The sequence below is a fragment of the Schistocerca piceifrons genome, chromosome 1 (genome assembly GCF_021461385.2).
Source record: "Schistocerca piceifrons isolate TAMUIC-IGC-003096 chromosome 1, iqSchPice1.1, whole genome shotgun sequence".
NCBI lineage: Eukaryota > Metazoa > Arthropoda > Insecta > Orthoptera > Acrididae > Schistocerca > Schistocerca piceifrons.
The window spans coordinates 1072809622-1072953800 of NC_060138.1; positions in this window are offsets into that span (position 1 = coordinate 1072809622).

A 144179-nucleotide genomic window follows, 5' to 3' on the forward strand; every position below is an offset into this window, starting at 1 on the left:
TTCGCAATTTTTATGCTAAGAGGGAAGGATGGAGTGGTAGTGGGATGGAGACGGAAAAGTAATAAATACTGGAAGATAGCAGATAGTGGTATATTTAGAGCGAAGGAGACAATGGCAGTGCGAGAAAGAGGATCACAATGGGAGTAGAACATAGATGACAATGACAGAACAGTGCTAGGAAAGGAGTGAAGGAGACAGAAAAAGTGGGAGAGGAACAAAGACAAGGAGAAAGAGGACGTGTGTGACAGCCAGTGATAAAGGGAGAGTCTATGACAATAACAGAGAGGAAGAGAGAGATAGTGACAGTGAGAAGAAACAGCAACAGTGGGAAGGAATGAATGAGATAGCAGTAGTAATAGAGGGGAAGAGGGAGACAATGACAGTGAGAGCAGACAGTAGTAGTAATGGTAATAGCAGTAGGATAGAACGAAGCAGACTCTGGGTGTGATCCAGGCGACAGTCACAGTTAGACACAAAGAGATAACGGCAGTGATTTGGGCTGAATGAGTGAGTGAGAATGGGTGAGTGGCAGTGGATGGGTAAGAGCGACTAAAAGCGATGGTCTAGTTGGCATGAGCCAGTTACAGTAGGTGAGCTTGTGGGAATGAGAGGTGAGTTGCATGTTGAAGAGAGCGCGAATATGTCCGCATGCCAAAAATTCTGGGAAAATTTTTAAAGGTGCTGAGGAAGGTAGAATGAGGCAGCTTACCCCACTTTTTAGTCAGAGTCTTTTAATTAAAGAGGAGCATATTCTTCTTTTTATGTGCACCGATAGGAGCATTCCTCCGCTGGTAAATATATGACTGTCACTCCATGGACTGCAGTTTCCACCCTGGAATCTACCTGCAGTATTATAGCTCTTAAGTGGGCAGTGTTGCTCCCAAAACATAAAAATTTCACAATGTTTTGTGCAACATGATTGAAGTTTCCTTCTTGGATGTGCAATGGCGCTTGCAAGCCACATTTAAGCTCTCATACACAATGATATTCTGTTTCCTGATGAAAATCTTCTGGTTAGTGTGTTTATTAAGAAGACCCCGAGCAAGGTTATGTGACCATAAGTTGCCAAGGTAACAGTTTAATGCGTTTTTGCTGCACTGTTTCTTCTTTTGCAATAAAAACTGCTTGTAAACGGAAAAAAGGAAGTCGTAAAGATGATTATTATACAAATTTTTACTTAGGACATACCAGACGGACTGATCTGTCCTGGGACGAGAAAACCTGCATTTGACTATTGGATGGACAGGAAGCCGTGAAGAGCAAGAAAAAGCAGCTCCTGTGCCATTGACTGATGTACGATATGACAGTTCTGGTCACGGGCTAGAGAATAGGAGAAAAAGAAAGAAGCAGGTTGTGCCATTCGGATGTAAAACGTGAAAAATATTGAATTACTCTGTGGTTTCCAAAGAGAAATAGGTTTAAGATATTTCACCGAAATAGTGAAAAATGCGAACTTTTTTTCATCCAATGAACAAGACTGTAGTATTTATATTCTAACACCCAAGGGACTTTTGTGGGAAATGATACTTTTAGGTGACATATTATATTTTGAAAAAAAATGGATGTAAAATAGTTCACGTAACCATATACGTGTAATTTAAGTAACTTAATATCGTTTCTTCATAATATTTCTGTGTATGTCACATGAAGGGTTAGGGAAGCTATGGAACCATAAATAAACATAGCAGAATGATCAGTAGATCCTGCATTATTACAAACAGACTAGTGAACAGTGTTGACTATTAATTCGTGCAAAGAAATTTGTTTCACACTACTGGCCAACAAAATTGCTACACCAACAAGAAATGCAGATGATAAACGGGTATTCATTGGACAAATATATGTTACTAGAACTGACATGTGATTACATTTTCAAGCAATTTGGGTGCATAGATCCTGAGAAAGCAGTACCCAGAACTACCACCTCTGACCGTAATAACGGCCTTGATACGCCTGGGCATTGAGTCAAACAGAGCTTGGATGGCGTGTACAGGTGCGGCTGTCCATGCAGCTTCAACACGATACCACAGTTCATTAAGAGTAGGGACTGGCGTATTGTGAGGAGCCAGTTACTCGACCACCATTGACCAGACGTTTTCAATTGGTGAGAGATCTGGAGAATGTGCTGGCCAGGGCAGCAGTCGAACATTTTCTGTATCCAGAAAGGCCCGTACAGCACCTGCAACATGCGGTCGTGCATTATACTGCTGAAATGTAGGCTTTCGCAGGGATCGAATGAAGGGTAGAGCCACGGTCGTAACACATCTTAAATGTAACGTCCACTGTTCAAGTGCCGTCAATGCGAACAAGAGGTGACCGAGACGTGCAACCAATGGCACTCCACACCATCACGGCGGGTGATACGCCAGTATGGCGATGACGAATACACGCTTCCAATGTGCGTTCACCGCGATGTCGCCAAACAAGGATGCGACCATCATGATGCTGTAAACAGAACCTGGATTCATCCGAAAAAATGACGTTTTCCCATTCGTGCACCCAGGTTCGTCGTTGAGTACACCATCGCAGGCACTCCTGTCTGTGATGTAGCGTCAGGGGTAACCGCAGCCGTGGTCTCCGAGCTGATAGTCCATGCTGCTGCAAACGTCGTCGAACTGTTCGTGCAGATGGTTGTTGTCTTGCAAACGTCGCCATCTGTTGACTCAGGGATCGAGACGTGGCTGCACGATCCGTTACAGCCATGCGGATAAGATACCTGTCATCTCGACTGCTAGTGATACGAGGCCGTTGGGATCCAGCACGGCGTTCCGTATTACCCTGCTGAACCCACCGATTCCATATTCCGCTAGCACTCATTGGATCTCGACCAACGCGAGCAACAATGTCGCGATACGATAAACCGTAATCGCGATAGGCTACAATCCGACCTTTATCAAAGTCGCAAACGTGATGGTACGCATTTATTCCCCTTACATGAGGCATCACAACAACGTTTCACCAGGCAACGCCGGTCAACTGCTGTTTGTGTATGAGAAATCGGTTGGAAACTTTCGTCATGTCAGCACGTTGTAGGTGTCGCCACCGGCGCCAACCTTGTGTGAATTCTCTGGAAAGCTAATCATTTGCATATCACAGCATCTTCTTCCTGTCGGTTAAATTTCGCGTCTGTAGCACGTCATCTTCGTGGTGTAGCAATTTTATTGGCCAGTAGTGTAAATAGCTAGCGACGATACATAGGCGTACAGGTATTTTCGCATGATTTTTATAGATCGTCAATCCATTTCCTTAAGAAGTCGGTAATTTTCCCGAAGAAGGCGTTTTCCGTTAAAAGCAAGGTCTCGAAAACTTTAGTGCCCCCTAGTGCGTGGATATACAAGAGAGATGGCTTCAGCAGTTAGAAGACGTAACACGTCCGAAAAGCCTTCTCAAAGGTGCGAAAATGAACTGAGTTACGTTGTGTGTAAGAAAGTATCCCGTTCTAGGCAGTTGACTGTTTTCTTTGAGACTCGAGGTTTCAAATAGCACCCGGTGCTAGCGTTCGGTCACAGTTTTCTGATTGTCCCACATGTACATCTGGACGTTGTGGGAAAGTGTGTGAATAGAACAACCCGTCTAGTTTTCCTTCGCGTAGACTCGAGAGGCAGACACAAATGGCAGGGTGTCGGTGCTCAGTAGAGCCCCGGCTCTGCACGCGCTTCCTCGCCGCACTGGCGCGGCGGCCGGCAAGACTCAGCCGCAGGCTGCATCCGGGACAGGTGCGCGTGGGCAGGCCCCAGCAGGCGCCGGCGCACGGCGCACGCACGCCTCCACGCCTCTCGACTGCCCCGGTCAGAGGTCACAAGCGTTGCATCACTCTGACCGCCGCCTGGCCATCAAACGGGGAATAAATTACCCGGTGGACGTCAGCAGCACAGGGGGCTGTCGGGATGCAGGTATACTGCCTAGAAGACCACGCGGGCACAGTTACTAGCCCACAGTCTGACGAATTCTAATTGTGCCAGGAGCGTTACAGTATGAAATAACCTGTTTACAGTGTGTGCAGTCATCGTTACAGACAAATGAATGAACAGTGGAGCACTAGCTTGTCATAATATTACACTACTGGACATTACAATTGCTACACCACGAAGATGACGTTCTACAGATGTGAAATTTAACAGACAGGAAGAAGATGCTGTGCTATGCAAATTATTAGCTTTTCAGAGCATTTACACAAGGTTGGCACCGGTGGCGACACCTACAAGGTGTTGAGATGACGAAAGTTTCCAACCGATTTCTCATACACAAACAGCAGTTGACCGGCGTTGCCTGGTGAAACGTTGTTGTGATACCTCGAGTAAGGAGCAGAAATGCATGCCATCATGTTTCCGACCTTGATAGAGGTCGGATTGTAGCCTATCGCGATTGCGATTTATCGTATCGCGACATTGCTGCTCGCGTTGGTCGAGATCCAATGACTGTTAGCAGAATATGGAATCGGTGGGTTCAGGAGGGTAATACGGAGCGCCGTGCTGGATCCCAGCGGCCTCGTATCACAAGCAGTCGAGATGACAGGCATCTTATCCGCATGGCTGTAACGGATCGTGTAGCCACGTCTCGATCCCTGAGTCAACGGATGGGGACGTTTGCAAGACAACAACCATCTGCACGAACAGTTCGACGACGTTTGCAGCAGCATGGACTATCAGCTCGGAGACCATGGCTGCGGTTGCCCTTGACGCTGCATCACAGACAGGAGTGCCTGCGATTGTGTACTCAACGACGAAGCTGGGTGCACGAATGGGAAAACGTCATTTTTTCGGATGAATCCAGGTTCTGTTTACAGCATCATGATGGTCACATCCGTGTTTGGCGACATCGCGGTGAACGCACATTGGAAGCGTGTATTCGTCATCGCCATACTAGCGTATCACCCGGCGTGATGGTATGGGGTGCCATTGGTTACATGTGTCGGTCACCTCTTGTTCGCATTGATGGCACTTTGAACAGTGGACGTTACATTTCAAATGTGTTACGACCCGTGGCTCTACCCTTCATTCGATCCCTGCGAAAGCCTACATTTCAGCAGCATAATGCACGACCGCATGTTGCAGGTGCTGTACGGGCCTTTCTGGATACAGAAAATGTTCGACTGCTGCCCTGGCCAGCACATTCTCCAGATCTCTCACCAATTGAAAACGTCTGGTCAATGGTGGTCGAGCAACTGGCTCCTCACAATACGCCAGTCCCTACTCTTAATGGACTGTGGTATCGTGTTGAAGCTGCATGGACAGCCGCACCTGTACACGCCATCCAAGCTCTGTTTGACTCAATGCCCAGGCCTATCAAGGCCGTTATTACGGTCAGAGGTGGTTGTTCTGGGTACTGTTTTCTCGGTATCTATGCATCCAAATTGTGTGAAAATGTAATCACATGTCAGTTCTAGTATAATATATTTGTCCAATGAATACCCGTTTATCATCTACATGTCTTGTTGATGTAGCAATTTTAATTGACGGTAGTGTGGGATCTCGCTTCTGTCCCCATATCACACATTAAATTAGTATTAAACATAAAAATCAATTAATAAATTCAAATTTGCAGGTTTCTATGGCTTCAAAGGCTTCCTGTATTTTAATTACCCCAACTGTTTATTGAAGTCTACCACCCATAGCGAATGAGGCATCTTATTTTTTGTTATTGTTCGCTTCACATTTCTGTGTTTGCCAGTACGTTTTTTCCGACACTAGGGTGTCGGCTTGATCTTAAGGGAGTAGAGTTGTAAAAATTAATGTCGACTGCCATAGACTTTCATCTCAGTGTAGACTACAGTAGTTTTCCTAGTAGCTTTGTTCAGTGAAGATAGTGACTGCGCTGCTTGTATGTTAGGTGTTTTGCATACCTGTAAGGCGTTACCTCATCTCGATCACCTTATTTGCAAATGAGATCAGTCTCTTACTATAGATTAAAATAATGTATTCGCAATTGCGAATAAGGACTACTATGCAACTATCAGCTGTAGAATGGAATGACGACAGTGAAAATTTGTGCCTGACCGGGACTCGAGCGCCGATTTCCCGCTTACGCGAGCGGTCGCCTTACCATTTGGCTATCCGTACCCGACCCACGGCCAGACCCAAACTTACAAATGTTGTCAATTATGCGTCTACGATCTGAACTCGTACATCCACTATGTATATTCCCGTATAGGTCAGACATTATACGGGACGTCGCTTGCCAGGTATCGGCAAGTAAATACGATATTGCAGTGTCTGTGTTATTCTGATTACGGTACAAAGTTCCTTTGGAGATTCATGCATGTCATGCAAGGACCTTTGGTTCGTAATCAGAATAATATCGTATCGTAAATGTCTAACTAGGCTGCCATAGACATCGGCCGCGGTGAGCCGTTTGTAAACTAAATGAGGATATATAAAGGGCCGATAATTACATAGTTATCTTCCTACCTGTTACCGAAAAATAAACAATATTTGCAGTAAAATTGAAACTGTTAATGTTTGGTTCTGATTTTATTCGAAAATTGTCGGTTTGTAACGTGGAACAGCAGGATGTTTTAGTAAAAAATAAAAAAAGCAGATTATCAAACAGTGCAAGAAAATCTTCTCAAAAAAAGTAAAATAAAAAAAACTGCAAAACAAAAACATATCAGACAATGCTCCAATCTTCGTCGAGGTTATACAAAACATGTTTATGTTATTCACAAACAACTTTCACACTTACCGATAATAACAGGAAACTATTGCCTTTAATCATGATGAAGACGTTCAGTTGAGCAGAAGATAACAACAATTACATATATAATTTTTTGTTTTTTTTTTGCACTTAAATTCTACTTGCATCAAAAGTAATTGCTTTAGTTCATAAAAACGCAGAAACTACGAGAACAAATAATGTTTATAGCCTATGGAACGCAATGTATATCTTTTAAGAGTATAAACTACACTCTGGACGAACACTGAACGATATGCGGCTCTAATTATTGGCACAACAAACAATCAAAATACAAAGACAAGTCGTCGGCTTCATGTTTCTCTCTCAAGCATTCATTTATGTTTCTTTCCTTGCCATTGCTACCAATACTACCATTTGTCATGTCATCTACGTGCTGTAGGAAAACTACCGAAATTGCTTTTGGTAGAGCGCAGTTCCATAGGGGAGTATTTCTACGTTCTGAGACTGTATGCGAATCGTAAAAATTCTGGGCTTCATGGTGTTTGTATAGATTTCCATTTACTGATCTCTATACGCAAAACCAGCATTACATTCGCGAAGCGGCTCTGGACAATGAGCTCACAAGAATGAATAATATCGCTCTCTTCAGAATGGCACAGTGTACCGAATAAATGCCACCTGGTAATACCACACGAAGATTCCATCCACGTATAGCTGACTTTATTTTACGGGCGGCTAACACTCTACACGTTACGCTCAGCATGGTTGTTAATAGGCTAACATTCAATAGTCATCAGAGTAACGGCTACACTCATTGCTGCGTAATCGGTTATTTCACAAGAACTAGCTGTTTATATCGCTTTTCCAAGAACACTGACTGTTATGGCGATGAAAATGGAGTAGCGTGCAAGCGCAGTATTAACCATCTTCCGAAATAATGAAAGCTGAACAAACAGAGAACAAACGCTGTTTTTTTCCTGATGCTTCTTTTTATCCCAAACACATGAAACACCACAATGTGTTCTGTTCCCCAATGCCTAGTCTTTTCTCTTCTGTAATCGACGGGGCTGTTGTTGGTGAGGACTCCTGACAACTCTAGGTAAGTGGTTTATATGGGAATACGTTTTAAATGAACAGTATAAAAACGATGTGTTATGTGTGCGGGGGAAGGATCTAACAGATGGGAGTGAGTGTCGAAGATAATAAGCATTAGCATGTAGGGTATGTATTACTAAACGTCTGGGTTGAAATTCAACCGCCTCGTGGTGTTTTTGTAACCTACGAGTATATTAATGATGCGACCAAAAAGCTGCTCAACAGGACAATTCTATAAAACACACAGTAATCTGCAAGAAGATAACGTGACTTTATCCCATACACAGTTTCTTTGCTTTAATTTTTTTTTAAATTATTACTGCCCTCTTCACATCGATTACATGAGGATAAATATGCCACTACTTCAGTGTGGTGTGCTCTGTTCCTTTTGTGTTCTTCTTTTTTTATTTCTACCCGTTTTTACCTCACTGTAAGTAGCTACGTCGTTTCTTTTGCAAAATAGTCATTGAGTTAAGAGGTTGTTCTTATTGAATTCGAGTGACATTTATTTAAAGGCGTTTCTGTGTCCTAATGTATCTTTACTCACACAGAGCAAAATGGATAGCCGTGGTAGGTCGCGATGGGTTAGTGTCCGTAGAGTACAGGTGTTCTCCAATACAGTTTGTAATGCCGAACTTAAGTGCACGTGTTGGAGAATGGAACTAAAACATACCTCTCCGTTTCAGTAACGAAGAATTTGGAAGAGACACATAAGTACAGTATCGTATACTGAGCAAACAATGAAAGATGCTTCAAATTTTATGTATGAAGAAAATGCAGGAAGTGCAGCTAGGAAAATATGAAAAATATTGTTCAGCACATTTCAAAACGGAGAAAGAAAATCCACAAACAAAACTATCTAGAATGAAGAAATGCTTCCTTTCTTAAGTACGAAGAGGTCACAAGTGAAGAGATACAGCTGTAATGTAATATATTCTACGGACTGTTTGCTCACGGAATAAGGAGATTAGCCTTTGAGTGTTGCGTAAATAAATAACATTACTCACAGGCTTTCTGAAAATGTACACTTGTTGGGAAAAAGATTGCTTTTAAAATTTCTGAAAGTAAACCAGACATCTGCATTAGAAGTTCCGAGGCACTATACACAAATTGGATTGTGCGGATATTACGAAGTTTTACGACAAACTGGAGGAACTTATATTTCTAAAGGACGGTTAACACCAAACCGGATATACTATGCAGAGGAAACTGAGAACACAGACGTATATTTCTAAAAGACACTTAACACCAAACCGGATATACTATGCAGAGGAAACTGAGAACACAGATATAGAAGAGTTGGGCACAATATTTGGCACAAAAAAGAAGGAAAATAGTTTTCTCTTATTCGAGCTTTGAAAAAAGAAAATCCGATATCTACCTGCCCGCGATAAAGGACGAGCTCGTTATTAAAACGAGACGATCTGGCTCTCGATGAGTATCCACCTAACGGATGGACCAACGAAACCGTATTTCTAATATGACTCACTGTTTATTGAAACTAAAGTTTGGAAACTATTGGTTTTACACAATCACTCCAGTCAAATGGTGTTGGAATCATACCAGCTCTACGAATTACTTATGGATTTTCTGTTTCTACCGCCTCGCAGCCCAAACTATTGCAGTCACCGAATATCAGTTTCTACTTTACCGTCAAAGGATCGTTTGATCTGTACATTAAAATGAATAGATGTTTTTAACTAGCAGACCTATTCAACAAAGTTTACTAGAGTGCAGTAGCCATTCGTGTGCGTTGCATTAGGATTTAAGGCTAGCGAAATCTCTCCTTTAACGCCAAATATTTTTACCCACGATGATATCAATGTGTGTCTGGAGAAAGCATACATCTACCTCCCAGTAATTGGAAAAGGTGGACTTATATCCTCTTGCATATCGACTAATAGGGGTACAAATGATGAATCTTATGAAGAACAAACAGCTGATGAATCATGACGCACAAAAAAATAAGAGAGCCGAATTTTATATAACAATGCAAGTCAGTATGATGTGACGTCTTAATCGAATAGAGAATAAGGTACCACAAATTCCAACAGCATTCTTGCCAATGCCTACGATATCTGAACTCCAACCGTCTGTTAAAAAAGGCTCAGAAAAACTGCCATATGCAAAACATAAAAAAACTGTTCCTAAAGAAATCTAATTGTAAGATCTAGTCCTCAGTCTTGTTTCTTAGAAGCGTACAAACCATTAACACAAATCTACTGTTTCATCATAATGAAATTGATGACTCGGTGGGCTTGGGAAAGGTAAAACGTTTTCACAATCTCCAGCGAATATACGAAAAGCAAACTTTTAAATGTATTTTCTTCTTCATTTCGTTTTGGCCTACTTGGGACTACGTGGCTCATTTTGAGTCTTCACTCGGGTCTTCTGTTTTTTGCTTAGACTAGAACGTTTTCATTTTCTGGCTGTGAGTAAGTTTCCCCGTCTCTGTCTGCTAGTTCCTGCGCTCTTTTTGCTGGTAGCAGACATTTGGGATACCCCTTGTAGAGCAATCTGCCGAAATTTCAATCGGTTCTGTATGGTTTCTAATGGAATTTTAGGTTGCTCCAGATCTGATTTCACTGTAGGGATTACTTTGTTCTTGGAGGCTTTCTCTCTCTTGTGATGAAGATCCAATCGTCAGTTTGCAGGGCTCATGCGGGTCAAATGTCCACAGAAGGCCACTCACCTTTTCCTCATAGATGTGATTATGTCAACTTGAAGATCTACTTCTCACTGTTGTATCGCATCCTGTAGATGCCATCTTCTTCTCCTATTGGCCCTAGCACTCTACTTAGGATTTTCCGTTCTGTGAGTTCTGGTATCTTAAGTGGACCCTTCCTGTTCATCAAGAGACATTCAGAGGCGTATCATATGGGGGACTCTACTCCTGAGTTGTAGTGTTTGAGTTCTAGGTTGTTGGAAGGTAACTGGATATGTAAACGCTCTTGCAGAAGTGTTAGACCATCTCCAGCTTGGCACATTGCTCTCATTTACTGAAACCCGTTCTGCTAAATAACTGACTGAAGGAAATATACGAATAGTTTTTTGTATACTGACTTACGGTCTTAGCTGCTATGCTGTAGAGGCTCTGTAGCTGGTTAGTAGACACCTCTCTGTTGTTGGCTAAGAAGACAAGGTCGTTTGCAAATGTTATACAGGGTACATCGATATTATCTTTCCTACATCCAGTCGTCATTCCAGTTCCAGTTACCGCTGATAGTGTGCAAGCGCATTTCCTAATAATCTGCTCCAGTACACGCACGAGATGTTATCCCATGAGCATGATTATATATTTTTATCTGTCGTTTGGTGACAACAGCAAATGTTAAGAAATACATATAGTTTGCAATTATACATCTAAGTATTTACGCTCAAAGCTAATATATTCAAATTCTGAAAATGAATAATTCGGTAATACTAACAAGAAAACATTTAAATTATAAAATTAGGACTGATAATTAAAATAGATACATCTAGTCAGGGATCAACATCTAGTGAATGAAGCCAATTGGCATCGGAGGGAGCAGCATTAACAAAATCACTGAATGTCCAGGATACTTTCTCAGAGAGCACACTATCAGTATGCTGAACGGTTTGCTCTCGGGCATCAGCTTGAGAGTTACGGAGTTCCCTCTTGAGCATCACATATTGTCCTGCTCAGTCTTGTCCACTTACTTTTCTTCAAATCAAATTATAATTGGCTAGCAGACGGATCTTGAAGACCTTGATGTTTTACTGTCGCAGCATTACATCTCTTGCGCCACTCTTGTGTAAAGACAAACTTCTTGTTGTCTCTTCTATTTTGTCACAGTCGAATGCCTGATATCAAGTGGTCTGGAGCAGCGTCATTTAAGACTGTATGAATTGGAATCTTGTGGATAGTTGAGGTTATACAGATTCCTCCATTGTCGACTGGTTGCTTCTTGGCGTCGCAATTCAGATAGGGGAATGTTACTGATGGTGTGTAACCATGGGACTGGTGTGGGTTTTACTGTATCCGTAATAATTATCATTGATTCATTCGGATGCATGTCTAGTTTCCTTGTATGAGCTCTCTGCTGCCCTACTGGGGCACAGTATTCAGCTGCTGGGTATTTTAGTGTCAGGGTTGCAGTCTGTAGAGTGGATAATAGTTCAAATGGCTCTGAGCACTAGGGGACTTAACTTCTAAGGTCATCAGTCCCCCAGAACTTAGAACTACTTAAACCTAACTAACATAAGGACATCACACACATCCATGCCCGAGGCAGGATTCGAACCTGCGACCGTAGCGGTCGCGCGGTTCCAGACTCTAGCACTTAGAACCGCTCGGCCACCCCGGCCGGCCGTAGAGTGGATACTTCAGCACCCAAGGTTGTACTAGCTAGTTTCTTCGTTACGTTATTGCGGGTCTTTAGCTTTTGGTTGGTATTTTACAAATGCCTTTTATATCTTAAAGACAAACCCAGTGTGACACAAAGGTATTTAGGCTGTAAATTATGTCCAATCCTGTTGAAAGAAGTTTACACTTAGCTGGTGGTTTGCAATTCCGTTATTCAGGTGAACACACTGACTTCTGTCTTGACTGAATTTGGTTGGAATCTCCATGCTTTGTACTATGCTTTGAGACTTTCTAAATCTCTAGACAGTACATTTTCCCCTTCTTCGAGTGTGCTGGTTTTTATGGCTATGACAACGTCGTTGAAGTAAAGATGGGTTAACCTGCATCCCACCACAAGTGTCGTCAGTATCTTGTTTGGGTGATGCTTCTCTAGCTTCAGTGGTGTTCCATCTAGTCACACAATATCGTACGCTGCTGGCAGATGAACAACGGCACCACATGTCTATTGTTTTATCTGGAATCCAATTTCTGTGTGGGATGAGAAGACCAGAACCTGTTTACAGCTCCGCTGGCTTCTGAAGCCAACCTGATATGTTGTTGTTACATTATTTATTATTTCTTGATTCTGTTAAGGATAAGTCGTTCCAGTGGTTAGAAGCCACACTCAGCAGTGCAGTGGGGTGGCAAATTGAGGAGTGGTCTACTGGTTTTCCGGATTTGAGGACCATTATCGTATGTGCAGCCTTGAGCTGCTGAGGTACTTTTCCGGTTTCGAGTACATCATTCAGCCAAGTTCTTCCATATTCCACAACTTGGTTTATAAATTCAGTCCTGTTTTGGTAGCCTCATTTATATCTCTTTCAGTAAAGGGATCTGATAAGGTGGTGTTATCATGAAGGTAGCTATTCATTTCATTCCGTTCGTCCTTTACCTTTTCTTTGGTGGTTGAGCCTACGGGAACCTTATCATCTCTTGATTTTATGTGTAGTGCCAGTTGCGATGGTGTTATCTGCGGTTACTGGTTGCGGACATTAGTTGCAGTAGTTTTCTTAATTCTGCTTGAATGAGTGAAATTTAAAGTGGAAGTCAAGTCTAATTTGAATGGTGAAATTTCCAGAGAGCTCACTTCTAAATTTGACTTTGGAGGTGATGTTCCTCAGAGTGGCCTGGACTAATTTACTGATTTCTTATCTACACCCAGTTAGCATAGGGTGGAGACCAGGGCCAGTCTGCGAATCACATACATTTTCAAAGTCCACTAGGATGACTAGCCAGCGAGGTCCACCATGACTCTGGCATGTAAGGATGTCTTGAGGTTTCGTATTTGCTCTGTGCAAGATCTGCTAGCTCGACATCCAGCATGAGATTGACAAAGCTGGGTGTCAAAGTGGAGTGACTCTAGTTAGCACGGCTCTACAGAAAATCTTGTATGTGACGGATACCAGAGACATGCCTCTGTACTTGGAGAGGTCAGTCTCACTACCGTTCTTGTGAAGAAGACAGATCACAGCTGAGGTTCACTCTTCTGGTAAGGTCTTGTTACCCATATGTGCTGTAATGGATCTCTGTACAGATTGTTGACCAGCAAGTTCCCGACTCTCCGCTACAACACCATATTTGCATGAGGCCTTGTTGTTGTCGAGGCTCTTGAAACTCTCCTCTATTTCTTCCTTGATTGATAGTGTGGAGTTTGATTCCTAGAAGGGGGTCCATAAAATGTAAGTCTCTCTTCAGGTTACTGTGTATTTATTTATTTATTTATTGTTCCGTGGGACCACATTTAGGAGAAGTCTCCATGGCCATGGAATGAGTCAATACATGAAATTATAACACGATTGTAGAAACAGATAAAATGAAATATAAGAAACATATTCAGGCGACAAGTCGTTAGTTTAAATAAAGAAAATAAAGAATGTAACACTGGAATTTGCTTAATTTTTTAGCTCTTCCAGGAGCTCCTCGACAGAATAGAAGGAGTGAGCCATGAGGAAACTCTTCAGTTTAGACTTAAAAGTGTTTGGGCTACTGCTAAGATTTTTGAGTTCTTGTGGTAGCTTATTGAAAATGGATGCAGCAGAATACTGCACTCCTTTCTGCACAAGAGTCAAGGAAGTGCATTCCACATGCAGATTTGATTTCTGCCTAGAATTAAATGAGTGAAAGCCGCTAACTCTTGGGAATAAGCTAATATTGCTAACAACAAACGACATTAAAGAAAATACATACTGTGAGGGCAATGTCAAAATTCCCAGACTATTGAATAGGGGTCGACAAGAGGTTTTCGAACTTACACCATACATAGCTCGAACAGCCCGTTTTTGAGCCAAAAATACCCTTTTTGAATCAGAAGAATTACCCCAAAAAATAATACCATATGACATAAGCGTATGAAAATATGCGAAGTATACTACTTTTCGTGTTGAAATGTCACTTATTTCAGATACTGTTCTAATGGTAAATAAAGCGGCATTTAGTTTCTGAACAAGATCCTGAACATGGGCTTTCCACAACAGCTTACTATCTATCCGTACGCCTAGGAACCGAACTGTTCCGTCTCGCTTATAACATGCCCATTCTGTCTGATTAAAATGTCAGTTCTTGTTGAATTGTGGGTTAGAAACTGTAAAAACTGAGTCTTACTGTGATTTAGCATCAAATTATTTTCCACAAGCCACAAACTTATATCATGAACTACATTATTTGATAATGTTTCAATATTACACACAAGATCCTTCACTACCAAGGTGGTGTCATCAGCAAACAGAAATATTTTTGAATCACCTGTAATACCAGAAGGCATATCATTTACATAAATAAGAAACAGCAGTGGTCCCAGCACCGACCCTTGGGGAACGCCCCATTTAACAGTGCCCCATTGGGACTGAACATCATTACCACTCTCAATATTGCGGAGGATTACCTTCTGCTTTCTGTTCTTAAAGTAGGAGGCGAACCAATTGTAAGCTACTCCCCTTACTCCATAATGTTTCAACTTCTGCAGTAATATTTTGTGGTCAACACAGTCAAAAGCCTTCGTTAAATCAAAGAAAACACCTAACGTTCGCAACCTTTTATTTAATCCGTCCAAAACCTCACAGAGAAAAGAGAATATAGCATTTTCAGTTGTTAAGCCATTTCTAAAACCAAACTGTACATTTGACAGCAAATTATGTGAATTTAAATGCTGCAGTAACCTTGTATATACAATCCTCTCGATAACTTTAGCAAACACCGATGGCATAGAAATAGGTCTATAATTGTCAACATTATCCCTGTCTCCCTTTTTATAAAGTGGCTTCACTACCGAGTACTTTAATCGGTCAGGAAACCGACCACTCCTAAAGGAAAAGTTACAGATATGGCTAAGTACTGAGCTAACATACGTGGAACAATACTTCAGTATTCTGCTAGATACCCCGTCATATCCATGAGAGTTCTTGGTCTTTAGTGATTTAATTATTAACTCAATCTCCCTCTTGTCAGTATCATGGTGGAGCATTTCAGGTAACAGTCTCGGAACACTTTTTTCTAAGAGCGCTATATGATTCCCTGTTGGGACTAGGTTTCTATTTAGTTCACCTGCTATATTCAGAAAGTGATTATTAAGTACTGTACATATATGCGACTTATCAGTAACACGGACATCCCCACTACGCACTGATTCTATATTCTCGACCTGTCTCTGCAGACCAGCCACTTCCTTTATGACTGACCATATGGTTTTAATTTTATCGTGAGACTTAGCTATTCTATCTGCATACCACATACTTTTTGCCTTCCTAATAACTTTTTTAAGCACCTTACAATACTGTTTGTAATGGGCTGCTGCATTTAGATTTTGACTGTTTCTAACGTTTTGATATAATTGCCACTTTGTTCTACAAGATATTCTTATCCCTTTAGTCAGCCACCCAGGCTGCCTGTTTGTGCTAGTACCCTGTTTTGAACGTTCTAACGGAAAGCAACTTTCAAAGAGCACGAGAAAAGTCTTGAGGAAAGCATTATATTTATCGTCTACTGTATCAGCACTATAAACAACTTGTCACTCTTCTTCCTTGATAAGGCTTACAAAAGTCTGTACAGCAACTGGATCAGCTTTCCTAAAAAGTTGGTAACTATATTTAACATGTGTTGCAGCACAAAAATCTTTTAGACTTAAAATTTGTGCATCATGATCTGAAAGTCCATTCACCATTTTGCTAACAGAATGCCCTTCTAGTAATGACGAATGAAAAAAAATATTGTCTATGGTTGTTCTACTGTTCCCTTGCACTCTCGTTGGAAAAAATACGGTTTGCATAAGATTATATGAATTAAGGAGGTCTACCAGCATCCTTTTCCGTGCACAATCACTTATACAATTAATATTGAAGTCACCACATATAACTAACTTTTTGTATTTCCTATAAAGTGAACCAAGAACCTCCTCTAGCTTTAGCAAAAATGTTGTGAAATCGGAGTCTGGGGATCTATAAATAACAACAGTAAGAAGTTTAGCTCCACTAAATTTAACCACACCTGCACAACATTCAAACACCTTTTCAGTGCAGTACTTTGAAACATCAATTGACTCAAATGGGATACCGTTTTTCACATACATGTCTACTCCCCCACACCGCAAAGAGCTCCTAGAAAAGCTGCCAGCCAACCTGTATCCTGGTAAAGGAAGCCTCTGAATTATCTCCTTATTTAAGAAGTGTTCAGATATACCAATAATTTCAGAGTCAACATCTATAAGCAGTTCACTAACTTTATCTCTAATACCTTGTATATTTCGATGAAATATACTAATTCCCTCATTAATCGGATACCCAAGCTTTGTAGAAAGTGGTTTCTTTGTTAGAGAGACTTCCCTTAAGCAGGAATACCTATCAGCTGACTTCAATCTAAAAAAGGTACAGCTCTAACACCCACAACTACCGGAATTTTCCCATGAGTGATCCCACCACCCCTACCTATGCTGTCACCTATAAGTTTTGCCAACCTCCCCTTCCCATACCTGTTGAGGTGCAGGCCATGTCTAGTGAAACCCGTCCTACTGATAGACTCCACCGACACCACTGAAATGTGACTCATGCCTTCTGTCATCAGCGCACCCCCAAGTCTCATGTTATTACGCCTGACAGCTGTATTAAGATGAGGCCGATCGTGACGCTGAAACAGTTTCACGAAATGCACATTCGTGTTGCCAGTCTGAGTGGCTATCTTTTCCAGGTCACCATCTATGTCATACTCCCCATCCCTATCAATACTATTACCAGCACCACCCACAATCACTACCTGATCCTCTCTAGTAAAATCCCTACATAACCCCCCTATGTTAAAAGTCACCTGAGCCAATCCTGCATTAGGCTTCACAATGCTGGTGACCTGGTACTCACTCCCCAAAACTTCCTGCAACTGCTGGCCTACACCTCTACCATGAGAACTACCTAACAGCAGAACCTTCTTCTTTCTCTTAGACTTTGCAACTGTCCTAGCCACCGTAACTGCTGAGGTCTGCTGCATACTTCCTACATCTACGGCTACTAGAGATTCCTCTCCACTATACTCTGACAGTTGGTCATATCTATTACAAACACCAATAGTAAAACTATCTGAAAATCTCCTTCTCCTAGCAGATCTCTTGCCAATAGCCAGCTCCCATTCCCCAACCCCCTTCTCCCTCCTCATCCTATCTAGCTCCTCCTGTGCGTTTTTCAACTGCACCTGAAGGGCACAGATCTTACGCTCCTGCTCCTCTATCAACTTACTCTTGCTACATAACCTGCAGTTCCAGGAGAGGATCTCACCAGAATGCCCACTGGCTTCCCCACTGCATTCCCCCCCCCCCCCCCCCCCCCAGGGAAAATACTTCGAACAAGTCTCACACCGCAATCCACTACGGCAAAGCCCACACTTCTCACTCATGGTAAAATTTTACAATTATTGAAACAAGAAAACAACTTTATCTAAGTTCCGCTACTACAATAAGAAGATGTTAAAAACTGACTACAGTTATCACAAACTTGCTCTACAAGGGAAGTAACTACTATTATTGACAGTATTAATCAACAACAAATGAGAATATAATAAAATACTAACACAGAAAGAAAATCAAACGTCTAATGACAGTAACGAAACTGAAAGCAGTTCGCAAAAATTTCTTCTGAAGTTATTTCACCGGAAAACACCAACAACACCGGCTGAAGACTACTAAAGTTCCTAAATAAACTACTATACACGAACAATTAATTAGTACTTAGCTTTCGATGCGCCGCTACAGCTGCAACTGGTCAGCGCGGAGTGTAAACAGGGGTAAGAGGTTAAGTTGCTCGATACGAAACACTCACAAATATCAGGCCACAACACAAGAAATGCAGAGGTGAATGAAGAAACCACTAATAAGTCACTTATATAGCAAATATTATCACAAAAACAGTTAAAATATATATCTGAAACCTAAAAATAGGTGAAAACTTAGAGAGCGATCTCACACGCAGTCACGCGCTTATGACGTATTGAGGAACCTTTGGAATACCCTGCATTGGTACAGTCTTTGACTGAAACTTCTTATCAAGTCTGTGAAACTGAAGAGCGGGGCCTGTGTATGGCCTGGTCCGCTTCTTGAATCCCCTATAATCAGTCATTGGAGCTGGGCTTATCCTTATGCTGGTTCCAATTGCTCTTTGCCTGTCGTATATAGCCTGATTACGTTCTATGATTGTCCATGGGTTTTGTCTTAGCTGTATGAAGCAGGGATGGTTTCTTGTGCGGCATCCAGCAAAGCTTTTTGTAGGTTTAACTACTCTTATTTTCGTGGGGGCAGTCTTCCTTCAGTATCTTAGAGCTTTTTGTAATGTTCGGTGATCTCACCAATGGTTGTAAGCTGATCTTTATCAGGCAGAGGTAATGATGATAGCCGGTCAGCCCCTCTTAGTATCTTGACATTCTGTATCTTTCTGTGGTACCTGTAGCGTACAGTCACGTGGTCTACCTGGTATTCACCTAACAAGGGATTTGGTCTCTTCCAGGTCTTGAACTTCATAGGTAGGTGTTTGAAGGCGGGTGACTTTAGGACCATGTTATTTTTGTCGCAAAGGTCTATTACCCACTCTCGGTTCCCGTTGGTTCTGTTTTGGTTTGGACTGCAGCCAACTGTTCTGCGGCCGGTCGGTGTGGCCGTGCGGTTCTAGGCGCTCCAGTCTGGAACTGCGCGACCGCTACGGTCGCAGGTTCGAATCCAGCCTCGGGCATGGATGTGTGTGATGTCTTTAGGTTAGTTAGGTTTAAGTAGTTCTAAGTTCTAGGGGACTGATGACCACAGCTGTTAAGTCCCATAGTGCTCAGAGCCAGCCAACTGTTCTGCGCTATTTTCGGATATTACCCGTCAGTAAGGCAGTATGGTGCTGGGGAATCTTCTAAAATACTCCCGTACTATTCAACCGCTTATAGGTTTCTCCTGTTAGTGTCGGTCGTAGATGAAAGTTCACTATGGTATACGCTCTGTTGCGGAACCTTAAGTATAATGATGAGTCTACCATTATGTGAAGTAGAGCTTATTATGTGCTTACCACCCTTTCACGTACAGCAATGCCAGTGCCTAGGTATGGGTCTGTCCCTATTGCTCTGATGCCTGGCTTCCCTTTATAAATCCTGCATCCTTGGGAATCCATCGTATGTTCGTCCGTGAGCCGAGTTTCTTGTAGTTCTGCTATCTTGATGTCATACTTTTCCATTACATCCGGGGGTATGTTCCAGTTTACTTACTTTTAGCAAGGAGTTGCTGCTGACTGCATGATGTGCATGAAAGTACAGGCTCCCTAGAATCCGATAGCCTGTTTGTCCCATTACAAGCTGGAGTGCAACGGTTACTACCTGGGGTTTTCTCTATGTTAATATTCCCCTTCATTTTGAGTCTAATGAGTACTAAAGTAGCGCCACCATTATTGGTGATGGGTTATTCACTGTCAAAGGTATTAACCCAGAGGTTTATGATAACAGCTGCTGCTAACATGGAAGACAGATGCTGTTCGCAGCCACTCGATCCGAGTCAGACGCTGCTGAAAATATTTCTTCTATCTTCTCTGTCGTTGGAACTCGCAGTCTTCAACTAGTGTTGAGGCTGTTGGCCATTTCCACTCGTAATCCAGTCATGGACTCTCACTGTGTACTACCAGCCAGGCTGCAAAACGATCAATTTATCTAGAGGTTGAACTGACGAGATTGGATAGGCAACAAATTATAAGTGATCATATTCATATTTTATTGCGATCATCTCATTTCTGGGGTCTTTAAAACAGAGTGATGATTTTTCATATTTAAATATTACAGTAAACTGTAAATTTTGTTCTCATGAATTCAGTATGTAATATAATATAGTTTTAAACCATTAACAGTGATTGGCGAGATATCAGTATTTTGGTCTGCAGAGTGTATCTTGTTTTCTTACAAATACAAAATATGTAAGCATTTTTCTTTAATCTATGTTAAATGAATGTTAAATATCGAAAGACGCCATTCCGCATTTTCATCGGCAGCACCATCAAGCATTAATGTGTTTCTCGTTATTTCTGTCGCGGAAAGCCTATCTCGAACCAACGTTCTTAACTGTGTACACTAGTTCTACAAAGTCTTAGGTATTCCACATCCATTCATTCGCGCAACTCGTTTCTACAGTTTCTCATGGCTCTTTGTTATTTTCTGATTCAGACAGTACAGTAGTAGTACATTATCGCAGTTAGTTTCCGAACGATTAACGTGTATAATGACATTCAACTAAGATATTTCACGTTAGAAGACATCTTTAACTAATATAACCTTGGACTAATCCAAAGGCATTGTAGCGTAAATTTAATCGAAATAGTTATACAACCATGAATTATTTCATAATCATCTCTAACGGATTTGTTTAGGAGAACGTTATCACAAAACAGAAATTTGTTAGGATATAATATCTTTTATTTTTCCAGTTCTTTAGTGTATTTTTGCTTAGAAACCCGACGTATTTTCTTTTTTGGCATTCCTGATGATATTTTTCTGATTGCGTTTATATATCTGGAAAGAACAGATGTTTAAATTAATTTATAGTTGTGACTAAATATTTGGTCATCTGCAGAAGATATAACGGATCGATTGTGTGGATGTAGTATCATTTCGAACAGTCGCACACTTTATGGACACTATTAACGTTTCAAACACAAGCCTGGGACTAGTTTCTTTCACTCATAAGCTGAGAGTGTGTTGAAATCGACTTCCCTTCGATTCATGTGCAAGATTAAAGGTGTGCAACAACCCCTGACTAGACCACCATGTTTTCACTGCTAAAGCAAAATGAAAGGCAAAAATCTGATTTTGAATACCGGTACGGAAAGCAGTTCATCAGTCATGTTACGTATGATTCCTTTTACTTTATCGGTATGATAACTGCCAGCCGCTGTGGCCCAGCGGTTCTAGGCGCTTCGGTCTGGAGCCACGCTGCAGCTACTGTTGCAGGTTCGAATCCGGCCTCGGGTCTGGATGTGTGTGATGTCCTTAGGTTAGTTAGGTTTAAGTAGTTCTAAGTCTAGTGGACTGATGACCTCAGATGTTAAGTCCCATAGTGCTCAGAGCCATTTGAACTATTTTTTGGTATGATAACCACAATGACATAAGCTCAAGATATTTCTCTAAATCAGTTTTTACATGAAAGTGGTGTGAAAATAACAATATAAATACTTCTCTGTTACGTCCCAGTGCAGTCAGAAGAGCAAGCCTGATTGTAGTTGGTCGTTGCTTACAGTTACATAAACACATGAAAACAGTCTTGTACGATTTTCTCCCTGGTCAGTTTATTCGGAGGGTTCGTTTCTTCGGTGTTGGTCACACTGTTAAGGCGTACCAAAAGTACAGACTACTCGCTCAGCAATGCGTGGGATCGAGCAGTTGGTACCGAGAGATTGCGTAGACGTATGTCACGAATGCATCGTGATGACGCTTCACCGTTGGAGCCATTATAACCTCTCGGAAGCATGCTACAACATCCTCTACATTTGTGTGATTCTGTCACCTCTTTGACAGTCAGTTGCTTTCCTAACTAGGAAAATTGTGGAAATTATCGAATACTTCGATTTTTGTAGATAACTGATGCGACGAGGCACAGAGAACACTTAATACTACAAAACCCACCCAGAAAGACTTCGCGTTACACTGTTCAGTAGTTTGCGCAGAAATGTCATAGTTTCTGCAAAAGGTCAGAATGGGTCTGCCCAGAAGGTCAGACCTTCAGACGTCTGTCGGTTCCCTGGAAAGAGGAGCGACGTGGCTGGATCACGGATGTACAGGTACGTGAGAGCGTACCTAAACAATAGCACCGACTGCACAACAGGTATTCTCCGAGTTTCCAGTAACTTCATGCCACTGATTCTTTACGTCGTGTTTGCCGCCATTTACAGCAATTAATCCCGATGTGTGAGTCGTATATTACGGTTGGAGGGATGTTCGATGTCTGCTTCTCGTTCCTGTGGTTACTATGTAATGCAAATGACATGTGCAGCTACGTGTTTACCCGACTTCATCGAGTACGTCTTTTACGCAGAATGATGTTCAATCGTTTTAATTTGCCTTGAATTATTCTTAAATCTCAGCTGATGAAATAGCTTCGACTAAGAGTTCGGAGTAATTGATATTGGGATACAAATTACTTATTTATTTATTAATGAAACAACTTACAAAGTGGCTCTAAATATTCTAATATTCTTGTGCTGTGTAGAGCAGACGACATGCTGTCGATCAAAATATCTTTGTAACTGAAAATATTAGCCACCTGAAGAAGGGTATGGTAGTCCAAAACCGGTTCTGGGACTCAAATACAACATTTATACAGTGTTTGTGGCAGGTTGTGTCATTTACCAACTACTCGGAATCTGTTTCGTTCGTATACTTTGGTGCAATGGAGTCCAGACCGCAGACTATTCTAGGAATTAATTACATGGTGGCAGATACAAAACTTTGCAGAAGTATTAACAGAGTGGTATTTTGAGCACGATCTTTTTCTGGAAGATTTGCTTGTAATATAGAGATTCCCACCCAGCAAAAGAGCTTCTAAAATTTCAGGTTCGCTTTGGGAATCTATCAAGGATTAGTTATATTCGTGTAACTTCAAGAAGAGAAGACCAGGTAAATTTTTCTCTGTGTGCGTGCGAGAAAGAAATGAATATCAGCCGTCTAATTTTTTGGCTGTCTTAGGCTTAATTTACACACAAATGGCGTGGCGCAGACACTTGGCGGCGACGAGTCAGGAACGTGGTGCGGGCGGGATGTAAGTAATTCCCACTGAAGTTATGCTGTCACAGAGATGAGGAACGGTGTTGCTAAGACTGGATCAGAATATATCGCCTTCATCAGACGAAAATATTGATGCACTGAATCTTTTATAACTCGTAATTGTTGAGAGCGAAAAAGATATTGGGTACATTCGTTACTGTAGAAGAATGGAAGAATTATGGCATGTTAGAAGTAATTAAAGAACTCGACATGTATCTCGAACATTTTCAGCATTTTTACAGACTGGCTTGAAAGTGTTTCTACAGTGCTCAAAAGGATTATCGGAACATGACGTAGGACGTCTGTCATACTCCGTTGAGAAATAATTGAGGACTGGATACGTTACCAATTAATACGTTTATCTTTCAAAAATTAAGTACGCAACAAAACATCATTAAATACTCGATCGTTTACATAATAAGAACTGAAATGTCCAAAGCTGACGAAGACAAAGAGGAAACCATCATTCATCCCGTCATCTACATTTACGTGATTACTCTGCTATTCACAATAAAGTGCCTGGTAGAGGGTTCAATGAACCATCTTCATGCCGTCTCTCTACCGTTCCACTCTCGAGCGGCAAGCGGGAAAAACAAGCACTTAAATTGTTCTGTGCGAGCCCTGATTTCTCTTATTTTATCATGATGATCATTTCTTCCTATGAAGGTGGGTGCAAATGGATACTTACCATTGGATTTTGAGAGCTTCAGCAACGTGTATGACCTCCGTGAGCATTTATCACTCCGTGTAAGTCCACAGAGATACCCCTGTGGTATCCGTTTCAATTCTTCAATGAGAGATCATGAGAGTTCTAAGTGAGTATGAGGTGAAACAGCACGACCACGAACACTCCTGACAAGCATGTTCCACATACGCACAGTGCGGTTTAGGTCGAGACTTACTGCCGGCCATTCCATTATTTCAGTGCCCCGGCTTCGCCAGACATACTTGCCGACGCCCGCAACATAGGTTGTGGTGTTAGAAGAAATAACTGCCGTAAAAAGTAGGCATCACATGCTCCAACAGGATCTTTTCAATGTACTCCCTGGCGGTAAGACGACCATGGACAACGAAAAGGTCCATATGGCTGTCAACACTGAAGCCCATTGATCCCCACATTACAGAACTTTGGAAATCTGTCGATTTCCTGGACACCATTTAGCAAGTACCGCTCATTACTGGTCTCCGCACACAAACGCGGCCATCATCTTGGGTCAGAGGATATCTAGTCTCGTTTACCTTTCCCCAGCGAGGAAGTTCGAAATGACATGGGGATGGCAGAACTGAAGGAGAGCTACAAGTGTTGACTAGTCAAATGAGGTACTAGAAGAGGGTGTCTCGAGCGTTAGATCTTTTCTCCTAAACTATTCATTCGGCTCCAGCGGCCTAGTGAGATCGTCTAGCAGTGCTCTGGAGGTATCCGTACGACGCCGTAATGCAGAGATGTCCAGATATCGGTCTACACGGACACGTCGGCGGCCTTGTGTCCTGACCTGTGTCCCTGTAGCGTGTCCATAACCTGTGGATGAGACATGGAAAGGCTTACAGCAACATGACTGAATGTCCTTCCTTTTTGCATCAAACAGACGACCCTAGCAATTGTCCCTGCTTTAAGACGAGGCATTGCTCGTGCTTGGCTGAATACAACGTCCACACTGCCATTTGTGTACCTTACTAGAAGACACTGGTTCTCAGTTTCTCCCTTTATTCTGAGCGGTCACCTGGCATTGTAATGAACCAGACAGAGAATAGACGGCGAATGATTTTACTTGTTGTCTACATTGAAAACGAAGATATCAAGTCATGTCATAAGACCAAAGGTACAGCCTGTATGAAAACATATTTAACATACCGGACGTTAATACACGTGTTCCCCTAATTTTTTGAAGAGTATATATTGAATCAGACAAAGTGAAGGACAGCATTTAGAGAAAAGCAACCAAACAGAAATATTTTGATCATGATTCCTATTTTTCATGTGATTTTCATTTGACTGTAAGCCTAAACACTCCTCATTTCGTGAGAGATATTCATATTACTACACTTTTCCAACACCCGATTATCAAAGGTCCTTCCACTCCATTCTGAAACTGCGTGGCACTGGTACAGCAACCGTGTTATCGTTACAGAGAGATTTCAGTCGTGGTTGTAAAAAAGATGGTTTTATTAGTTCTTCTTTTTTGAAGCATTTCGTCTGTATTTAAAGGCATCTTCAGACTATCTATGAAAATTACAAAACCCATTACAAATATGATGTCCACATACAAAAATCTAAAATAACCAACCACATAGCTCATAAAAATTACAGGTCCTAAATTGCGTTTAGGGGAGGGGGGGGGGGGGGGCAGGGGGTGGTAGCTAAAAGGTGAACTAGCTGACATTATTATTATTATTTATTTTATGGCCTTCATTGGACCACTCTAGTCAAAAATACAAAGTTCTAGACAAGTTGTTACACAGGGATACAATTTGGTTCAACAATATCTTAATATGATATTTAGATAATATAATTATTAGAGTCTATTCTTATATGAAAGGTGTTTTGCTCTTCTGTCTGCCCAATATTTCTTCATTCTTTCAGATATTTTCTTCCTTTCTTCATCTGAGACAACTCTTCTTGTACTCCTTTTATTGATTTTCATTTGTAGTCTAGTTTGCGGGTCTTGCAGTATTCTGGTTTTCTCTGTCTTGTTTTTTAGGTCATCTACTGTAATTTGAAGTTCTTTTATGTCTTCCTTAGTTTCTGTGATCCATTTAATGTCGCTCTTGCTATTCCACAATTTTTGTATTATTTTTTTACTAATTCTGTTTTCTGGAGTTCTCATCAGATGTCCAAAGAATGAGATGCGTTTCTTCCTGATTGTGCTCATTACTGGTTCTATTTTCTTATATACTGTTTCATTTGATGCTATTCTCCAATGTCCATTTACTTTATACTGTTTATTTATACATGTCCTAATTATTCTTCTTTCTGTTTTTAGTATTCTGTCAATTTCTGCTGTATTAGTTGTTTTGAAGATAGTTTCAGCTGCATACGTTATTTCTGGTTCTATAACTGTTTTATAGTGTTTTAGTTTTGCATCTATAGATACGCTTTTTTTGTTGTATGTAGTTTTGGTAATGTAATTTGCGTAGTTCATTTTTTTAATTCTATTCTGCCATGATGGCTTCTCATTTAGATTGTATGTTATTATTTCGCCTAAATATTTAAATTTAGCAACAATTTTGATTTCCTGTTCTCCTATTCTAATTTTGTTTGCAAGTGGTGGATCAGTTAGCATAATCTCCGTTGTTTCAAATGATGTTCTAAGGCCTACTTTCTCTGCTATTTCTTGTAGTGATTTCACTTGTTGCCTGGCTTCTTGAACGGTGTTGGCTAGGAGAGCAAGATCATCAGCGAATCCCAAGCAGTTTACGCTAATATCATCTTTTGCACTTCCAATTCTTATCCTCTTTGGATTCTCCTTGTACCATTCTCTCATTATGTATTCCAGTGCAGAACTAGCTGACATAGTATGAAATACGTATTAGAAAAATTAAACTTACTGAACTATGCGTAAATAATCAACTAACAGAATGAGAAGTCAAACGTATGAAATTACACCCAGGCCTTCCTTTAAATACAGACGAAACGCGTCGCAAATAAAGAGCTAATAAAACCATCTTTTTTGCAACCACGATTGAATTCTCTGTGTAGCATCTGATCATCCTTAAATATTTAACTGCCGTAGACTAGAAATTCCTCGTTATATGTCAAAGTTTAATAACATGTGATCCACACGGTAAAGATTTTGCCCTTATGGAGAGGAACAAAATACACTTTCACCCAGAAAACTGGATTCCAGTCAGTGCCAATACCAAGGACAACAGATTCCGTGTGTGTAAGACGGAACCAGAGGACTTCTGGGACCTTTGTGCACGGGACCACGGGTTGCATAGAGGGTCATTCGAAATAACTGAGTATGTCTGGCAACACATTTCATTTCACGAATCTTCTTCACTACAAGGAGGGGAAAGTCATAAAACCCATCAATCGTGGTTTTTTTTCACGTGCTTCTGCAAAGAAGTGAACTGTAAGTGTGTATTTTAATATGTACATTAGTGATCAGCAAATTAATCGTAGTTATTGTTTTTGCGTAAGTCTTGTGAATATCCTTGCGTAGGGCGGCTTCCTGGTGTAAATTTTCCCATCGCCAAAGTAGACAGCATATAGTTTAGATCAGTGCATTATAGCTCGAATATTTATCTCGTGCAGTAACTTTTCGGTGAACAGGGCTTCTAATAACAGGTATCTGTAAATACGTCAACCTCAGTAGAGAAATACACTCCTGGAAATTGAAATAAGAACACCGTGAATTCATTGTCCCAGGAAGGGGAAACTTTATTGACACATTCCTGGGGTCAGATACATCACATGATCACACTGACAGAACCACAGGCACATAGACACAGGCAACAGAGCATGCACAATGTCGGCACTAGTACAGTGTATATCCACCTTTCGCAGCAATGCAGGCTGCTATTCTCCCATGGAGACGATCGTAGAGATGCTGGATGTAGTCCTGTGGAACGGCTTGCCATGCCATTTCCACCTGGCGCCTCAGTTGGACCAGCGTTCGTGCTGGACGTGCAGACCGCGTGAGACGACGCTTCATCCAGTCCCAAACATGCTCAATGGGGGACAGATCCGGAGATCTTGCTGGTCAGGGTAGTTGACTTACACCTTCTAGAGCACATTGGGTGGCACGGGATACATGCGGACGTGCATTGTCCTGTTGGAACAGCAAGTTCCCTTGCCGGTCTAGGAATGGTAGAACGATGGGTTCGATGACGGTTTGGATGTACCGTGCACTATTCAGTGTCCCCTCGACGATCACCAGTGGTGTACGGCCAGTGTAGGAGATCGCTCCCCACACCATGATGCCGGGTGTTGGCCCTGTGTGCCTCGGTCGTATGCAGTCCTGATTGTGGCGCTCACCTGCACGGCGCCAAACACGCATACGACCATCATTGGCACCAAGGCAGAAGCGACTCTCATCGCTGAAGACGACACGTCTCCATTCGTCCCTCCATTCACGCCTGTCGCGACACCACTGGAGGCGGGCTGCACGATGTTGGGGCGTGAGCGGAAGACGGCCTAACGGTGTGCGGGACCGTAGCCCAGCTTCATGGAGACGGTTGCGAATGGTCCTCACAGATACCCCAGGAGCAACAGTGTCCCTAATTTGCTGGGAAGTGGCGGTGCGGTCCCTTACGGCACTGCGTAGGATCCTACGGTCTTGGCGTGCATCCGTGCGTCGCTGCGGTCCGGTCCCAGGTCGACGGGCACGTGCACCTTCCGCCGACCACTGGCGACAACATCGATGTACTGTGGAGACCTCACGCCCCACGTGTTGAGCAATTCGGCGGTACGTCCACCCGGCCTCCCGCATGCCCACTATACGCCCTCGCTCAAAGTCCGTCAACTGCACATACGGTTCACGTCCACGCTGTCGCGGCATGCTACCAGTGTTAAAGACTGCGATGGAGCTCCGTATGCCACGGCAAACTGGCTGACACTGACGGCGGCGGTGCACAAATGCTGCGCAGCTAGCGCCATTCGACGGCCAACACCGCGGTTCCTGGTGTGTCCGCTGTGCCGTGCGTGTGATCATTGCTTGTACAGCCCTCTCGCAGTGTCCGGAGCAAGTATGGTGGGTCTGACACACCGGTGTCAATGTGTTCTTTTTTCCATTTCCAGGAGTGTATATTTCTGTTTATTAGCTTGTGGTCTCAGAGTACAGTGAGAAATCTGCAGAGCAATTTTTAGTATTACCTCATTCTCCTTCGGTATATTTTGTATACATTTCAAACTCAGTAGCGCCCTTTGAGATCTTATATCTATTTTATTCACCGTACGATATGGCCAGGGACTGTGCTTGTTGTGAGCGGACACAAGGAGAGTTGGCTGCTGTCCGCAAACAGCTGGAAGCTGCGTTGGCTTCCGTCGACAAGCTTCTAGCTAATTCTCTAAGTTGCGGTAATGTCGGGGCGCCAGTGACAAGACTGCGACACCTCTGGTGCCAGTAGAATCCTCAGATGACGCGGACGTCTCTGCGGCTTCTGATGCGCAACGTTTGACCGGTCCGTCCTCACTCCAGAGTGGGTGGCAGACAGTGTTGGGTTCGCGTGTCACTGGGCAGAGGGCGAAAGAGGAAGCATGCCGTGCGGTTGGCTCTCTACGTCTTAGCAACAGGCACGTGTCGCTACCCGGTGTTGATGATAACTCTGTTGGGCCAGCTGTCGATTTTCCTGCCCAGTCCGGACACGTACAGAGAGTGGGTATGCTTGTCATTGGGAGCTCCAAGGTTAGGCGGGTGATGGAGCCCCTCAGGGAGATAGCAGGCAAGGCCGGAAAGGATTCCAGTGTGCATTCGGTATGTTTGCTGGGAGGTCTCATCCCTGATGTGGAGGAGGCCCTGCCGGAGGCTATCGAGCGCACTGGGTGCAACCGGCTGCATGTAGTGGCATGAATGACACATACCTCTTGGGTTCTGAGGCCATCCTCGGCTCCTTTCGGCGGCTGGCTGGTTTGGTGAAGGCAACTAGCAACGCACGAGGGGTGCAGGCTAAGCTGTCTATTTGTAGCATCGTATCCAGGCTTGATCGCGGTCCTCTGGCTTGGAGCGGAGTGGAAGATCTAAACCAGAGGCACAGATGACTCTGTGACGGTATCGGATGCGAATTTGTCGACCTCCGCTATGGTTGCAGTATTTGAAGGTTCCCCTTAATAGGTTAGGCGTGCACTACACACAGAAAGCGGCTGCTAGGTGAGTGGAGTACGTGTGGCGTACACATGGGGCTTTTTTAGGTCAGAGAACCCCTACCTTGGGGTCAAAGATGATTTGTCTGTTAAATCAACCACAGGGACCTCAGAGAATCTTGGTTCTCGCAGATCAGAGGTAGAAAAGATTAATATGATTTTAGTAAACTGCAGGAGCATCCAAGGAGAGGTCCCAGAATCAGTATTGCTTACTGAAGGATATAATGCACATATAGTATTGGGAACAGAAAGCTGTTCGAAACCAGACGTCAGTGACAACGAAATCCTACGTTCAGACTGGAATGTTTATAGTAAGGATAGGTTAGTCGTCAGTGGTGGCGGCGTGTTTATTGCAGTAAAGAATTCGATAAAATCTAGCAAGATTATCACGAATTCCGAATATGAATTAATCTGGGTGAAACTGAGTGTCAAAGAACGGTTAAAAATGGTGATCAGATGATTTTATATATCACCTGGGTCAGGATTTGTAGAGCGCTGCAGAATATCATTAGTAATTTTCCTGATCATGCCATTGTAATGGGGGGTGACTTCAACTTGCCAATTATGGATTGGTAATGTTATGCAGTCAAAACTGGTATCAGAGACAGGGATTCGTGTGGCATTGTTTTGGATGTCTTGTCCGAAAATTACCTTGAGCAGATAGTTAGAGATCCAACTCTGTGAGGGTAACGTATAAGACCTCTTGGCAACAAACAGACCTAAACTTTTCCAACCAGTTAACGTAGAGGAAGGTAGCATTGATCATGTGGCAGTAACAGCATCTACGACGACGGGTCCTACAAGGAATGTTAAGAATGGTGGGAAGATATAATATTTGCTCAGCAAGGGAGACAGGATACAAATTTCAGAATATCTCTGCAGTCAGCATCAAATATTAGGTGACGAGGACGAAGATGTAGAGAACAAATGAGAAAAATTCAAAGGCATCGTCAAGTACGCTCTAGACAGGTATGTTACGATTAAGGTTCTAAGCGGTGGGAAACAACCACCGTGGGTTAATAGCCGTGTTAGAAAAGCGCTACGTAAACAAAGAGCACTTCATCTCAGATTCAAGAGAAGTAAAAACCTAGCTGACAAACAAAAGCTGAACGAAGCGAAAATGAGGGTAAGGAGAGCAATGAGATAAACGTTTAATGATTTTTAAAGTAAGACGTCGTCAGCCCTAAGAGATTTTGGTCGTATGTAAATCCAGTAAGTGAGTTAAAATAATCTATTCATTCTCCCAGTGACTACACCGCCACCGAAATGAAAGATAACAAAGAGAAGCCGAAATACTGAATTCAGTCTTTCGCTGTTGTTTCAGTGCAGAAGATCGTAGCACCGTCCCTCCTTTCAATCGTCGTACGAACGTCGAAATGACAGATATTGAGATAACCGATCGCGGAATTGAAAAGCAGCTACAATCGCTAAGTAGTGCAAAGGCGTGAGGACCAGATGAGATATCTATAAGATTCTATAAAGATTATGCGTAGGAGCTTGCTCCCCTTCTAGCAGTAATCTATCGTAGATCGCTAACGACTGGAAAAATGCGCAGGTCTTTCCCGTTTTTAAGAAAGGCCATAAGACAGAACCACACAATTACAGACCTACATCGTTGACGTCAATCTGGTTTAGAATTATGGAACATGTTTTATGCTGAAGAATTACGACATTTTTGAAAAATAAACATCTCCTCTATAAAAAATCAACATGGATTTCGCAAACAGAGATACTGCGAAACTCAGCTCGCTCTGTTCCTCCATGAGGTCCACAGCGCAGTGGACAACGGTGCTCAGGTTGATGCCGTGTTCCTTGATTTCAGTAAGGCTTCTAACACCGTCCCTCGTTGCCGTTTAATGAAAAAAGAAATGAACGTATGGAGTATCGGAGCAGACTTGCGATTGGATTCAAGACTTTCTTGCAGATAGAACTCAACACGTCGCTCTTACCGGAAGAAAATCGACAGGTGTAGAGGTAATATCCGGAGTACCACAGGGAAGTGTGCTAGGACCGTTGCTGTTTACAATATATATAAACGATAATAGGAAAAGAAATCCACTACTGTACAACTAGACTATTGATGACAAACAGATGGAGAAAGTTTCTGCTATAACATATCTAGGCATAACTATCCAGAGCTGTCTCAAGTGGAATGACCATATAGCGCGAAAAGCAGAAACCAGACTCAGAATCGTCAGAAGAATCTGAAGGAAATGTAACTCATCCACGAAAGAAGTGGCTTATAAGGCGCTTGTTCGACCGATTCTTGAGTACTGTTCATCCATCTGGGATCCCTATCAGATAGGACTGATAGAGGAGATAGAGAAGATTCAACGAAGAGCGGTGTGTTTCGTCACGGGATCGTTTAGCTGGCGAGAGAGCGTTACGGAGATGCTAAACTAACTCCACTAGCACGCATTACAACAGAGGCGTTGTGCAACACGGAGAGGTTTACTAGTGAAATTTCGGGAAAGTACTTGTCAGGAGGAGTCGCACAACATATTACTTCCCCCACATAAATCTCGCGTATTGACCACGGGGAGTAAATTCGAGAAATTAGAGCCAATACAGAAGGTTACCTACTATCATTCTTCCCTCGCACTACTCGGGGGTGGAAAAGGGTTGGAGGGATCAGATAATGGTACTGAAAGTACCCTCCGCCACACAACATTACGTGGCTTGCGGAGTACATGTAGAATCCGAGAGGTGCTGGGAAAAGAAATCTGCCGTTAGATAACATTACAGTTTCCCCTGCCTTGTGTGATGAAATTCCGCCAGTAAAAGGGGTGAAAAAGAAAGCCTTACTTGACATGTGACGTTATCTCCCAACTGAGAAACCGAATTTGTGTGAGCAAGTACCAAGTAAACAGTGGACATATACGTCTGTCTGACAAAACCCGTTGATTGGAGAAATTATAATGCTGACTGTACATGTTTAGCGTAACTGCAAAAGGAATAGTGTTAAATTTCTTCGTATCTTCTGCTGTTGCTTGTGCAGATCTTTGTTGCAGTAAACATTATTTGTTTTGACCTCTGTTGTTGTACTTTCTCCAAATTAACCTTCTGTATCTTCAATAAGTAACACAGAAACACCAGAGGGTTCAGCAGCACAATATTGTAAACTGCACAGATTAACGTAGTTCGTCCAGGGATATGAAAAGAAAGTGCCATTTTTTCAAAGATAACATAAGTAATTGTGAAATAACTGTTACAGAAATAAGCAAATTGGCGTTTTAGCTCATGTACACTACCTGCATCAAGAGACCTCAAATACGTACCAATGAAATCGGTCGGCAAATAGATGCGCATAAAGCATCCACAACACAGAATTTCAAAATCCCATTTCTCGTTATTGCCCACCGGAAAATACGCCATTTGTTCCATAATATGTGATCGAAAATAGTTACTGGTTCTTTCGTGCATGAAAATATTATCGTAGAGAAAAATTTACGTATATGGTATTCAGGGTGGTCCATTGATCGTGACTGGGTCAATTATCCTTCCTCCCAGAATGCCGCACAATACATTAACCCGCCAAGGTCGCTGATGTTCCACTTGTCGCAGCCATCGTGGATTTTCCATTGCCCAATAGTGCACGTTATGCCGGTTTACGTTACCGCTATTGGTGAATGACGCTTCGTCGCTAAATAGAACGCGTGGAAAACATCTGTCATCATCCCGTAATTTCTCTTGTGTCCAGTGGCAGAACTGTACACGACGTTCAAAGTCGTCGCCATGCAATTTCTGATGTATAGAAAAATGGTACGGGTGCAATCGATGTTGATGTAGCATTCTCAACACCGACGTTTTTGAGATTTCCGATTCACGCGCAATTGTCTGCTACTGATGTGCGGATTAGCCGCGACAGCAGCTAAAACACCTACTTGGGCATAATCATTTGTTCAGGTCGTGGTTGACGTTTCACATGTGGCTGAACACTTCGTGTTTCCTTAAATAACGTAACTATCCGGCGAACGGTCCGGACACTTGGACGATGTCGTCCAGGATACCGAACAGCAAACATAGCACACGCCCGTTTGGCATTTTGATCACAATAACCATACACCGAGACGATATCGACCTTTTCCGAAATTGGTAAAGGGTCCATTTTAACACGGGTAATGTATCACGAAGCAAATACCGTCCGCACTGGAGGAATGTTACGTGATACCACGTACTTACACGTTTGTTACTATTACAGCGCCATCTATCACAAAGCGAAAAAAGTGGTCCAACTTAAACATTCATATTTCTTTAAGTACTACACGAATGTGTAATAAAAATGGGGGTTCCTATTTAATAAAACGCAGTTGGTATCCGTTTCACCTATGGCAGCGTCATCTAGCGGGCCAACTATAGCGCCATCTGGTTTCCCCCTTCAAGCTAGACGAGTTTCGTTCTTTGTAGTTTTTTTCGTTTGATGCTTATTTCGTGAGGTATTGGGCACGGTCACTATCAATGAACCACCCTGTATAGCTAACTCTATTGCTGGATCTGCGATTGTCTACCTCTAGTTTTAAAATGAAAATAATTCTTAATGCAATATTAACTTAAAATGAGATGGTACTGACTTCATAAATCACATACGGAAGAGAAACACGAGCCATAAATCCGCATAGTGCATAGCCGTAAATTCGAGTGTCGCGCGTCGCGTTTCGTCGCCGGTAACACGAATGGGACGAAAATCGGTATACGCGATGTACATGTACACAATTTCAGAAAAACTGGACAATTTAATGAAGAGAAAGAGCTTCACAAACAGAGACTCAATAACGCGTTGGCGACCTCCGGTCCTTATGTAAGCAGTTATTCGGTTAGGAATTGATTGACAGTGAAGTTATATGTCCTCCCGAGAGATAGCGTGCCAAAACTTCTGTTTAATTGGCGCGTTAGGTCGTCAAAATCCCGAGCTGTCTGGCCGGCGCTGCGCATAAAGCCCCAAACTTTCTCAGCTGGGGATAGATCCAGCGACCTTGCTGCCCAAGGTAGGGCTTCACAAGCACGAAGACAACCATTAGAAACTCTAACCGCATGAGGGTGGGCATTATCTTCCTGAAATGTAAGCCTGGAATGACCTACCGACAAGGGTAAAAAAACTGGGCGTAGAAAATAGTCGACGTACTGCTGTGTTGTAAGGGTGCCGTGGATGACAATCAAAGCAGTCCTGCTTTGAAAAGAAGTGGCACCCCAATCCATCACTCCTGCCTTTCGAGCTGAATGTCGAGCGACAGTGACGCTGATTTCCCACCATTGCGTGGGGCGTCTCCAGACACATCACTTCGAAGCGGAACTCATCACTAAAGACTGTTCTACTAGTGTCGACTGTCGATCTTGCTTGACATTGCTTGTCAATCCGCCACTTCCACTGTGCAATACGCGATTGCTGCAGGTAAGTGATATTTTCTATGGTACCACACGGATAGCAGCAACACGTTGAACCAAAAACGGTTGTCCCTGCAGACAAACAGATAGAGCTGCAGTGAACCATCCTCTACTGAAGCCCAAGACCAACAGATACCCTTCCGAGACCCACCATGCGATTTGGCAACACCTCAGGTATAAGGCGAGCACATTAGTTCACTCGCATTCAGTGGGAGGACCATGAAACGTCGTCAGCAGCCGAGGTCGTCCAGTGCCTCCCACCAGACTAGAAAGGAGCGTAAGAGTAAGTACCCCCTGCTTAATAGATTACATCTATGTCTGTAGTTGCTATTATTACTATCACAGGTGACGGTTCTTCTTTTTATTCTTAGTTCAGTGGCCAAACTGGGACCTGCAGCAGTGGTGCCCTCCAGCACAACAGCTCAGCTTGTCGGTACCTGCAGCAGAGGTACCTCTTGCACTTGGGATCCTGTAGATAAACTGGTCAACTGGAGCAGGAGAAGGATCAATTCTTGTCTGCAACGCTCATAGATAAAGGCACCCAACAGCGGAGCACAGATATACCCGTCCACAAGCCACAGAAGTGCACCAGAGGTTTTCAGTTTTCACAACGATAAAGCGCTGAGCAGCATCGGCAGTGCATTGGGACTCTCAGGCCGCTTGACGCAGGTCAGTACTGGACTCCTACATACACACCATCTACCAGTCGAAATAGGGAAGCCGTACATCAGTGCTCAGATGACTCTCTTTCTCCCTCAGAAATTTACTATGCAAGTTTGCAGTTATCTATCACATCAATGTGGGATGACGCTGCCCTTGGGCTGTGTCCTACGTGAGCGACAGAAGCGAGTGACAGCTTCAGTCGACAAAACACAACCGCAGGTGTAGTTATGGAAGTGTCCTACGTGAGCGACATCTGTGTCGCTGCGTCTCCCGCTGCAACTGGCGACGTTTGAATTCAAACGTGTTTGAATCTTGTCGCTGCAGCACGCGCGACACAGAGCGACAGCCATGGGTCTTCTTGGCAAAGCAGTGGAGCGGACGCAACGACAGCTACAAATTACTTAACATCCGATTTTAAGAACACTATTAGGTGAAAAAATTTGATTCTTCCGCAACCTATAGCTTGATATCCATAAATGATAAAGGTCGGAATTTATTTTCGTTATTCTTCATAGTTACTGTGCTGCACGAAATTGAGTACATGGCCGCACGAAATTTTTAAGAATTTGCAGAGGTAAAATCACATTGTGTAGACTTTCCGTATAGTTCATTTAAGGCCATACATTATTGCATATGAAATGTAACCAATATATCTAAATTGTATTTAAAGTTGAGACCGGAATGATATCTCTTTCATTCTTGAGATATTGGTTGTTATATCCGCGGACGGGTCGCTAGCGGCGCGTCCGAACCTTTCCTGCACTTTGGGAATCAAGTGCTCGTAAAAATAGTCGTATCTCATAAAAGGTTCAAGATATCGAAACGACGATTTTTGGAAATGACAGCACGCAGAAAGGACTATTTTATCATATGATTAACACTCGACATGTTTTTGTAAACGCGTGAGCAGAGCGAAAACAAGACTCCCTATAACTTACACCATAAGGTTTTGTCCAAATTTTCATAGGCAAACAAAGGGAGAGAATCAGCTAAACGGGGTATCAAAGTGACCAGCATGAGGTCTAGTTTGGCATGAAAATATTTAACTGCTTGAAAGTAATCACGATAATGAAGGAAAACTTAATTAATAAGATGAGGAAAAATTGAAATATTTCACGAAAAGCTGCTTTAAATGAAGTGTCAAAAATGTCATCTGTTCAAGACCTAGCTATTTTGCACATAAAAAGATACATTGGTGCGGTATTTAAATGTCAAAAAGGCTTCCTTCGAATAAAGTACGTCAGGAAGGCAAACGAGGAGTCAGTAAGATCATGCTTTCTGAAGGAAACTAGAAATTAAAAAATGAAAGAAATCACTCAAATATTTTACGAAATTATTTGAGTAAATGAAATAAGTAGATCAGAGAAACGTTTTACGTGCCTTTGAATGATGCTCGAAATCATGAACAGAAACTGAGGTGCACCAAACGTTTCCCTAATATTTTTTATTTTATACTTTTAGACAAATCATTACACAAAACGTTTGACTTTTTTTTCAAAAATTTTGTAAGCTTTACTTTTACAGGCTATTTTGAGTAATTGAAAGTCTTGGCCTTAACACTGACAGCTGATGAATTACGTTCGCAACATGAAATATCTGTAAAATTTCATGGTTCATTGTTATTTATTAGGAATTAAATGTGTGTGATATACTGGGATAGGTGTGAAGATCAAGTTTTTTGGCAAGACCTTAAAATACACTTAGCGATGCATTGTAAACAGTATACATAAAGCTTAGTATACAGAATCGTAATTGAGTCAGTAAAAATATAAGAACTCTTTTCCTCACACGTATTTACGAACTGTATATGCTACCCCTACACCACAGCTACCTATTGTCCATGCACCTTATTCTTGTCCTTAAGTTTGTATTTAGCGTAGTTAGTCATGTAATAATTATTCCACCACATTTATTGGCTGTTAAAAGTTCTTGATAATAGAAAAAAAACATTCGTATTTAATTTATTGATGAGATAGTCGAATGCTCCTCTGCTCATTCACGTATATTCGAAGAACTTGTCTGGCGATCTTCGTAGTTGACGATACTTATGAAATTCTCCATGGAGATACCTCCATTTGTAAATTTCATGCAGAGCATTCCTTTTAGCTTTGTTTTCTTAAGTAAATCTAATTCTGTAGCCTTACTCTCCAGCTACAGGTTAAGGACGCCGTTTTACAGAAACAGCTGGTTGGCTCTAAGCAGCCATCTTGTAGCGCGACATGGTATCTCGCACGCAGGACACTCAAGGTTGTCGCCCGATGTTGCTGCTTGTCGTTGGAGTGTCATGTATCCAGAAGTCGCTCGCTGTCGCTCGCTTCTGTCGCTCACTCAGGACACGGCCTTAGAGTGAAATCTGGAGACCTAGCCTTTTATTTGGGACACTCTACTGTTACTAACTTATTTAGACTAGGGATGCTGCTCTCTCTTGTGTCAGAGACACTGAACCACTGGCTACCATGCTTTCAAGCTGTATACAATGACGTTGTGAATTGTCTTCATGTTTATAGCATACACATGAATGATTTAGAACAGTGCTTCAGTTCATGTATCCATGCAGTGTCAAAGTCAACTTCTGTTGCTTCAATAGGTGTGGAGTCCATCCATGCTAAATTTATGGATGGAATACCTGGGTTTTGTGATGCTCTTGACAGTGTGAGGGACATACGAACAGAATTTAGTGCATACAAGAAATAGTTAATGGGAAAATATTGTGTTGATGTGGAATATGAACAGTGGATTTTTGTACGAAATGTTCAGAAGAACCAGATTGTATCACGAGGAACTGAAATGTACCTCTCTTTTACATACACTTGTGCCTAAGAGAACTGAATAGCTACATTCGTTACCATACGCCTTTGTTGTTGTTATTTACAGAAATAACTATCTTCATTGCATCTTATGCACACACACACACACACACACACACACAGCATTGTTGTTTGAATGCATAGGAGGAGACGAGTAAACAAGCGGTGCGGTTTAAGATCTACTTACATCTAAATCTACATGGATGCACTGTAAACCATATTTAAGTGCCTGGCAGAGGGTTTATTGAACCACCTTCACAATTCTCTATTATTCCAACCTCGTATAGCACGCGGAAAGAACGAACATCTATATCGTCCCGTACGAGCTCTTATTTGCCTTATTTTATCGTGGTGATCATTTCTCCCTATGTAGGTCGGTGTCAACAAAATATTTTTGCATTCGGAGGAAAAAGCTGGAGATTGGAATTTCGTGAGAAGATTCCGTCGCAACGAAAAACGCTTTTCTTTTAATGATGTTCTGGACAAATCCTGTATCATTTCAGTGACACTCTCTCCCAAATTTCGCGATCATACAAAAAGTGCTGCTTTTCTTTGAAATTTTTCGATGTACTCCGTCAGTCCTATCTGGTAAGGGTCCACGCCGCCCAGCAGTATTCTGAAAGTGGACGGACTAACGCACTGTAGGAAGTCTCCTCAGTAGATCTGTTACATTTTCTAAGTCCCGCCAATAACTTGCAGTCTTTGGTTAGCCTTTCCCACAACATTTTCTATGTGTTCCTTCCAATTTAAGTTGTTCGTAATTGTAATTCCTTGGTATTTAGTTGAATTTACGGCCTTTAGATTTAACTGATTTATCGTGTAACCGAAGTTTAACGAATTCCTTTTAGCACTCATGTGGATGACCTCACACTTTTCGTTATTTAGGGTCAACTGCCAATTTTCGCACCATTCAGATATCTTTTTTAAACCGATTTGCAATTTGTTTTGATCTTCTGATGACTTTATTAGTCGATAAACGACAGCGTGATCAGCAAACAACCTAAGACGGCTGCTCAGATTGTCTCCCAAATCGTTTATATAGATAAGGAACAGCAAAGGGCCTATAACACTACCTTGGGGAGCGCCAGAGATCACTTGTGTTTTACTCGATGACTTTCCATCAATTACTACGAACTGTGACCACTCTGACAGGAAGTCACAAATCCAGTCACATAACTGATACGATGTTCCATGAGCAAGCAATTTCACTATAAGCCGCTTGTGTGGTACAGTGTCAAAAGCCTTCTGGAAATCCAGAAATAAGGTATCGGTCTGAAATCCTTAGTCAATAGCACTCAACACTTCATGCGAATAAAGAGCTAGTTGTGTTTCTAAGCCAATGTTGAGTTTGTGTCAATAGACCGTTTGCTATAACAGCCTAGACTTCTGGTACACGGTCCAGACATGAGATTTGGGATAGGTTCTATGGCATCAGAATACAAGTTCTGGATAATGACACTGTACGGAAATGTACTACAATAGTTCGTATAACAAAACAATCGAAGAGCAACTAACATACATCCACCATAGATAGTCCCCTCATAGTGATCTATATTGCAAAGTTCAAGTCTCACAGATTCAACACAACTGAACGCTTAGGATTACATGTCAGAGGCATATGTTCCTTCTGCAATTGCTTCATATGCAAGCGGAATAGAGAAAGGGATTGACTAGCAGTTATATAAGATATTCTACCCAATATGTTGTATGCAGGTTTACCGTCCATGGGCAATATAATGGAGCAATACAGCATCAAAGTCTTTCACACAACATACACCAGAAACCGCTTATTGCATCTCTCATTTTTTACGAACTGTATTGGTGTTTGTACAGGAAAATGTATTGTAATTGTTGATACAGATCTCTGGGTCACTTTGGCTCATTTGGTATAGTACCATACTAACGTTTATAGCACTAGATTCAATAGAGTCAAATAGTGGGCCTCATGACGAATTCAGATTGCTATAGGTCCCCAACTATCAGTATGATTCGTAACGAGTTGTACCATTGCGAACCACACACTCTTTTGATGGATGAAAATACAGCTTTTTTAACTAATATCGATTTTCATTGTAGGCATATCTTGCTGTGATGGGAATTTGATACTGATTCAAAGAGAACATTAAACTCCATCCATCCCACCGGTAAACAAAACATGATCTATTGTCTAGGCTGGCACTGCATTTTAAATGATCTTCTCATAAATTATAAATGTTCTACATTGTACACAGGACATCTAAGATGTCGAGCAGGTTCCTGCTCACTAACTGCCTTAATCGCCCGTAGCGTCCAGGCTTACTACTCATCAAGAACGGAGTCTCTGCTATGAATTTCTGACACTGCTCTTATCTAACATCCAACAAAGTAAGCCACTGAGCAGGAGGACCAGAATTCTCTCTCCATGGTATCACCCTCTTGGTACTAGTCTGCATGGTTCTCAGTTTAGCATCCATGACGCCTTCGGTACAATGTAACTAAATGTGTGTAACTTTTTCTGCAAGTGTTTGTTAAAACTGCTTAATTACAAGAAAAGGGAAGTGTTTCATACTGTATAAGTTAGCAATCTGACTGCGAGAATTTTGAACAGTGTAAACTGCCTGAATAATTAACTTGGACATGAAAGCTGGACTCATTGGCTTTGCAAAATTTGATCACAAAATCTGTCTCTGGTTAACGTAAGTTGGCCCTGATTGTATAAATACAAAAATCATAATCATTTCTCTTTACCTCTATCCTGCGCAAATATGGATAACGCGTTGCAGTACTGCTGTGTCTTGCCCGCCGCTATGCTAAAGCTGCAAATTACTGTATCTACACGGAGACACTCGAGAGGTCCAATGAATTCTCTGTTAATTGCAAATCGAACTGTTTATCGAACATACTTGGTTGGATAATCCATTAAAAAGAATTGTAAGAGAAACGTTGGTAAGAAAATGAAATTTGCGCAAAAATGACAGCTCTATGTGTTGTTTTTGTATATTGAGAAAAAGAGCTCAAGGCAGATTTTAAATTTAATGAAATTCTCAACATCCTAACTACACACTTTCCTATCTCTGAAATCCAACAACTTTCATTACAGTAACCAAGTTAGTTCGATGGCGCAGCAATAGTGAAATAAAAGTAACATCATTATTGTATTTACCTGACATTCCATTAGATTTCTTCCTTCACAAATCAGTGTCATAATCATGTCGATTGAACAAAATGATAAACTTCTGAACTTCGACTCTCTGTCTCTCTCAAAGCTAAACGGAGTCTGCTCCACTGCGCCCTCGCGCAGCTCAAAGATACTCACTTAACGTCTTCGATACAGCTTATAACATCGCTGCTCGCTCACAATCGTTTCAGATACCAAAAACTCATATCCCAAAATTTTACATGACACTTATCACGAGTTGTAATTTCTGCCACCAACAACAAATGTTCCATTAAAACTACAGTCTTCCATTTCATATACATGCATATAGACTCCATCCAAATTTCCAAACATAATTTGCTTACGAAGAAAAAAAACAGTAATAGTGCAGTGCAGTGCAGTGAAATGAGGTCTGTCTAAGTTATTCTCCAAATGTTCCATTGAAACTACAGTCTTTCACGCCATTTACATCCCACACTGGGTTTTGATATTTATTTCCGTATTGCTAGCATTTAGACAGGATCAAACTAGAACAGTCCATTTCCATAGCTATAAATCAGAGTTTAAAAATCAGATTCTTTTTGTGGAGAAGGATGTAAGCGTTTCTCCCAAACGTTAAGTGGACGCACATAACTATACTTACAAAAATAAATGTCGGGTTTTATCCGAATCAATAAAAAACCGCAATTCTCATCGACAAAATCTATAAAATCGTAAAATATGTAGCTGGATCTTCAGTTAGAGGTCACTATTGTTATCGAATGGCTATCGTTACAACGAAGTATATCTAACACCACGCAGAATTTTTTGCACACAGATTTTACAAGGTACGTTGGAAGCAATTACTTCGAGCGATTTTTCTTGTTCCAGACTACTGATGTAGACGTAAACGGGTTAGCTCTCTAATGTAAAACAAGGTTCCTATTGTTTTTAACATCGTTGGTCGATCGATAATCAGAAACTAGCAGCCCAAAATTGGTAATTTTGGATTTAAGTCTGTGAACAGTTTGATAAATATAATTTGTATTTTACTATGTGCATTAATTATCTATTTATGGTGAAGCAGCTTCAGAGTATTGAAATGTGCACACAATTACAGCTCGTTACACTGATGGGTTTTGGTGTTATAATTTTGAGTTACATGCAGTTATGGAATTCCTTGTTTTAATACACAGAAAAAAGATGTGGAAGACACAGATAATGAATATACAATAAGAAAGAAAAATGAAAAAAAGAAAATCTTCTAGCATAGCCAGCAAACCAAACTGGTTGTAATATTGTAACTGTAGTAGAGTAAACAGGAATTCAGTTAAGAAGATTAATTACAAGAAGGAGCTACAGACTTTCAAACAAATAGCGAGACACACTAGGTTTAACTTACAGACAGAACACACACACACACACACACACACACACATAGGTTGTCGCTTGCGCTACCAGTAGCTGCATGAAAAGTCTTTCCACAGAGTAGGAATGTTGTCGCATCGTAACCAATGAAATATAACAGGTAGTACTGAAAGCACGTTTACTACGAACACCAACGCTTATCCAGAACACATCTAATCTCCTGAATGGATAATGAAGCTCTCTATATAAACATCGAATTTTCTAGATTACTAAAAATTGCAAGCATAAGAAATTTTAAGAACTTCCGGAACTGGTAAATACTAAAAGAAGAATAATTGTGGGTGATGCTGCGACCCACCACACGCGAGTCACCAACGCTCCAGAGGTCAGCATCTAGCGCCTATGCCCGCTCGAATTGCTCGGTGCATGTAGTTCCGCCTAGGTCCGGCAGATGTCAATACAGCCGCGCTGGACGCGGAGTGCAGCGGCTCTGGACTACCTCCACGCTCGATCGAGAGTACCACTCTTGAATTGCCCGACAGTCTAAATGCCCGATAGCCGCTCAGTCGCCCGCTGCAGAACCATTACGTTTGGAGACGAAGGAGTGTGTGAAAGCGGAACTTGGTTAGAAAAAATGTATCCTGAGTGTGAAATACAATAATTGTGACAGTGTCTGGGAAAGATTTCCACGAGTGACTGATAAGGATGGAAACCGTACCTGCTCCACACTCCTGTCTTACAGGTCGACCAACCCATATCTGAAAGCACATGTTTGCAGAACAGAACAAAATGAGACTTCGAAACATTCCCAGATTCAGTTAATGCTATGGTACGTAAAAGCTGACATAAATTTGTACCAGAGATCTTCGTACATTTACATTAAAATTAGATGGAGAGTTTCGCTCTTTATCTCTGGAGCTTGTAAATATTGGTTCAGAATTGAAACATGTGGGCATATCCATAATTTTACCTCATCCTACGACAGTAGCACGAAGTATTAAAAGACAAGGCATCGAAAAACAGGCGAGTGCAATGGCCAATATTGTCTAGGCCGTGGACGTGAATATGCGTGAATGTACAGTGGGTTTGTGGACCGAAACATTTCCGAAAAGATGTTATATACCTATTACTGCGCACGTTTGTTTCTCAAGAGTAGGTACAGCCATATATAGTGTTGGTGATCACTCACTTTAGCCGGCCGCGGTGGCCGAGCGGTTCTAGTCGCTTCAGTCCGGAACCGCGCGATTGCTACGGTCGCAGGTTCGAATCCTGCCTCGGGCATGGATGTGTGTGAAGTCCTTAGGTTAGTTAGGTTTAAGTAGTTTTAAGTTCTAGGGGACTGATGACCTCAGATGTTAAGTCCCATAGCGCTCAGAGCCATTTGAACCATTTCACTCACTTTTCTGACAAGAAAAAATTTAACTAAGGAGTAAAGATTTCATTTGCCACTGACCGAAGCGCAAATGTGTGCAAGGCATTGCAATTCTTTCAGCATTACTGAAATTGTGAACACGATCTTGAAACACACTTTCGATGACGATTGTTTGAAAAATAAAGAGACAGTGGTTTGCTCCACGATTTGTGCTCCAAAGCTACTGTCTGTTTCATGAAGAAAACTGGTGACGTGAATTAACTACAGGTAAGCTTGAAACAAGAAACGGACAGGTGAACAGCTGTTTAGAATGGTGCAGTCTGTAGTTAGACTGCACGATAAAATGAATGAATTATTTGGGGAGATAGGTGTCTCTAAAAAACTTACTGGTTATGACGACAACATTGCAAGAAAACTCGAGACAGTTTTAGAGCAACAGAATTGCTGGAATTCGAGAAGTATCCCACAATTCAGTTTATTTTGTTACGGGTGCATAAACTGAAAAGTCATTGAAACTCATAGCCTGAAGATACAGAGGTACAGTTTCTTGTTTGACATATGCGCTGCATGTCCAGCAAATGAAAGCCGTATGCAACTGGAAAACGACATTTTCGGTGTAGCTCATATTTTGCCAGTGAATTCAACTACCGTGTTATCGTCTACGAATTGTTAATACTAGAAGCGCTGAAAGAGCGTTGTCTCCGGCTCATAGAGATGAAAGTTGGCATTCGGACGTTGCATAGAACAGCAACATTCCTGTTGCCGCACTTTCGATTATTAAAAATCATGCGCGTTTCTGACAGAGTAGTTAAATATTGCGCGTCAGATAAATGATGATATATTAGTTCCAGATACGGTTCAAAATTATAACGTGACACTAATACCTTACCCAGTTTTTGTGATAAATGTAAATACGAGGGCTATTCAGAAGGAAGGGACCGTTTTGGGATTTAAAAAAATTGGGTACAAGAAATACATTTTATTGTATACATCTGAAAGAGAGACTGACATACTACTTTTCCACATAGTCACCAAACACATTGAGGCACTTATCATAGCGGTGGACATGCTTTGAAAGACCTTCGTCGTAAAATTCTGCCGCCGGAGACTTCATCGGCCACAAAATTTGTGGTAGCCTAGCTTTTGAGTGAATATTTGAAACAACAAAGTCCGTGAAATTTGTGGAAAAGAAAGTGAAAGCTCCGATATTGTGAAGCGACGGTTTTCAGGAGTCGTTTCATGAACTATAGCGACAAGATATTCAGTGACAATACTCGGGCGTCCACTCTTCTATTCATCATGAATGTTTGTTCGGCCATTTTTAAACCGAATGCACCATTTCCGGACGTAACATTCACTCATTACGTTGTTTCCGTACACTTCGCACAGTTCACGATAAATTTCTGTAGGTTGCAGGTTTTTTGCCAACAAAAACCGTATCACAGACCGCACCTCATAACTGACGGGATTTTCGATTGCAGCGCACATTTCAAATTCGAATATCGAAAAAGCCAGAAGATGCGCATAGACGTTCCCACTGTCACGGATGGATGCCGACTGAGCTGCCGAGCACTCACATGCCATAATATACGCGATCGGCGCGCGCCTAGCGGCGTCAGACGGAAACGTTCCCTATTTTCTGAATAGCCCCCGTATTTATTTTATGTCTGTCTGGCTGAAATGGCAAAGAAAATTATAGTCTCTGTTTTCGGAGTAAATCGACTATGGCCCACATCACACACTAACGTGGTTAAATCTTGTGTAATCCCATTGGATATTGGTGGTGTCGACGATCTGCTTACGAGGTGGAAGCGTAATCGTAACATATTTCGAAAGATATCTAACTGAGCAAGGAGAAATTTTTGTGTTCCAGCCTTAATGTGGTTAGCGAAAGATATTACAGTCGATAGAGATCTTCATTTCGGACAGACGATGCAGACTTGATTCAAAACGCGTTAGATGATCTTCTGACAATTTATTGTTGCAGAGAATAATCCTGAGACAGTTTTACTACTCTTAGATTTCTAATTTCTTTCGTGGTAAAATTCACATAAGTAAATGTGAGTCAAGAATGAAGACGGCGTTACAAACAACAAGTCTGATTTTTCACTCCTAGACAGACTGCCATTACAAAATTGGTTGTTACATAGTTTTCCTGCGAAACTAAAAACAGTCTGTTTTTTTCACTCCTAGACAGACTGCCATTACAAAATTGGTTGTTACTTAATTTTCCTGTGAAACTTTAAACTGTTTCAGTATTTGCTCTGTGGTATAAAGAAAGCAATTTACTCTTATGTATCATATTGCTGTCACGATTATACATTAACATCTACATCTACATGGATACTCTGCAAATCATATGTAAGTTCCTAGCAGAGGGTTCATCGAACCACCTTCACAATTCTCTGTTATTCCAATCTCATATAGCGCGCTGAAAAAACGAACACCTATATCTTTCCGTACGAGCTCTGATATCCCTTATTTTTTCGTGGTGATCGTTTCTCCCTATGTAGGTCGATGTCAACAAAATATTTTCGCATTCCGAGGAGAAAGTTGGTGATTGGAATTTCGTGAGAAGATTCCGTCGCAACGAATAACGCCTTTCATTTAATGATGTCCAGCCCAAACCCTGTATCATTTCTGTGACACTCCCACATTTCGGGATAATACAAAACGTGTTGCCCTTCTTTGAACTTTTTCGATGTACTCCGTCAGCCGTATCTGGTAAGGATCACACACTGCACCGCAGTATTCTAAAAGAGGACGAATAAGCGTAGTGTAGGCAGAGTCCTTAGTAGGTCTGTTACATTTTCTAAGTGTTCTGCCGATAAAACGGAGTCTTTGGTTTCCCTTCCCCAGAACATTTTCTGTGTGTTCCTTCCAATTTAAGTTTTTCGTAATTGTAATACCTAGGTATTTAGTTGCATTTACGGCTTTTAGATTAGACTGCTTTATCGTGTAACTGAAGTTTGAGTTCCTTTTAGCACTCATGTGGATGACCTCACACTTTTCGTTATTTAACGTCAACTACCACCTTTCCAACCATTCCGAAAATTTCTTATAAACCGTTTTCCAAAAAGTGTTGAAATGTGTGTGAAATCTTACGGAACTTAACCGCTAAGGTCATCAGTCCCTAAGTTTAGACACTACTTAATCTAAATTATCCTAAGGACGAACACACACACCCATGCCTAAGGGAGGACTCGAACCTCCGCCGGGACCAGCCGCACAGTCCATGACTGTAGCGCCTCAGACCACTCGGCAAAATCCACGCGGCAAACCGTTTTGCAGTTTGTTTTGATCTTCTGATGACTTTATTAGTCGATAAACGACAGCGTCATCTGCAAAAAACCGAAGACGGCTGCTCAGATTGTCTCCCAAATCGTTTATATAGATAACGAACAGCAAAGGGCCTATAACACTACCTTGGGGAATGCCAGAAACCACTTCTATTTTACTCGATGACTTTCCGTCAATCACTACGAACTGAGACCTCTCTGACAGGAAATCACAGATCCAGTGACATAACTAAGACGATATTCCATAAGCACGTAATTTTACTACAAGCCGCTTGTGTGATGCCGTGTCAAAGGCCTTCCGAAAATCCAGAAATACGGAATCGATATGAAATCCCTTGTCAATAGCACTCAACACTTAATGTGAATAAAGAGCTAGTTGTGTTTCATAGGAGTGATGTTTTCTAAACCCATGTTGACTGTGTGTCAGTAGACCGTTTTCTTCGAGGTAATTAATAATGTTCGAACACAATATATGTTCTAAAATCCTGCTGCATATCGACGTTAACGGTATTCACGAATACTGTTCTACACTATAGCCAGGATGATCTGCCTGTAGTTCCAGCAGCTGGTGGGAGTATGTCAGAAGCAACACTAAACTGCAGACACAGAGGGCTACTGCTGCTACTATTATCACTACTGTTCGTATAACGTTCACAACAGCACTGCAGAGTGCGTGCCTGGCCGGGCGGCCTCTGAATTCCATTCCCCTCCCCTCCCCTCCCCACATTCGACCGCAGCCTGCCAGCTCCAAGCAGTCACACTTGTGAATGCCAGGCCCGAGCGCCGTGCGCTCGAGCGAGTACGAGCGAGCAAAATGCCCAATTTACTGACTTCCTGGAGAGTATTATACTGCTCATGTACCCAGCATCACACTTGGGTTCTTGCGTGTCTTTCGTATAACACATTAGATTTCCATTCTCCACTAAGACCGCAACTGAAATACACTGAGGCGCCAAAGAAACTTGTATAGGCCGCGTATTGTAACACTCCAAGAAACCCAAAAACCCAAATAAGACCGTCATGATAATTTAAAGTAGGGAACAATGTTACCCTGACAGGTACGACAACTTTGACAATAATATAACGCTTTAAAGTTTTGATGCTCACCAATTTACTTTACAATAATGCACCTCAACAGGTATGGAAAGGGGAGGTTGGCAAAGCTTATAGGTGACAGCACAGGTGCGGGTGGTGGGATCACTCATGGGAAAATACCGGTAGTTGTGGGTGTTAGAGCTGTACCTTTTTTAGATTGAAGTCAGCTGACAGGTATTCCTGCTTAAGGGAAGTCTCTCTAACAAAGAAACCACTTTCGACAAAGCTTAGGTATCCGATTAATGAGGGAATTAGTATATTTCATCAAAACATACAAGGCATTAGAGATAAAGTTAGTGAACTGCTTATAGATGTTGACTCTGAAATTATTGGTATATCTGAACACTTCTTAAATAAGGAGATAATTCAGAGGCTTCCTTTACCAGGATACAGGTCGGCTGGCAGCTTTTCTAGGAGCTCTTTGCGGTGTGGGGGAGTAGCCATGTATGTGAAAAACGGTATCCCATTTGAGTCAATTGATGTTTCAAAGTACTGCACTGAAAAGATGTTTGAATGTTGTGCAGGTGTGGTTAAATTTAGTGGAGCTAAACTTCTTACTGTTGTTATTTATAGATCCCGAGACTCCGATTTCACAACATTTTTGCATAAAGCTAGAGGAGGTTCTTGGTTCACTTTATAGGAAATACAAAAAGTTAGTTATATGTGGTGACTTCAATATTAATTGTATAAGTGACTGTGCAAGGAAAAGGATGCTGGTAGACCTCCTTAATTCATATAATCTTATGCAAACCGTATTTTTTCCAACGAGAGTGCAAGGGAACAGTAGAACAACCATAGACGATATTTTTTTTCATTCGTCATTACTAGAAGGGCATTCTGTTAGCAAAATGGTGAATGGACTTTCAGATCATGATGCACAAATTTTAAGTCTCAAAGAGTTTTGTGCTCCAACACATGTTAAATATAGTTACCAACTTTTTAGGAAAGCTGATCCAGTTGCTGTAGAGACTTTCGTAAACCTTATCAAGGAACAAGAGTGGCAAGATGCTTATAGTGCTGATACAGTAGACGATAAATATAATGCTTTCCTCAAGACTTTTCTCGTGCTCTTTGAAAGTTGCTTTCCGTTAGAACGTTCAAAACAGGGTACTAGCACAAACAGGCAGCCTGGGTGGCTGACTAAAGGTATAAGAATATCTTGTAGAACAAAGTGGCAATTATATCAAAACGTTAGAAACAGTCACAATCTAAATGCAATAGCCCATTACAAACAGTATTGTAAGGTGCTTAAAAAAGTTATTAGGAAGGCAAAAAGTATGTGGTATGCAGATAGAATAGCTAAGTCTCAGGATAAAATTAAAACCATATGGTCAGTCGTAAAGGAAGTGGCTGGTCTGCAGAGACAGGTCGAGGATATAGAATCAGTGCGTTGTGGGAATGTCCGTGTTACTGATAAGTCGCATATATGTACAGTACTTAATAATCACTTTCTGAATATAGCAGGTGAACTAAATAGAAACCTAGTCCCAACAGGAAATCATATAGCGCTCGTAGAAAAAGTGTTCCGAGACTGTTACCTGAAATGCTCCTCCATGATAGTGACAAGAGGGAGATTGAGTTAATAATTAAATCACTAAAGACCAAGAACTCTCATGGATATGACGGGGTATCTAGCAGAATACTGAAGTATTGTTCCATGTATGTTAGCCCAGTACTTAGCCATATCTGTAACTTTTCCTTTAGGAGTGGTCGGTTTCCTGACCGATTAAAGTACTCAGTAGTGAAGCCACTTTATAAAAAGGGAGACAGGGATAATGTTGATAATTATAGACCTATTTCTATGCCATCGGTGTTTGCTAAAGTTATCGAGAGGGTTGTACATACAAGGTTACTGCAGCATTTAAATTCACATAATTTGCTGTCAAATGTACAGTTTGGTCTTAGAAATGGCTTAACAACTGAAAATGCTATAGTCTCTTTTCTCTGTGAGGTTTTGGACGGATTAAATAAAAGGTTGCGAACGTTAGGTGTTTTCTTTGATATAACAAAGGCTTTTGACTGTGTTGACCACAAAATATTACTGCAGAAGTTGGAACATTATGGAGTAAGGGGAGTAGCTTACAATTGGTTCGCCTCTTACTTTAAGAACAGAAAGCAGAAGGTAATCCTTCGCAATATTGAGAGTGGTAATGATGTTCAGTCCCAATGGGGCACTGTTAAATGGGGCGTTCCCCAAGGATCGGTGCTGGGGCCACTGCTGTTTCTTATTTATATAAATGATATGCCTTCTAGTATTACAGGTGATTCAAAAATATTTCTGTTTGCTGATGACACCAGCTTGGTAGTGAAGGATCTGGTGTGTAATATTGAAACATTATCAAATAATGTAGTTCATGAAATAAGTTTGTGGCTTGTGGAAAATAATTTGATGCTAAATCACAGTAAGACTCAGTTTTTACAGATTATAACTCACAATTCAACAAGAACTGATATTTTAATCAGACAGAGTGGGCATGTTATAAGCGAGACAGAACAGTTCAAGTTCCTAGGCGTACGGATAGATAGTAAGCTGTTGTGGAAAGCCCATGTTCAGGATCTTGTTCAGAAACTAAATGCCGCTTTATTTACCATTAGAACAGTATCTGAAATAAGTGACATTTCAACACGAAAAGTAGTATACTTCGCATATTTTCATACGCTTATGTCATATGGTATTATTTTTTGGGGTAATTCTTCTGATTCAAAAATGGTATTTTTGGCACAAAAACGGGCTGTTCGAGCTATGTGTGGTGTAAATTTGAAAACCTCTTGTCGACCCCTATTCAATAGTCTGGGAATTCTGACATTGCCCTCACAGTATATATTTTCTTTAATGTCGTTTGTTGTTAGCAATATTAGCTTATTCCCAAGAGTTAGCAGCTTTCACTCATTTAATACTAGGCAGAAATCAAATCTGCATGTGGAATGCTCTTCCTTGACTCTTGTGCAGAAAGGAGTGCAGTATTCTGCTGCATCCATTTTCAATAAGCTACCACAAGAACTCAAAAATCTTAGCAGTAGCCCAAACGCTTTTAAGTCTAAAGTGAAGAGTTTCCTCATGGCTCACTCCTTCTACTCTGTCAAGGAGCTCCTGGAAGAGCTAAAAAATTAAGCAAATTCCAGTGTTACATTCTTGATTTTCTTTATTTAAACTAACGATGTGTCGCCTGAATATGTTTCCTAGATTTCATTTTATCTGTTTCTACAATCTACAACTGAATATGTTTCTTGTATTTCATTTTATCTGTTTCTACAATCGTGTTGTAATTTCATGTATTGACTCGTTCCATGACCATGGAGACTTCTCCTTAATGTGGTCCCACGGAACAATAAATAAATAAATAAAAATAAATTTCAATAATTACTGAGTATGTCATGATATAAAGGTAGAAATAAAGAATAGTTATTTTTAATTAAGTATCAAACATCTCAGTAATAACTGCAAATCAGTACGATGAAAGTTAAGTCCAAAGTAATATGTCGATCAGAGATAACATTTATTATGAAAGAGAGTTGTAAACGCGGCGAAAAGGAAGTTCAATGCGTCTACAATGCTCGATCATGGAAATGTTAGTCACTTGCTAGGTTGCTTGCTATCAAGTTGTGAGAGAGCACCGTTTGTGAGCATTGTGTTCTGCGCATGTTGTCAACATTAAACCAGGTCTGTCACGTCTTTTCGGGACTTCGCTGTGCATGTTTGCTTTCTGCAGCGTTTGAAGCTTATAATAGGAAGAGTTTCTGTTGGGTTTCACCGTTTGTTGATAGTGTAATAGCGATGGTGAATTACTGTTGTTGCTACGGATGCAAAGAGAACTATGTGAATGAAGGGATAGTAACTTTTCATGGGTATATACCATGTAGCTCTAATTACAGTTAGCATATTAGTAAGAGACACTGTATATGTTCAAAAACTTCGAGAAGCATTGTAATTATGGCTTGATTCTGTAGACCTATTTTTCTACGATTTTATGACTATATAATAGATATTACGGGTCGTACAAAAGCTTACAAACAATCGCTTCCTCTCGTAAATTTGCTAGTGGAACAGGAAAGGGAATGGTTAGTTGTTTCAGCAAATACTACCCTCCATGCAATTATCAGTGACTCGTCGATTACGTATATAGATTACTCAGTCTACTCTTTATTTAATAAACTGGGAACAAGTACGTAAAATGTGTTAAATAAATACTTCAAAGTGTCACCAGCAAGAAAAATTGTGCTTTAGGTCGCAAAAACGAGAAAATAAATACGCAGAAATAGCAGAAAAAAAGGACGAATTAGCAGGGATATAATCGCAGACGTGTGGCAAATTCGGTGTTTTTCGGACACTTGCAAAAGTACTAGAGTACTGTCAAGTCGTTTTGCAAAACTAGCACTGCAAAAATGTACGTCAGGCTGTGTAATACTATAAAGTGCCGTATCATACCGAAAACTACCAAAAATCGAGTGCATCTGAACTGTGACACCTATCGCAAAGGAGGAGGATATAATATCACTTGCCCTTAAAAGTTACGTAGCTGGTTTATTCCCGGTATCAAATGGATACTGTTAAAACGTCGGAGCAACATATATAAATAATCCACGACACGTACGAAGGCGCTATACGGGCAAATACACAACGTCCCGAGATCACGTGACCAGCCCGGCAACGTATGTTGACAACACAAAATCTGTTCTGCGCATGTGAATGCTCACTCCAGAGATATTTACTCTATGGTTATAGTACTACAAACGGAACGCTACGAGATTGTTTCTATTCAAAAAAGTACTATTGCGTGTTAGAGATGTGCGAACTTTGTTCTCAGTTATTCTGACTTGAGAACTTGAACTGAAGTGATATTCTGATAGTGTACGACGAGTTAATAAACTTTAATTATTGGAGATATTATTGTGTGGACTCAACCTTCATCAAAGTGAACAGTTACAACGAAGAATGGACATAGTATCGAAGACTGCAGTACCTGATTAGCCTTGAGTAAAAAACATTAATACGACTACACGAAGATAATACAAATATGCCGATTGTAAAAGTTGTCGTAATTGTCACGATCATCGAACTGAAAAGAATGGTAATTGATCTGATCCATCGATGTGCGTGTGGTGTGATGATTATAAACTAACTGCTAAGAAGGAACAATAAAAATTGTTCGTCAGTAATGGAAATCTCATGTGTTGGCTCCATCATTAATGGAACTGTGTGATAATTGATGATCAAAATTAATTAACAGTGAACATTTTAACTGAAAGAGTGACTTGATGAACATTGAGCATTGAAAGGGGTGTTTTGCCGAAATAATATTACGACGCACGAAAGCAAGTTAGCATTATAGATTATCTCTGGATTTGCGTCGTGCCGTAGTGAACAATTCTGCCTAGCAACGTAACAAAAACTACTGATACTGAACCGCAAATGAATTTTTCCTCGCTTCAGTGGTGTGAAACGACGCCGGTGATGAATGATTCACTCAATACTGCAATAACTAACTAACCGGGCATTGCAAATCATCGTAAAACTGTAACAGACAATTAAAATCAGCAGTTCGCATCGTTGAGAAGACTGTGCGGACTCGCAAACGGACTTCCATACATTACGCGAGGAACAATTTACTTAGAGATTTTCAGGTGCTGTTCCACGTTATCCGACGGGGACAGCCATCACTGCGCGTCGCGTCTCCATTCCACCGACCGAGCTGTAGCAGTAGCGGCTCAACATCAACAGCGACAACAAGAAGGGTAGAGGGGACGTCAAACTATTCAAATACGAGATACATAAACAGGCAGAATATGGCGCTGCAGTCGGCAACGCCTACATAAAACAACTGTCTGATGCTGTTGTTAGATCGATTACTGATGTTACAATGGTAGGTTAGCAAGATTTAAGTGCGTTTGAACGTGGTGTTATAGTAGTCGCACGAACCATGGTACACAGCATCTCCGAGGTAGCGATGAAGTGGGGATTTTCCTGTACGACCATTACATGAGTGCTCCGGAATATCAGGAATCCGGTAAAACATCAAATTTCCGACATCGCTGCGGCAGGAAAAAGATTCTGCAAGAACGGGACCAACGACAACTGAATAGAATCGTTCAGCGTGACGAAAGTGCAACCCTTCCGCAAATTGCTGCAGATTTCAATGCTGGGCCGTCAACAAGTGTCAGTATGCGAACCATTCAATGAAACATCATCCGAAGGTCCACTCGTGTACCCTTGAAGAATGCACGACACAAACCGTTATGCCTCGCCTGGGCCCGTCAACACTGAGATTGCACTGTTGATGACTAGAAACATGTTGCCTTGTCGGACGAGTCCCGTTTCAAATTGTATCGAGCGGATGGACGTGTACGGGTATGGAGACAACCTAATGAATCCATGGACCCTGCATGTCAGAAGGGGACTGTTCAAGCTGGTGGAGGCTCTGTAATGGTGTGGGGTGCGTGCAGTTGGAGTGATATGGGACCCCTGATACGGATGGATACGACCCTGATAGGTGACACGTACGTAAGCATCCTGTCTGTTCACCTGCATCCATTCATGTCCATTGTGCATACCGACGGACTTGGGCAATTCCAGCAGGACAGTGACACACCCCACACGTCTTTAATTGCTACAGAGTGGCTCCAGGAACACTCTTCTGCGTTTAAACACTTCCGCTGAGCACAACCTCTCCACACATGAACATTAATAGCATATCTGGGATGCCTTGCAACGTGCTGTTCAGAAGAGATCTCCAACCGTCGTACTCTTACGGATTTATGGACAGCCCTGCAGGATTCATGGTGTCAGTTCCCTCCAGCACTACTTCAGACATTAGCCGAGTCCATGCCACCTCGTGTTGCGGCACTTCTGGACGCTCGCGGAGGCCCTACACCTTGTGAGGCAGGTATACCAGTTTCTTTGGCTCTTCAGTGTATTACGTGGATTTTCCCTGTTCTTACACATTTATTTATTAACAACAATATTGGTGAACAATTGTAGCTGCTACGGATGCATCTCGAACTACATGAAAGGAATAAAAGCTAGTTTTCATAGGTAAGTGCCACATTACAGTTATTATCCTAGAAGGGAGCGCTTTATGCGGAGAAAAATATCAAGATACAGCACAATAAAAAATTAATTCCGTAGTGCTAATTTATGTGGCATCATGGCAGTATATATCCGAGATATGTACTATATAAATTCGGTAAAATGTTGCCAGCCATTCCGTTGAATGTGTCACACTGCAAACAATTTTTACTTGCAGATACAATTTATGCATGACAGTGTGAATCATTACCTCCGGATTTTGCTGATGTAGCCGTTGTGCTTTTGTTAAGGTAGTTACAACATAAGATTGCACTTCTAATAGCTATACCTTGGAGAATGATTATGTGCGATTAATATTTTATTTTCCCTAAGATATAAGGAAAAGTGGAAGTATTGTACCGGATACAAAACTGGAAGAATATCGTTCCTAGACATATATTGAAGTATGACAGATCGCAAATTGTCTGCGTAGCGTAGCTTCAAATTCGAAATGATTCGACATATTCTAATGTTGGCGTACTAGGAGGCGTAGTAGCATAATTTATTGAGTCAGGGTCTCGACAGTACGATAACGTTGTTGTTGTTGTTGTTGTTGTGGTCTTCAGTCCTGAGACTGGTTTGATGCAGCTCTCCATGCTACTCTATCCTGTGCAAGCTTCTTCATCTCCCAGTACCTACTGCAACCTACATCCTTCTGAATCTGCTTAGTGTATTGATCTCTTGGTCTCCCTCTACGGTTTTTACCCTCCACGCTGCCCTCCAATGCTAAATTTGTGATCCCTTGATGCCTCAAAACATATCCTTCCAACCGATCCCTTCTTCTAGTCAAGTTGTGCCACAAACTTCTCTTCTCCCCAATCCTATTCAATACCTCCTCATTAGTTACGTGATCTACCCACCTCATCTTCAGCATTCTTCTGTAGCACCACATTTCGAAAGCTTCTATTCTCTTCTTGTCCAAACTGGTTATCGTCCATGTTTCACTTCCATACATGGCTACACTCCATACAAATACTTTCAGAAACGACTTCCTGACACTTAAATCTATACTCGATGTTAACAAATTTCTCTTCTTCAGAAACGATTTCCTTGCCATTGCCAGTCTACATTTTATATCCTCTCTACTTCGACCATCATCAGTTATTTTACTCCCTAAATAGCAAAACTCCTTCTCATTTCCTAATCTAATCCCCTCAGCATCACCCGATTTAATTTGACTACATTCCATTATCCTCGTTTTGCTTTTGTTGATGTTCATCTTATATCCTCCTTTCAAGACACTGTCCATTCCGTTCAACTGCTCTTCCAAGTCCTTTGCTGTCTCTGACAGAATTACAATGTCATCGGCGAAACTCAAAGTTTTTATTTCTTCTCCATGGATTTTAATACCCACTCCGAATTTTTCTTTTGTTTCCTTTACTGCTTGCTCAATATACAGATTGAATAACACCGGGGAGAGGCTACAACCCTGTCTCACTCCTCTCCCAACCACTGCTTCCCTTTCATGCCCCTCGACTCTTATAACTGCCATCTGGTTTCTGTACAAATTGTAAATAGCCTTTCGCTCCCTGTATTTTACCCCTGCCACCATTAGAATTTGAAAGAGAGTATTCCAGTCAACATTGACAAAAGCTTTCTCTAAGTCTACAAATGCTAGAAACGCAGGTTTGCCTTTCCTTAATCTTTCTTCTAAGATAAGTCGTAAGGTTAGTATTGCCTCACGTGTTCCAACATTTCTACGGAATCCAAACTGATCTTCCCCGAGGTCCGCTTCTACCAGTTTTTCCATTCGTCTGTAAAGAATTCGCGTTAGTATTTTGCAGCCGTGACTTATTAGACTGATAGTTCGGTAATTTTCACATCTGTCAACACCTGCTTTCTTTGGGATTGGAATTATTATATTCTTCTTGAAGTCTGTGGGTATTTCGCTTGTCTCATACATCTTGCTCACCAGATGGTAGAGTTTTGTCATGACTGGCTCTCCCAAGGCCATCAGTAGTTCTAATGGAATGTTGTCTACTCCCGGGGCCTTGTTTCGACTCAGGTCTTTCAGCGCTCTGTCAAACTCTTCACGCAGTATCTTATCTCCCATTTCATCTTCATCTACATCCTCTTCCATTTCCATAATATTGTCCTCAAGTACATCGCCCTTGTATAAACCCTCTATATACTCCTTCCACCTTTCTGCTTTCCCTTCTTTGCTTAGAACTGGGTTGCCATCTGAGCTCTTGATATTCATACAAGTGGTTCTCTTCTCTCCAAAGGTCTCTTTAATTTTCCTGTAGGCAGTATCTATCTTACCCCTAGTGAGGGAAGCCTCTACATCCTTACATTTGTCCTCTAGCCATCCCTGCTTAGCCGTTTTGCACTTCCTGTCGATCTCATTTTTGAGACGTTTGTATTCCTTTTTGCCTGCTTCATTTACTGCATTTTTATATTTTCTCCTTTCATCAATTAAATTCAATATTTCTTCTGTTACCCAAGGATTTCTATTAGCCCTCGTCTTTTTACCTACTTGATCCTCTGCTGCCTTCACTACATCATCCCTCAGAGCTACCCATTCTTCTTCTACTGTATTTCTTTCCCCCATTCCTGTCAATTGTTCCCTTATGCTCTCCCTGAAACTCTGTACAACCTCTGGTTCTTTCAGTTTATCCAGGTCCCATCTGCTTAAATTCCCGCCTTTTTGCAGTTTCTTCAGTTTCAATCTGCAGTTCATAACCAATAGATTGTGGTCAGAATCCACATCTGCCCCTGGAAATGTCTTACAATTTAAAACCTGGTTCCTAAATCTCTGTCTTATCATTATGTAATCTATCTGATACCTTTTAGTATCTCCAGGATTCTTCCAGGTATACAACCTTCTTTCATTATTCTTGAACCAAGTGTTAGCTATGATTAAGTTATGCTCTGTGCAAAATTCTACAAGGCGGCTTCCTCTTTCATTTCTTCCCACCAATCCATATTCATCTACTATGTTTCCTTCTCTCCCTTTTCCTACTGATGAATTCCAGTCACCCATGACTATTAAATTTTCGTCTCCCTTCACTACCTGAATAATTTCTTTTACCTCGTCATACATTTCATCAATTGCTTCATCATCTGCAGAGCTAGTTGGCATATAAACTTGTACTACTGTAGTAGGTATGGGCTTTGTGTCTATCTTGTCCACAATAATGCGTTCACTATGCTGTTTGTAGTAGCTAACCCGCATTCCTATTTTCCTATTCATTTTTAAACCTACTCCTGCATTACCACTATTTGATTTTGTGTTTATAACCCTGTAGTCACCTGACCAGAAGTCTCGTTCCTACTGCCACCGAACTTCACTAATTCCCACTATATCTAACTTCAACCTATCCATTTCCCTTTTTAAATTTTCTAACCTACCTGCCCGATTAAGGGATCTGACATTCCACGCTCCGATCCGTAGAATGCCAGTTTTCTTTCTCCTGATAACGACGTCCTCTTGAGTAGTCCCCGCTCGGAGATCCGAATGGGGGACTATTTTACCTCCGGAATATTTTACCCAAGAGGACGCCATCATCATTTAATCATACAGTAAAGCTGCATGTCCTCGGGAAAAATTACGGTTGTAGTTTCCCCTTGCTTTCAGCCGTTCGCAGTACCAGCACAGCAAGGCCGTTTTGGTTAATGTTACAAGGCCAGATCAGTCAATCATCCAGACTGTTGCCCCTGCAACTACTGAAAAGGCTGCTGCCCCTCTTCAGGAACCACATGTTTGTCTGGCCTCTCAACAATTACCCCTCCGTTGTGGTTGCACCTACGCACCTACGGTACGGCCATCTGTATCGCTGAGGCACGCAAGCCTCCCCACCAACGGCAAGGTCCATGGTTCATGGGGGGGGGGGGGGAGTACGATAACGTGCAGCACAAAATCTAAAAAAAGGAGCACTGCCTATCCCGTACGACAAAAGACCGAAATTTTAGCTGTGACGCTAGTTGCAAACAAGCGAGACAGCCTCGCGTCTCTTTCTTCACATCGCTGATGACCTCGATGTTGAGCGCCCATAAGCCCCCCCCCCCCCTCTCTTTCTTCACAGCATTAAGCCATGTTAATTCCAAATATTGAATGTCAGTTGTTATGATGTCTGTGAATCAACTGTGTAAAATTCATTTTCAACGGGATCTGTCTGTACTAGCGGTGTAATGACACTCACAATCTGCATGGCGCTTACGGTCGAAATTTACACCAACCCTAGTCACGTGACACCGGACGCAATGTATACAGGCTACAAAAATACTCTTCTGCGCATGTGAATGTTTACTCCAAAGATTTTTTCACTCTCTCTCACCAAAGACTCTTAACAGTTGACAGCAGTATAAAAACAAAAGACAACGCGGCAAAAGATTCAGTACTTGTGCCGAGCTTAACATTATACTTAGTGCGTAAAGGACACCAATTTCACCTACCACAGGAACAACACAATATATAAGTAATAAGTATTATATTTAATGACAGAGAATTCCACAACTATCTATAAACTGAAGTTACATGAGAAAGATTAACTGAAACGTGCTGCATTCAAATGTATATTTCAGACCTCTGAAGGTACTTTATAATAAATTGAGGCAAATTGGGCCTGACGAAATATAAATTTCGATTATTTAGTAGTACAGAGTCTTGGCTTCAAAAACATCAATATAGCGTCGTTGAGAGACTAATTGTTCTGTCAGTTTTTAAATATTACTGTCTATGCCACAAATGTTCATATTGAGTTGGATTTCAGTTATTGTACGTATATTCAGCTGCTGGTTCACTTGAAGGTGAAGATCATACCCTACAGTCAGAGACATTTATTAAATCTTGCGTATAATATGTAAAAAACGTGCCATGTTTACGAAGTAAACTGTACATTTTGCCTATGGTACATAAGCTGTACCATTACCATTCAAAAGGTAGAAATCAATCAGTTTGGAAATAACAGGTTTCAGAAATGCGATGGACATGGATAAGCCGTTGAGTCTGAAACGGTTAGGTTATGGGAGAAATTGAGATTTAAGCAAATCATTATTGCTTGAGTAATGTAAAACAACTCAACTGCCTGAAATATTTGAAGGGCAGAAGCTAGACCGGATGTACAAATCGAGAGAAATCTTTATCTTACCGTACTGCGTGAAGCAGCTTAATCAGTAATACCAAAGCAAGTACCTGTTCCAATTTTTCCTGCTCAGATATGAAGAATATCTCAAATTAGGTGCATTTTTAAATCTCACAGTTTGTTTTCTCATTATTATTTTTAATAATTAACAAAATGTACTACTACGCTTCGAATATGACATGATGGGTTAATTCATTCAACTTTGTTTTCAAATTATACAAGACGCTGCCACGACCAGTTCTAGAGTACTGTTCCAACGATTGGAGTCCTTGTCAAGTAGACATAACAACAGGTGTCGAAAGAATTCAGAGACGCACTGCTAAATCGTAATACGACGGTGCAACTCATACGAAAGTGAACAGCCTTTGGTGGACGAAATCCGACTACCGCAAATAAAATAGTTTAAACTGGCAGAGAACGATGCTCAACATTTGTGAAAGTCTTGGCCTATTTAGAGTTCAACTAAGATACAGTTTTTGTGCTACTGCTAGGTAGAATAAGAGATATAGCACTGAATGGGATGCTAACAGTAATAACAGTTAACGTTGACTGAGCATGGTAGCGCGGCGTTATACAGCATCGCTTATATTAATACATGCGTTTGTTCGCCTCCAGTAACTCGGAGGCAATCTGTACCATACCTTACTGTTGTGGTGGGATCTGCATAATCCGAAACAGTATTATTTTCTTATCATGTTTGTCATACACTGCTTATCTTTGTGAACTTTGACTGTTATTGTAAGAGATGTTCGTGGTTCAAAAATATTTTTGGTTGTTAAAGTAGTTTTGTCCCAATTACAATAGTGTTTAAGTCAGAATGAGGCAAAACGAGATTTTTTATTTTTATTTATTTTTTACTTTATCGTCTCAGTTTCGTATCTTTTGTGGGTTCTACTGACGTGTCAGATTTATAAGTGACAGAGGATGTCGTATAATAATGCAGTTTTCGTCAATAACTGACTTGTTCTGCATTACTGTTGACGTGAAATCCTGCTGGTAGAGTGCTTGGTGGGTTGCTCGATTAATGAAGTGTTGTTATTTAGTTCGTAAATACTCACAGGGATCACATTTCTAACTGTTGCCGAGATACAGTAGAGTGTAAATGCTTCTGACAGTGAAAGTTCAATTTCCGGACTTGCTGATCGTATGCGAATGGTTCTCAAAGCGTATATCCTGATGACCGCTGCAGTCATTGTTTTGTCAGCGATTCGCAAACTAGACCGCCAAGATATCATGCTACAGAGTGACAGCTACGCCCACTTCGTCATAGCCGTGTTTTTGCAGCAAACGTAATCAAGAACACACGTGGAATTACAACGTATGAGTCACTAGAACAACTGAAGTGAAAAGTCAATATGTAGCAGTTTTAATACATTAACTAAAAGCGGAACAGAGATGGCAAGCACTGCGAGTGAATGAATTTGTAGCCAACAGTTCGATTCCCGGCTGGGTCGGAGATTTTCTCCACTCAGGGACTGGGTGTTGTATTGTCCTAATCATCATCATATCATCCTCATCGACGAGCAGGTCGCCGAAGTGCCGTCAACTTGAAAGACCTGCACCAGGCGAACGGTCTACCCGACAGGAGGCCTCAGCCACACGACATTTCATTTCAGCAGGCTGCGCTCAGTCCCCTTTATACGCACGCTGAAAGATGTTTCGAAAAGTGTCTCGAATGTAACTGATTTAACTGACTCTCGGGTTTCCAGGGAGGTGACGGTGTAAACATACTGTGGTTTCACCGCCAGACACCACACTTGCTACATAGGTGGTAGCCTTTAAATCGGCCGCGGTCCGTTAGTATACGTCGGACCCGCGTGTCGCCACTATCAGTGATTGCACACCGAGCGCCGCCACACGGCAGGTCTAGTCTAGAGAGACTCCGTAGCACTCGCCCCAGTTGTACAGCCGACTTTGCTGGCGATGGTTCACTGTCTACATACGCTCTCATTTGCAGAGACGACAGTTTAGCATAGCCTTCAGCTACGTCATTTGCTACGACCTAGCAAGGCGCCATATTCAGTTACTATAATTACTTCAAGAATTTATTCTGAACAGATGATATTGTGAATCATGTACCGTCAAGAGCGAAGTTCATCATTAATGGATTGAAGTTAAGTATGAAACTAATTACGTCCGCTTTCTCATTCCTTGTCATGCTCCAGACCTCACGTCAGTATAGTTCTTCCCTTATCACGCCAGCCTGCGTGAGCTAAAAAGCGTGCATTTCGGCCTCCACTCGTAACACGGTGTTGGCTCTTCTGCTAACACAAAATATACCAAAATGTTTCGAGAGTCCAGCACTTCAGACGAAGTGTCGTGGTACTTTTTTTTTTTTTTTTTTAAAGGACTTGTAGTCCGGGGTGATATGTTACAATACAGCATCACCGGTCTATTGCGGTCTAACTGTGTTGGTGAGGCAGTAAATTTCCACAGGGCAGTGACTGCGTCACTGCAATTCACTTTGGAGGTGTGGCGGTGGGACTTGTAGTCCCGTACCACCCTCTGACGGTGATAGTGCAGTTCTCTGTATTTATACTAGTGTAGCGGTTGCCCCCTTCACCAGGCTACAGTCACCGGATCTGTTGCGGCCGGCGATTGGGGAGGGGATAGGAGGCGGAAAAGTGGGGGCCGGGTGAGGTGGATGCTGCAATCGAACATCTGTGTCATCATTCTTGATCCGTCTCGCTTGCTGGCCACTGCTGGCCGTGCTCTTGCCGTCTAACCGTAAACGCAGGATTCTATGCCTTACCTAGCCGTGATTTTATTCGTTTTGTTTTACGACACTTGCTTTGCATGAAGTCTTCGTGAAGTATCGACTGTGATATTCTATGCAGTGTAATATTCAGTCATTCTGAAATTTGTTGAATGATACCATAAACGAACATCATTTGTGCACGCCATTTTAAACTCTTTCTTTCGTTGAATATCTCGTATCTACAGTTGTAACCTGTTTTCACTTGATTGAGTCGTGGCTGCTCCTTTCGTGGTATGGAGCTTCCTTATTGTTTGTTGACAAACGCTTTAAGACAAAGAAAACGACGCACCATGGACGAATTATCCGAATGGCATGTAAATCGGTAGATGTGATGTACCTTACAGCACAGCAGTACGTCGATGGTACTCTACGCCCCGTCTTGTTGCCGTTCACTGGGCTTACATTTCAGCAAGATAATGCCAGCCGGCAGCCGCAGACTGTGTGTCTTCGTGCTTGCCAAATCCTACCTCGGTTAGCAAGGTCGCCGGCTCGCTCCCCAACTGAGAACGATTGCAGCATTATGGACAACGTCCTACATTCACGCCGGAATTTTGACGATCTAATTGGTCAAGTGGACAGAATTTGCCACGATATCCCTCACGAGGACATCCAACAACTCTATCAATCAATTACAAGCCGATAACTGCTTGCATAATGACCTGAGGTGGATCAATGGGTTATTGTTATGTTCTACGCGTGAAGCTCTTTCTCTTGCGTAAAACATCAATTTTTTCTGAAATTGTGATCATTTGTTTGTTTGTATATGTACGCCACATCCAGTGATTTCCGACCCATTCGGATAATTCCTTCGTAGTGCATCGTTTTAATCTTACAGTGTATTTCACACAATTCATTTTTGTTCCGGTTAGGCTGCCTCTATCTATGTACTCGAGTTATACTAATGTTAGAAAATTTCTGTCCTATTTTATTTACATATTGAACGTGTGAAATGGCTCTGTACAAGTCGGAATCGCTTATCTGTTGTGTACCACAGTAAGAATGACCATTATCGAGAAGATGGGCACTTCGTCACGAAGCTGTCATATATGCGCTACAAGCAAGGTAAAAATGAAATATTTTTACTGAATAGTTTCTGTAAAATCGTTTGAGAAAGGTGAGAGTGTGCGCTCGCTTCGTTTCTGTCAGCGCAGAGCGTCCTCAACCGACTCGTGCGAAGTATGTGTACGCGTCTCAATCTGCGTTGGACCCGCGCAACACGTGCCCAACGTGCGCTTAGCGCTGTAGTGTCGTGTCACGTCACACCTGCTATGCGCGTCTCAATTTGCGCTTAGCCTGGACCAGGCCCTCATGCACGCGGGGGGCGAGTTATACAGCGTACTTCGAAGATGCGCCCAGCCGGCAGAAAATATCCGAATGCCGCTTGAATGTAACGTCCTATTGCAATCGACATCGCTAGAACCTGCGCAGTATGAAATATCCTGGGTGCTACACAGGCTTTCAGATAGGCACCACGTTGCAAAGGATCGAGGCGGCGTAGGAAACTGTGACTGCTCATCAGATTGGCAGTTCTCAAAACATCACGAAAGTCGATCACAGCTGTACAACGCATTGATGACGTAAAGGTGATCACAAGATAGCGGAGACACTGGACAGAGGGCAAGGACGCTAGGTCTTCTGGGTATAGTCTGCGACCAATAGAGAGTGCCGTGGATCTGCGCACATTCATCACACTTCACCTGCCCTCCCATGACTCATAATGGTGTCAAAGATGCGTGCAACCTCCTCGCGAGAAAGAACCAGCAGCAGGAGGTCATCTGCGCATGCGCGATATCGGAAGGTGTAACCGCCCAAGAAGGGTCCTAACAACTACGCCTGCAGCAGGCCTATGAGCGGCTCTAGCGTCACTACGTAAAGTTACATGGGTGGGGGGCAGCGACCATTGTATCGGTATCGCCCATTGACCTAGACCAACGAACGCTTGCTGCTAAAATCCTGCCGAAAAACGCTGATCAACCGGGCAGGGAAGTCCATCCCTAATACATAATATAGAAATACACGTCGCGCCCTGTCAAAGGCGCTGTCAAAATCTACAGCTACGATCCCCGCGCGAAGTCTGCATGCCTCTGCCAGCGCAATCACGTCACGACAGTCTCCAGTGGCTGTCTGGTCGTTAACTGTGCCACCTGGCGTAGTGTGCTCGGTGGAGAGGACACGTGATAGGAGTGGTCTGCAACACGCCGCCAATAACCACGTAAAAATCTTGAATCAGTATTTAATAAGGTGACAGGGAGGTAATGGGCTGTAATAATTCCAGGTGTCGGTTTATGAACGGTAATAATGCCCTCGTCAAAAGCTTGCGGAATCGAAGCTGCAGACGTAATCAATTCATTATACATCTCCATCCATCGTGTAGACATGAGGCCACAAAATGTACGATAAAATTCCGTAGGGAGTCCGTTGATGCCTGGCGACTTGCAAAGCGCACTCCTGAAGATAGCGTTAGTGACCTCCTCAGAGTTGAAAGGTTCCATTAACGTAACCTCCTCCTCAAGCCTGAGGGCGCGAGAGCGTCTACGACGATAGTTGTCAATCACCTCGTCGACAACTGGTTCAGGAAGGATCGGAACACTATCCATCAGCTGCTCATGTGATTCCGAGAAACGCCGGGCGGCCGGCGGCTACTGAAGCGCCGTCGCATGCGTGGCCACAAGTATCGTAGGTGACGAGGGAAGTACCACTCCTCCAGTTGGAGGCTGCGTTATTCGTAGCTGCCAGCATTCAAATCTAATGTGGCTCTCTTCTCCACACCCAGAATAAGTACGCGGCTATTCTTCGTACATGATTACGGCTCGACATGCGCTGGTGGTCAGATAAGACGCATCCCGTTAAGAAAAGGGTATGGGCGCAAGTGCGCCTAGCTTTCTACATAATGATCGTGAACAGCGCCTTACGCCCGGAAAGCCACTATGACGTCCTCTGCAGGTACATCGAATGGCAATTTGAACACGAGAAAATTTGTAATGCCTAATCTCGCATATTCTACTTTGACCAGGCCGACGTTACCGTCGCGTGACAAAAACGGAGTCCTTGTTTGGTCGCGTTTAAAGTGCGGTCGCACGCAGTGTCTTTGGCCATTTTAAAGTAAACTGTGTTACTGAGAATCGAGGGGTGGATATTCAGAAGTTCCGATGGCAGGATCTTCGCCTCCCTACGGAGGAAACGTTCCACGTCTAAGGCTTTTGGTCGTGCATATTCCGGACAAAAGTTGAAACGTAATATCGATTTCCTGAATTTATTTGCAATGATATCAGTGCGCGAAGCCCGCGGACAGGTTATGTCGCAATGTAAATGAATTCGAGCTCACACGCTCTGCAGGTGGGAGTACGGAGCGTCGTCTCCGGGTTGCCGCTAAAGCCAAACCGTCTTCCGACTGACCTGTCCTAGCACGACTCACAAGCCGTCCTCATAGTTCTACTTCCGCTAGTACCCGTCTCCTACCTTCCAGACTTACAGAAGTTCTCGTGCGAAACTTGAAAGCCTAAAACACATGAAGAAAAAATTCTGCGGAGACATGGCTTAGCCAAATCATGGGGGATGTTGCCTGAATTAAATTTTCAATCTGCAGCTAAGTGTGCGCTGATACGAAACTTCCTGTCAGATCAAAACTGTGTGCCTTGCCCATGCATGACAAAAGTATCGCTTGATTTAGATGTCACTTCAGTAGGCGATTTGTATCGCTTGAAAATAAGCAAAATTGCCATTTCTCAGAACACGACTCTAGTAAGCTAGTATGAAGGTTCTGTTTTCTTTGGTCATTGAAGATGTGTACCTTGACGTGTCGCTGTGAGCAATGGCCGTTTGCGAGGTATCCAACTCCAAATGGCCACCGCATCCAGTTTTCGGAAACTGGCTCAGGTGAACCTGTTCTCACAGACAGCTGCAGTTCCTGTCGCGTTTGAAGACGATTGTCATGGACTGGGCATGACACTCGGGTCCCGTCCCGTCACTTACCATATTTTCCCGGGCACTGTTTTTGGGACATTTTGCTTGCCTGTGAGTCGTACAACATACCTTGCAGACACATTCGACAGCACACGTTGGTACCTCCAAATCGGACCATTCTCGGTGTGGTCATTGGCACGTCCAAACATGACAGTCACTTTCAGACATTGTTAGTTCCAACGTCGATACATCTTGCTCCATTGGTTCCATATAACGTTCCATATAACCGAGTGGCACACACACACCACTTCACTGCCATGTTTACGTCAGCCGCGGAGGGTCACGCAACAGACTTGTACCAATTTTACACTATCTACACGAATTTCGGAAACACAGCTGTAAGTTGTTGATCGATATTTTAATGTTTCTGCTCCTGTTCAAAGCCTTTGTTACAGTTTTACATGTTATTCTTCAACTCAACATACGTAATAGGCACGTTCACAGGACAAGAAATTAGTCGACCCATAAAAGAGCACACTGTTCGCGCTTTGATAACTTGCACACCGACACGACGTTAAAGATGTTAAAAGAGGCATTTTCATCCAGAACCAACAACTTCGCAGAGTAATATACTTGTGGCAAAATGTCCCGAGGTTGATTGACTCTGAAACACAATCCTAATTTCTCTCTGTTTAATTATTCCTGATTCGATAGTAGTAATTTATCTAACAACCACAAGAAACGAAAATAACACAACATTTCTGTTTCCCATTTCTTTTTACTGTTATAATTAATCTCAACTACAGCACTTAACTCCACTTCTTTGCAGGTTATTGCGTTTAGAATATTGCAGCAGAGTATGGGATGATACAGTGGCACATCGGTCACTGAATTCTCTGGTTAGTAAACCATATAATCTGGCTCCCAGTATTTAATGTGACTATGAAGCACGCTTACTCCTGGAGATGAACTGAAGAATACATTACCGGGTGAAAGAAGCAAAGATATGAGCTGTATTCATAGGTTAAGCATCTTTTGAAGGTTCTGTATGTAAGACAGGAAACATAGACAGTCATCCACTTTTTTTTGCGAAGCCTTACTTCTTGTTATATATTTCTAATATTTTTATTTATTTCTTGTGTTCTTTCTCTTCCGAAATACAGAATGGGTTACGCGATCCGTTTTACATTTTTCTCAAGAGAACGAGACTTTTGATGTACGTCGGAGTATAGCAACTCCATCTTTGAGGCCGCAAAAACAGCCAACACTGATACTAGGGCGTGCGTCTTACTCTCTGATTCCCTGCCACACATTCAGAAAATATTTTCGTCTTTCTGAGAACAATAATCACATGCATTGTCTCTGCCAGTGACATGCTGTGTAAGATCGGGTAAGTTTCTTTTGAGAATGTTTTTGGATGTGATACGGTGGGGAGGTCGTGTGGGAATTACATCGGCAAAGAATTTCACAGTGTCCACGTCCAGTCTTTTAGAACGATTCTGTAACATCATTAATTGGGCGCTGATGACCTCGATGTTGAGCGCCCATAAGCCACAACACACAACATCATTAATTTACGCTGTGAAGATGACAGTTCTTAGACGTCTGGATGTGAATCACCGTCTGTGCTGAAGCGCTCCAGCAACTGCATCTTACTTCTTTCTCCTGAAACAATGAAGAACATTAATTATGAAAATATTTACATGAGGTCTTTGGCAACAGAATTATAAATAACTCTTAAGGTCGTATATGATACAGTTCTTCATTACCATACTGTCCTCTATTTCGTATGAACATCAACCATATTTATTCACATGTAAAACAACGCAAAGGATACAATTCGATTTTCGTCGCCTTTTAATATGTTGCAGTGTAGACCAAAACAATACACAAATATTTTTTCTATCTGGATGTACGGCTGTTCAGGGGTGGGGCTGAAACACCCACCTGGAAAAAAATGGAGTTTTATATACCGCTGAAACGGTAAGACACACACACACACACACACACACACAAACTATTTTGTTTCTTATTTCGACATTTGACAAACAGCAAAACGTATAGCATCGTTAATGCCAAACTCAGTCACGTATCATATTTTATTATAATGGAGTACATTCCACAGACGCATTGGTCAGAAGTCAGCCAGAATTATCTCCACATAGCTGGAAGCGCGCCCGATATATGTCCACTTCAGTGCCATTTGTCGTGTTAGGTTGTTTAATTTGTATTTCCCACATAAATATATTCTAAATGTAGATCTACATAATTGTTTATATATATATTTTTTCTTTTAATTTTATTTATCTTTTAATCTTGCGTTTTATTTGTGTTTCCACATTTGCCGTATTTTTTTTTTCGAAGTAGTCACATTTTCACGTTTAATAATTTTGTATTTCAAATTGTTCCTACATTATTGTTGTAATATTATTGTAAATCTGTCCAATAATGAGAAAATGCAGAATTGTTTGGGTCAGGAAAATCTGAGTGTACTTTGATTTTGCGCTCCAACTACATCCTTTTGTGACTTCTTCGACAAAAGTGGTGCGCCGTTGTAACGTACGTTAGAAACGATAGAACTTTTATTTCAAGCCTCTTTTTGTATCTGTTACTGTTTCAACGGTCTTCATCCACAAAGATTTAACACAGGTTTTTTCAAAGTAGTGTTTCACACCCCTATTAGGCAGTATGGGCACGTATAAAAAGAAGTATATCTCTTATTTTGCTTTTCATTAGAACATATTCAAACCCAATCAAAATCGCTCTGTATCCATTGGGTAGGTTTACTTGCAGTATATTCTGCAGAATAATTACGTTAGCTGTTGGATGTTCTCGCAATAACTGCCATGTGTGAAGAGCAGCCATTGACGAGTGGTTTCCGAACATTCGATCCTCGCTTCATGAAGAAAAGACTAGTATTGTTGATTTATCTTTATTTCCTTCTGATATAGGACTAAAAAGTAGCTTGACGGTCCCTGATTCCTGTTTTATCAGAAAAAAATGAGGAAACTGATTTTCTTTTCTCTGAATCGTATTTTCTTAGGTGGGCTATATTTTGTATCTTCACCGTTATTTTTCGTACATCTATGAACAGCTGACAGTCGATACCATTTTGGTTTGTTCATTCGTAGTTCCAAGAATATTTTGTTAGTTCTTCGGACTTGTATGTTTACTTCGATAATTGTCAGACGATTTCTTAGTTTTCATAAGCTTAGGGCGTGTTGGGAACTGGGATACTACATCATTTTTTATTTTTAATATTTTTTATTATTTCGCCCTTGATTAATGATCCATTGTTCATAATAAAGCTGCATTTAAAGAGAGTGGTATAGGACGCAAATTGGTATTTATTCGAGATGGCTATTACAGAAAAACACAGTAACAGTGACCAGGAAACACCATCGTAGGAAAACCATATACCGAAGAAGAAGAAAGTTGTGAAGGATGAGCTCAAAAGCAAGAGAGAATTAGATTAGTTTCACCACTTCTATCGCTGGCCAAAAGATCTCTAGCATATGTGTAGTGATTTAAATATGAGGCCTTCTTTCGCCTTATTTTGGTAAGAAACGGTTTTAAAAAGTACCATACGTAATAAAATATCACTATTTTGTAATTTGCTGTAATGTAATTTTTTGAAATTCTTACATTTAGATAAAGCTTTTCACAATGCTCGCTGCATTAAACTATTTTGATCCCAGCGAAAATTTATCTACGCCTTGTACAAAAATCATAACTATAGTTATAAGAACGAAAGGGGAAGAGGTAGTTGACAAGGGAATGAGACAGAGTTGCAACTTCTTCCCAATATTATTCATTCAATACATCGAGAGAACAGTGAAGAAAACGAAAGAGGAATCTGAAAAGGTAATGAAAGTTCAAGGAGATGAAATAAAAGTTTTGCAGTTTGCCACTAAGACTGTAATTCAGTCAGAGACGGCAATGGACTAGCGGGATCAGTTCAGCGGAATGGATATTGACTTGAAAAGAGGTTATGAGGTGAACATAGTTCAAACTACAACAATCGTAGTGGGATATAGTGGAATGAAATGAGGTGATGCTGATAGAATTAGATAAAGAAATGAAACATAAAAGTAGTAGGTGAGTTTTTCTATTTGGGCTGAAAAACAGCTGCCGACGGTCGAAGTAGAGACGTTCTAGAATGCAGGCTGGCAATGGCAAGACTAGTGATTCTGAAAACGAGATATTTGTTAGCATTGACTACAAATTTAAGCGTTCTGAAGCCTCTTCTGAAGGTATTTACGTGAAGTGTAGTCTTGTACGGTAGTGAGACGGGGCCAATCAGCGGTTCAAATGACACACCTTGACTAACAAAAGGAATCGGCTGATAGGACCCCTTTTTATTCATCAAGGAATCATGTGTTTGGTAGTGGAAGGAAAAGCGGAGGGTAAAAATTGTAGAGGGAGAACTGGGATGGAATGCAGGAATCAGGTTCAAGTGAGTGTAGGTTGCAGTAGTTATGTAGAGATGGAGAGACTTGCAATGATAAATTAGAGTGGTGAGCTGTATCAAACCAGTCTTCAGACACAACACAATAGCAATTTATAATGCGTGTTACCATAATTATAATGGGAAAGTAACAACGACGGGGCAACAATGAACAATCATATGCAGTTTAAGACATGAAAAGTGGTTTGGATTATGTTGGTTGTTAGACGCGTACCGAGCTAGCAAGCCTTTTGGCTGCTATGATATGTTCCAGTTGCGCTGACCGAGAGATTGATTACTCCTTACGAACCCAGATACGGAAATGGATCTATAGCACAACAAATTGTACGATAGAAATAGTGTGAACCTCGCAAATGAATTCCGTGAGTTGGTTCTTACAAAAAGCATTAAGGTTTAATTCTACATCTACATCTACGTCTACAGACAGTCTCAGCAAGCCACCATATGGTGCATATTGGAGGGTACCACGTACTACTACTACTTACTGGACATTCCCTTCCTGTTCTATTCGTAAATAGAGCAAGGGAAAACGAGTCTCAAGCCTCCGTCCGAGCCCTAATTTCTCAAGTTTTATCTTAGCGCTCCTTATGCGAAATGTACGTTGGCGGCAGTAGAAACGTTGTGCAGTCAGCTTTAAATGCCGGTTCTCTAAATTTTCTAAATAGTGTTCCTCAGAAAGAGCATCGTTTCTTTTTCCTTCCAGGGATTACGATTTGAGTTTGCGAAGCATTTCCATAATCCCTGCTTGCGTGCTGAACAGATCTCTCAGTAAGTAATCTAGCAGCACGCCTCTGAATTTCTTCGATGTCTTCCTTTAATCCGACCTACTGGGGATCCCAAACACTCGAGCAGTACTCAAGAATGGGTCACATTAGAATTCTGTATGCCGTCTCCCCTATGGAAGAGCTACATTTTCCCAGAATTCTCCCAATAAAACGAATTCATGCATTTGTCTTCCCTATTACCAATCTGACGTGCACCTTTGCACGTATTGGGTTACAAAGATACTCCTAGATACTGTGTCAAGCAGTACGTTACTAATACTGTCTTCCAACATTACAGGATTATTTTTCCTACTCATCCGCATTAACTTACATTTTTCTACATTTATAGCACGCTACTCTTCATCGTATGAACTATAACTTGTCTGTAAGTCATCTTGTATCCTTATATAGTCATTCAAGGTCGAGACCTTCCTGTGCACCACAGTGTCATCAGCAAACAGCTGTTCTTTTATGTGTATAGAGAATAAGAACGGTTCTGTCACATTTCCCTGGGGCACTGCTGATGACGCCGTTGCCTGTGATGAACGCTCGCCGTCGAGGCCAGTGTAGTACGGTAGTTTCTAAGACTTCGAGCCACTCCTATATGCTACGACCTTCGTGAACAGTCTGCATTGGGGCACTGTGTCAAATGTTTTTCCGGAAATCTGGGAATATGGATTTCGTCTGTTGCCCTCCATCCCTGGTTTGTAGAATACTGTGTGAAAAAAGGGCAAGCTGGGTTTCACACGAGATAAATCCGTCCGATTTGGGAACAGAAGCTTTTCTGTCTCAAGGAAATTTATTATTTCGAACTCGGAATGTGTTCAAGAAGTCTGCAGCATTCCGATGTTAAGGGTATTGGTCCGTAATTATGGGGATCCATTCTTTTACCATTCTTATATACACTCCTGGAAATTGAAATAAGAACACCGTGAATTCATTGTCCCACGAAGGGGAAACTTTATTGACACATTCCTGGGGTCAGATACATCACATGATCACACTGACAGAACCACAGGCACATAGACACAGGCAACAGAGCATGCACAATGTCGGCACTAGTACAGTGTATATCCACCTTTCGCAGCAATGCAGGCTGCTATTCTCCCATGGAGACGATCGTAGAGATGCTGGATGTAGTCCTGTGGAACGGCTTGCCATGCCATTTCCACCTGGCGCCTCAGTTGGACCAGCATTCGTGCTGGACGTGCAGACCGCCTGAGACGACGCTTCATCCAGTCCCAAACATGCTCAATGGGGGACAGATCCGGAGATCTTGCTGGCCAGGGTAGTTGACTTACACCTTCTAGAGCACGTTGGGTGGCACGGGATACATGCGGACGTGCATTGTCCTGTTGGAACAGCAAGTTCCCTTGCCGGTCTAGGAATGGTAGAACGATGGGTTCAATGACGGTTTGGATGTACCGTGCACTATTCAGTGTCCCCTCGACGATCACCAGTGGTGTACGGCCAGTGTAGTAGATCGCTCCCCACACCATGATGCCGGGTGTTGGCCATGTGTGCCTCGGTCGTATGCAGTCCTGATTGTGGCGCTCGCCTGCACGGCGCCAAACACGCATACGACCATCATTGGCACCAAGGCAGAAGCGACTCACATCGCTGAAGACGACACGTCTCCATTCGTCCCTCCATTCGCGCCTGTCGCGACACCACTGGAGGCGGGCTGCACGATGTTGGGGCGTGAGCGGAAGACGGCCTAACGGTCTGCGGGACCGTAGCCCAGCTTCATGGAGACGGTTGCGAATGGTCCTCGCCGATACCCCAGGAGCAACAGTGTCCCTAATTTGCTGGGAAGTGGCGGTGCGGTCCCCTACGGCACTGCGTAGGATCCTACGATCTTGGCGTGCATCCGTGCGTCGCTGCGGTCCGGTCCCAGGTCGACGGGCACGTGCACCTTCCGCCGACCACTGGCGACAACATCGATGTACTGTGGAGACCTCACGCCCCACGTGTTGAGCAATTCGGCGGTACGTCCACCCGGCCTCCCGCATGCCCACTATACGCCCTCGCTCAAAGTCCATCAACTGCACATACGGTTCACGTCCACGCTGTCGCGGCATGCTACCAGTGTTAAAGACTGCGATGGAGCTCCGTATGCCACGGCAAACTGGCTGACACTGACGGCGGCGGTGCACAAATGCTGCGCAGCTAGCGCCATTCGACGGCCAACACCGCGGTTCCTGGTGTGTCCGCTGTGCCGTGCGTGTGATCATTGCTTGTACAGCCCTCGCGCAGTGTCCGGAGCAAGTATGGTGGGTCTGACGCACCGGTGTCAATGTGTTCTTTTTTCCATTTCCAGGAGTGTATATGAGTCGCCTACACTTTTTTCTGGTTGCTTGGTACTTTGTGCTATGCGAATGTCGCAGGGAAATCTATGGAATCGAATTAGTTTCGTATCTAGACCTGGCGACTTATTCCTTTTCAGCTCTTTCAGTTGCTTCTCTACACCAGAGATGTCTGTTTCTATATCGTCCATGCGGTAGTCTGCGCGACAGATCAAGGTGCCGATTTTCCATAATTTCTGTGGGTGCATATTAATGGCGGAATGTAGTATACGTTTTCTGGGCTGTCTCGATTTTTTTTCAAACGATTGCCTTTCATTTACAATCTTTTATGAACACTGCCTTTGTTCGTATAGACCTGCGTTGTGTAAAAAAGTAGAATACACCGGTACTATAAGCATACATTGAGACCGTCCTGGCTCAGTCAATAACACAGCTGACTTAAAAGTAGCAGAAACGAAATCAAACTCGGTTTCAAATGTACTTTGACGAACCAACAGACCCAGATGTGTAACGTACGCGGTACGTGTCCGCCTGCAAAAATAAAATTCCTGGCCCCCTAACATAAAATGTATAACCTCTCATTAACTAAAATAACTTTCATTACAGTGGGTAAAAATAGAAATTTAGTGGAATGTGTTGTAAAATCGCGTGTAATATAAATGAAGAGTTCATTCGTTTACTACGTTCAAAGCATTAAAAAATTATTAATACCGATAAATTTTATTAAAAATTAAACACAGTGTAGTGTTGACAGTCAGTATCAATAAGCATAGGCCTATAGTTCTATCTGTTGTTTGTTTGATCTGTACTTATAAAACCTTACTGTACTGACCTTGACCTCTTGTGGAACTGGACCATCCAGCGTACTTTCTGTGATGGAAGGTACCGATCATTTCACTGGCGTCAATAGATCACTTTGGATACTGTGGAGGATGAGTTCACTCACTCTGCCTTGGGTCATACAATTCCACGGATAGTTGTTTATAAGTAGAAACTTCAAAAATAAGCGTTTACCCAAAGAAACAGCAACAGGAATAGTTAAAAACAGGTAAAATTTTGTAGATTAATCTGGAATGCCACAGCTAGGATTGAATTCTCTGTTACTAATAGTTTTGTTAATCAACTGCCGAGGTTAATGCGGCTATTTCTTTTTTCAGAGCTTTTTTGGTCTGGATATTTACTGGATAAATCCTCCTCATACTATTTTGATGAATTACTTCTGCATTGTGAACCTCTTTGTCGGGAACAGATATATAAATTTTGGGAAAATAGTGTTGAAGAAATGGTTATTTTATGCATACCCTCAGATCTGCTCTTTACAACAATGTTCAAACATCCACTTAAGTGTCCCATCTCTTTGCCAAAGATATAGCAGATGACTTGGCTTCCCAAAAATTGTGTCGATAGCTTTGCGAAGCTCTACAGTTTCCGATTGCAAAATTTGAGATGCTAAATTGCAAAGCTTTTTATTGCAGCGGTATCTGAAAAATGAATTCACATTTCTCTACTTGGTTTTTCAAAACAACAGCTTGTTCTGTTTCTTCCCTTTACTCAACTATCACTATTATTCTTTACGGAGTCTTAAGTAGCCTAATACACATAAGCATAGATAAGGGCTTTTACAGACCGGTACCTCGAAAACAAAAGTTTAGGTCCAAGTTTTATTAAGATACACGAAGATATCTTAAGTTCCCATCTTTTAATGTTATGACTGACGAAAAGATACAACGTCTCAGTTGCCTCCGCAGCTCGTGGTCTAGGCGATAGTGTTGCTGCCTCTGGATCACGCGGTCCCGGGTTCTATTCCCGGCCGGGTTGGAGATTTTCTCTGCCCGGGGACTGGGTGTTTGTGTTGCCCTCATCATTTCATCATCACCATCATTTGTGAGAGTGACTAGATTGGATTGTGCTGATGATCGCGTAGTTGAGCGCCCCACAAACCAAACATCATCGTAATCGTGTCTGTTGCATCGTAAAAGAACCTGACTTCTTGAATTCCACACGTGGCATCGTTAAGTGCTAGACTTAAAGTGTGCACTGCACAATGCACATATTTTGCTGTCTTTTGTCTTTGTGGAATTCTCGTTCTGATAGCTTTGTGTATGTGTGATGTATTGGCACAACATTCATAATCCTGACCACAGCATTTAATTAAGAAGTCCCTTTTTATCTGTTGCACTTTGTACTGCCTTTTCTGTTTTTAATGCACTGTGATCTTTTATTTAACGAAAACGTAGAAAGCTTTCGTTTATCTACATGTCACTAGGCTTTCCACGGTAACATATCTAAATATCTGAGTTAACTCATATCCTTTCGTAATGTCCTACGTTGCATGAGTAATAATAGAAAATAATGAGGCAGCGTTAATGTCATTAATAATTTCTTTTTCAGCTGCACGGGGTAGGACATTTTGAATTGAAGCACTACGACATATTTGCATATAGGGTTATTTTGGTTTGCTTATTAGATCACGTAATAGCGGATTGTACTTTGCGAGAAGTTTGATGATGGTTGCTAAAAGGTTTCTATTGACTGATTTTCTTATTTTCTCCCTATCTCCCCGAAAAGCTATATTATTGGATTCCAGTGTTATCGTCGTCTTCACAATAAGCTCAAGCACCTGTTTTCGACGTTCTCACTTTTTCTTAGTTATGAATTACTGGCGTTAGCTGTGTTTTTCTTACACCACGGATTGAATACAACGCATGCCTTCATACGTGCATATTGTATCGAGTCACACAATACTTCTGCTCTCTAACCACTTCCCTCGAAGCTGAATGATTTTGTCAAACAAAGAACTTTTTAATTTCATCATTTAGAGGCAACTGATAATCTGCGTTGTCATTTGCATGGTCTGCGATATTAAAAGGTCTAATTACATTTATGGCGATTTTGCTACCATCTTTTTTTTCACTTAGATAATTGCTGTTATAACTTTTCACTTCAGAATAGCACTTGTGACACTGCAAACTTCTGTTACCTTTGTGCTAAACTGAGTAGACTGCCCGTTAGTACATCATTTGGGGGGTGGGGGGTTTCTTACTATATAGCTGACACTTTTGCTGAATAAAGATACGACAAATGTTAAACGTTCATAAAAATGTGCATTATGCAGTCTCGGGTACACTAAACATCAAGAATGGATAATTTCGTGGCTAAATGTGGTGTTTTGGTTTAGATTTTCATTGTTGTCCTTGTTTCGTAGTAACTAATTAACAACGCACTTTTGTGAGGGCCGAGGAACATGCTGCAGTCAAAATGGTACGGGAGATGGCAAGGACAAGCATTGCTTACATTCTCCGTGATAAGCTCAATTCAGCGTTGACTGGTTCTACGAAACCGTGTTGATCTGGCCGTTTCTATGCGCTTGGCTTTACCGTTTAACGTATACGTATTTCTGCCTTTATATTTTTACACATTTTAATTTTATATTTTAATTTTTAATAAAATAACAATAATATTTTACTTTCTGCGGGCTGCTAAAGCACCAGGGCGGCCAGCATTACAGGCCTAACGCTACACCCGGGCACTGACTACTCAGTATGAAATAAGGGGCAACCCTGGGACCAAAGCGACTCACTGACCACTAGTTCGCCCATACAGGTCCTGGAAGACAAGGGCTGTCGCGCTAGCGGGTTTGGATTATCAGGATAAGTTACTGTAACGAATCTTCTCGAAATATGTAATCCTAGCATTAATCGATTATTTCCGTATTAAATTATTTGTCTTTTTTCAATTTTTAATTCACTAACAAAAAGCCAGTTTGATCTGTATCGCGTACTGTATACTTTAAACAACTCACATGCCCAGGACTGCAAGTGGTAACGATGTTACTGACACGTTACTAAAATAAACTAACACATTCACACAAATTAAAATGAAAAATTCTTCATAAATCATATGGTTTTAATTTATTGGAGAAACAACTATGTAAAGATTTATTTGTGGGCAGAACTACAAAATAATTCACTTCATTTAACAAAGAATAATCATGATATATTAACATTCAATATAAAACACTTTCGTTCTTAGATCATTTGCACATATGAATTTGTTTGCAAGTTTGGTAATATCAACATTTTTAATCATTCATTTACGAACATGCAAAACGACAGAAGCACTATACTGGAATCAAAAGCATTTTTACACACACTACAGAACATTTTGTTCTTTTCTTTGTCGTAATAAATCCAAGGAAATGTGTTTTTCCATCCTTTGGTATGACATGCGTGACGCCTTCCCTGAGACTCCATTAGATTCATACAGCACAAGAAATACAGGACATCCAACTAACTGCAGAGATAGAGAGGAATTATGAAATGTGCTATCGGTTAGTTCTTTGAAATCACTAATATTAACCATGTTATTGTCGCAAAATATTCATCAATGGGTAGGAACATGACACGGATTCCGATAAAATAAATCAAAAGCAGTGATGTGTGAGATGTGTCAGTCCACAACATGACTTATGCGTTTCACGGCAAACTAAAATAAATTAATTGTTTTTCGGATTCGTAAATTTATCTTGTTAGCACCTGTATTTTATGTTGTAACAATAATATCGATTGCGAGAAGGTTTATTTTATGTAACTGCGTATTTGTAATTTATGAACGGTGTATTCTGTGCTGTTTAAGCTCCTTGATCTATGGCAAGAAAATTAGAGTTATGTAATGTATATACGAAAAAAGCAAAAGAACATGCTGAAATTTTGAATTATTATAATATGAATGTGTTTATAAAAGAGAGTATATTTGTTAAAAGCTGGTTATTGTAATATATAGTTTTGTAGGATTAAACTATGCACATTTTTAAAGAAGGTGTGTTTTTGGTACCCATCATGAAAGGTTCCTTTTTTTAAGTTAATTAAGCCCAGTGCCGTATTTTATTGTCTTGCAAAGTAATTTATAAACTACTCAAGCGAAATGAAATGATTAGCTTTTAGAGTTAGTCTTTATTATTGTAATAATCAAAGAGCTTTGACCAATGAAACTATACTAGTTTATGGGTCACCATCATATTCTCCACCTATTAAAAAAAATTTAACTATTACTGTTGCTAAGGAAAACTGCTATATGCAGAGGAGCTTAAACAGTGTATTTAAGATGTCATTCATCTCTATTTGTGTTTCTCATGCGAATCAAAATAGAAGCCCCTCATGTTCAAGTTTAGTTCTGCAATACTTGCAGTGACATTTCAGTATCTGATTAAGTGATACTCTTGAGTGTGACTGACATTAGTATGAGCTTGGTGCAAAGTTACTTCCCATAATTTACTGGTGATTGTATTGGTAACTGCTGCTACACACAGTACAGAGTGCACTGTGTGAGTCTGTATCCTGTTTGCTATTCATTTATTTAATATTTTACCACTTTCGTTAACTCTCAAGATTAATGTTCGTTTGTTTCTTCCGTTATTTCGCCAAATTCGAAATTATACTCCGATGCCCTTGTCCATTAGACACACGCGCGGTCGAACTTCGAAATCCTCTCTGAGGGTAGCATTAGCGTTTTTCACGGCACGTTAGTGTTATGTGTGGCTTTTCCCGTGACAGGACTAAAGGTTCGGTTATAAGGGAGTAGTGTTGTAATGTCGGTGACAGCTGCACGGAGTGGCCGTGCGGTCTGGGGCGCCATGTCACGGATTGAGTGGCCCCTCTCGCCACAGGTTCGAGTCCTCCCTCGGGCATGGGTGAGTGTGTTGTTCTTAGGATAAGTTAGTTTATGTTGTGTGTAAGTCTATTGACTGATGATCTCAGCAGTGTGGTCCCTTAGGAATTCCCGCATATGTGAACATTTGTGTGTGACACATTGCCTACAACCATGTGTAAACATAGTAAAATATTCTTAAATATACTGTAGGTAGTGGTTTAGCCAACTCATTAAAGATTAAATGAAACTTTATGGTTCCAGAGGCCTTTCGAAGCCTCAGACATCTGTGATGAATATATGCAGACTGAAGCGACAAATGAAAATGTGTACCAAGGCCGAGATTCGAACCCAACTCTCCTACTCCCTAGGCGGATACGCTAACCTCTGCGACACTCTTGCACAGTGCATGTGCATAACTGCCATGGACTACTCTATCATGTCTTCTTCTTTGCTCCAAATTTCCATTCGCAACTCAGCCCACTTGGTATTTCCTTAAACTCGAACAGCATTGAATAGGCTTTCAATCTGTGTTGGAATAGCACCTCAGCCTCGTATGAAACGAGGGATACTGCCTGAAGACCTGGCACAGGTGCTGTAATCAACCGAAACTATATAATTGCAAGGGCATTTTCTAGTCTCATACATCTATGATGTTTATATCCAGACTTGGGGCTGAGGAGGGAGGCGTGCTAGGATAGTCCGTGCATTTGTGCAGAGTCACTGAATCAGTTTGGCGTAATGGTTAGCGTATGTGCCTAGGGAGTAGGAGAGCTGGGTTCGAATCTCGGCCTTGGTACAAATTTTCATTTGTCGCTTGTCTGCATATATACGACTTGAAAAAGTATCTGCAATTATATAGTTTCACTTGATTAAAGCAACTATTCCCTGTATCGTTCGATGCTGACATGCTGTTCCAATATAGTGGAAGAGCCTCTGCAATGTTGTTCGAGTTCAGGGGTAACACCAAGTGGGCTGCGAGCTGGATGGGAATTTAGACAGAGAAGGGAGTCGTGCTGAGGTCGTCCATACTGTTGTGGAAAGCCATTGTGCCAGGGTGGCGCAGTGGATGGTGCACCAGTCTAGTGAGCAGAAAACCTTGATTCGAATCCTAGCCTTGATACAAATTTCCCCTCCTTGCTTTATCCTGCATGTATACATTATTGAAGATTGTTTGCTTTGGTGTACTTTTTAAATTTAGCAGTCATTTGTGGCATACCAGTGAGACAGTAACAGAAGAATAAATTAATATTTCTGAAAATATTTGCTGTTGTGATAGCTCTCGTGACGAAATGCCACTCAGTACTAAAACTGTTTTTTTTTTTCAACAGAGTAATGTTTTACCTCACAAGACCAACAGTTTCATTTATCTACAAAAAAAGTTTTCACAGTTCCCAGATAACAACGTCCCGCTGTTAAGAACTCACCCTGAGAGAGAGTTGTTTACGCCCAACATCACCATCCAAAAATTACGGTATGGTAACTGCTTATTTGTAGGAATGGCTCTTCTTTAAATCCGTTTATGGAATAGATTTCACGTTTATTTTCTGCAGTTAGTGGAGTTTAAGTAACCACGCATGAAATAGTTAATTTATCACGTTATTATTGTGTTAGTTAATTTAGAAATAAATTGTAGCTACAGTGCGCTTGTACGTAGTTTGCAACGTCACTAAAAGCGGTTTACATGCAGTGAGTGTTATGCATCAACAGTGTAGGAGACCAAAATGTTAGTATGTGTTCGTCACCCTATCTTTTAAGGAAATATTGCTCAGGATACGAATTTTCCAAAGGGGGAAGACCTATATATCTACTTCATTCGAAACTGATCGTAGTATAGCACTTTCTGAAGCTCAGAGACATACTAGGGTTTCGTATTTATAGAGTAAATCTGACAGTTCACAAACGAAAAAGTTACGAAACGGTTGTATTAGACTACAACGTGACGAGCCGTGAGGATCGACAACAGTAACCGGATTTCAGGGAAAAGTCCACCAGGATGTCATCACAAAGATGCTGACGAAGCAACACGTTACGAAAGAAAACCGCTAATGACACGTTTAGTTTAAGTGACAGGTGGCGTTTTATATACCGACCGGCAGGAATTGCTGCTATTACCGCTTTGAACAGACTGCTGCTGCGTAAATATTTACACAAAGAGGAGTCACAGACGTTATGATGCATTAGCTAGTGGAATATGGAAATTTCTGTGAAACCCCTTGGGCAATTTTACATTTTCGAGTATCTATGTATGATGGATGCCGACTGAACTAATTAAAAATTACTATAAGAATGGCGTCCGCGTATTTAGACCGACGAAAGCAGCTTCAACGATGTATTAGCTAATCATGTAACAGACGACTAGAGCTCAAATGATATCAGAATATAAACTGTGTTACTCATACCCAGAGTCCTTACCTGTAAGACATTACATTCCTCTTCGTCTCATACGTCGATAACCTTGCAGTAACGAACGTTTTTTTGGTGTAGATTCTGCTTAGCTCTACGAAGGATTTCGTTGTTTTACACACTTTGCTACAAGCCACGAAGATAGTCGTCATTGAAGTCCTTCAGATATATTAAGCTATCAGTTGCTCATGCTATGTCCTCTGCTACGTTCGTAAAACTGTATGTAATATGCTCTCTGTATACAGGGTGAGTCGCGTAAGACGTAACACCCCCTTTATTATGCACGTATCGGCATGCGGTTTTCGGCGAATCATAGCTGACTATGGGGCACATACGTTTGTACATGCACAATAATCACAACGTTTATATTCACCGAGATAATGAGGCAAGTACACGTTTTTTAAATGGGACGCTGTACTTCTTTAACCTTCATTCGAACGTTCTGGAAAGTACGCGTATAGTGATGTAACATATGTTGCTACTGTGATTCAAACTTTGCTTAAAAGACGCTGTGAAATATTGTACGATTGAAGGTCGAGGCGGACAGAAGCGGCTGCAGACTGTAAACACGCCTCGCGCGACCTGGAAAGCAAGCCGCGTCGTACAACTAACAGGTCGTGCGACGTTGAACCAGTAGGACGTGCGTCTCCTACCCAGACGTAGCTGCTGGAACATTACGTCCAGATATGTACACTATCAGGAGAAGTTAGACATGTTACCTCTGTATGGCGAATGTCGTAGGAATGCTGTCGAAACCGTACGGCTGTACAGGGATATATATCCTGATCGTCGGTGTCCTACTCGCCAGGCCATTGCAAGAATGATCACTACACTAGTAGCTTTAACAGCAGACAAAGGAGGAGGAAGAAGACTGCGACCGACAGAGACCACGAAGAGACTGCTATGGCCATGGCGTCTATCGATCCTCATTGTGGCACGAGACGTATTGCCGCGAAATGTGGGGTCAGCCAGACGAGTGTCCTGCACATTCTCCGCCGGCATAATTTCCACCCATATCACCTTTCACTCCATCAGGCATTCGAAGGACGCGATTTCGAACGTCGTACGGAATTTTGTCGGTTTGCTCTGCGACGCCTGCGAGATGATAATACATTCTTCAAACGTGTGCTCTTCACCGACGAGGCAACACTCACTAATCACGGGAATGTAAATTTACGTAACATGCACTACTGGGCAGCTGCGTCAGGTACAGCACCAAAGGCCAGTGTGCGTCAACATGTGGTGCGGCATTGTAAGAAATTACATCGTAGGACCTTATTTCATTACAGGAGTATTAAATTGAAATAAGTATGGAGACTTTCTTAGGAACATTCTACCCGTTCTGGTAGAGGAGATACCACTCAATGAGCGCCTGTGTATGTCGTTCCAACACGACGGCTGCCCAGCTGACTCCTCACGTGTTGCGAGTAAGATATTGAACGAGACGTTTCCTGACCGCTGGATTGGACGGAATTCTGCAATACAGTGACCTGCCACGTCCCCCGATTTGACTCCACTTGATTTCTTTTTGTGGGGAACTTAGATGCGGTCTCCCGCGAAGGCCCAACAACGCCAGATGGCATGCGCCGCCAAATCGTCACGGCTTGCTCCGCCATATCATCCACTGACCTTTCATCTGTTACCCATTCTCTTGATCGTCGATTACAGATGTGTCTTGCAGTCGAGGGTAAACCGTTTGAGTACATGCTTAAGTAAAGTACAACACCATGTTTTGTTAAGAACACTAGGAATTGTGAAGCTTATCAGTAGGTACCAATGTATTATTAAATGATATGTGTCACTGACCAGTAACATCCTTGAACTATAAATGTAACTTGTGTGGACAATGTATATACCACGTAGGTTGTCCTTCTGTCGTATTGTTTGGTGGGAGGTGGTCAGCATATGAAGTGAATAAAATGATTATGTTGTCAGATGTGTATTCTCTCTAATTATATTGTCCAATACTATCTGTGGAAACAGTAGTTTCACAGCAGACACTTTGTTACTCCACAGACACACTCTGGCGTCACCCGGTGAAGAGTTTCCCATGATGCATCCATCAATGACATTATCAGTGGCTTACTGTGCGTCAGGTGTGACACAGAAGCAGGAAGGGGGCAAAGCTTAAATGAGAAACTGCGTGACAAAGCGGTTGCTATATTCACACAATAACTATTCATTTCAGCCTGGGAATGCCCATGCATTTGGCATAGTTCTCACAATCCCCGTTTGATATGCAATTAGCTAGCTTGTTCCACAGTTAGATACGAAACACGAATTGCCACTCTTGTACCTACGGTGTATCGCGAAGAGAGCGCAGGCCGTGCATGCTGCATAGAGCATGGCAACTCGGCCTGCGGGTCGCGCGAGGCGTGTTTACAGTCTGCAGCCGCTTCCGACTGTCTCGACCTTCAATCGTACAATATTTCCCAGCGTCTTTTAAGCAAAGTTTGAATCACAATAGCAACATGCGTTACATCACTATACGCGTATTTTCCAGGGCGTTCGAATGATGGTAAAAAAAGTATAGCGCCCCATTTAAAAACCTGTACTTGCCTCATTATCTCGGTCAATATAAACGTTGTGATTATTGTGCATGTACCAAAGTATGTGCCCCATAGTCGGCTATGATTCACCGAACAACGCTTGTCGTTACGTGCAATCGTCCCCGGAATAATGGAGTTGTTACGTCTTACGCGACTCACCCTGTATACACATATCAAAAAAAAGTTTTGCATCACCTCGGTTCCGAGAGTTCCGGAACCTGTACAGAGAATTGGAATAGAGATCAACATAAACATCATTTCCGCACTTTTTATTGCTCATGGTTGTTTTTGGGGAAGGAGACCAGACAGCGAGGTCATCGGTCTCATCGGATTAGGGAAGGACAGGGCAGGAAGTCGGCCGTGCCCTTTCAGAGGAACCATCCCGGCATTTGCCTGGAGCGATTTAGGGAAATCACGGAAAACCTAAATCAGGATGGCCGGACGCGGGATTGAACCGTCGTCCTCCCGAATGCGAGTTCAGTGTCTAATATTGCTCATGAAAACCACACGTAGCGTATTGTACCACCATGCAGGGAGACTTTCAAAGGTGGTGGTTCAGATTGTTATTCACGCCGGTACCACTAATACCCAGTAGCACGTCCTTTTGTATTGATGCATGCCTGTATTCGTCGTGGGTTACTATCCACAAGTTCAGCAAGGCAATCTCGGTCCAGATTGTCCCACTTCTCAACAGCGATTCGACGTAGATCCCTCAGAGTGGTTGGTGGTCCACGTCGTCCATAAACAGCCTTTTCCAATCTATCCCAGGCACGTTCGATAGGGTTCATGTCTGGAGAACATACTGGCCACTCTAGTCGAGCGATGTTGTTATCCTGAAGGAAGTCATTCACAAGATGTGCACGTTGGGGGCGATAATAGTCATCCATGAAGACGCATGCCAATATGCTGCTGATATGGTTGCACTATCGGTCGTAGGATGGGATTCACGTATCATACAGCCGTTATGGCGTCTTCCACGACCACCAGCGGCGTACGTCGGCTCCACATAATGCCACCCCAAAACAGCAGGAACCTCCACCTTATTGCGCTCGCTGGACTGTGTGTCTAAGGCGTTCAGCCTGACTGGGTTGCCTCCAAACACGTCACCAGCGATTTCCTCGTTGAAGGCATTTGCGACACTCATCGGTGAAGAGAAGGTGATGCCAATCGTGAGCGCTCCATTCGGCATGCTGTTGGTCCCATGTATACCGCACTGCATGGCGTCGTGGTTGCAAAGAAGGACCACGCCATGGACGTCGGTAGTGAAGTAGCGCATCATGCAGCCTATTGTGCACAGTTTGAGTGGTAACACGACGTCCTGTTGCTGCACGAAAAGCCTTTATTTAACATGGTGGCGTTGCTGTCATGGTTCCTCCGAGTCCTAAGCGAGGCATTTCTTCGACAGTTCCTGTCTCACTGTGTCTCTTCCATGTCCGAACAACAGCGCTTTGGTTCACTCCGAGACGCCTGGACGCTTCTCTTGTTGAGAGCCCTTCCTGGCAGAAGGTAACAATGCGGACGCGTTCGAACTGCTGTATTGACGGTCTAGGCATGGTTGAACTAGAGACAACACGAGCCATGTACCTCCTTCCCGTTGGAATGACTGGAACTGATCGGCTGTTGGACACCTCCGTCTAATATGCGTTGCTCATTGATGGTTGTTAACACCTTTGGGTGGGTTTAGTGACATCTCTGACCAGTCAAAGGGGCTGTGCCTATGATACAATATCCACAGGATACAATATCTTCAGGAGTTCTTGGAACCGAGGTGATGCAAAACTTTTTTTGATGTGGGTAGATCTTCTGTTCTCTTCTAATATATCTAGCAGAGAACATACCTCAGTTTACTTTGAAATACTTCCACATTCCACTTTTTCAGTCCCCTAAAGCCCACATTTCACCACAATGAAGCGCTCCATTGATTCTGAACATTTTCATCAATTATCAGTGAACGTTTGTCAGCAGTAGACTCCTGACTGGTTTTGTGTTAAAAAATCCTTTTGTCTGCGTCAACCTGATTCTGATCTCACCGTTGCTGCCGTCTTCTTGTGCAGTTTTGCAGACAGAATTCTTCTAACTCGCTACTGATGCCTCCCCATTTGTAATATTGTTTCTTAGCACACGTTTCACATTGTTACTTTTTGAAACGATTTTTCTGCTTAAACTATCGTATGCCTTGAGAAGGTAACGACCAATTGCTAGAAATATTAATTCACAAGTAAATATTCCAAATAGGGATCCCTTTGCTCCATTTCCAGATCTCTTGTATCTACTGAAAGGAACCGAGAACCCCCTGCCCTGCCCTGTTCTTATGAGTAGGGGATGAAGGACGCAGAAAAGAAAACAAAAAAATTTCTTCCTAATAATTCTTCCTTTCTTTCGGCCAGAAGGAACTATCATCTAAGATATCTAGCACTAACGTTTGTTCCGTTTGCATTTCTATTCCCGTACTGGAATTTTTTACACTTCACTGCATTGCTTCTTAAAAATTAAACAATCAAGATACAACCCACCCTTTATACCTTCCTTACTAGGAGCTTGTTTTTATTCTTCCCTTGACTTGCACATTTTATTACTCTCACTTGTGAAAACGTGAACTCGTGTGGCTCTCGGGAAATGATATATGGTTTTTGTTACTGATACCACTTGGGTAGCTCGCATGTTAAGTGTCTTAGGTGTAACAGTCTTGTATAGAGGCTGGAGAGAAACAGTAATAAAGTATGGGCGGGATGGGGGATGTCGAATTGAGCAGAGTGTTCCAAGCAGCAGTAGAATAAAATACATGGTTCTGGGCGGCCATAAAACAACTGGTCAAAAACGACCAAACGGTAGTTTGTCCGCTAAGCGAACGTGCTTGCCCAACTAAGCAGTCGCAGTGCCTGTTTTGCATTACATCGTTTTTACCCTAGTCCAGCAGAAGCCAGTAAACATTAAAAAAAGCGTGTCTAACGTAGAAAGCCATGAATAGAAATTTAAAGTTTGCCGAAAGTTGAGCGCTGAGCTGAAACTACTGCTGTCATGGTCTTCACTCCGATGGTTTTATGCAGCTCTCTGTTCAAAATGGTTCAAATGGCTCTGAGCACTATGAGACTCAACTGCTGAGGTCATTAGTCCCCTAGAACTTAGAACTAGTTAAACCTAACTAACCTAAGGACATCACACACATCCATGCCCGAGGCAGGATTCGAACCTGCAACCGTAGCGGTCTCGCGGTTCCAGACTGCAGCGCCAGAACCGCGCGGCCACTTCGGCCGGCGCAGCTCTCTGTGCTACTCTATCTTCTACAAACCTTTTTACGTCCAAATAATTACTGCAACCTACATCCTTCTGAATCAGTTACTGTATTCGTATCTTGCTCTCCCTATACGATTTTTAACGAACAAATTTCACTGCAGAACGTGGCTCAGAATGTGTCCTATCAACCGATTCCTTCTATTAGTCAGGTTGTGCCACAAATTTCTTTTCTCAGCAGTTCGGTTTAGTACTTCCTCTTTAGTTTCGTGATCTACGCATCTAATCTTCAGCATTCTACTGTAGCGCTACATTTCCAAAGCTTCTATTCCGTTCCTGTTTAAACTGTTTATTGTCTACATTTCTGTTCCATACATGGCTACTTAAATCTATATTCAATGTTGACAAATTTTTCTTCTTCAGAAACACTTTTCTTGTCACTGCAAATCTTCGTTTTGTTTCCTCTCTACTTCGGCCATCATCAATTATTTTGCTGCCCAAATCATAAAACTAATCTACTACTTTAAGTGTTTCGTTTTCTAATCTAATTCTTCCGGTATCACCTGATTTGATTCGAATACATTTCATTATCCTTGTTTTGATTTTGTTGATGTTAATCTTATATTAACAAAATCAAAACAAGGATGATGAAATGTAGTCGAATCAAATCAGGTGATACCGAAAGAATTAGATTAGAAAACGAAACACTTGTTGATGTTAATCTTATATTCTACACCCCCCCCTCCCCCCCCCCCCCCAAGAACCATGGACCTTGCCGTTGGTGGGGAGGCTTGCGTGCCTCAGCGATACAGATAGCCGTACCGCAGGTGCAACCACAACGGAGGGGTATCTGTTGAGAGGCCAGACAAACATGTGATTCCTGAAGAGGGGCATCAGCCTTTTCAGTAGTTGCAGGGGCAACAGTCTGGATGATTGACTGATCTGGCCTTGTAATACTAGCCAAAACGGCCTTGCGGTGCTGGTACTGCGAACGGCTGAAAGCAAGGGGAAGCTACAGCCGTAATTTTTCCCGACGGCATGCAGCTTTACTGTATGGTTAAATGATGATGGCGTCCTCTTGGGTAAAATATTCCGGAGGTAAAATAGTCCCCATTCGGATCTCCGGACGGGGACTACTCAGGAGGACGTCGTTACCAAGAGAGCGAAAGCTGGCGTTCTACGGATCGGAGCGTGGAATGTCAGATCCCTTAATCGAGCAGGTAGGTTAGAAAATTTAAAAAGGGAAATGGGTAGGTTAAAGTTAGATATAGTAGGAATTAGTGAAATTCGCTGGCAGGAGGAACAAGACTTTTGATCAGACGAATACAGGGTTATCAATACAAAATCAAATATGGGCAACGCAGGAGTCGGTTTAATAATAAATAAAAAATAGGAGTGCGGGTAAGGTACTACAAACAGCATAGTGAACGTATTATAGTGGCCAAGATAGAAACGAAGCCCACGCCTACTACAGTAGTACAAGTTTATATGCCAACTAGCTCTGCAGATGAAGAAGAAATTGAAGAAATGTATGATGAGATAAAAGAAATTATTCAGGTAGTGAAGGGCGCCGAAAATTTAATAGTCATGGGTGACTGGAATTCGACAGTAGGAAAAGGGAGAGAATAGTAGGTGAATACGGATTGGGGCTAAGAAATGAAAGAGGAAGCCGCCTGGTAGAATTTTGCACAGAGCACAACTTAATCATAGCTAACACTTGGTTCAAGACTCATAAAAGAAGGTTGTATACATGGAAGAATCCTGGAGATACTAAAAGGTATCAGATTATACAATGGTAAGATAGAGATTTAGCAACGAGGTTTTAAATTGTAGGACATTTCCAGGGGCAGATGTGGACTCTGACCACAATCTATTGGTTATGAACTGTAGATTAAAACTGAAGAAATTGCAAAAAGGTGGGAATTTAAGGAGATGGGACCTGGATAAACTGACTGAACGAGAGGTTGTACAGAGTTTCGGGGAGAGCATAAGGGAACAAGTGGCAGGAATGGGGGAAAGAAATACAGTAGAAGAAGAATGGGTAGCTTTGAGAGATGAAGTAGTGAAGGCAGCAGAGGATCAAGTAGGTAAAAAGATGAGGGCTAGTAGAAATCCTTGAGTAACAGAAGAAATATTGAATTTAATTGATGATACGAGAAAATATAAAAATGCAGTAAATGAAGCAGGCAAAAAGGAGTACAAACGTCTTAAAAATGAGATCGACAGGAAGTGCAAAATGGCTAAGCAGGGATGGCTAGAGGACAAATGTAAAGATGTAGAGGCTTATGTCACTAGGGGTAGGATAGATAATGCCTACAGGAAAATTTAAGAGACCTTTGGAGAAAAGAGAACCACTTATATGAATATCAAGAGCTCAGATGGAAAACCAGTTCTAAGAAGGGAAAGCAGAAAGGTGGAAGGAGTATATAGAGGGTCTATACAAGGGCGACGTACTTGAGGGCAATATTATGGAAATGGAAGAGGATGTAGATGAAGATGAAATGGGAGATACGATACTACGTGAAGAGTTTGACAGAGCACTGAAAGACCTGAGTCGAAACAAGGCCCTGGGAGTAGACAACATTGCATTAGATTTACTGGCGGCCTTGGGAGGGCCAGTCCTGACAAAACTCAACCATCTTGTGAGCAAGATGTATGAGACAGGCGAAATACCCTCAGACTTCAAGAAGAATATAATAATTCCAATCTCAAAGAAAACAGGTTTTGACAGATGTGAAAACTACTGACCAATCAATTTAATAAGTTGCGGATGCAAAATACTAACGCGAATTCTTTACAGACGAATGGAAAAATTTGTAGAAGCCGACCTTGGGGAAGATCAGTTTGGATTCCGTAGAAATATTGGAACACGTTAGGCAATACTGACCCTACGACTTGTCTTAAGAAGATTGATTAAGGAAAGGCAAATGTACGTTTCTATCTTTTGTAAACTTAGCGAAAGCTTTAGATAATGTTGGCTGGAATACTCTTTCAAATTCTGAAGATGGTAGGGGTGAAATATAGGGAGCGAAACGCTATTTACAGTTTGTACAGGAAACAGATGGAAGTTATAGGTCGAGAAAAGAGAGGCAGTGGTTGGGAAGGGAGTGAAACATGGTTGTTGCCTCTCCCCAATGTTATTCATTCTGTATATTGAGCAAGCAGTGAAGCAAACAAAAGAAAAATTCGGAAAAGGAATTAAAATCCAAAGAGAAGAAATAAAACCTTTAACGTTTGCCGATGACGTAATTCTGTCAGAGACAGCAAAGGACCTGGAAGAGTTGAACGGAATGGGCAGTGTCTTGAAAGGAAGATGTAAGATGAGCATCAACAACAGCAAAAAGAAGATAATGGAATGTAGTCGAATTAAGTCAGGTGATGCTGAGGGAATTAGATTAGGAAATGAGACTCTTAAAGTAGTAAATGAGTTTTGCTATTTGGGGAGGAAAATAACTGATGATGGTCGACGTAGAGAGGATATAAAATTTAGACTGGCAATGGCAAGGAAATCGTTTCTGAAGAAGAGAAATTTGTTAACATCGAGCGTAGATTTAAGTGTCAGGAAGTCGTTTCTGAAAGTATTTCTATGGAGCGTAGCCATCTATGGAAGTGAAACATGGACGATAACTAGTTTGGACAAAAAGAGAATAGAAGCTTTCGAAATGTGGTGCTACAGAAGAATGCTGAAGATGAGAAGGGTAGATCAGATAACTAATGAGGAGGTATTGAATAGGATTGAGGAGAAGAGAAGTTTGTGGCACAACTTGACTAGAAGAAGGGATTGGTTGGTAGGACATGTTCTGAGCATGAAGGGATCACCAATTTAGTATTGGAGGGAAACGTGGAGGGTAAAAATTGTAGAGGGAGACCAAGAGATGAATACACTAAACAGATTCTGAAGGATGTAGGTTGCAGCAAGTACTGGGAGATGAAGAAGCTTGCACAGGATAGAGTAGCATGGAGAGCTGCATCAAACCAGTCTCAGGACTGAAGACCACAAAAACAACAACAACAACAACAATCTTATATTCTCCTTTCAAGACACTGTGCATTCCGCTCAACTGCTCTGAAAGTTCTTTGCTCTGTGTGACAGAATTACAGTGTCATCGACATTCCTCAAACTTTTTATTTCTTCAATTTCTGCTGCAAATTTTTCTTTGGTTCTCTTTAATGCTATGTCAATGCAGCCATTGAACAAGGTAGTGATAGGATTCAATCTTGTGCCACTCCCTTATCAACCACTGCTTCCCTTTCATTTTGTACATGTTGTAAATAGCCTTTCACTCACTGTATTTTACTCCGCAACATTCGGAATTTCAAACGAATTGTTCCGGCCAACATTTTCAAAAGCTGTATCCTAAGTCCAAAAGTGCTATAAACGTAGGTTTGCCTTTTCTTAACCTATCCTACGAAGCTTAGCACGTTCTTATATTTCTCCGAAATCCGAATTGATCTTTCAATATTTTTTTCATTCTTATGTAAAGAATTCGTGAAAGTGTTTTGCAACCATGAATTTTTAAACTCATAGTTCGATAATTGTTACACCTGTCTGCATTTGATATTTTTGAAATTTCAGTTATTGCATTCTTCTTGAATCCTGAGGGCATGTCACCTGTGTCATAACCTGCACACCAGATGAAAATAATCTGTCACGGGTGGCTGTCCCAAGGCTATCAGTAGTTGTGACGGTATGTAGTTTACTCCTGGGCCCTTGTTTGGACTTAAGTCTTTCAGGGCTCTGTCAGATTCTTCTCACAGTATCATATCTCCCATTTCATCGTCATCTACGTCCTTTTTCATTTCTATAATATTGCTTTGAAGTTCACCTCCCTAGTAAAGACCCTCTGTATACTCCTTCCTCCTTTCAGATTTCCCTTCTCTGGTTAGGACTGGTTTTCTTCTGAGCTCTTGATGTTCATGCAGTGACTGATCTTTTCTCCCAAGGCCTCTTTAGTTTCCTGTAGGCAGTATCTATCTTTCCTTTAGTGAATTATGGTTCTAAATCCTTGCATTTGTGCACTAGCCATTCCTTGTTAGCCATTTTGCAGTTCCTCTCAGTTTCATTTTTTAGTCGTTTGTATTCTGCTTTGCCTGCTTCATTTGCTACATTTTCTCCTTTCATCAATAAAATTTAATATGCCCTGAGTTATCCAAGGGTTTCTACGAGGCCTGGTGTTTTTACTTATTTGATCCTCTCTTGCCTTCAGTATTTCATCTCTGAAAACTACCCATTCGTCTTCTGCTGTTTTCCTGACCCTTTTCTAGTCATCCGTTGCCTAGCGCTCCCTCTTTGACTTCCAACAACCTCTGGTTCTTTCAACTTATCTCCTTAATTTCAAACCTATTTGGAATTTTTTAAATCTACAGTTCATAACCAATACATTGTGGTCAGAATCCACATCTGCCACTGGAAATGTCTTTTAATTTAAAATCTGGTTCTGAAATCTCTATCTTACCATTATATAATCAGTATGGCGCCTTCCTGTCTTCATGTCTCTTCCACGTGTACAACACACTTTCATGATTCTTAAACCAAGTGTGGCGATGATTAAATTATGCTCTGTGCAAAATTCTACCAGGTGTCTTCTTTCATTCCTTTCCCCGAGTCCATATTCACCTACTATTTTTCCTTCTCTTCCTTTTCCAAGTGTCGTATTCCAGTCTCCATCACAGTTAAATTTTCGTCTCCCTAAATTATCTGAATAATTTACTTTGTCTCTTCATACATTTCTTCAGTCTCTTCATGACTTCTGGTTGGCATATAAACTTGTACTACTGTCGGCTTTATGCCTAGCTTGGTTGCAATAATGCTTTCACAATGATGCTCGTAGTACCTTACCTGCATTACTATTTTCTTGTTTATTATTAAAGCTACCCCTGCATTACCGCTGTTTGATTTTGTATTTATAACCCTGTATTCACCTATTCAGAAATCCTGTTCCTCCTATTTCCTCTTATTTTGAATCCAAGCTATCCATTTGCCTTTTTAAATTTTCTAACCTACCTGCGCAAGTAACGGGTCTAATATTACACGCTCCGATCCATAGAACGTCAGTTTTGTTTCTCCTGATGACAACAGCCTCATGAGTAGTTCCCACCCAGAGATCCTAATGAGTGACAAATATTTTATCCAATAGAATACCATCATCATTTAACCATAGGGTGGAGCTGCATGCCCTTCTTGAAAAATTGGGGCTCTAGTTTCCCCATGCTTTCAGCTGTTCGCTGTACCAGCACAGTGAGGCCGTTTTGGTTACTGAAAAAGCTGATGCCCCTTTTCAGGAACCACACTTTTGTCTGACCTTTCAACCTGTATAGCTGAGGCATGCGAGCCACCGCATCGATGGCATGGTCCATGGCTCATGGGAGCGCTGAAACTAGCTAATTTAATTAGTTACTGGGCTCTTTAGCATATCAGGCACTAGCTGAGGCAAGTTATTTTAGATACACACTCTTCCACACAATTGTTGTTGACTGACAGTCTTTTTAGAGCTGTAGTGCAACAACGGTTCATTTTCCATCTATAGTTATCTCAAAAATTTTACTCGATTCGACGTCTTCTACCTTGCTCCAAACTTAATAGGTTTTTTCAACCTACAGATGACTGTAACGAGAATTTCACTTCTTTTTTGTGGGGATCTGTAGTTTAAAATATAGCTGTAAGTGGGAAGGGTTTTTGGAGCAGAAGTCAGTTGTACATGAAACAAGAGAGGGATGACTTACCAGCCGGAACTGTAGCCGGATGCTTGACTGGAGGCCTGGCTGTATGAATGCCCTCCTCCGCCCCCACCACCACCACAGGTGGAGCACATCTGGGGTTGAGCATTGCAGCCACCACCTCCACACCTGGAGGGATGGTATTGTGCTGGCTGTGGTACAGGGTGGTAACAGCCTCCCATTGGACATCCACCCCCACTGGGTGGGCGTGGAGGTGGCATCTGGTGGCAGCCTCCTGTCGGGCAACCACCACGGCCACCGCCACTGCTGCTGCCACCACTGCTTGGTATAACCACCACCACCACCTTTGTTGGGTTGGCCATCTGTTTTGAGCTGGAAGGCTGGTAGTGCACTGGCTGTGGGGCATGCTGGTAACAGCCTCCTGTTGGACAGCCGCCTCCCCTGGGTGGGTAATGTGGGGGTGGAGGTGGAGGGGGATGGGGATGGGGATGGGGAGGGGGGAGGGGGAGGAGGAGGTGGAGGAGGAGGAGGAGGAGGGGGAGGAGGCGCCTGGTTGCAGCCCCCTCTTTGGCAGCCACCACCGCCGCCACCGCCGCTCGGTACCACAGTGACTTTGATATTGAGAGGCACCACAACCTCTGCCGGCTTGGCGCTTTGTCTGTTGCCGCCGCCACCACCACAGCCGCCGTAGCCACAGCTGCTCCTACCACTGGGCATGGATCTGCCACCTCCGCCGCATCTCGGTTGGCCACAGCCACTGCTTTTCCCACCAATATACACAGGCATCGGTATAGGCACAGGGATTGACATGACACGACCCATGCCTCCTCGACAGCCACCACCACCACAACCGCCACCACCAAAGCCACCAAGTTTCTTCTTCATCATACACATGAGGCAAATTGTCCGTTTCTTTCTCTTTCCTGGATCAGGTTCTGGTTCAATAAAGTCTTGATTGTCAGTAGCTGGAACGGAAAGGAATGAAATCTGCTTGAACACATACAGTATTGAACAAATTAACTGACTCTCATTTATGCTAGAATTAGTTTTTTCAATGCAATTTCATCCTTCTGAATCAATATGAATATTCAGAAACCATGAATACACCGTGCACTTCCTGTCTGCACAGAACATTGGCCAATCCGTTAGATTTCCTGCAACAGCACGAGATCCGTTTCTTCGACTGACATTTCGACGACCATCTCAGCGTGAGCGAATGGAGTAGCCCACTCGAAAGATGACGAAAAGTATATATCCGAAACATTACTTCAAGAAATGGAGTTCCTGCAATTGCATGCCAGAAATCTAATGGACCATCAATGTGCTGTTCTTCAACAAGAAAAATTACTAGTTTCTAACTTAATTGCAAAGTTTTGAAGTAAGAATGATTGAAAACAGATCTTCTGGTTTGACGTTATATTATAATAATGCTAGACGCTCTGTGTCTACAACTTATTTCATGAGTCATCTTACTGTTTGCTTACTATTGTTAGAAGACGTGTCGCATTCACATGTCTAAAATCATCAACTCTTTATTGCCTGTCTTCACAAAAACGCTTGACCCGTCTAATTAGTATCGATATTTTCTTTGATGAATGAATGGCAAAACGTCAAATTTTGTATTTTGTTTCATGACAAAACATTCGCTAGCACCTCCTGGTCTTTGAGGTTGACACTGATGGCTGCAATCTCTTGCTTATTCGGTGACCATAAAATGCTGCATCTCTTTGTAATCTGTGAATTAATATATATATATATATATATATATATACACACTCCTGGAAATGGAAAAAAGAACACATTGACACCGTTGTGTCAGACCCACCATACTAGCTCCGGACACTGCGAGAGGGCTGTACAAGCAATGATCACATGCACGGCACAGTGGACACACCAGGAACCGCGGTGTTGGTCGTCGAATGGCGCTAGCTGCGCAGCATTTGTGCACCGCCGCCGTCAGTGTCAGCCAGTTTGCCGTGGCATACGGAGCTCCATCGCAGTCTTTAACACTGGTAGCATGCCGTGACAGCGTGGACGTGAACCGTATGTGCAGTTGACGGACTTTGAGCGAGGGCGTATAGTGGGCATGCGGGAGGCCGGGTGGACGTACCGCCGAATTGCTCAACACGTGGGGCGTGAGGTCTCCACAGTACATCGATGTTGTCGCCAGTGGTCGGCGGAAGGTGCACGTCCCCGTCGACCTGGGACCGGACCGCAGCGACGCACGGATGCACGCCAAGACCGTAGGATCCTACGCAGTGCCGTAGGGGACCGCACCGCCACTTCCCAGCAAATTAGGGACACTGTTGCTCCAGGGGTATCGGCGAGGACCATTCGCAACCGTCTCCATGAAGCTGGGTTACGGTCCCGCATACCGTTAGGCCGTCTTCCACTCACGCCCCAACATCGTGCAGCCCGCCTCCAGTGGTGTCGCGACAGGCGTGAATGGAGGGACGAATGGAGACGTGTCGTCTTCAGCGATGAGAGTCGCTTCTGCCTTGGTGCCAATAATGGTCGTATGCGTGTTTGGCGCCGTGCAGGTGAGCGCCACAATCAGGACTGCATACGACCGAGGCACACAGGGCCAACACCCGGCATCATGGTGTGGGGAGCGATCTCCTACACTGGCCGTACACCACTGGTGATCGTCGAGGGGACACTGAATAGTGCACGGTACATCCAAACCGTCATCGAACCCATCGTTCTACCATTCCTAGACTGGCAAGGGAACTTGCTGTTCCAACAGGACAATGCACTTCCGCATGTATCCCGTGCCACCCAACGTGCTCTAGAAGGTGTAAGTCAACTACCCTGGCAAGCAAGATCTCCGGATCTGTCCCCCATTGAGCATGTTTGGGACTGGATGAAGCGTCGTCTCACGCGGTCTGCACGTCCAGCACGAACGCTGGTCCAACTGAGGCGCCAGGTGGAAATGGCATGGCAAGCCGTTCCACAGGACTACATCCAGCATCTCTACGATCGTCTCCATGGGAGAATAGCAGCCTGCGTTGCTGCGAAAAGTGGATATACACTGTACTAGTGCCGACATTGTGCATGCTCTGTTGCCTGTGTCTATGTTCCTGTGGTTCTGTCAGTGTGATCATGTGATGTATCTGACCCCAGGAATGTGTCAATAAAGTTTCCCCTTCCTGGGACAATGAATTCACGGTGTTCTTATTTCAATTTCCAGGAGTATATATATATATATATATATATATATATATATATATATATATATATATATCGTCCATCCAGATGATGTATTGGCAGTCCGTGACACACCACAAGCGATGCAAATGTGTGCCACGTATGCAGCTGGCACCTTATCTGGTAAGTGCTCCCAGCGCTGGTCTTGGATAAATGCCATTCTGCTCAGTAGTGCTATTTACCTTTGCGTATCTCTTCACTGAGAACATCATATGGCTCACAGAACATCTGACCAAATATCCGATGCCTCGTTCAGCAATGTGTCACCATCTGTCGTGACATTCGTCCCTCGTTATTACACATGAAAATTGCGAAAGTAGTTTATACGCCTTATATGGCGTATCCATATACACATCACTAGCATAGTAACAGTCAATGACTTATAACCTCCTCTTTACTAACTGATATAATTTGCTACAGAAATCCCTTATACATAATGTCATGTAAATAGACATAATAGTAAGGGTAAAAAATGTACCTGATCAATGTTTATAACTGATTGTATGATTATACCATATCATAAAAATAGACATAATGAGCAAAGTCCATAGTGAACAAGGCATGACGTGGGTCTCTGACGGAATAACCATTAGTCCATACACTACACGTATCTCTTTACATCCACACAAAATTCAAATTAACATTGCACCTTACTTCAGTGCAACACTTTCATATACCAAACACCAGACATCATTACTTCCTACTATTGACAACATTCCCTACAACCCATCTACTCTGATTCGCTGGGCGCCTACTGTTCTTAGGAAATGTTCGTAATCTGTTGAACAGTCCGAATACGAAAAGCATAATACATCACCTCAAAGAAATACATCATATTTGCGTAAAATCCTCTTCTAATTCGGACAACAGTCTTGTCGCATGAGCACTCCATCCACAATTGAAACCTTCGTTAGCAAACAAATTATATTTCATTACAGTTGGTGTTGCGTAGTTCTCCTCCTTCTCAGACAACAACCATCATTAACATGACTGATTCTCTCCTTGTGCGCGTTCTTGCAAGAAGAAACTGTTAAGCACAATACACTACTCACTGGTAGAAAAACGATAAACTGACACGTGAATCAGACAGAAGTAAGATATATAAACACGTATGAATAAAAAATTATAAAAATTAGACAAAAACAAGTTTTAACCATAATCAGTATCACTCCTTCTTCTCAGTTATTCAGTTACTCAGTTTCTAATACATCAGCTAAGAGCTCACTCATTGGTTTCATCCTTGAATTAGTTTTAATATCATCTCACTTTGCAAGACCTCAGTAATTTATCTGTTCATCTTCACGCCATCGTATATTATCTTTATCCTTCGCAACTCCATACGACTCCTCATTGTTCCTTGATAGGTAATTACGTGGATTGGTATTACATTAGTGTTTAAAAACCTCAACGTTCTGTCATTACAAGTATTTTCTTTTTTTCAGTGACTGGTTTCAATCGCATTCATCATTTTAGTGTAAGAAAATAATGTGCATATGTATATGTAATAGCATTATGATAAGTTATCAACATAACAAGTAGTAGTATGATTCACATTGTCTGAGGAGGAACTAACAAACATTCCCGTGTCCTAGAAGTTAACAAAAGAGAGAAATAAAATATACAGCCATGACTGACATCGTACATGGTATAAAAATATGATAAAGTGATGGTAAACATCCATGGAAGATAATTTAAAGCCGTCGTTAGCACACTGTCCTTACAGCTGCAGTACAAAAAGCTAAGTGGGCTTGGCCGGTAGGTGTCACCTATCGTCGAGACGGTATCAATGACGTGTTTCAAAGTCAGGGATACGATCTTTAACTTCTGTTGAAACAAAATAGGAAAAGGTAAAATGCAGCTAAGAGCTAGTGTTTAAATACCGGTGCTCAGTAAAATGTTAGTTGAAATGCAATTTAAAAGAGCTAGTGCTTAAACATGAATCCATAACAAATCGTTAGTGAATATCATAAATTAAAGCTCTCAAATAGGACTCTGTGACGTATACCTGTAAATTAGGTCACCAGTGGTGCCGTATCTGTTTTGTGGTGTAACAGAGAGAATTCTGTATGTATTTTGATGAAAGACATATACAACTTTCGACTTTTTAAGTGTGGTTAAAAGATCAAACTATTCTCGTCGACAGATGCAGCTTAACCTATAAATTATTTCTGTACTGCCAATGAACAAGCAACATTTTATTGTTACAGAACAATTAAATTACAATAGCAATGCCTCATGTGTTTTGTACTGTTATAGAGGAGATATTGACGTACTTTGATTAATAATACAAACAATTTTATTTTGGCGCAAAGACTGAATTTTTTCTTCCAGTCGGAGGTTTGTAGATATACATGTATATCAAATGGTAAAAAGCACAGCAATCAGTTACAAATAATGTTTCCAATAACCATTATTTGCGACTGACTGCTGTACGCTCTATCGACTGGCCGGTGTAGCCGAGCGGTTCTAGATGCTTCAGTCTGGAACCGCGCGACCGCTACGGTCGCAGGTTCGAATCCTGCCTCGGGCATGGATGTGTGTGATGTCCTTAGGTTAGTTAGGTTTAAGTAGTTCTAAGTTCTAGGGGACTGATGACCTCAGATGTTAAGTCCCATAGTGCTCAGAGCCATTTGAACCATTTGTACGCTCTATCACTGGAAATGTGTACAGTCACTGGGCACATCTGTTTCCACATGGAGTCAACATGACGAATATAAATATATTACTATAAACAACACCAAGTGGTTTGTATTGTTGTAGATAAAATGTTAACATACGTCGGTGAATAAAACAATTTTATTTTGGTAAAAAGATAGAATTTTCAAGAGATCGGACTTTCATCTCTGTGGTACCTTGTCTCATCAAAACACACCATTTTTACTATTGTATTTTGTGCTTAAGTGTTTCTGTGGTTAAACATGCTCCCACAGTTTGGTTCAAGTTCAAGATGTATTAGGCAATCAATAACGTTAGTTCGGTTTTTCTTCATACATCATCTTCCTCTCGCATAAAAGTGTGGTTGGTCGGTTTGTCTTTGTACGTCAGTAAAATGGCCTCAGTAAAATAGCCTGCATTGCCTGCTTAGCATGTTCTTTTATCTCCATTTGTTTTGTAGTGTTTAGTCGTGAAAATGTTATTTTGACCCTTAGTTTGAGCGTACACAGGCTGTTTTAAGGATCAAGTGTAAGTTACTCAATAAAAACAATGTGGACACTTTATTTTAGGTAACTTGTTTTATAGAGCAGTAATACAGATTTTTAGACGTGGTACTAACACTGACATAATCACTGTGTGTGAATTTATGTAGTTTCGATAAATAACACAGAGGTGGAAACACTGTAAGATACACCCTATAAATATTTTTGATAGCCGTTTCTGGCATGGAAATAACATCGTATGTGTTCTTACATATTTTGATTGACACTTGAGGTGTGGAAATTCTGTAAGTCACGCCAGTGTTGTCAATTTTTCTTACACATTTTGACAGCTATTTTAGATATGATAATAGCACTGCGACACTTGACAAGTATATAGTTTTAGGTAATATGTTATTGGTAGTTGTAGCTTAATAATGCAAACAGTTCTGATATGCAAACATCAGGGATTCCATTGAGACTTACACTAAGTGTGGGACAATAATCGAACTATGTCCATTGACAAGTGCAGCTTAACATCTAGGTTGGATCAGCACTGGTGTCACGTTTTTTTTTTTTTTTTTTTTTTTGGTTAATAATGCAGACATTTCAGATGCGGAAATATTTAATGTTATAGCTCATTGTACTTTGCACCAGTTGTACAACGATTAACCTATGCTGAAGTGTGAGGCACAGAAAACAAGATGGAAATTTGCTGTTTCATTTTAACTGCCAGTAACAACACAAGGGTGTGACTGGGAAATCTAAATATATGTTATTGGCTTGGAAACGCTTTGATTCATCTGTTTCCAAGAACGATGGTGTGGCTTAATTAGGGATGCAGCTGGTGACCGTGGCTTCTCTTGGGCCCTAGTCTCGTTGTAATTGTCACACAAAGTAGTTTTCTCGCCTACTACAAGGGTAGGTGTTTCAAAGGTGTAGAGGACTGCCGAGGGTGCAATGTCCACCGTCGTCTGTTGTAGCCTATTGATGGTGAATGGTTAATATGTCGTCGGGATGGGGATGATGTCCCATAATGATTCACAGCCGAATTATAGTACAAGTATTTCACTATATATGTCCGATAGCTGGGTGCTGGCCCTGTGACAAGAAGATGGAACACACTTGAATGTATCGCCATAACTGTCGATATGGATGTAAAATGTAGTTTTATACTTACTGCAACAATATGGACGGAGTTTTTCGTTAGTGTCCATCTGTCTGCTTTCCTTTTGATGGGTGCAGGCCGATGGACACTAATGAAAAAAGCATTACGCTAGAAATAGTGTTGTAACATCCAGAAAGCCATCTGAAGATGAACCTGGAAACGTTCGAAACCCGGTTCATGGAATAATAAATAACTATTCAAAATGCGACTGACTGCAGTGTTATATATTTACATTCAATTGAGTCACGGGTTTTAAAATATTCGTAATTGATAAGATTAATTATAATTTACGTTTTAGAAAAAAATGTTTTAAAGAGGCACTAATATTAAATGTAGACTGGCAATGGCAAGGAAAGCGTTTCTGAAGAAGAGCAATTTGTTAACATCGAGTATAGATTTAAGTGTCAGGAAGTCTTTTCTGAAACTATTTGTATGGAGTGTAGCCATGTACGGAAGTGAAACGTGGACGATAAATAGTTTAGACAAAAGGAGAATAGAAGCTTTCGAAATGTGGTGCTGCAGAAGGATGCTGAAGATTAGATCGGTAGATCACATAACTAATGAGGAGGTATTGAATAGAATTGGGGAGAAGAGGAGTTTGGGGCACAACTTGATTAGAAGAAGGGATCGTTTGGTAGGACATGTTACGAGGCATCAAGGGATCACCAATTTAGTATTGGAGGGCAGCGTGTAGGGTAAAAATCGTAGAGGGAGACCAAGAGATGAATATACTAAGCAGATTCAGAAGGATGAAGGTTGCAGTAGGTACTGGGAGATGAAGAAGCTTGCACCGGATAGAGTAGTGTGGAGAGCTGCAACAAACCAGTCTCAGGACTGAAGACCATAACAACAACATCTGCAACAAGACATGAAATGGATGAAATGTAGCAGAAGAGATTGTTGGAAATTATGCGGTCTTTGGAGGGTAGTTAGGAATGTGATGTCGTAACTAAACAGGAGGATGACGAAGACGGTAAGGTATGTTTTGAAAATTTATCAGTGCAGAGAACGCGCTTATAGAAAGAATTTAGTTCTGCGGTGCAACTGAGATGGTACTTTTAATGGTGACCTACGAAGGAAATTGGGAAAAAGGACTGAGTAAGACATAAATAACTAATTCGAAGTATGGAGATTTAGATGGAGCCTGGAATGCCAAGAATTCTTGTAGGCATCCTTAAAGTCAAAGAGTGCAGAAATTTTTGTTTCTCACGCTGTTGCTATCAAAGACCAGTGTGCTACAGGATTTACTTGTTGACATAAAAGTTGCGACGTTCTCAAAATGATCAATAGAAATGTCCAGGTGCCAGTTTCATTAATACAGAAATACATGAGCTGGTTTGATTCTTTATGAACGTTTTGGATGAGGAAAAAGTCGGAAATGTAACTGAATGCTGAGGATAAACTGCTGGTACGGTTGGACGAACTTTCCGTTTGTAGGTTTTGTACGATTCAGGAAAATTAAGATTATGGAAGTTTCACATGCCTTAGAAAGTTAACCTTTGAGGAGGTTCGTAGTGTGGAGACTGTCACGGGTTACATGGAGTTGTAATTTAACAGGTATTTCTTTTTCATTTTTATAGTAGTTGTTGAATTTTAGGTCGTTTTGTAGGTACATTAATCCCGGCCTGGAACTAGGAGCAAGGGATGGGGCAAATTTTCCAATGTTTTGATACTGCATAGAACGGGGAAAAGTCGAAGTGACAGTCATTAGGAAGTACGAAAGTATGGCAGTGCTCACTGTTAGTTTTGTTAATGTTGTCAGTTATTACATGGAAGGAGTTACAAAGAGTATAGTTGGTAGAAGGGACACAATGGAATGGCCTTTTGTACTTACAAGAACATGTGCAGTGCGTCACTTTTTTGAGAGTATATTTTATACCAGTCCTGGCGTTTCCCTGCATTACCTAGATTTTTGATGTGCCATTGTGTTTCTGCTCCGACGCCTAAGTTACGTGTCATCTGTGCCCAGGAAGTAATTACGTTATTAACAGGAATGTTAGACGAGCGATATATCTTGTGGGATGGATGTTATAGATAGACTTAGATGTGATCAGATACAGCGTCCGACAAGTTGTTCTGAAGAAACAATGCGGTATTAGCGATAAGACTCGGTGCTGATCTACAAAAAGAAATCAAGATTAGGATTTAACACAGAGTCGAGATGAGATCACTAGAGATGGAATTAAATCCCGATTTGGGCTAGGGCGGGGGAAGATTTTACTGTGATGTTTCCAAAGGAATTGATTCGGTGTATGTCGTAAAGCGATTTAAAGCAGCTATGAAAATCTAAAGCTCAATGGCGAACTATGATTCGAAAGCCAGTCTTCCCGAATGCGAGTGAATTATCTTAATCACTGCTCCACCGCTTACGGTACTAATCTGTGTGTGTATTAGTTTGTAACTAAATAGTCTAAGATGAGTCAAAGGTTTGAGTGTAAATGAAATTGAGAAAGAGATGGAGGTAGTCAGTTACAGCTGGGTCAAGAAATCATGTAGTCTCATCCTCAAGAACATGCAACATGCATAAGTGTAGACAACAACGCTCTTCGTTTTTTTCTAACTTAACGGATTTACACACACATTTCGACAACTGTTTAATGTGCTCAGTATGGGGTGTGACCACTTGTGACAGTACAGGCCTGACAAACGACGGGGCATGCTGTGAATGATGTCACCAATCTCATGTTGAGGCAATAACGCTCATTCTTACTGCAGCGCTGTTCGCAAGTCTTGGAGAGTGGTTAGTGGATGATGACGAGATGCAACCCGTGTCCCTAGTGCAGCCGACGTGTTCTATGGGATTCAAATCGAGAGAGCGAGCAGGCCGCGCCATGCGTGCCATATCTTCCGTTTCCAAGAAAATATCAATCACGTGTGGCCTGTGAGGTCTAGTACTATCGTCCAGCAATAGTAAGTCTGGGCCCACAGCACCTCGCAACATTCCCATATGAGATCCCAAGACCTCCTCACGATACCTGGAAGCAGTTGAACCATACCAATTTAACCATACAGTTTCATGAAATGGTGTTCGAGTGGTCAACATAGTCCCTGCCCTCAACATTAAGGATCATCCTCGATTCCACAATGGTTGGGTCCCGAAATCGTGATCCACGTTTCCTCCAGATGTGATCCGTCGATAATCGCTGTCCAGACCAAATCGAGGCTCATATGTGGAAGGAACATTGACGCAGTGTTCGACCGTCCAGGTGGCATGTCAACGGCTCCACCTTGGACGTTCCATTCTGGGAAGAGGCGTCAAAGGTACACATACTGCAGGTCTCCGACAATAAAGGCCACTCCGCCGAAGCCTCCTGTACACCATCTGCCTCGCTACAATACGTCCAGTGTGTGCTGTTAGGTCAGATGCCAGTTGTCATGCAGTACTAAGGCTGTACCGTTGTGCCCTTACAACCAAATAACAATTCTCTCTTTCTGATGTTACACGTGGTCGGCCACGCCCTGGTCTTCGGGATACAGTTTCGATCTCTATAAACTGTCGTCAAATCCCAAAAACAACAGAACGATTCACATTGAGCCATCGGGGCACATCAGTATGCGACTGTCATGCTTCCTTTCTTCCCATGGCCCTCCACCGCAGAGTGCCTGGTGAGGCCTCTTCTCTGTGCCATAATGCACCGTCTGTGACTAAGTACACAGAAGATGTGGACGAAGGACTACCCGGTAAACACTATCCCGTTTGATTGTTGCCCTGACGTCATGGTTGGCGTGGTTGTCCGTTGACCAGAATGCCATCCTCCGTGCAGAACACGATCGTGCGGATATCTTTTGATAGTTTGTATGATTATATCGTGAATTACACACAGGACGGGGAAAGCATGGTTTCTTGCTTTAATTTTGTACACCAGTGGGGATTTAAATCTTTCATGAAAGCCAACACTATAAACACAGTACCGGCTACAAGTCACAGAAATTTATGAAGAGCCTGTAGAAGTTGAAGATTCGGAACCATAAATGTAATAATAGATGAGCAATAAACTTATGTGCAATAAAAGTTGCTTGATTAATTTGTGTCTTTAATATTACTGTTTTTATCAGTTGCTGACTGGTATCATCATGTTCGCAGAAGTAATAACGATATGCTCTTTTGTTTTGAGTTCTCTAATTTGATTTTGTTGATATAGTTTATGTATCTGTAAGACGGTTTCAAGTAGCTGCTTCGGTACTATAAATCTTTCACATATCGTTGACTACAGTACAGAATAACATATAAAAATATTCTTACCAGAAATAGCATCCGTCTCCGACTTAATGAGATCTGTGACAGTTCTTTGCTGAGGTTTCGTTGGCAGCTGATCAATAACATCAGTGTCATTTCCACCTGCAAAACACAATATCGTTTATAATGAACTTATTTTTCTTTTAAACGTATTTATTATAACATACTATTACTCTGCCAAATGTTAGGATTAATTAGTAATAAAAAGATCCATATGGTTTCCTGAGAGTAGACAACATTCCATTAGAACTACTGATAGCCGTGGGAGAGTCAGCCCTGACAAAACTCTGCCATCTGGTGAGCAAGATGTATGAGACAGGTGAAATACCCTCTGACTTCAAGAAGAATATAATAATTCCAATTCCAAAGAAAGCAGGTGTTGACAGATGGTAAAATTACCGAACTATCATTTTAATAAGTCACGGCTGCAAAATTCTAACACGAATTTCTTGCAGACAAATGGAAAAACTGGTAGAAGCCGACCTCAGGGAAGATCAGTTTGGATTCCATAGAAATGTTGGAACATGTGAGGCAATACTGACCCTACAACTTATCTTAGAAGACAGGTTAAGGAGAGGCAAACCTACGTTTCTAGCATTTGTAGATGTACAATTTGTAAAGAAACCAGATGGCAGTTATGAGTCGAGGGCAAGTAAAGGGAAGTAGTGGTTGGGAAGGGAGTGAGACAGGGCTGTAGCCTATCCCCGATTTTATTCAATCTGTATACTGAGCAAGCAGTAAAGGAAACAAAAGAAAAATTCAGAGTACGAATTAAAATACACGGAGAAGAAATAAAAAAGTTGAGGTTCGCCGATGATATTGTAATTCTGTCAGAGACAGCAAAGGACCTGGAAGAGCAGCTGAACGGAATGGATAGTGTCTTGAAAGGAGGATATAAGATGAACATCAACAAAAGCAAAATGAGGATAATGGAATGTAATCGAACTAAATCGGGCGATGGTAGGGAATCACATTAGGAAATGAGACACTTAAAGTAGTAAATGAGTTTTGCTATTTAGGGAGCAAAATAACTGATGATGGTCGAACTAGAGATGATATAAAATGTAGATTGGCATAGGCAAGGAAAGCGTTTCTGAAGAAGAGAAGTTTGTTAACATCGAGTATAGATTTAAGTGTCAGGAAGTTGTTTCTGAAAATATTTGTATGGAGTTAGCCATCTATGGAAGTGAAACGTGGACGATAAATAGTTGGGACAAGAAGAGAATAGAGGCGCTACAGGAGAATGCTGAAGATTAGATGGGTAGATCACACAACTAATGAGGAGGTATTGAATAGAATTGGGGAGAAGAGAAATTTGTGGCACAACTTGACTAGAAGAAAGGATCGGTTGGCAGGACATGTTATGAGGCATCAAGGGATCACCAATTTAGTACTAGCGGGCAGCGTAAAGGTTAAAAAACGTAGAGGGAGACCAAGAGATGAATATATTAGGCCGATTCAGAAGGATGTAGGTTTCAGTAGGGACTGGGAGATGAAGAAGCTTGCACAGGATAGGGTAGCATGGAGAGCTGCATCAAACCAGTCTCTGGACTGAAGACCATAACAGCAACATGGTTTCGGAAGACATGAAACCTGTAAGTAGGCTCTTTATGTTTTCTTATTGGCAACGTTACGTAGCGCTCTGTATGAAAATCACTGGCTGTGCTGTGTGCAGTCTGTGGCTAGTTTGCATTGTTGTCAGCCATTGTAGTGTTGGGCAGCTGGATGTGAACAGCGCGTAGCGTTGCACAGTTGGAGGTGAGCCGCCAGCAGTGGTGGATGTGGGGAGTGAGATGGCGGAGTTTTGGACAGAGACAGTAAATTTGTAAGACTAGATGTCATGAACTGATATATATATATATATATATATATATATATATATATATATATATATATATATATATATATATATATATATATATATTATGACTTTTGAACACTATTGAGGTAAATACATTGTTTGTTCTCTATCAAAATCTTTCATTTGCTAACTATACCTATCAATAGTTAGTGCCTTCAGTAGTTTGAATCTTTTATCTAGCTGGCAGTATTGGCGCTCGCTGTATTGCAGTAGTTCGAGTAACGAAGTTTTTTTTTTGAGGTAAGTGATTTGTGAAAGGTATAGGTTAAAGTTTGTCAGGGCCATTCTTTTGTAGGGATTTTTGAAAGTTAGATTGCGTTGCGCCAAAAAATATTGTGTGTCAGTTTAAGCACAGTCATGTATAATTTTTCTAAGGGGGCGTTTCATATGTCGACCCTTAGCCGAGGATACCTCACTGGAATCTTCTGATTTTTTCTTGTAGTTTGTGTAATTAGTGTAGATTTTGTTTATTGCTAGCACGTAATTGTAGAGAGAATCTCCTTTGTAGTTGCAGTCTTTCATTGTTGTTGTGGCATGCATGTAGATTTACACCAAGTATTTCGCTGCTGCGCTTGCAATTAACTAGATATTATTTTCAGTGCTATGTTAATCTGTTCTCTTATGTTTGGTCTTCAAATTGTAGTTTTCTGTGTTGTCATGTGAAATATTGTGACAATAATGGCGTGTGAAAAACGTAATACTAGGCTCCAAAGTAAACTGAGAAATGACAGTGAAGACGAAAGCAGTGTGTTAGCGCCACCGTGTAATGAATTAACTAATTTTCAACATAGTAATTTGGTAATTGTGCATAGGGAAATGGAGCGGGCTGCAAATAATGGTGTAGGCAGTGAAACAATTAGTGAATACGGAAGCATTATCGATCGATCGGTCGGCAACAGCTCGCCTCAGGACACAATCTTGCAAATACTGTAGATTCAGGTTTTGCGTCCTCACCGTTTTCTCAAATAAATCAAGACACATTTTCTGCTTTTCGAAATGCGAATATTCCCGGTTCAAATGCACTGCCGAATAGCACTGAGGAACATGTTTGAGACACCAGTGCATTGTTATTACAGTTAATGCAACAAATGGGACAAAGGCTACAAAAGTTAGACACAACGCTTGAACAAAATCAGAAACAAATGGGACAAAATTTTCAAAAGTTAAACACAATGGAACAAAATCTTCAAAAGTTAGACGCAATGGAACAAAATCTTCAAAAGTTAGACACAATGGAACAAAATCTTCAAACGTTAGACACCACACTTGAACAAACAAACAAACACGTGAAGATTTATCTACTGAGTTACATAACATTGAATCGAAATGTCAAAAAGTCTGTAATGATATAAAAACACAAATTTGTGAGCATTTTCAACCTATTTTTTCACGGAATGAAAATGCATTACAGTTCATGAAAATCATGAGACCTTGTGGGCTAAAATTGACTCAGTTACATCTACCGATTCGGTTACGCAACTTGCAAAAACTGAGGAAAACTTAAAGGACACAGTAGAAAGACTCATGGAGGAAATTAGTTCATTATCAGAGAAAGTAGTTGAACTTTCGGATCAGTTAAATAATTTATCTACGAAGGTAGATGATAATCTGAATGACACAAAACCGGTAGTCTTTAATGACACAGAAGAGTGCGAACAAATTAGGAAATTCAAACAAAATCAGAATCAAATTAGTACGCAACACCAAAGAGAAATCCGGGAAGTACAAGATCAGCTGACACAGGTAATACAAGAATTACGTATTTCAGAGGACACTCGCGCCCCAATACGGGAAGAGGGACATAGAAATACGGAACAGCCACAAAATAATAACACAGCCCATTTCGGAAATTATGAAAGAAATTGGCAAGGTGCGCCGAATTTTGAAATGGAACCGCCGAAACGACGTAACAATGACCGATATGCGACTCGCCGACATGATGACTTTCACTATAAGCTGTTCATTACTACACGTAAATTTAAGAATGCTGGCAACGACGTTCATCCACAAGCGTGGCTTCATTAATTCTCCCATTGTTTTCCTCCCAACTGGTCATTAGAGCGCAGATTAGAATTTATGTGTGGCTATTTAGAGAATGAACCACCTGTAAGAATGCGATCGGTCATTCACGATTGTCACAGTGAAGGAGAATTTTATCATGCCTTCCTCTCAGCATATTGGCCTCAAGCTACACAAGACCGAGTAAAACATAGCATCATGATGATGAAACATTTCGAACAATCTGAATTTTCCAGTCTTGTGAAATATTTTGAAGACCTGTTGCACAAGAATCAGTACCTGTCAAACCCATACAGCCCCTCAGAACTCATCCGCATTTGCTTAATCAAATTACCTGAACATTTGCGACGTATTATTTTGGCAGGACGTTGCAAAGATGACATTGAAGCTTTTCAGGGACTGTTACAAGAATTGGAAATTGACACTGACAATCGTGGAACGTGAAATCAGGAGCACAGCAATTACAGGTCACATCCGTCACAATTCCGCGATGACAAAAATAATAACTGGACACGACAAGGCTATTCTTACAACGTAAATCGTGACCAAAACAGACACCACCCATCTGCAACCACTGGCAGAGTAATAGTTACAAAGAAAGATCGTATTTTCGTAGTAATGAATGTGACAGAGACAACCATAGAAACAGACAATATGGGAACCAAAATAATTATTATCAAGGGAGACAGAATAACTTCAGACACAACCACGCAGTTACGATTCCGGGAGAAATTCTCCACCACATGACCTACAAGAAAGAAACTATGGACTCTAGCGACATGACGACAGACGATATGATCGTAACGACAGACCTGAATTGCATCAGAACTGGCGAGATTCAAACAGAGCAGGGCACTCTCGACAAGGTGAATTTGTAGAAGTTAGGTCTCCTAATCCCAGTAACGACACGCGCCAACAAAGAAACAGACAATGACTTGCACCGCAGGCAGCCACGTGCGCCCGCTGGCTCAGAGAGGAATAACATAGACGCTAACATTGAGAAAAATTTCAGTATTCTTTACCGATGTATACCGTATGATAATTGCGTTCAAGTTGAAACTCTGTGTACTAGGAAGAGTAAAGGTTTCCTCCACATTTCACATGTAAAACCGTTTATTGAAAAATAATCTGCTTTTTAATTTTGTCTTTGCCATATAACTTTTCACTCTACATCGCTAGTATGCTTTGTCAGACTTAGAATCTGTTAATATGCAATCAAGAACCAAGAGAACTTATTTAAACAGAAATTACGAATGCATTGTTATAGTGAACAGACGACACAGTGTTATTGTGTGTGTACATTCTTGCAACAAGTTGCACGATTATGTAACGACTATCAGGCTTACTTATTTAGAACTTATACTGCTAATGAGATATTAATGCAACATTTTGGTTTACTTCAAAATATACTCTTTATTTGAAGTACGTTCAGTGAGATTAAAGATGACTTAGCATTTGGTTTCTTTGATAGTTACACAATTATATCATGACGCTATTAATGTAACACAATTTACAATGTTGCTTTTGCGGTGTATCTGTTTTATATCTGCACAATTTTTTCTGAATTATTCTGGAAAGTAAAACATGTTTTAGTAGTAACTTTTGTGGTACAGCTACAATGAGACTGCCTTTTCCATAGCACAACAATACGTTACACCACAGTATTTTCTTCATCACGGCAATAAGCGTAATAACTAAGATATCTATACGCAAAGCATTTCAATTTTGTTTATCATGAGGTAAGTACATTGACTTTTGCAGAACTTAGCTTTTGGAGGACGATAAATACGACACTTCCACAGAGATTATCTTACAACAAGACGCACAGTTTAGCGCTACAGTACACGTATTTGAGTGATTAATTTTGTACTTAAAACATTTATTTTTAAAGATATTTGAAGTACAATGATACAAAGGTTTTCTGTGATACATTTCATTCCATTGCTGTAATCTGTAACACCTGAGGGTATTATTCATTAATCCTCAGGGGGTACACGCTTACTTTGTGTACCATGTGTGTGGCAAGCACAAGGAGTCCTAACTAATATGGTATTTGCTTATACAACTTTACACATCGGTACCATATTTCTCTAACACATAAATTACACAGCTATCTGATCATTTAACTGGAAGAGACAAACATTTATTTTACTACATCGGTGACAGATGTTCATGTAATTACACAGTTGAATAACTTCACACTTATGAAACTGTATTTTGTCTGTACTTTGTGAACTGTTCATATTTTTTTTGGAACCATTGTGATACTACGACAGCTTTGAATGATGTATTTGGTGTGGGATCATGATTTTTAAAGTACGTTTGAGGCAGATGACACTTTTGACATGAGCAGAGAATTTTTTTTTAGGTTTTGAAACTATTGGAGGAAGCTACGACGATTTTGAGATTTGGCTGAGGTTTTATGATGTTATTATTACGATGGTGATGTGTATTATGCTGTTGAGGTATGTTTATGATCAATAAGCAGATGCTATATGAGTTATTTGAGTATGCTACGTATCTGTTATGATGAAATATTGAAGAAGTGTCGACGAATAAGGTAAGGAATAATGAGTAGTGGTTAGGGACTCTGGTTTGTGAAAAAGGTTGTTGGAAACCAAGAATTGTACTTTAAGAGTTATGAAATGTATGTAAATGCGTGAATGTATTACAAGGCCAACAAAAATTTTTTGGACTCTGTTATATCAATAGGATTTTCTTTCTACAGATTTGTAACGCAAATTCTAGCCCTTTGAAATTTCGTATATGAGACTGTCACTGTAGTGCAAACTGGTGTCGTAAATATTTCGGTAAGAAAGCGAAGTGACCTTGACTTAATGCGTCTTGAGCGGCCAGCTGTGTCAGACGCCTGGAGAAAAAGCCATTAGTGTGTGCCTTTTCAGAGGCACAGGTGGAAAAGAAAGGGGAGGCCATTATCCTCGCTATTGACATTCCTTTGTAGAAAGCATTGTAAATACGACACCCTCAAACTTGAAAACATGATTACACTGTAGAGTTCTTAATTTATGATATTTACTGAAATGAAATGATGAGAAACATTTCATGTCTATTGTCTTGCTAGTTGAAAGATTGTTTACTGCATTATGAAATGCCATATGGCTAGTGAATGACGTTTCACGTCTTGCTTTGCCTATTTTGTTTAATATCTAGTTCCTAGCTGAACTGCAGCATTGGTTAAAATAAAATATTATAGATGTACGAATATGAATCTTTTATGCCTACAGATCCAGTAAATAATTTTATGATCTATTCAAAAAAACGAAGGAGCATAAAAAGGCAATTCCCTTCACAGAAATTGCATACGGAATTTTCTTTTCAACTACTTGGTAATTTTTTTGGTAGAATAACTTGTTGTGGTGCACCACTTTAATTACATAGACATTAAGATGTGAATATAAATTTCCCTTGTCTGCATTGTTGTCTTTAGTGTAATATTTTTTCTGCTTGAGCTATGTCATGTTTAGATATAAGTTATTGCATTTACTGCTGCTGTTTTCCAGGCATAGTGCTACTAAATTTCACTTTGTATAACGCTGTTAAGCCAGTTTTACTACGGATTTATTTTTCTTGTTTGCTACACAGTGCATATTGCAATTGCTTCGCTAATTTGAATTTTTTGTCATTGATGTTTGTGTTTTTTGTTTTGTGCTGCTGCATCGCCTCATCCCTTAGTTTAGCATCTGAGCTCAGTAGATTTAAGTTAGCTTAAGAGGGGGTAGACTATATAAGAGAAGAGTTGCGATGAATTGGAAGAAATGCATTGAGAAGGTATACGAAAAAAGTTATACGAAAAAAGCAGGTATAGGTAGGACATTCTTGGAAATAAATGATGAGGTAAGATAATGGAAAATAAATAATGAGGTAAGGAATGTGTGAACATATAAATACAGAAAGCAAGCATGGATAGAATTTTTTTGGTGGAAACAAATGTTTAAATAAGAGGAAAGATATATGGAATGAAGTTTTGGGGTGGACTGCAGTACCAAATGTCACACTGAAAACAAACCCTGTCCTGTAGTTTTGTGTTATTACACTATGTGAATTTGTGTTTTTCCTGTCTTAATGTGTTTAGCTAATAAGAGTTATGTTGTAGAATTTTTCTGATAATATGTTATTTTCTTTGTAAAGGTGTTTAGACATTATTTATTCTGTTCTGTTTTAATGCTCATGTATGAAGTTGATGTTTCGAAAGTTATTCTGATCTTTTATGTATGTACTCATTATTTTATATATTTACTTATGTCATAATTTTTGTAACACTGATCTGCATGTTTATTTCTATTCTTTTGTAAAGTCTGTGTTACTACAAATGTTATCTGTACTGTTATGTTCTTTAATGATGTATTTTGTGCCTTTGTAATTGTATTCTTATGTATAAAATTGGAAGTGACACCAGTTCATCAAATTAAGTATCATTTCACTGCACACATTTCTGCTGGTCATAGTATATGGACAATATGTAAGAAGTAGGGACTGGTAGTGTTTGCACGTGTGTTAATAATTCAGCAAGGGACTGGATAACAGCATTGCTGGTTCTAAAGAAAAAAAAACTTTGTGAGCGCACAAGTGGTGGTTTATGGACTTGCTATATAGTACAAGACTCTTCGATGGTGATTGTGCACCTGCACAGTCGCAACAGATGGCTGCTGGCCGTCTCTACATGGACTACAGTGGATCTGCATCTTTGATGGCCCACCAATACCATTATTTCTACAAGGACTGCAGTGGGTCTGCACCTCTGGTGGCCCACCAATACCATAATCTCTACCAGGACTACAGTGGGTCTGCTCTGTGATGATCTACCTACCAGTATTCTTCAAAACTTCGAATGACTCTGCTGTGGGTTTGCTCTGTTGTGGCCCAAGACCTGTCTGCATGTCGAGAGTCAGCACTGTCTTTCCATTGGAAGGACAACACTACTTCTTCAAGACTGCATGGAAATCCACTACTTCCGTGTGCATTTTCTTTTACTGCTCAGCCTTTGAGAAAAACACTGCAATTTTACTGTGATGAATGATCAGGACTGTCTTTATGGACTGTGAGAAAATTTTAGCTGTTGACCAACATTGTATCAATAAGTGTGTGCATTTCATATCTTTGTTATTGTAATTATGAAAAATGTTATCATATCATTATTGGCCACTGCCCAAAATAATTTGTAAATTTTTTTGTGGTGAGCGTGGGGGCTATGTAAGTAGGCTGTTTATGTTTTCTTATTGGCAACGTTACGTAGCGCTCTGTATGAAAATCTCTGGCTGTGCTGTGTGCAGTCTGTGGCTGGTTTGCATTGTTGTCTGCCACTGTAGTGTTGGGCAACTGGATGTGAACAGCGCGTAGCGTTACGCAGTTGGAGGTGAGCCGCCAGCAGTGGTGGATGTAGGGAGTGAGATGGCGGAGTTTGGACAGAGACAGTAAATTTGTAAGACTAGATGCCATGAACTGATATATATATATATTATGACTTTTGAACACTATTGAGGTAAATACATTGTTTGTTCTCTATCAAAATCTTTCATTTGCTAACTATACCTATCAGTAGTTAGTGCCTTCAGTAGTTTGAATCTTTTGTTTAGCTGGCAGTAGTGGCGCTCGCTGCATTGCAGTAGTTCGAGTAACGAAGATTTTTGTGAGGTAAGTGATTTGTGAAAGGTATAGGTTAAAGTTTGTCAGGGCCATTCTTTTGTAGGGATTTTTGAAAGTCAGATTGCGTTGCGCCAAAAACATTGTGTGGCAGTTTAAGCACAGTTATGTATAATTTTTCTAAGGGGACGTTTCAATACGTCCAGCCGAGCTACTTACGAGAATTCACATGGTCGTTCAATTCTACCACTATTTAGAAAAAATATCCGAGAAACATCTGTGAAGGCATGAAATGCGTAGGAGCTACTTTAAGAAGGTAAAAACCAATAAAGGTGATACGTAAAACGTATTCTACTGAGGAAAAACCGTAACGTTTCATTTCAGAGAACTGTAATGCGCATTGGTGAACACATTTCAATTTAGATAACGTGTTGCTCAAATTTCCATCATGCTGTCTCGTATGTAGTTTACATCAGTTTCCCGAAATAACTGCAGAAGAATGCTGAATGGTTCCTTTTATAATATGGTGAAATAACGTTTTTAGCCTGTACCTCGTCTCCTACCTTCCAAACTTTACAGAAGCTCTCCTGCGAAACTTGCAGAACGGGAGTGCTATTCTGCCACTCGTTTATTCTACAGAGAATCTCTTCAGTTCTTATTTTATGTCCACCTAGTTTTCAACGCTCTTCTATGGCACAACATCTCAGACGCTTCGATTATCTTCTTTTCCCGTTTTTCCACAGTTCAGCATTCACTTGTGTACAGTACTACGATCCAAACGTACATTCCTAAAAATTTCTTTCTCAGATTTAGTGCCATGTAATATCCTGGTAGATTCCTTTTAGCAAGTAATCCCCTCTTAGTCTGTGATAGTCTACTTTCTATGTTCACCACGATTTGTCCTTCGTATGTTCTTCTGATACCAAGGCAGCAGAATTTTTTCACTTTGTCTGCTTCTTAGTTCCCAGTTTTGATTTTAAGTTTGTTGCTATCTCATTTCCGCTATTCCTCATATTATTATATTAAAGCGCTAATCATAGTGATATATGAAAATGGATTACGCATATATATATATATATATATATATATATATATATATATATATATATGTGTGTGTGTGTGTGTGTCTGTGTGTGTGTGTGTGTGTGTGTGTGTGTGTGTGTGTGTGTGTGTGTGTGTGTGTGTGTGTGCGTGTGTGTGTGTGTGTGCACACGTGTGTGTGTATCTTCCACATATCCCAAACTGTTGGATGGATTCCTACGAAATTTGTTGCACATACTACTTATTGTTTGGAAGGAAGTGCTATTGGGGTCAGCACCACCGAGCTCGCATAGGGGTGCTACAGAGGTAAGAGGTTTGGTGATTCCTGACACCTAGGTTGCTCTGTACGACTGGTGTGTTTTGCAAGTAGTACTGGATTGTGTGTAAGGGATATATGTGCAGATGAACAGGGAGAGGGGTAGGGAGAAGACAGGCACTAAGGGAGGATAGGATTCGTTGGACAGAGAAAGGAGGAGAGGGAGATGGATAGATAGAGGTGGCAGTAGGAGAAGGACAGAGAGAGGAGGAAGGAGAAGATGGACAGATAGAGGGAGGAGGTTGAGATGAACGGAGTGGAGGTGGAGAAGATGGACTGAGTGAGGAGGAGGAGCTGTGGAGAGAGGGGATGAGGTGATTTACAGACAAAGTGTGAGGAGGATGAGATTGATTAAGACAGGGGAAGAGGAAATGTAGAGAGAGGAGAGAGGACTACTTGGACAGACAGAGAGGGGAAAGAAGGAGATGGATAGGGAGAGGAGGGAAGTGATGGACAGAGAGAGAGAGAGGGTGGAGGGATGGATAGAGAGAGGGTAGGGATGTAGAGAGAGAGAGAGAGAGAGAGAGAGAGAGAGAGAGAGAGTGCATGTGAGGGAGGGAGGGAGGGAGAGAGAGAGAGAGAGAGAGAGAGAGAGAGAGAGAGAGAGAGAGAGAGAGAGAGAGAGATGGTCAGAGGGGCAGATGGACAGGGAGAATGGGAGTAGGAGATCTAGAGTGAAAAAGAGGGGGTGAGAGGGGCAGATGGGCAGAGACAGGGGGAGGAGTAGATGGACAGAGAGGGGGTAGGATGGACGAGACGAATAGATGGTGGAAAAGGAAGAGATGGAGAAAGAGGGGGGGGGGGGAGGAGGAGGAGATGTGTGCAATATCTGTAATATATTTGTACACAGACGATGCTTGGGGTAAAAGGCCTTTCCTTTTTTTTTCTTTTTTTGAGTCTTTAATTTGCTGACTAGTTTGATGCAGCCTGCCATGAATTCCTCTCCTGTGTCCACCTCTTCACCTCAGAATAGCTGTTGCGATCAACGTCCTCAGTTATTTGTTGGATGTATTCCAATCTCTGTTTTCTTCTACAGGTTTTACCCACTACACCTTCTTATCGTACCATGGACGTTATTCCATGATGTCTTAACATATGTGATACCGCCATGTCCCTTCTTTTTGTCAGTGTTTTCCATATATTCCTTTCCTCGCCGATATTCCTTTCCTCGGAGAACCTCCTCACTCCTTACCTTATGGGTCCATGAGGCTATACTAAAGATAATATAATCCAGAAAACTAGATTTTATTCGAGAAGAAGATCTTGTCCAGCAGTCTCAAAGCTCAGCACAGTATTTATACACATGTAATTTTCTCTGTCAGGTTGTGGACTACATGTGTATCTGACTTCTTTCTGCTAAACTAAACGACATGAGATATATAGCACTAGCTCAAAGAATGTGATCTCAGACAGATTCGTGTAATATAACAAATGAGGTCTATCCGACGAAAGAGATATTTATTTGCACTTGAGATATTGCCAGTAGATGGTTCCAGTATTTGTTCCATCGACTGAACTGTTTTCCATTTTCTTTTCTATAGTACTTGGCTTATGCCTTAATCGCTAGTCAACAAATAACTATTCACGTGGCAGAAGGAATTCGTTTGCTCGCGAGAGGGATTCGAAAAGTGCTTGTTGAAAGTGAAACTCTAGAATGTAGACAGATCTGTTAACTTCACTTTCTGTGTTGTTCAACCGACTGTAACTACCATAAAACAAGTCGCCTCAGGACTCCTGTCGACAAATATGGCTCCTTAATGTGTAGGGTTCTATTGCTGAACGAAAAACTGTTTCATAGAGACATTAGCAGATATTGAGAAATCACAGGCAAAGTTATTATTAGCGAAGAAAACTTGACATTTTTGATTTATTATTCAAGATTACGTATCATAAGCGCAGCTCCTACAGTGCTACAAGATGAGCAGTGAGTGGCGCATATACTAGTAATCAAACGTACTTTGAAGCTGCTGCGGTTTCGCAAGAAAACGTCAAAAAGTGCACAGTTATGGTATTTGTAAAATACGAGGACCCACAGAAAAGTAATGGCTCGAAAATTTTTATGTGTAAATTCTTACAGGTCTGAAATACCACTAACGTTATTAACATTCTACATCTTCATTCTTCAAGAGTACGTGTTTATTTCTCAACGCAGCCACCCTGGCGACGAACACATTTCTCCCAACGAGAGACTACTTTGTTGATACTGTCACTGCAGAATGTTTGACTTTGTTGACGGAGCCACAACCTCACCTCTGCTTGAACTACTTTATCAGTATCAAAGTGAAATCCTCGAACGTGTTCTTTAAGTTTTGCAAGCAGATGAAGGTGGCAGGGGTAAAATATAGGAAGCGAAAGGCCATTTACAATTTGTAAGAAACCAGATGGCAGTTATAAGAGTCGAGGGGCAAGTAAAGGGAAGCAGTGGTTGGGAAGGGAGTGAGACAGGGTTGTAGCCTCTCCCCGATTTTATGCAATCTGTATATTGAGCAAGCAGTAAAGGAAACAAAAGAAAAGTTATGAGTAGGAATTAAAATCCATGGAGACGAAATTAAAACTTTGAGGTTCGCCGATGACATTATAAATCTGTCAGAGACAGCAAAGGACCTGGAAGAGCAGCTGAACGCAATGGACAGTGTCTTGAGAGGGAGACATAAGATGAACATCAACAAAAGCAAAACGAGGATAATGGAATGAAGTCGAATTAAATTGCGTGGTGCTGAGGATATTAGATTAGGAAATGAGACGCTTAAAGTAGTAAATGAGTTTTGCTATTTGGGGAGCCAAATAACTAATGATGGTCGAAGTAGAGAGGATATAAAATGTAGACTAGCAATGGCAAGGAAACCGTTTCTGAAGAAGAGAAATTTGTTAAGACCGAGTATAGATTTAAGTGTCAGGAAGTCTTTTCTGAAACTATTTGTATGGAGTATAGCCATGTACGGAAGTGAAACGTGGACGATAAATAGTTTAGACAAAAAGAGAATAGAAGCTTCCGAAATGTGGTGCTGCAGAAGGATACTGAAGATTAGATGGGTAGATCACGTAACTAATGAGGAGGTACTGAATAGAATTGAGGAGAAGAGAAATTCGTGGCACAGCGTGACTAGAAGAAGCAGGGTTACAGGAGTCTGTTGGCTGGCGGCGTGGGGACGTTATCGTGTCGTACACCTCTCGTATCACCTCTTTTAAGCCTTGGGCTTTTCTTGGAAACAGCTCAATGAGACACCCTCTACGGCACGACAGACACATTTAGATCTCCCAACCACACCCCAGTATTTTGCTGTCAAATCTCATCTTCCATTTCCTCTTTTTCCATTTCCATCTTAAGTCTAGCCATTTTCTTGCAAGTAGCCAATAAGAGAACTTCTAAGCAACACACACATATTAGGATTTCCCTATCACAGTCCAATGTTTTACCGGCAATTAATACGGAACTACCAATCAGTACGTACCTCACAGATTCGGCCATCTTGCCAGCATTTACAGAACCCACACATTGTTACTAACAGCACACACACACACACACACACACACACACACACACACACACGCACACACACATTTAGTTCTCCTAGTCACAGCCGGTATTTTACCATTCACTAAAACGAAACAGACAATCACAATCCAGTATTTTTTGGCCATTATAATGAAACAGCCGATCAATATGCAACTCAGTCTCGGGCATCCTGTTCTCTGCCTCCCATATTGTGAAGTTTGATATTTGTACTCCACTTGGGGCAAGCCACAGTGGTCCCTCAAATTAAATACAATAACGTTGTTTCCATGTCTAAATTGTCTGTATTACTTTTTTTATAGAGTACAAAACACAAGTGGCTCACCTATTGACACTATTAGTCTCACTCCACCGAGCGAGGTGGCGCAGTGGTTAGACACTGGACTCGCATTCGGGAGGACGACGGTTCAATCCCACGTCCGGCCATCCTGATTTAGGTTTTCCGTGATTTCCCTAAATCACTCCAGGCAAATGCCGGTATGGTTCCTCTGAAAGGGCACGGCCGACTTCCTTCCCCATCCTTCTCTAATCCGATGAGACCGCTGACCACGCTGTCTGGTCTCCTTCCCCAAGCAACCAACCAACCAAGTCTCACTCGAAGGTTAAAGTACATATTACGCCAGAAATAGGACAGTGTACTCTCACATTAACTCCCAAAATGTTATTCTCAGGTCTAAATGGTGTGCAATATTTATCAAAATATTTGAAGATCTTAGACCTACTTGGAGCTGTGTTACTGGTGGTTCAAAGATCTAACTTTTATCAAAAAAATTTTTAAAAGTTTTTCAGTAATTTTACTAGGTATATGAAACAATATTTAACCTTGTTCCACAAACTTTATTATTACTGTACGACCTAGCTCTCCGGTTATAAGCCATTTTTTAGTACATAACCGATCCCAAAGGTGAGAACCAAGCAATAGTACACATGTCAGTCTTTTAAATCTTTCAATTCTTGGCTTAAACTGCGAAAAAGTTATCTCTGTAGTCAATTTTTACATTACATATGGATTTACAAAATTCATTAGGACAGCGTTTACAGAATTCATTAGTACTCCATTTACATATGACTAAACATATATTGGAGTAGAGCTATGCACAGCAACGGAATTTTATTTTGGTTATGTGAATGAAGGCACCAAGATTCTTTTTCATTGTGGGATCTGCAAAACTGTATTGGGTGGGGATATACACATCTGTTTTTTAATTTCTAAAATTTCTATGTGAGCTTTGCAACCTTTTCTTCTTTGTGTAGGACTTCTATATGTATTATGTATTTGTGTTTTTCATTTTTTCAATGTTTGGCAAAGAATGAATCTGGCTTCTTTAATCTTCAACTGATACGGTATTCTTTGAGTCTAGTGCAGAATGATCTCCTAGTCCGTCCAATAGAGTAACAGTGACACTCTCGGCAGATTATCTTAAGATTATCTTACAAACCCCATTTTTCATGATCCCTGGCTGCTTACCTTTCGAACTGACGAGACATCTACTACCGTCTGTTGGACATGGAAAAGCGCAGAGAAATCCCTTGCTTTTAAAATGTTGCTTATCGTATTTGAAGTTTACATATAAAACGTAAAGTGCATCATTTCCTTTTCGGTCTATCTGTGTTGTTCACTGGGTACAGTATGGGTTTGGGTTGCTTCTTTGTTTTTTAATAAAAATTTTGTCAGTAATGTTGGAATCAAACTCATTAGTTGCGGCTATTGTTGTTAGTATATTGAATTTCTGGTCATAGTCTTCTTGAGAATGGAAATAGAAGGGAGACAGTGGATCATGGGGTGGAATGTTGCATGTTCGTAGCCTGTAGGATGTTGAGAGGCAGCTGGAATAAATGTGTCACTAAAGGAGTCATTTCAGTAAATGTTAAATTTATAGTTGCTATTTACAATCCGTAAGATGATGTCCAGAAAATTAATGCTACACTGCCTTAACTCTATACCGGCCTTTATGTTAGTATGGCAATGATTCATATTTTCTATAAACTTGTGGAGAGCTCTAGTGGAACCTAGCCACATAGAGAAAATATCATCGACATATCTGTACCAGTACACAACATTTTTTGCCAAATGTCAGTCTTAGGAAAATCTGTCTCCCACTTATCCATGATCATTTTTGTTAGCAAGGGGTGATAAGCTTGAGCTCATTACCAGACCATTTGCTTGCTTATAATAGCATCCTTGAAAGCAGGAATAATTTTGATTTAAACAACATTTTACAGTGCTAATTATGCTAAACTATTCTTCTGTATTAATGTTGTGTAAATACAATTATTGTGACACAATACCTATAAAGTCTTTCACAGGAATGCTTGAGAACAAGCTATATATACCAAAAGAGACTAATTTTGCATTTGTTGGCACCTTAGCATCTGTTGCAATTTTAACTAAATCTAAAATGTACTTAATGCTATATTTCCCTATGAAGTTCAGTATTTTCCTCAAGATGACGGTCATTTCCTGCCAGTATTTTGTACTGGTGCTTGTACTGCAGGTACCGCTAGGCGGATTGGACTTTCCGGTTTGCTGAGTTTGGGTAAACCGTACTGCTGCGGATCACTAGGATTCATTTGAAGAATGCTCGTAGAAGCAAATTCAGAAAAAAATGTTGGAGCACTTGTTTACAAACGAATAGCCTGATCATTGTGTTCAGCTGTTGGATCTTTCTACGGTTTTTGCAGCTGCAATAACTGGAAAAATTCTCCCCCTTTGTTCCTATAATCTTTTTTATTTAACAACACTACAGTACTTCCTTCATCTTCTCCTGTCAGCATAACGTTACTGCTTACAATCCTAGTTTTAAGTTCCTTCATGACTAAGAACTTGTTCTGCAGCCGGTCGGAGTGGCCGAGCGGTTCTAGGCACTACAGTCTGGAACAGCGCGAATCGTGCCTCGGCGTGGATGTGTGTGACGTCCTTAGGGTAATTAGGTTTAAGTAGTTCTAAGTTCTGGAGGACTGATGACCTGAGAAATTAAGTCCCATAGTGCTCAGAGCCATTTTTTGTCCTGCTTCCTATACTGAAGTTGTTGTTATTGATTTTTCTGTGCCTGCTTAATTCCTTCTGCACAGTGTGCTTTTGTAGCTATACATTTCTGTACAGCTAATTATAGATGTACTTTTAATGGCCTAATGCTTGGGATTTGGTATAAGGTGCGGAGCGTATTTGCGGCCTCTTTATAGTGACTTTTCTTCTGGTTCTGTCAATTTCTGTAGTGCTAATTGTAGATCTACTTTTAATGACCTAACTCTTGGGATTTAGTATAATGTTCAAGCGTATTTGTGGCCTTTTGATAGTGACTTTTTTTCTGGTTCTGTCAGGATTAATGTTGAATAGTTCACTATTGTATCAGCAAAAAAGATTGGAACGTTTGGGTTCAGGAATCTGTCCTTCACCAAGAACAACGTTTCTAACTCCTTCTTTGGTAATGACACGTAATAAATATGATGTCTGAATCTGAAACTGTTTCTCTAAATGTCTCACTTCACCAAATACTTTTTTTTTTTTATTTTGAGGAGGGTTAGGAAGAAGATAATGAATTTCGTTGCACGCTATAAAAATATTACTTTTGCTCTTAGCTATTGTTGAGGTTATCTTCCACTGGCAGTACAAAAACTAACCTTCGAGGAAAGTTGTGCCATTTACCGATCGGAGATATGGTGACAGGACTATCCATAAAAGTTTGCAGGCTGTGCCTCATTTCCATATCATAATCAGAGGCTAAATAATACCAACGCCTTCCACCAAGACAAGTTCTATTCGAAGTTGTTCCCGACACTTTAACACAACAGGGCAAACGGAATGTGACTGTTTTGGAAAGATCTTGAATGCGGTGTGTCACATAAATTGCATACTTTAGTAATACGTAACTGCGAAAAGCAACAAGTTAGCTTCAGGAACACTTATTTCGACATGGTGAAAGGAGTAACTCTCGTGAGTAGTAATGTCTTTGGAAAATGTTCCACACAAGGGACAGCTTGAGCTCAATCTTGGACAAACAATCAGTCTTCACATCAAACCAAAGTAGGCCAATAATTGCCTCTATTGTTTATTAAAATACTTGAATTTGTTACATACCATTATAAGACAAACGTGGCTCACTTATTGGCACTACTGATCTAATTCACAGATTAAGGTAAACTTGGCGATGGGTGTAGTTCGACCTTCGTATCGAAGCAAAACATCACTCTAAAGAAACCAAAACTTATCTGTGTTATTTTTGTATAACAGTAAAAAACGCATGCAGTTTGCTTATTGGCATTTTCTTGTAACTTATAGGTTAAGGTACGTTTGGCCACGACAATAGTTGTGTAACGGTACAGATCAGAACCGGAGCCCACCGGCTTGCCAAACCGGAGCCCACTGGCAAGCCGGAGCACCTAATTTCGGCACTACTGTTGCGACTGAACGACTGCCAGACTGCCAGATAGAAACACCCTTTGCTAAGCAACTGACTCTGCACTGTCCGCAGTTTATATTACCATATGGTTCAAGTGACCATGCTCTAGGTTGTGTTTTGAGCCAGGAGATAGCAGGGAAAGAACAACTAATAGCTTATGCTTCTAGACAGCTCCATAAGGCAGAGAAGATTTATCAACATTGTATGATACACATTCGTAAAGGTAAGATTCGAAGGCTACTATGCTTTCAGTTATCCAATTTAAGTACCTTCCCAAGTCAGCCGAACCCTATGGTGACCCATGCTAGGGTATTAACTTTACATTACAGTACAAAACGTTTATCATCTCCTGCTGTAAAGCTAATTTATGCTGTTGTCCAGTAGAAGACGGAATTTATTACGAAGGGCCGGTTGTTAGTGCAATGACCGGTTCTGGGCGGTGGAAATCAACCTTTCTTTGTGGCTAAAAATGTATTTTAAACTTGGGTTGAAGACATATTCATCTCCGAATTTGTAGCTTTCTAGAAACACTGGTTCAAAAAATGCCTAACCACCTTCAGTCTTTGTTAACATGAGGGAATATGCTGTTGATGATTAATTACTCTCTTAAATTTTCCTGTTGAGAAATGTTATAAAGATATGCAGAAACCTAATAAAAATTTACTTACAGCTTACCATGATAGCCTTATCTAACCTTATAATGGAAGTCTAATTTAAGAAATGAAACAGTACCCATAATAAGAGCCTTCCTAAACCTTTGTGCATTAGTAACACAGTACTTGTTTTTGAGCTCGATATGGTCTGTGTCACCATGACACTACTCAAGAAGCATTTCGGAACTACCACGAGAATACGTAAATCTGACAGTGAGATTAGACCCCCCCAAAAAAAGAAAAACAAGTTATCAATTTATTCAGTGCCACACACATATATTAGTCAAACACTGTATTCACAAAAAACAAAAAATTATATAAGCATAAGCAACAAACATAAGTTTTAAGTTATTCAGTGCTGCACGTAGATCAGTCAAACTATATATCCATAAAAAAAACTATAACCGATGTCAGTATAAGCAGAAAAACATGTTTTACGATGGGTACAATGATGCAGTTTCTTAAATTTTTACCTTTAGATCTAGTGTGCACTAAATCAAGGTAGTAAGAAGACTTGAGAGATTGAAAATTAAGATTTCCTTACTGATTATCGATCTTGAAATTGTAGCTCGGTTAGATAAGATGTAAAAATTTGGCAAATTGTCTAGACCTTCTGAGAGAACTGAACCAAGAAGTATAGCACCTTCCCCTTTACAAAACAGCTGTGTTACAAATTAGCTAATGAGCCTACAGTATGCTCTCATTGTCATAGTGATTGACAGCACAAATAATAAGCAACATAGTTACAGAAATGTGAATAAATCTCGTTACCCTACTCTTTAGGTGATTCGGATGCCTGTCAAAACAGTGGAACCCAGCACCACCTCGTCTTCGGAGCATGCACTTCCACAAGTGATAGCCAGCACTTATAACCTGAGATTACCTGTAGGCGCTGCATGGAACGATCTTTCTGGAATCAAATCGTATATTAGATTATCCAAAGTTACAGCTTAAGTGAGAATCATTCGGATTATTTACTGGAAGTGACAAGAAAACACAAAGTGAATTTAGCAGGAGAATTCTGAACCACTCCAGGAAGTAAATCGATTTTCATACAGCTGCCAAATATATTCTACAACGTTGTCAGTTCTCTGTTAGACTAGCAACGGGATGGACTGTGCGGCTGTTCCCGGTGGAGGTTCGAGTCCTCCCTCGGGCATGGATGTGTGTGTTTGTCCTTAGGATAACTTAGGTTAAGTAGTGTTTATGCTTATGGACTGATGACCTTAGCAATTAAGTCCCATAAGATTTAACAAACATTTGAACATTTTTTGTACTAGCAACGGGAAGACATTTTTCTACAGCTGATGTGTTTCTTGAGCTGGCTAGCGCTCAGGGAAGTGCATGCTTCGAAGATGCGGTTGTGCCAGGTTCCACGGTTTTGATTGACATCCGCAATACCTAAAGAGTTGGGAAACAAGTTTTATTCGCATTTCTATAACTATGATTTGGGTCTAAAGGGTAGTAGTAATATACAGTTGCATCGACTGTAAGTCAAAAATCATAAATAAAGAGGAGGGGGAATTTTTGGGGCGGCTACCCACTTCAGTAGTCGTCGTAGCTATTTTTGTGTTTCTGGCATAAGTTTACTCCAACTAAATAATTCATTCACCGAAAGCGATTCATGTTTTTAGTGTCACTAGACGCTATTAACATTATGATTAAGAAACATAGATTTTAATATTATACAATTGCAAACAGTTTTCCTTATTAACGCTTTCATTGACACCACCTCTAACACATGCAATGCAAGTAGTAAGACAACGTAACACTTATTAGAAAACGCGGATATTAAGAAAAGAAATTTCATATGCTGCACAAAACATAGTTTCGAATCAGAAAAGCTAATGCTTGCAAGGAAATCATACAGATCAACCACAAAATAGGATGCAAAAAGCTGTGCAGGAAATGAAACAAGCGATTGAGTGTAGCGTAAGTTCGATTCAAGCTTCTCAAGCTTCTGACAGCAAGAAAGGAGAAGCAGTTGTGATGAAATACTGCATATAACACGCAGTCAGTAAAGTATTCTGCGGGATCAGCAGAGTGCAGAGGGGTGTTCTCGTACTGTAGCAACGCTCGATGCGGTTTCTTTGGTTAGGTTTTTTTTTTTTTTTATTTATTTTTTTTTTTTTATGTGACGACAAGGCATCTTAATTGTTGGCAGCAAGCTTCAACTGCGACGGTCACACCCAGGATGGCAGTTCATTACAGAAAACACCTTCTTTATTCCACCAGATGCATAACATTACATTCTGGGGTTTCACACTAGCCTTTACTTCAGACATTTTTTGTTAGGACTAACGATTATTTTCTTTTTTTTTAAGTTGACACATAGTGGTACAAATCCCTGTCTGTATTCCTGATTTAAGTTTTACATTATTCTCTTAAGTCGACTAAGACAAACGCTGAGATCTTTCCTTTGAATGGGCACGGTTGATATCCTTTCCATCCTTCCCAATTGCAGCTCCTGCTTTGTCTCTAAGGAACTCATAGTCAACGGGTCCTCTGACACTAAACTTCGCTTCTTTCTTTTTTCCCCAACATAGACCACTTAATTTAGTCATCTCACTAAGGTTAAATGGCCTCAGTTCGTCATATTTGCCACCAGAGCCCACTGGTATTCTTGAATGTGGCGAATAAATCATGTCGAAACGATCATACCTGAAACAACAACTACTTTCTGACGTTATTTCTTAGAGGCACTTACCCCTCACACGGCACAAATGTTTCCAGCTCCCATCGACACCTGCAACCCCCTATTGTATCCAAAGAGAACAAAATGTCACAAGTATTCGACTTTTCCGTTTCGTGCTCCATTTTGTAAGGCTTAAACAACAAATCTCATAACTTTCAAGTACGCAAGATTCAATAAATTTACACAAGAACAAATATAGAAACTCAAATAAAGAGTGGTGATTAAGAAATATGCTTATAGAAACCTGCGTGAAAGCACGCCAAACAAAATCTCCGTGAATTTATGCACCAATATATATTTTTGAGGAAAATTTTCCTCCAGTTGTTGATTACATACTTCAGTGTTCTTCACATCATATGCTGTATGAATAATGACTACAAAGCTTTTGCCTACACAGTTACATGAGATGAAACGCTATTTTTAAAAAATTAAGAGATAATTGTGCCCGATGTATCGCTTTTGCGTTTGCAGTCCACCGTATGTTACAAAAGACCATATAAACATAACAACGCTACAGCTGCTCAAATGGAAAGCGAAAAATCCTACAGAAATTTCCACATCTTACAGTGTTGCTAGCTCGTGCAGAGGGACGTTATGCAATGTTATTTTAGTAATTACAAAACCAGGTAGAAAGTACGCATTGGGTAATGGAGGCAGCTGCTGAAGAAGATCCGGATGAAGAAGGAAATGAATTTTTTGAACAAGCTGCAGTACATGTTGTAATGGTACTTGAATTACGCAACTATTACGGCATCTCACCTGAATCTCTCGATACCAGCAATATTCTACTGTTTCTGTAAAGTAGTTAACATATTTCTGAAACAATATTCAGATTTGGTTTCATTAATGTAGAGCTACTTTGATACATCGATACGTTTATATTGCAATGATATTATTTTTATGTGTATTCTTTCTTTTGTGACTATGATCTCTGACGTACTTGGGCGCGTAAGCGATTATGAGAGTTAGAGAGTCGGACCTGGAGAGAGTCAAGTCTTGGACGTGGTATTGGAAAGACACATATTGTAGTTAGCTTATAAAATGTGAACTTTAACAGTGAGGAAGATGTTTTCACGTATGTTTTGTATTGTGTTACGTGATATTGCAGCAAAAGCAACAAAAAAGGAAGTGAAACTTAAATTCGGAGTGCTGATTATTTTTTTACATCACCGTTATGCTAACTTCCAAAGGTGTAATCTTCAAGAATGGTTTGTGAAACACATCTATAAAACTTTTGAATATAGCAGAAAAAAACCTAGGCCTCTTTGGATCAGAGCTTAGAATCATCACCTAGATTTTCGACGATTGGGCCATGATTTTACAACGAGACCAGCGTGGGAAACACGAAAAGATGAGTGCCTAGCTTATTCATTATTACATGAAATGACTTTATTAACTGTGCTCTAATGACACCTGCCACATAATAACTTTGTTGTTGCCCGAAAACGCAGTATTTAGCAGCGTGAGCAACACCACAATCATTATTAAATTTTGACCTTTGTTGTGGTAGGGTTGTTAGAATGTCCAGGGAATGAAAATTCTCATTCGGTGAGAAGCATCCTTCGTTACGACAGAATCATGAATCGGACACCTGTGTAGTCTGGTAGTGTGTTCAGATGTTTCAAATGGCTCTTGGCTGACTTGGACAGGATTTGTAACTGGTGTAAAGAGTGGCAGCTACTCTAAATATAGATAAATGTAAATTAATGCAGATGAATAGGAAAAATAATCCCATTAGTAGTGTAGCGCTTGACACAGTCACGTCGATTAAATATTTGGGCATAACATTGCAGAGCGATATGAAGTGGGACAAGCATGTAATGGCAGTTGTGGGGAAGGCAAATGGTTCAAATGGCTCTGAGCACTATGGGACTTAACTTCTAAGGTCATCAGTCCACTAGAACTTAGAACTACTTAAATCTAGGTAACCGAAGGACATCACACGCATCCATGCCCGAGGGTAGTGTGTTAGAATGATTCCCGCCCCCTCATCAATTGTGATCATGCCGCAAGAGAACGCGAGCGGGAGGACTGAAAAGCGTAAACAGCCATTTCTAGCTCTTATCATGAACTAATTTCGTCGAATTGTTTTGAACAGTCCCTTGTGGTTCCACCCTGTACACAACAGCGAAAATGGTGGTCCCGCTACTCACCATAGGGGTCATATCACCTTCGCTAGGCTTGCAGCCTCGTCTGCGTCAAAGGTTGTCAAGAACATCGTTTTGTTGCACATCATACTGCACACTGTACTTTTCGACACCGAAATCTGTGCAAATGGATGCTCCAAGGGAAGGGGCGGTTTCATTGACACCCTTTACGTCACCTCCTTCCTTTTCGTGTTCTTTCTGAACGGCGGTGTGTCTGACATGGTTTCCTCGTGATTTGAAGGCTGGATGTCATGGTTCTGACCTCCGCCGCATAATCATTAAGAGAAGGGGTGATAGGTGGCCAAGGGGGATCTGTGTGTGTCCTTCCCAGCGAGTGAAACGTCCACGTTGGTGTTAGGCAGAACTGTTAAATTTTGGTGGCAATATGACCTCATTAACGCACCCTGAACCTGATATGAACTCTTACCTGTGGTTTTTTTCTCGCATATCTCGCCACCTTGCTGTCTGGAGTGTCGTAGAGACCGCAGGTTACGTCGCAGGCCGCCATGCTTTGAAACGCCCCCTTAGAAAAATTAATGAATTACTGTGCTGATAAACCTCTTACATTATTTGATTTTCAAACAGCTGAGCAAAACTGAACGTACTCAGACATTCACTAAAGTGACACACAATATTTTTAGCGCAACGCAACCTGACTTTCTGTAATCCCTACAAAAGAATGGCCCTGACTAACAATAACCTATACCTTTCATGAATTCTTACCTCACAAAAATCTTCGTTACTCGAACTACTGCAATACAGCGAGCGCCAATACTGCCACCTAAATAAAAAATTCTAACTACTGAAGGCACTAACTACTGATAGGCATAGTTAGCAAATGAAAGATTTTGATAGAGAACAAACAATGTATTTACCTTAATAGTGTTCAAAAGTCATAATATATATATATATATATATATCAGTTCATGACATCCAGTCCTACAAATTTACTATCTCTGATGGACAGACGTCCAGATCATCCGTTCTCAAAAATCCGCCATCACACTTCCCCACATCCACCACTGCTGGCTGCTCACCTCCAACTGCGCAACGCTACGCGCTGTTAACAGCCAACTGCGTACTACAATGGCGAGTATTACAACAATGCCAACCAGCCACAGACTGCACACAGCACAGCCAGCGATTTTCATACAGAGCTCTACGTGGCGTTACCTATATAAAAACCTAAACAGCCCACTTACAGCTTCTGCACCATTACACGGAAAGGTGGTAAGTACCTTTGAGCCAAATTTAGAACTTTGTGTCGCAAGGGGAGAAAACGATGGGGTTTGAAAGACGTGATACATTCAATCTTTTGCGCAGTGTAGAGGGATGCATGTTAGGCATTGCACATGGTTGTGTTGGACCTCTGGCACGATCGAAACCACTAGTAACCTAAATCACCAACAATGAAGTGGCTAACAAGTGACAGTGCGTCGGTGTCGGCCCTGGATGTGCGGCGACGGCTCACCTGGCTGTGCGACGACGCCGATGCCGCCCCCGCAGACAGCAGCAACGATGAGAGACGCCAGCAGGGCGAGCGTCCGCGGATGCATGTCAGATGGAGGCGGCCGACGCCCACACCTCTATTTGTAGGCTCGCAGACACCGCCGCCACTGCCATTACGTAAGCCCGCAGCTTCTGGGGACGCGCGAAGTCTTCCATGCGACCCACCGGAGGCTACTGTCGTCCTCTTCCGCTACTTCCTCTCCTCTTGCCGCTGCTGCCGTGCGTTATGGAGTGAGGGCAAACATTTAATTTAATGTACAGTAGTTCCGGGGAAGCAAATGCTGCCGTAAGGTCTTGAGAATGGTTTATTCAAAGCCGGCATCATTCCCTACAAACAAATGAATAATCGAAGAATGATGAAGAGAAGTATTTCCCTACACAGTGGATTAGGAACGGGACGTGGGCAGAAAAGGTCAAACAAGCGAGCAAGGCATAATACTGATTTCATTGTTAACCGCCGCCTACACAGTTTGTTCAGTATGAGCAGTGGAGACGTCGACGAGATGCTGTACAATGACAGGTTTGCACCTGGTGGCCAACATTGGAACTAATTTTTTCCAACGTAAACCGATTCCTCTATAACGCATTAGCATATCCACCCAGTTTCACTGCCATGCGATAATTACAGCCCACATTGGACCACAGCGAGTAGCTGCACTTTAATTATAACCACAAGGTATAGGACATTTCCATACATAAACGACTAGAATCTGTATCGTTACATGGTATGAAAACGTGACTTTTTAGAAAGAGGTAAGTGGGGAGGTCTGAAAAATAGTTATGCAATAAAAAGTGCCAACTGATGGTATTTTTATAAAATTGTAGCTTTCAACACCACTTCATTGAAATATACGAATTAGATAATGTGTTTTTCTATAGCTGGTTGCGATAACAGCAGAAGATAACACTCACTAACTTCGTATCGGAACAAAGGACAACTTAATTCAATACGGTGAATGCCAGACCGGTATGGTAAAAATTATACAGACAGTAGAGGATCCTAAAATGGTTATTTTAAAGTAAGGAACTAATGGTCTTAAATCAATACGTTCTATAGGTAACTTATGACGAATACCATCAACACAAGCGCTTAGTAACGGTTCAAAGAGATGATTATGTAATACAAAGATGCATGAAATACTGCCAGAATCTTTCAAATATCCGTTGTGGCTATTTCAGCGTGAAATAGACAACTAGGACTTAACCACCAGAATCTCTTCTGTTTCTGCTGAGGTACGACACTGCAAAGATTTTTTGTAACCCCAGAGGGAAAAAAAAGAACATGAACGTGGACACATCACAGTCGGTCGTGAATTGTTTGAAAAAGTAGGGCCACCAACGTCGGTTCAGAAACACGCAATCTGGAAACACGTCTCATACTCGTTGCCATTCAAGACTTCATACCACCTGAAGTATTCATTTCCGATCTTAAGTTCCCTACCTCAAATTATTCTGTTTAAACTCCCCTACCGTCTAAACAGCGTAGACATTTAAGTTTTGGTACACCCCCTATAAGCAGTGCTGTAAAGCGCTGTACACGGAGAATTTTTAATTGGATACTGGTAGGATGCAACGTACATGATTGACAATATCCTACCGTATACAGACGACAAACTGAAATCTCCACTGCGACAACAGTTCAGACAGAGAAAAACTTAGAATTTTTGATAAAGGAGTGCAGAGCGAGTGAACATGTTTAATATCCTAACGTGTAATAATGTGATAAGAAGTATGTACTGAAAAAATAATAGTAAATTTCTGTAACAACGTGGCAGCACCATGTCACTTTTTAAACGAGTGTAATGCCTCGGAATAAAGTTCTTACAACGAATTTTCAGGTGAACTTAATAAACTAACAAGCGTGGAGAAGATACTCACTTTAGTGGCTGAGTCATGAACAACAAATAGCAAACTGGAAAGCCTGACAGAGCGCTATATATAGGCATTATACACAACAGTGCAAGCCATAGCATGATGGAGTATAGCTTCTACCTCTTAAAAGCTTTTTCAATTAAGTTATGATTTTACTTTCTCTACGTTTGTCATATTCTGTAGAGCGGTTGTTATTTACGTGTTCTTTGGTCACTAGACCTAATATGTGACTTTTATTTCTATACCAGAGAAATTATTTTAACATTCTCCGTCAGCATTAACGTGTACCATTCCCTTCTACAACTATGTATTATAGCCATCTCAATATGATGCACCTCGCAGAAGCTACTGAATTTGCTATCGTATTTGACAAAGAAGAACGACCAACCGCATCAAAAATGCTTCCAAAGGATTGCCGTCACATAACTTGCATCATGTTATTGCCCTAACCAAGTCATCTGCCTTTATGAATAATTTCACGTGGTGTAGACCACCGGACACACTCTTCTAGTTCTTCCTCAGGGGTCACTGGTAGCTTTAAGGAGGATTTTGATGACCAGTATTAAATTTTGTGCCGCAAGGAGTATTGTCACACACTAATGAACGCTCACAACGTCACTGAAGGCACGATAAGGGAAGTATAAAATCGGAACAGACGAATTGGGAATCATTCTACCGACGATATGGCACACGGATGTGATAGTATACTGAGAACACATTCAGAGACTGGGCCACATAGTTAAGGCCCGGCGCCTGGGAAGCAACATCTCGGAAAAGGCGAAACTGGTCAGGTGATCGCATGCTAAAAAGCGATAAGATGTTGGACTTCCTCGCCTGTCACACAGTGTGAAGTTCGGAGCCTTGCCCGCCCTGTAAGAGCAGGGTAGGTGGAGATCTGTTTAGAATCTCACGACAGACTACAATGCTTGTGCAGGCGCAAATGTTTGGAGCATACTGTTCAGCTCCCATTGTTGAATATGTTGAATATGGGGCTCAGCAGCAGGCGACCCTTACGTGATTCATTGTTGACCCAACGACATCGTCAGTTAAGACTGCAGTGGATACGGGATCGTCGACGCTGAGCCACGAGTCAAGGGAAAGGTGTCACCTGAGCTGATGTGTCACGTTTCTTTTTACACCAGGTCGATGGTAGAGTGCGAATGAGCCATCACCCATGCCCCATGCAAACGGCTGCTCGAAACATTCACCGCCACAAACACAGGCTGGGTGGAGGGGGAGGGGGGGGGGTTTGGGGTGGAGGGGGGAGCAATATTATCGTACGGAGAATATTCACCTGGACGTCCATGGGACTGTGGTCCACTTGCACCCCATCGGCGTATCTAGTCCAGAATAATGCTACAGTGGTTTGAGAAAGATGATAGCGAACTTAACGCTAACGTCTCGGGAAACAAAATAGCCTGATCTGAACTCGATGGTACATATCTGATCTGTGATCCTATCGCGCGCTAGCTATGCGCCCACAGACCACCGGCCTGTAATTTATGGCAGTTGGGTGACGTCTTTGTAGACATTGGCGCCACATACGTCGGAAACTTACCAAGGAGCTGCCGAATCTACGCCACGCAGAAGCGCTTCTGTACTGCGTTACAAAGCTGAGCAAACACGCTATTAAGGAGGTGGTCATAATGTTTCGGTTTATCAGTGGATCTAGCAAAAAATAGTCTTCTCCAACTTTATGAACAAATCATCTGTGCCTCATATATAACTGTAAGGTAAGTAGAAATCACCGATGGATAACCACCGTAAACAGAAAAGGGATGGCTTGAAGAGCTGGCCAGATCAGTGTCCAGCTTATTCCATAAATTATTGCAACAGATTATACAGAGGGCTTCACATTAAAAGACGTCAGAGAGTCAAATGCTAATCATTATAAAAACCGTAACTGGTTCATTTTTAAGTCCAATGAAATAAGATTGATATTAATAGCTAACAAAGATGTTGTTTGTTGTTGTGGTCTTCAGTCCTGAGACTGGTTTGATGCAGCTCTCCATCCTACCCTATCCTGTGCAAGCTTCTTCATCTCCCAGTACTTACTGCAACCTACATCCTTCTGAATCTGCTTAGTGTATTCATCCCTCGGTCTCCCTCTACGATTTTTACCCTCCACGCTCCCCTCAAGTACTAAACTGGTGATCCCTTGATTGCTCAGAACATGTCCTATCAAACGGTCGCTTCTTCTTGTCAAGTTGTGCCACAAACTCCTCTTCTCCCAAATTTTATTCAATACCTCCTCATTAGTTGTGTGATCTACCCATCTAAACCTTCAGAATTGTTCTGTAGCACCACATTTCGAAAGCCTCTATTCTCTTCTTGTCCAAACTACTTATCATCCACGTTTCACTTCCATACATGGCTACACTCCATAAAAATACTTTCAGAAACGACTTCCTGACACTTAAATCTATACTCGATGTTAACAAATATCTCTTCTTCAGAAACGCTTTCCTTGCCATTGCCAGTCTACATTTTATATCTTCTCTACTTCGACCATCATCAGTTATTTTGCACCCCAAATAGAAAAACTCTTTTATTACTTTAAGTGTCTCATTTCCTAATCTAATTCCCTCAGCATCGCCCGACTTAATTCGACTACATTCCATTATCCTCGTTTTGCTTTTGTTAATGTTCATCTTATATCCTTCTTTCAAGACACTGTCCATTCCTTTCAACTGCTCTTCCAAGTCCTTTGCTGTCTCTGACAGAATTACAATGTCATCGGCGAACCTAAAAGTTTTTGTTTCTTCTCCATGGATTTTAATACCTACTCCGAACTTTTCTTTTGTTTCCTTTACTGCTTGCTCAATATACTGATTGAATAACATCGGGGAGAGGCTACAACCCTGTCTCAGTCCCTTCCCAACCACTGCTTCCCTTTCATACCCCTCGACTCTTATAACTGCCATCTGGTTTCTGTACAAATTGTAAATAGCCTTTCGCTCGCTGTATTTTACCCCTGCCACCATTAGAATTTGAAAGAGAGTATTCCAGTCAACATTGACAAAAGCTTTCTCTAAGTCTACAAATGCTAGAAATGTAGGTTTGCCTTTCCTTAATCTTTCTTCTAAGATAAGTCTTAAGGTCAGTATTGCCTTACGTGTTCCAATATTTCTACGGAATCCAAACTGATCTTCCCCGAGGTCGGCTTCTCCCAGTTTTTCCATTCGTCTGTAAAGAATTCGTGTTAGTATTTTGCAGCTGTGACTTATTAAACTGATAGTTCGGCAATTTTCACATCTGTGGAGCTAACAAAGTACTGAAACAAATAAAACAGTCAATTGTAGTCGTCTTCCTCATCATTTAACTTCAAAGCAACAACAATTGTCCATCTACCTCTACTTTGAAGTAGTGATTGTGTCGGACAATATACGACCGTTTGTTGCAAAGTTCCGTGCTCTTGTCACCCATAGGTAACTTTTTTTTTTACAATATTAGTGAAGTTCGCAATAACATTCGGATCAGAAAATATGTTGTACATTGTCAACAATCGGTGTAGTTGGGTAATGGTTATAGTGTCATATACGACTTGCATTAGTATTATTGTAACTATCCTAAGATCTCATTCGGTGTAATAGCCTGAAAACAATTACTAAGCTCAGGAAAACACTTGATGACCGAAGTCCCCCATTCGGCCAAGGCCAGCAGGAAAAACCTGAGCGATTACGAAAAACTTGTGGCAAGATTTTTCAGACTATTAGACTTCCGGATGAATGAAACATAAAGTACTAAATAATTAAGCAATTTCACCAAAGTCTGATATTGAACGTTTTACAATACTCATATCTAGTTCTATAATTTAATGTTTAACAGAAAATAAACTGGCAAGACGTTCAGTGAATAATTGTCAAATATTTTAATGAATCGACAAGTATGATAAACATCGTTGATAACAGTGACAACTCAAGTAACATATTCTGTAGACATTAAATGAAAATAACAGTAATGCGATAGATAGTTCTTCGAAAGTGTCAATTATTTAATGTAAGTTTCAGCAGTTATTAATTAGTCTACGTTGGAGGCAGTGGATCGTTGAAAGACGGAGAGTGAAAATGGATGGATTGAGAAGGTGACCTAAGGATGTTGGATTAGATAGACCCAGCATCCATCACCAGATTCGAACGAGGCAGGACCATTGTTTAATGGTACAGATCGAGACACGTAGCACCGAAGGCCTGTGGCACCTCTGCCTCCCCATCGGCATCTCATGGTGAAGAGTTCCAAGAAAAATACTTTTTCAAAAATTGTAAAAAACCAGCACAGTATCATGGAGATTTTGTACTGGAAGAAAACATTGTATTTACCACCCATCATCATTTTAAATAAAGTTTTCATATTCTCAAAATTAGCCTAAGTTTTATTTATGTATTACCGTGAGGGGAGACATGTTCTACGATGCATCACTGTCTTAGTTTCTTAAGAGTTCAGTAAATTCCTTTCACTCGTATATCGTTACATTTACAAATCATCAAGGCACTGCAACAGCGTCCATCAATAACAAATGTTTATATTTATGGTAACTTTAAGCAGCCGTTACAGTCAAGAATGCAGCGCATTAATTCGAATGCGCAGCTCATTCAAACAGGATCAGATTCTTGTTTCTGGTTTCGTGATCACGCACTATACACTCGGGTTAGAAAGGAGTCCTCCTGAGGAACCATTTTCCAATCAGACTGAAGTCAGTAGCTAGGGAAGTATTAGTTTTTCTGATTTACTTGTTTACTGACCTCGCTTTTCACAAATTGGTTTCTTGCCCGAGCTATACCACAGCTTTTGTTTTCTTCACATTACCTTGTCTAGCGTGCTCATTTGCGCATCAAATGGAACACAGAACTTACTCACTTGTTGAAACAACGAGATGACTTGTCCAGACAATATTGCCAGTTCACTGCTCGTACCCTCTCACTGAGAAGGCTGCTATGGTTTACTTAAATTACATTAGTTATAAAGTACATACTTATGCAGACGAACATAATACGTTAATAGGCTTTGTAAAATAATACCATTTCCTTACCCCATGGCTAGGGCCAATGCTTTATGATCCCAGAAATAATATAAGAATAGCCTAGAACCTTACACTTAAGATAAGACAATGTCTCTCAGTGTTTGCTTTAACTAATTGTCTATAAACAATTAGAGGTGTCAGCAGAGTAGTAAGTGTACTTCACAAAGACACCCTCTACAGCACAATAAAAAAAAAATATTTACCGCAAACTACTCATTCGATACTCACATGCAGTGTTTAAGTTGTTGAGGCAGAGTACGGTGATGAGTCTCTCTGGGAATAGAAACTCAAGACCAATGCATCGTGTTACATTGAAGTTACTCAAAATAAACATTCTGTGCGTAATTTTAACAGTGGCAACTGTTCAGTTAACTTCTAGAGGCAGTATGATCAACTTCGAATGTCTCTCTTAATAAAATAGGAATCACTTATAGTTCTTTTAGGTTTTAGTTTATACTCTTATTACTACTAAAAATATACATACATTTACGCACGTTTCTGGGATGTACGATACATAGATGATAAATGCATTGCTATCCAACATTACTTTATAGATACACAATAAGAGCGATTACATCATTAATGTTCTGTTGGGCATAAACGGTAAATTCAGGGCAACGTAAATGTGTACGGGAAATAAAGTAATTATTCCAATTGTCAGGATCTACTATATTTAAAGAGCCACAATATAAGCTAATCTACCAGTTTATCATTTGCTGAATCTCTCTGTTTACAGTCACCTCTTGGACTAAGGAATCGAGTATGAACAGTGGCAAAACGTTTCATGAGATTTTACCTCCATGTGGGACATATATGAATTAATGAGACTAGATCTTTTTCGCAGACACAGATAGGTATTTAGATAATAGATCTCTAAGTTCCGTTTGCTGTTCGTAGGACAAGTGATGTGTCATTCTTTTTATGAAAATTCAAATTTACCATGCGTTTCCTTTACTCTTAGCAAATCCGCTGCCACATTTCGTTCATCGATTTGTAAATAGCGTCTCCCAAGAGTCGAGGACTATTTTTGTGTTCCTCGCTCTTACGAATTTCGTACCAAAGATGTAGCTCTCATTTAAATTCTCCACCACGAGGAATGCGCCCAATGTTGCTCCACCTTTGATTATTATTTGTGTTTGAGAGTGTAGTTTGACCGGTTTTGATCTACACCCAACAGCACAAATTATGCTACAGATTTGTTATGCGTATGTAAGAAGCCTTATCATAGCATTAATTTTATCAGACAAGCTTTTGGATAGTACATTCGTTTCTGCTTCCATATAAAAAAAACTGTGGAATCATACACATAATTATAGTTGTTGTTGTTGTTGTGGTCTTCAGTCCTGAGACTGGGTTGATGCAGCTCTCCATGCTACTCTATACTGTGCAAGCTGCTTCATCTCCCAGTAACTACTGCAACCTAAATCCGTCTGAATCTGCTTAGTGTATTCATCTCTTGGTCTCCCTCTACGATTTTTACCCTCCACGCTGCCCTCCAATACTAAATTGGTAATCCCTTGATGCCTCAGAACATGTCCTACCAACCGATCCCTTCTACTAGTCAAGTTGTGCCACAAATTTCTCTTCTCCCCAATCCTATTCAATACCTCCTCATTAGTTATATGATCTACCCATCTAATCTTCAGCATTCTTCTGTAGCACCACATTTCAATAGCTTCTATTCTCTTCTTGTCCAAACTATTTATCGTCCATGTTTCACTTCCATACATGGCTACACTCCATACAAATACTTTCAGAAATGACTTCCTGACATTTAAATCTATACTCGACGTTAACAAATTTCTCTTCTTCAGAAACGCTTTCCTTGCCATTGCCAGTCTACATTTTATATCCTCTCTACTTCGACCATCATCAGTTATTTTGCTCCCCAAATAGCAAAACTCCTTTACTACTTTAAGTGTCTCATTTCCTAATCTAATTCCCTCAGCATCACCCGCCTTTATTCGACTACATCCCATTATCCTCGTTTTAGTTTTGTTGATGTTCGTCTTATATCCTCCTTTCAAGACACTGTCCGTTCCGTTCAACTGCTCTTCCAAGTCCTTTGCTGTCTCTGACAGAATTACAATGTCATCGGCGAACCTCAATGTTTTTATTTCTTCTCCATGGATTTTAGTACCTACTCCGAATTTTTCTTTTGTTTCCTTCACTGCTTGCTCAATATACAGATTGAATAACATCGGGGACAGGCTACAACCCTGTCTCAGTCCCTTCCCAACCACTGCTTCCCTTTCATGTCCTTCGACTCTTATAACTGCCATGTGGTTTCTGTATAAGTTGTAAATAGCCTTTCGATCCCTGTATTTTACCCCTGCCACCTTTAGAATTTGAAAGAGAGTATTCCAGTCAACATTGTCAAAAGCTTTCTCTAAGTCTACAAATGCTAGAAATGTAGGTTTGCCTTTCCTTAATCTTTCTTCTAAGATAAGTCGCAAGGTCAATATTGCCTCACGTGTTCCTATATTTCTACGGAATCCAAACTGATCTTCCCCGAGGTCGCCGTCTAGTAGTTTTTCCATTCGTCTGTAAAGAATTCGTGTTAGTATTTTGCAGCCGTGACTTATTAAACTGGTAGTTCGGTAATTTTCACATCTGTCAACACCTGCTTTCTTTGGGATTGGAATTATAATATTCTTCTTGAAGTCTGAGGGTATTTCGCCTGTCTGATATATCTTGCTCACCAGATGGTAGAGTTTTGTCAGGACTGGCTCTCCCAAGGCTGTCAGTAGTTCTAATGGAATGTTGTCTACTCCCGGGGCCTTGTTTCGAGTCAGGTCTCTCAGTGCTCTGTCAAACTCTTCACGCAGTATCATATCTCCCATTTCATCTTCATCTACATCCTCTTCATTTTCCATAATATTGTCCTCAAGTATATCGCCCTTGTATAGACCCTCTATATACTCCTTCCACCTTTCTGCTTTCCCTTCTTTGCTTAGAACTGGGTTTCCATCTGAGCTCTTGATATTCATTCAAGTGGTTCTCTTTTCTCCAAAGGTCTCTTTAATTTTCCTGTAGGCAGTATCTATGTTACGCCTGGTGAGACAAGCCTCTACATCCTTACGTTTGTCCTCTAGCCATCCCTGCTTAGCCATTTTGCACTTCCTGTCGATCTCATTTTTGAGACGTTTGTATTCCTTTTTGCCTGCTTCATTTACTGCATTTTTATATTTTCTCCTTTGATCAATTAAGTTCAATATTTCTTCTGTTACCCAAGGATTTCTACTAGCCCTTGTCTTTTTACCTACTTGATTCTCTGCTGCCTTCACTACTTCATCCCTCAAAGCTACCCATTCTTCTTCTACTGTATTTATTTCCCACATTCCTATCAATTGTTCCCTTGTGCTCTCCTTGAAACTCTGTACAACCTCTGGTTCTTTCAGTTTATCCAGGTCCCATCTCCTTGAATTCCCACCTTTTTGCAGTTTCTTCAGTTTTAATCTACAGTTCATAACCAATAGATTGTGGTCAGAGTCCACATCTGCCCCTGGAAACGTCTTACAATGTAAAACCTGGTTCCTAAATCTCTGTCTTACCATTATATAATCTATCTGAAACCTGTCAGTATCTCCAGGCTTCTTCCATGTATACAACCTTCTTTTATGATTCATGAACCAAGTGTTAGCTATCATTAAGTTGTGCTCTGTGCAAAATTCTACCAGACTGCTTC